Source organism: Populus nigra, chromosome 4 (assembly GCF_951802175.1).
Source record: "Populus nigra chromosome 4, ddPopNigr1.1, whole genome shotgun sequence".
Classification (NCBI taxonomy): domain Eukaryota; kingdom Viridiplantae; phylum Streptophyta; class Magnoliopsida; order Malpighiales; family Salicaceae; genus Populus; species Populus nigra.
Genome location: NC_084855.1, coordinates 3004611 through 3127842, shown reverse-complemented (window position 1 = coordinate 3127842; position 123232 = coordinate 3004611). Strand labels below are relative to the sequence as shown.

Below are 123232 nucleotides of genomic sequence, written 5' to 3'. Positions count from 1 at the left end.
ATATCATTGAGTTTTCCCTATTTGGGCAATCTTTAGCAAAGTAATTTTTATCGTATATGAAACAGCAAAATTTTGGTTTTGTCCATCATCATCAACATGTTTGGCCTCTCCCCTACCAAATTTCTTCTTCTTTTCATATCATCCTTCCCCTTAGGCTTTGACAAAAACCTAGAAGCTCCAGCAATCTCTTTGTTGGTCTATGCTCTAAAGTTTGCTAATCCATCGGCATCAGTAGTGGTTGAAGACAAGTCTCAAATCTTTTGCCTCCTCAACTCCAACTGTGCTTATGGCTGAAGTTTAGACAAAAAGTTGAACAATTTGTCCTCCTCGGACATGCTGTCAATATCCAGGATCAAAGAACTAGATCTTTTTATGTAATCCCTCACTGATCCATCATGCCTCAACTTTTTCAAGTCATCCCCTGCAATCCAAGACATGTTGTTGGGTAGAAATTGTTCCTTTAACTCTTGTTCTAGACCCTCTCATATCTTCATTTTAGGTTTTCTAGTGTTCAAATTCTCTTTGGACTTTATTTGCCACCATAATTTTGCATCACCTGTTAAATACATCACCATGATGTTTACTTAACCGTCCACATAGATCTTGGCCACATTGAAATAATAAATCATGTCCCATAAAAAGTCTTCATATCCTTAGAACTCCTTGTACTAGCAAATGGTTTTGGTTCTTGAACCTTTGGCTTGGAAGATCCAACATCCCTAACAGCGTTTGCAATTGCCCTCCTCAAGACATGCAACTTTTCCTTGACAGCTTACCACTTGCGACTTGTTTCTGCCACGAGTTTGACATATTATCCAGCAGCCTTTTCAATGATATCTATTGCCTATTCTAACTTTTCATGAAATGAACGATCTTTATCTTCAGGAATCTAACCCATCAAACCCTCAAGATGTGTCAATATTTTCCGAATTGCCTTTATAGCTTTATGCATATAAAGCTTAGCCACCAGTTTCACAAACTATCCTAGCAATGGCTCTCCCAAATCAGTCCTTCAATTTGTCAACAAAAAAGTCTCGTTGTCTTGCAAAGAATGCAACCGCGCTCTGGTACCAATTCTCACAAGGTTAAATTTCTCGTCGAAATTTTCCAGCTCCTATACGGCAACCCAACCCCTTGCCAGACTCAACATTTTTTTTTGTCGATCCACTTATATTTGCCTAGCAACTAAGTGTTTCCCCTCACCAAGAGGTTTCCCCACACTCTTGTTATGAGACAAATAGAATACACAAATATAAAAGATACAGCGTATATAAACACACAAGTTATTACAAGAACCAATTTTAACCTTTATTAGTTTCAACAACAAAGAAAATACACAAATTTGTATGTGTATGATATGTGCAAAACTTGCATTCTATACAATTAACTAGCATCCTTTTTACACATTCAAGGCTCTCTAATCTATTTATAAATAAACATATGAAAGGTTAAAAAACATACAACTATCATCCTTACATTTTAGGAAGTAGTAAGACATTTTCTCCCCCATGTTTCAATGAACTTAGTGGATGGTTTTAACCCATGATCTCATGATCTTAGTGTCTTGAGGAGCAATCACAGTCATGCTTCCACGTTCAGCAGCCATACCCCTATGATTTGGACATTCATTCCTCCCATGAAACCATAATCGTAACTGTCGTAACAACTTACTAACACTACTACATAACTGTCAGTCTATGATGTCGAATTTGTTGTGTTTACTGTCTGTCTTGGATTGTCCATCGTCCAAGTTCAAACTTGCATCAGCCCACTACTCACATAGGTCAATGCTGCCGATTTCTCCATTGTTGTCGAACTTGACAATGTCCCACAGACTACCACTATCCATTATGTCATTTAAGCAGTGTTTTTTATCAGTATGTTCATGTTGTATCTTGTCTCTGTTACACTAAGCTTCTTCTAATGCGTTGAGTAGTTGACTGGAAATTACTGCGTTAGTGGTATATCAAAATTTAGCCATTAGCTAACCATGTGCGCTCCTTACAAGAAAATACGCTCTTATATAAAAATGTTTGCTTGATGTTTTTATAGAATTGACCATGTCCTTTGGTAAATGATGTCCAAGATAATTTAATTTATCAAGTGCTTGACAAATACCTAGCCATTTCCGCAAGGAGAGATAGCTGCGTGTTTACACGAGAAAGCTGAGCCTGGTCAAAATTCATGTGAACCTGATCGAAATGAGTAACTGGGTTATCTCTGCCGATCTGTACTCTCTTTTTCTTCTTCTTTTTTATGAAATGCCGACCTCAACTAATCACCATGATAAACTGGATCAGATTAAGACTTAACAGCGATCTCTTGCATGTCCACTTTTCTTGGAAACTTGAAAATGATATTATACAATCATGTCATGAAAATATCTGCCGACAAGCTTCAATAAAGCTCCAATAAAATGAGATAATGTCGTGGCCCTTGTGCCTTGGTATCTCCAAATCAATTAACAATTTAACTCAAGTGAAATTGGTTGTTGCATGTTTCTTATTCGAGTGTTTGTTTACGTGTTATAATTTATTTTTTAAATTATTTTTTATGTGAAAAACTGATGCTTTTTATATGCTAATGTAAAAAAAATTAAATATTATTTTGATATATTTTTAATTATAAAATATTTTTAAAAATATTTTATACTACAATACTATATATATATATATATATATATATATATAAAGAGATATGGTAGCTAGTTTAGCCATAGTTTTATATATGTATATGTTATGAATCCTAAATTTCAAGATGGACTATAGCATTATATATCAATAAAAAAATATTCAATATAGTGACGAGTATATCCGAAACTTCATAAGATTTTAATTTTTTTACTGCCGAAAATTCACGGGGTTAATAAAATCATTCGTGAGAGACAAGAATTCAAATCGGAGTGACGTTTGCATGGAATTTGAGTGGTAACATATTGTTGGAAAATCCTGGACCATCTGATTGGTGGGATTTTCAGGCCACCTGTCTTGGTGAAATCCGAGGCAATATAAATTACTATTGTCCTTGACTCGAAAAAATTGACTCGCATTTTTTCACCGGCCAGGGCATCTCAAGGAAAAAAAAAAGTTAAAAGAAAAGGATAAAAAAATTTAAACTTTTCATCCTTTATTTTTATTTTTATAGCTTTAATGGAAGAGGATTATTAGAGAGTTAAAATAATATTTTTAAGTTGAAGAATTATTTCTATGTTAATTAAAAAAAATAAAAATTTATTTAATATATTTTAATGTAAAAAAATGTTTAGATTAGAGTTGTATTAGTTAGTTACTATTAATAAATAGTTGTATTGATATCAATTAAAATATAATTAACTTTTTTAAATAGTTTTTTTCATTAGTATGCATATATATAAAAATTTTATTTAGACTATTTGAAAAAAATCATATTATTACCTTTGAAGATGCTCAACAGTAAATTAAAAAAAAAATACCCCACGCTCCCTAGCATAGTTTTTAGACCCAGTCCGGTTTAAGGTTCGGGTTCCTGATTTTGACCGGGTCTTTTTTTAAAATCAAAACGACGTTGTTTTAATAAAAAAACAAAAATCAACGGGTTGTAACCGAGTTTTACCGGGTCGACTAGGTCATACCAGGGTTTTTTTATTTTTATTTTTTCTTTAACTCGGTCTAGTTCCAGCCCCGGACCAACCGGGCCAGATTTCAAAACAAAACTATGCTCCTAGGCTTTTATAAAAGAGGTGAGGATGACTCCCGTGTAGCCTTAAGGTTTTTAGAATTTTTAAAATTATAGTTTTAAAATGCATGGAAATAAATCAAACCTCTAGAGCTTTAAAATTATAACTCTTATATATAAAAAAAATATAGAAAAATAATTATAGCAGTTATTCTTTATATAATGATTAAAAAAACTTAAAAAAACCTGAAACTAGGTAGAAAAATAATTAAAATTAAATAATGACTAGAAAAATAATCTAAACTGCATCTCCTGACAACCAGCAGACCCTTTTTAGAACTCAACTTGTAAAACATACCAAGTCAATTTTAAACGGTCAGGTATAAAATTATTATTGTTTTTGCCAAGCTTATCATTTGACATGTCCATATTTTTTTGCAGGCTTTGTCATATCTATATATAGTCCATAAATGCAAGTCACAACAGGGGCTATTTGCGAGCGGCAGAAGCCAACATTAAATTACGAGATTTTCGAAAATATCAATTGAATTGAATGCATGTGAAGGGGAATGGAGGGGATTGGAAACGATGAGCAAATAAAAGGTTCGATTATTATGGGCTACAGTTCAAGCCCAATTTAAATGCAGAAAAGGCCCAGAGCAAGAAATCGTGCTTAGCCGCTTCCCATACAGCCCGCTCGCGGACTCGCCAAGATATAATGTGCAACTCTGCTCTCTCTAAATCTCTCTCTCTGTCTCCTTTTCCAGTCTGGTCCTCAACTCAAGTAGCAGTTTCCCACATAATTTCATAAAACTTTTACAAGGAAACCTGAAATTTACGGAACAACTGACCTTGTAACCTTGACATCATGTGTTGAAGCAAATGGTTTGCGTACATGATTCATGAAGTGGTATTGAGCAAGTTTTGGAGCCAGCTCCAATCTTGGACGGTCTGCAGATTCTATGCCTTAACAGGAAATAAGTACCATAAGAAGGCATCTGCTTCAGCCCTTCCCAACAATTGCCCGAATATTTGAACCTTGAAAACCCATACACGTTTGCAGACTCCATAACCACATACACTTCAAATCTTGAAATATGGCGTCCTAAATACTAATATAACAGGTGACAGTAGTTTCAGAATTTCAGCTGTGCTAGCGCCACCAAAGATTGCATGTTTCCGTCACATCATCTGAAACTATACAAGAAAAAGAAAAAAACGTTTCAATTCATGATCGCTAACCAATCTCATTGCATTTAGTTTCAGTGTACAGAATACAAAGTAATTATGTAATGATAAAACAAATTTGGTGGTATGGCAACATTGCTTCTATTGGTGCCCGGATTTCTATAAACGGAACTGACAGAAACAGCAGCAGCAGCAGCAGTTAATGCTGGATGCTGGATGCTGGATGCTGGATGCTGGATGGGCAAGTGTTTACAGGAATAAAGATGATATCATAAGAATATGAAAACTAAACTCAAGTTGAAGTGTTGCTTCATGGCTCGTCAGCCACAGTGATTATCATCAGATTTCCATCAACCATATACTACACTTCAGCGGCAAACGAAAATGGAGCAGTGATGGTGGTTACATGGTGATGGTGGTCGTGTTTGATAAGGAAAGCAGCATATTACGTGATCCTCTTGATTGTAGAAAATAGTTTAGGAGAATTATTAGGTGATTGTTTTTATAGTTAGTTTACAAGATATGCTTGTATATTGTACTATATTTATCATTGTGCATTCCTATAAATATGAAACCTCACCACCACAGAAATTATGGTGCCTTTATAATTCTTATTAATGTTGGCAGCAATATAACCAAACATAACAGCGGGTAAATCAATCCAAGAAACAGATCCTATGACGCAACACGAAACAATAGGTAGATTTGAAGTGAATCCTCGTACAACTAAGCTATAATGCTGATCAATGGCCATGACAAGTAAAACAATGTGCGCAAACTTCATGTGCTTATCAATATCAACAACCTCTTGCCCTATTTTTCACAGCTCGATAGAGGGCAAGGAAATCCTAACAATAGCAGGTGCATACAAGTCTCATTCAATTGAACAAGCCAAGGACACACACCAAGCATCCAACTTTATCCAAAATGAGAGGCAAAGTTCTACAAAATATACCTCTTAAGTGCACAATCCAAACCGCAGAATCTCCCACTTAAAAAGCTGGCCGGTGGCCACAGTTAAACAACATGATCCATGCAATTAGCAGAATCCCAGATCCCCCCTCCTCTTCTTCTATTCCACTACATCGACTTAAAAAACCATGCATGATTTTTATTAGAGCCCAAAAATTCACTTGCCCTGAAATTGGTAACCCCAAAATTAAATTTCCCAGACCCAATTAAACTAATCCACTTACTACACCGCTGCGGCACCGAAACCAAACTTACTAAATTCCTAACAACCTCCTCTTCCCTCACCGCAATTCTCGCGTCCCTAAAAGGCTTCCAGCATTTCTCCTTGGCAAACCCAACGCACTTGTCTTTAGCCGCAACCAAACAACCTTCCAGTTCGCGATCCTCACACCTCTCCCTCTCCTTCAAGTCTTCCAATCTCGCTCCCCCGATAAAACCGCGCCACCAGGGAGGCTTACATTTGTTTGACGCGGTTATCGCGCACCCAAACCTGGCTCCTTCCTCGCACTGGGAGATTATTTTGGACTCGCAGGTTTTGTATGCGACAGCCCAGGATTGAGGGCTTCTGAAAGCGAGGACATGTGGGCTGATTGACGGGTCGTCGGGCGGACCGGCGGGTATGGGGCCACGAAGGAGTGGGATTGGGCGGTCGAATTTGATTGTGGTTGCGGATGCTGAGTATTCGTCTAGATTTTGTGGTATTGAAGGGTTCATAATTTTAGGGTTTGTGCGTTAGTGTGGAAGATTTATTGATTTGAGTGGAGTGGAGTGGAGTGGAGGACCTTCTGCTTGAAGCAGGAGAAGCGGAGAGAATGACTGATTTGGGGGTGGGACTAAATTTGAAAACAAATTTAAAAAGGAAACATCCCAATCCATTTGGGCAGAATGCGTCCTAATATCGTATACAATTTGAGACAGCCTCTCGCAAAGCCCATAATCAAGCAAATGGAAGAACCAACATGAGAGAACGCTCGTGACATCCCGTGTTGGCTGGGCTTGTGTGAGCTCAGAGGGCTGCTGGCAAGGGCGTATTATCTCTCGTATTCTTTGAAAGTTATCTATCTACTCTTAGCATGTCTACTATGTAATAATATTTTATAATAATAATGTGTATGAAATTATTACAGTTTGATTTTAGATTTAATGATTTTGTTTATACGTAATATTATTTATAGAAGAAATACTAATTTGTGCAATAAAATCCTTTCAACTTCAAGCTATAACTTAAAAATAACCATTAATCTGGAAAAAAAATATCAATATACAGATACTATCTATGTATTTATTTAATAAATCACTAATTCAAGTTCTATAAATCTCAGGGTCATTGGAAGCTTACATGGTCATTAACTTTAAGGTTTATAGGATTAGTCGAGGTACGTGTAAGCGGGTTTGAATACTCACATTAATAATAAAAAAAAATTAGATACAAGTTCAAATATGACTTAAATTTGTTGTTACTAAATAAGTTGGTAAAGTATATATGTAGTGCAATCACAAAAAAATATTTTGATTGAACAGTAAATCTTTACTCAGTGTGTATTTCATATTATAGTGTATAATATTTTTTAAAAATATCTGTTTATAGAATTTTTTATTTTGAAAAAATATTATAATATGAATGAGATTTACTTTTCACTTTAGTTTCCATGTTTCTAATTTTACTTTTCTTCTTCAAATACTTCTAACATTTTACAGGAATCCTCTCAATAACTTTCTCTACAACTCATCAAGAGATATATCAACTGTATATGAAGGGTGGATACATGCAATATCAACGCTTGAAATTATTTCTGTCTATACATTTGATTATTTATAGTTTTATTTATTTATTTATGTAATCTGTGTTATTACAACAACAATAACAAGCACAACGGCTGCCTTCTACGAGAGTAAAAAGGAACAAGATATGAATAAAGTGGTTTGTTTATTAATAAAAAAATTATATTCAGAAAGCCATCGCCATCATCCTTGAAAATTCCTCATAGCTAACAAGACCATCACCGTCCAAATCTGCCTCTCTGATCATCTGTTCAGCCTCTTCCTCTGTCAGTCTCTCTCCCAAATTCATCATCACTTGTCTTAGCTGCAAGTTACCAACAATGTGTGAAATGATAAATAAATTTGACGCAATTTGTAGACGAAGCTTAGACTTAGAGAAGTCCCGTGTAGTTTTTTTCTTTCACAAAGAAATTCGGTGGCTAGGAAACAAAGACAAGACAGAGAGAAAGCAATGATATTCACCTCGCTGGACGAAATATATCCGTCCTGGTTCCTATCAAAAACTTTGAAAGCTTCTTTTAGTTCCTCGGTAACATTTTCCTGCAAGAAATGCAAATGCATTAACCCTATAGTCTGATCAGAGAGAAAACAATAAGCATTTGCATATATATATATATAAAAGCACCTATCGATATTCATTTCATGTTGTTATTTACCTTCTGCTTCCTTCCCATGACATTCAAGAATTCTTCAAAATCTAATGTCCCATTTCCATCAATATAAACTTCACATATCATGTCTCGAATTTCTTCTATTGTGGGACGTCTATCCAACGATTGTACAATGGTTGCCAGTTCTTCCAGTGTAATGAAACCTGTATATATATATAGATGTTACAATTTACAAATGACTCTAAATACTGAATGAAATCTATGAGGATGACCGAATAAATATAACTTTTTTCCTAAAATAATAGTTATAACACAAATTCATAAACGGAAACGAAACAAATGCTGCTGCAACAAGATGCTCAGTTATTGAGGTCAAGGTTATATATGAAGCACACTATAAACACAAACAGAATAAGAGTGTAGAAGGACGAACCATCTGCATCCTTGTCAATTGATATCAAGCAGCTAAAGATCTCTCGGAGCTCGGCAACCTGTTCTCCAGCCAGTGCATCTGCCATGCTTCTTCTTCTCTTTTTGTTTAAGATGTAAAAGAAGACTTCTCTTGTTTTGCTGGTAGATGATCGGAAAAAACCAGTAAAGATGACAGAAATGTATTTGCAGGCTTAAAGCTTTAAATATGAAGGATCCCGTATAAAAGGAAGGCTAGAAATTGAACATTATTCACGAGAGTAGTTTGAAACAGTCAAACACGCTTTGATTAATGAATTCCATTCAAAGCTATAAAAAGTCTAGAAGTGAGTCTTGGATTAACGCTTGAATGGGTAATTTTCAAAGACACTTCAGTTCACTGCAGTGCGTGTCTCTTATGAATCCTTAAAAAGTCAGCCACACAATGACTTTTTATTTTTCCTTTGCACGCTATTTTCTGAAAAAAGTTTTGTTCTTGTTTAAAAAAAAATATTTTCCGGGATAGTGCTTCTACTTTTAATTTTTTGGTAATATTAAAAATCATTCATGTATAAATGGTAAATCAATGTATAGCACACAGTCAGACATAAAACTCTATCAGGAATGGAACCATAACTTTTTTATTATTATTATTATTAATGTAAGTGTTCAACTTAATTTGTAGATATCTTAACTAATGTTACGAGTTTTAAAGTTAATAACTATATAGACTTTTAAATAATCTAGAAATTTATAAAATTTAAACTGATAATTTCTAAAAAATAAAAATAAAATTTAATTAATTGAGTTGAAACCTCTCAATATTTAACCATAGCTTCTTCGACAAGAAACTAGGTAGCATAGGGCCAAATGTTGCGTGGTTTCTATATTTGAGGCAGGACAATGCCTTTTTAGGCATGAAACCCAACTTCCTAATGTAGTTTTTTTTCCCACGCACATTCGATGACCAAGTCGCCAAATGTGAACGTCGATCGTGTTACAAACTTGTGGGGTCATTTTTTTATTTTTATATCCATATATTCTTATACTATAGTTATAGAACAATTATTGCTGAGTACTCTAGAATTTTTGGAGGGATGTCATCGTCTACGAACCTCCTAGGTTTTGGATACGTGTACTCGAAGCTATTGAATTGTATTCGTTCGAAAAAGAAGATTTGGTAGTTGAGTTGAATTTACGGCCTTCCCACCTACCTCTGGTTCTTCGACAGAAAAGGAACGCAAGACAGCTCATTGCCCTGGCCCAAAGGTTACATCTCGAAAGGTTCCAGCCAAAGGCCCAGATAACTGACTGCTCGTGGTAGCGTTTGATTATTGCTTTTCAACTAGAGAAATAGAAACAATTGAGATAAAAACTTGTTTGATTATATACACAAAAACTAGATTTTGGCTTGCGGTGGTCTGCGAGTTGGATATTTTTTTACATGCAAGAAAAAAATATATGAAATCGTGGTATTATAAGTAAAATAAAAGAACCATGAACGCAAACCTTGATGCAAATTACACGATACTCTTTTTACAATACAGTAAATGATATACTCATTTCTAAAATATTTAGATGACTATGTACTGGATTGATTTCAAACAATCATGACGTGCTTTCAAAACATGTAATTCAGAATATGTAATTCAGATCATTAGATTTAATAGCTTTTTAAAAAATAAATTAAATTAAATTATAAAACTTAATATTTAGCCAACATAATTTTAAGAGAGAAAAATAAATAAATATATATATATATAGATGAATTGAGTTAGTCCAGGTAAACCTACGAGACCCGCACCTCGAGGCATGAGAATAATCATATAAAAAGAAAACCAAAAAAGATTTTAAATCTCAATTCCTGATAAATCAGTATTGAGGGACATAATTGGAGAAAAAAATCAACCTGAAAAAATAACTCAAGTCAACCTGAGTTAACATGCAAAATCTTATTTTGTTTTGTAAAATTATTTTTTATTTAATTAAATAGCAATAAAAACATATGCTTAAAGAATTAAAGATCAACTAAATTTTAAAATGTTTGTTTGAGCCATGATAACACTATAAAAAACCTTCCAGAATAAATTACAAATCCTAACTAAAAACAAACAAAATCCTAATTAAAAACAAACAAAGTGTCAAGGAATAAATTGAAAAAAAAATTAAAAAACCCAACAATGATTGGGTAAAAAAATAAAAGAGAGAAAAGAATTACTCAAAAAATGAACCATCTAAGTTAACTTAGGTTAATTTTTTAGGCTTGTGACACGGGTCACAAAACTTTGATTACCTTGTAAAAAAAAAAACAATATGAAGTCTAATCTCAAACTAATCAAATTCCCAATTAACACACCGTCAAATGATGGTAATGAAGGGAAAATATTCAAATTTAATAAAGAAAGAAAAAAAAAAGTGGCTTGAGTCAACTAGAGTTAATTTGTTAGACCCTGCGATTGAGTTGTAAAAACAAAATAACCACATAGAAAACAAAAGGATATATATTTCAAAGCTCAGTCACTACTCAACCCATGTTGAATGATGAAATAAAAGAAAAAAATCAACAAAAGAAATACTAGAGTCAACCCAAATTAATTTGTAAAACCCGCAATTTAAAGCACAGATAATCACATAGAAAACAAACCAAGAAAAAAAAAACTCAATTTTAGACTATCCATTTGATGAATGATGATACCGAAAAAAATAAAAAAGTTCACCAAAAAAAATCGCAATCAACCCTAGCCAATCTTCCAAACCTATGACTCGGGTCATGAGACCAAGATCAATCCATAAAAAACAAATAACAATTATGAATGATGAAATTAAAATATTAATCCAGTATTAGAAATGACACTTAAGAATAAAATAACAAATAAAAAAATGAGAACCAATATCGATACAAGAAAAAAATAACAAAGCAAGGCGCAAAATTTAAATGAAAAGAAAGAAGAGGAGAAAAAAGCCACCGACAACACACTACAGTACAAAAACCAACATGCACCGCCTTATAAGGTTACCCTCGTCGAGATGATTCAAAAGTAGTTGTGCAATAGCCTATTTGGTGGCTAATAGAGGACATATACGCCTCCAAGGTACGATGATCCTCCTCACTTGTTGGTCTAAACACACCCCGACCATCCTTCCTATGTCCATTATATTTCATCCATGACCTTGTTTTGTTTTTAAATTTTGTTTTTTGGGCTCAATTGTTTTAGATCAATGCAATTTAATTATATCTTGTGAAGTTGAGCATTAACCATATTCCAAAAATTCTAATCAGCGTCATGAGACCCTTATATATAGACAACTGAAACAAACCCCTAAGCCCAATATCAAATAAATTCAATGTAGAATAATTGAGGAAAAAAAAATATGAGTCATTAAAAATAATAATTGGGACGAACATTTTTCACTACTCATCCAATTCATCCCACACCGCCACTAAAAAAAGGGGGCTCAATGTTTTTCCAATCTTCAAATTCAATCCTCGTAAATTTAATCATTTCAAATCAATATAATTTCATTTAATCTCAACAAACTGAACATCAACTCAACGACAAAAGTTTTTTTTGGCATTGCACAATTCTCTAGTTTAGATAGTCAAAATAAATCATCAAATTCAATTCTAAATAAATACAGCGTTAAAGGAACAAATTAAAAAAAAACCCAAGAGACAAAAAAAAAAAAAAAAGAAAAAGAAAAAACACAGATGCAATTTACAATGCTTTCCTTCTTGTTCTACACTATATTTGTCACACCTTTTAGTTTTTTCTCTTGTTTTTATAATTTTTGCCTATGCTTCGAAAATAACTTGTAACTATTTTTTCATATTATTATTGTTGTTGTTGTTGTGGTGTAAAATACACTTGATAAAAGAATTTGATGACCAAGTAAATTATAATTTAATTATATTATTTTTTAGCAATTAATTATTTTTCATGAAGATTACAATTTTTTTAATACGATTTAGACAAGTAAAGAAGTTATCATTTTAAATTAAGTAAAAAATACGGTCATTATAAATGAAAATAGAAATAATGATATTTATTTATTTTAATCATGCAAATAACAATAATTTTACCAAACGCAATAAATAAACATTTTACCAAACGCGATTTTATCTTTTCTCTTGTTCTCTATCATTCTCTGTGACAAGTGTCTTCATTTTTTCTGTCCTAAGATATTAGTATATCGAGCTTACATTCCAACACGTGGCGATCAGATAAAGGAACAATCACATACCTCCTACGAGAAGCTTCTTCCCCGCGAAACACGAGATCGCACCCTAGCTCACTAAACTCGTAAAAAACAGTATCAAAACCTCTTGCAAAGCAAAATCACAGCCAAGCTAAAGCAGCAAGCACTTACTTCTCGCTCGCCGACTAACGATTGCGGCCGCCGTTTTCTTGTTCTCGAGTCGCAACTCGCTTGTTCACTCAGCCCCCAGTTAACTTAAGCACGTAATCAAGGTAACATTGAAAAGTCATCTCGCTCTACAAATCTCCTCGATTTATTTTTTTCTTTCAAGAAATTCTTGGATTTTGATTATAATCAATCATTTCTCCACTGTGCACGTAGATGAATTAAATGCTTGAAAAGGCTTGATTCTATTGTTTTTTTAAAGATATTGAATTCAAGAGTCAGGGTTTAGGGTTTTGGATTTATGTATTAATAGCGGATTACATTTCTAAATTGAATGCTAATCTTGGGCTGTTGTTTAGTGTTCTAGAGAGATGAGCAAGAAAAAGAATCCTCTCGTATTCTTAGACGTGTCCATTGACGGAGATCCTGCTGAAAGAATTTTTATCGAGGTAATGCAATCTCGTTGGTTTAATTTTTAGCTTGAGATTTTGCAAGAGGAAACTGAAGTTTGGCTTGCCAGTATCGAGATAAAGATAAAAACCTGTTTCTTTTGAATGCACAGCTTTTCGCCGATGCTGTTCCCAAGACTGCCGAGAATTTTCGGGCACTCTGTACAGGTATTTGAATCCTTTCCTGCATTCTTACAAATCTTTGGTAAGTTTGTACTGGTCACATTTTGGCTTTTAGAAAAAAATTGTTGAAGGAACAGGTACTAATAACTATTGCCTCTCAATTATGGATGGGTTTTTTAGGGTCATCCAATTATCTTTTAAGTGGTGTGAATCTTGATTTGAAATATGCTATTTGTTGACAAAAATCTGAACTAGTGATCAAATGGTTGTGTATTACAAGTGTATAACCATTTAGAGTCCGTGCCACCAAAGAAGAATCTGATTTTAATCTGTGACCTGCAAGTTCGAAGAACGAAGAAGGTTATTTTAATTCCTGGTATCTTATTTCAAAATGATTTTCTGCTGGGTTAAAGATGTAATACCTAGTTCTTCAATTTGTTATGGCTTGAACTAGCTACTCTTTAAGCACACAGTTTCAGAATGCCTTAGACCAGATAAATTTTGATAGGCAGTTCACTCCTTGAACTAGCTACTCTTTGATAGCCCTGCCTGGTTTTTTGATGGATATTATCAGGTAGGACAAGGACAAAGAACTAGGGTGTGAGTCGTGGAACTGCATTCTGCTGGTTAAAATGAATTCCCTTATACAGTGCCTTGTTTCACAATTCATAATAGTGGCTACAATGTTCTCTAAACTGTGGTGAATGTATCACTAACTTCTAATAACTGCACTTTACTGGACTTCGGGGAGTGATTTGCATTCAAAAGGGTCATAAATGAGAAATCTTTTGTTATAAATCAGAATACCAATTGCTCGAGTACACTTTAGTTTAAAGTTCTGTTGATTTCTAATATATTTGAATGGAAGTTTGTACCAGAATGTCCCTTTATACCTCATTAAGTGAACTGAAAAGTTGAACGTGGAGAACAGCCAATGCTGTTACTGGGATCAAAGTGGGTGACATTGTGTTTCTGAATTTAATAACAAGTACACTGGAAATCCCTTTGCTTGCGTTCTTTTCTACTATATAAGAAGGTTTCACCAGTCAAACTGGTTCTCCTTGTTTTTCTGCGATCCCTGATGGTTAAGTGCACAAGGTGAAAAAGATGATTGATACCTTGAAAATTTGATCAAAGTGCCCAAGAATATCACATCTCTCCACGAGGAAAGGGATACAACTGAAAAGGATGATTCACTTTAGTGTCTGTGCTTCATTTCAACAAGCACAAACACCAATATATCTTGTCAGTGCATAATAAATCCTTTGACACTATTCTGCCGCTGTCCATTGTAGGTGAAAAGGGCATTGGTAAAACCACCGGAAAACCTCTGCACTACAAAGGCTGTTCTTTCCATCGAATAATCAAAGGATTCATGGCTCAAGTATGTTGTTTCTTTCCTTTGTCAATAAGTGTTACCCTTGAGATATCATGATGCTTGTCTTTTGATTGCTAGTAGTTCATTGCAAATTTATAAATATTGTCAAGTTACCAAATTTCTTTCACTGCCTGCTTTCCAATATTAAGATTTACCAAGTTACTCATATTTGTTTGAGAAGACAAACAAATAACTGAATATCCGTGAACCCATTAAGTTTCAGGAAATCATTTTTGGTGGGAACTTACTGATTGCCATAATTGATGAATTAAATAATTAACTTGATGCATGCTATTCAACATGTTGAATACCAGTATAGATACTGAACCCTGGTATATTTACCTATTATCAAAATCATGCTTAAATATTACATGTCTAAATATAATTTTTGGCTGCTATATTTTTAAAATCACCATCTTTGACATCTCTGTATTAAAATATGATGCATCGACTTATGGATAAACATCTATATTTAGTAGAAGCTACTTATGTTCCCCATGCAGCTGTATCCCGGTTTATTGATTGTGCAAAGGACTAACATGTCTACATTCTAATATGTTATTTCTATGATATGAGAGCAAAATTCTGCACAGCCAGTTAACTTGAGCCATTGTTTGGGAGGTGACAATAGCAAAGTACAACAAATTATACTGATCAGAAGTTAAACTATAGGGCAGCTTCTTTTGTTTGCAATAGCTTTGCAGAAGGAAGCAAGTTATTTATGTTTTTGTCAATCTAAAGTAAATATATATGATTAAGACATATTGTTCAATCTCTTTTCTTGTCCTGACAGGGTGGTGACTTTTCGAAGCGAAATGGTACATTCTTTGATTCCATAAGCTCTCTATCCTGCTAATGAATCCTGTTTCTCTGTTTGACTTGCATACTCTTGGCCAGATTTGTAAGGATCAACCTTTAATTGGTTTGCAGGCTCTGGTGGAGAAAGTATCTATGGAGGGAAGTTTGCCGGTAATCTTCTATATTTAATCATCCGAGTGCTTGCAACGATTTGTCTCATCATTATCCATAAAATTTATGCTCTCTTTTTGTAGATGAGAACTTTATACTGCGGCATGAAGGAGCAGGCCTTCTTTCTATGGCGAATAGTGGTCCAGACACAAATGGTTCCCAGTTTTTCATAATCTTTAAGCCACAGGTCCACCTTGATGGGTATTTAACTTTGCTTGTTCTGCTCATTTCTTTGGCTTTCATTACTCTTTACCCATTAGCCCTCAATTTTTTTGGCCCTTTGCTGCTGCTTTCTGCATTCATGATCTCATAAAGAGTAACTCTTAAAATATGATCAAATTGTTACATTCTTGTTTTTTGATGTATGGCAGGAAACATGTTGTCTTTGGGAAGGTGGTTAAGGGAATGGACATGGTGAAGAAAATTGAACAGGCAGGAAGTGCCGGTGGCCAACCTGCCGGACCTGTAAAAATTGTGGATTGTGGTGAAACTTCTGAAAGTAAAATTGAAGATTCCGTAGGGAAGGACTCAGGTAAAACTTGGGTAGTCGGTACTTATGGTTTGGAGCATGCTTGCCAAACTTTTTATTTACATGTACTATATAATATTACTTTCTCCCAGGAAAGAACAAGAAATCTGGGAAGCCCACGGATGATGGTCCTGGTGATAAAGTTAGAGGAAGAAGTAAAAAATCCCTGAAGGATGCAAGGAAGAAAAGAAAACGAAGATACTCTTCATCTTCATCTGATTCTGAACCATCATCTTCAGAATCAGATTCTGATTCAAGCTCATCTAGTAGTGATGGAAGGCATAAGAAGAAGAGGAGGTCGGCGAAAAAAGATAAATACCATCGTGGGAGAAAACTGAAGTATAGACAAAGGGAGAGGAAGAGAGGCAGGCGTGATAGACGATCAAGGCGAAAGTCTAAATGGTCCAATTTACATTTAGTTGAAGTGCAACCACTATAAGCTTTTTCCCTTCTTGTATTCTCCTGTACTTGACAATGATCGTGATTGTACATAATGTATTTGTTTCAGGAGTTCTGAGAGCACAAGTGATACAGAGACTGATAGTTCTAGCAGTACTAGCAGTTCTAATGATGAAAGTCCTGTTTCTGCTCGTAAGACTGATAATTCAACTCAGGCCGGAAAGAAATCAAATCAAAGCCCTGGTATGTGTTTTCCTTCTATTTCTGCAAGTTACGAGCTCCATTATCTTTTCATGATATTCTGTTCCTGCCTTGAATGCTTGTGAAACAGCTGGATTTCAAATGAATTTTGTTGAGATTTTTGTCAGTGGTACTGCAGGCTTTAACACGGTGCTATTTTTTATATTGCAGATGCACGTGGAAAATTCTCTACCCATCTCTCCGTTAAAGAAGCTGTGGTGGAACAACAGCAAAGGAATGACAAGCCCAAGACAGCTGAGGCCAGCTCGTCACATGAAGAAGGTGAATTGTCTCCCAAGAACAACACACATCCAAACAATGGGCATGGGACGAATTCTAAATTGTGCACTTCTCCTAATCGGCATTCTTATTCAGATGACTCAGACAAATCCAGGTGTCTGCTTCTACATATTTGTGCTTTTGTTGTCCTCACACTCACTGGAGTTCACAACTAAGTAATTTGCACTGTCTTACAGGAGAGCCATTCCAAGCTCCAAAAGTAGGCCTAACAATAGCCATAGGAGCAGTCCTAGCATGAGTCCTGAAGAAGTTTCCAGGAGTCCAAGATTCAGAACTGACAGTAGAAGTCCAGTTAGGAAGTCTGGGGAGCTGAGCCAGGGAAGGCCATCGAGGAGTCCACTGGGTAGTCCTGCCAACAAAGGCCACCATGAACCTTCTATGTCAAACCATGGACAGGGTTTATCACACTCTCGGTCCCCAAATGGCACACCCAAGCGCATTAGAAAAGGGCGTGGCTTCACTGAACGTTATGCATATGCACGTAAGTATCGCACCCCATCTCCCGAACGAACCCCTTGGAGGTCCTACCATTATGGAGGAAGAAATATTGATGGGAGGAACCGTGATAGGTAAGCTCAATGTCACAAATTAAATTTAAAGGTCTTCCATCATCTGAATTTAATTTAGTTTCACGTCCCCTTCCCCAACCCCTCTTTTTTTCTGAAGGCTGTCAAGCTACAGAAGCTACTCTGAGCGCTCACCACCAAGACGCAATAGAAGTCCACCAAGAGGCAGGAGCCCCCTGAGGTTCACTCTCCCTCTCCCTACATCTCTCTCAAAACTCATAAAATGTCATTTATGAAATTTGGCAGGCTGTCTTTCTCGATCTCTCTCTCTCTCTTTTTATGGGTACCTATGGTTTCTATTTTAAAATAAAACGACCTGTAAAATCTCGCAAACTCTTTATTCTCTCACCAGTAAACTGCTAATTTGGCAAGGAGGAGGAAGCTCAAATGAAACTCATGGCACCAGAAAATATTTTAAATGTTAGCCACTAGTAGATCCATATGTTCTAGCTTATGGTGTTCTTACTTTTATTTCCTGTACAATTTACCGAACTTTGGCAAGCTACGGATCAACTCATCCAGTTTTACTTGCATAGTATATTATGGAAAAAGCTGATGTATGAGTATGATGCCAGCGGGCCAGGCAGCTCCGTTCCATGCTGTATTCATGTCTTAGTTTCTTGGCGTTTATGTTACTTTGTGAGGCACTACATGCATGATGATATAAAGTGATCTATTATTCATAGGTACGGAAGGCCGAGAAGCAGAAGTAGAAGCAGAAGTGTTTCTAACAGCCCAGGCGGTTATCGTGGCCGCTACAGGGATCGGAGTGGGAAACAGAGTCCAAGACGCAGTCCAACTCCGAGAGATAAGCGACCTGCCATAAGTGAGGGTTTGAAATCTCGTTTAGGTCCCCGAGCTGATGACCAGTCTTTTCCTAACAAAGGAAGACCGAGATCTAGGTCCAGTTCGAGGTCTAAGAGCCGGGGATCCTCTCTTTCTAGATCTCCTGATTCTGTACCACCAAAACGTCAAGGCAGAGCAGCCAGCAGGTCCCGATCAAGCTCACCATCTGGACAGCAGGGTTTAGTTGCCTATGGGGATGCCAGTCCTGATGCTGGAATAAATTAGCCTTTGGAGGCCTTTTGGTCGCTGAGAGGGCGTGCGCCAATCTTTGCTCAGCTCAGACTACGGTGGTGAGCATGTTGAGTCGATTGGCACGTATATCCAAACATTTCTGCAGATGTGTCATGCTTTCAGGGAAAGTTGGAGGGAGTTGATGATCCTCATTTGTCTCCTATCCGGGCCCATTTGAACGTTCTTATCTGTTTTTCTGGGTCTCCATGTGAACATATGGTTTCAGCAATTTTATTTTATTTTTGTTTATCAAGAACGATATTGTAGTAAAAAAAATCGTAGCTGACTATCATAAGATTCCTCTACCACTCACAAGGGATTCAAATCTATTTTTCCTAGAATAAGAAAACAATCTCATGATTCATTTATGTCACGACTCACGAGTATTATTTATTCGTGTGTTCGAAGGGAGAAACTGGGGGTCTGGAGCAGGTGCGAAGCCAGGGTACTAGGTTAAGGTCAAATTAGAGAAAAATCTCTATGAAGGGTCAAAAGTTAAAATGGGGGGGTGGGGTCTGGGGCATGCTTCATTGAAGAGCAGTGCATGAAAGAAAATTCGTTCAGCTTCGAAGAAATGGATGCAGCCTGATATATTGCCTTACGATTTGTGAAACATCCCAATGACTTCTCTCTTAAGCACGGTGGCTATCGTCCTGTTTTGTTAATGTAAACTCCACATGCGAGAGCAGTCTTACCATGGCCTTTTAAAATCAGCATCAATGCTTGTTAAAGAGAACTGGAGGGGATGATGAATTAAACTTCACGAACAATTTTCTGCAAAGTAAATAAACAACTATCTTAAGTTTATTACACTGCTAAAGTTTGGGTATAACAGCGTGCCTATGACTTAAGGTTATTTGAGAAACTCGAGGCCGCACACCAGGATTGTGAGGGGCAGAAATGAAGAAAACAGAGTGAGAGAAGGAAAAAGCATGTCAACACAGCAATTACGAGCAGCTCGACCCCTCCCTTAGATTGGTCTACCTTTGGGTACAATTTGATCTTTGAGCCACATATAGATGGGAACCAACACATAGTACGTTGCTGCCATGGCACCCAAAATGAGGCGCATAAGGAACACGAATGGCTTTACAGGCTCTGTCACATCCTCTGCCTTTGGACCAAGCTGTGGTAAGAGAAAAGGAAATATTCCAAGGGTGAAAAATAAGAACCGTGAGGAAGCTTGCAATCACAGAAGAATTTTACTTCAAGTATACCAAAAATCTAGCATCTGCATACATGTAAAACATAGAGCAAAAGTAGAGGAAAGCATATTTATAAATGGATTTCGAATCCCAACTGCTCCAAGAGAATAAGTTTAATGGCCACATATAAAAATCACAAGTCAGACAAAACCTTGCATTCGAACTACTTTCCAGTCAGTTGAAGGAATCTGATTACGCCACCAGTCAAAACCAAAAGTCACGACACCCAGAAACAGGATCAGAACTGTGATAATGGTGCAATTCTCTGATGATCATGCAGGTGGTGGTTATAATCTCAATGGTGTAAAGATGATGGAATTACGCCTGAACACAAATGTTCCATGTTATATCATATTCTTTCTCAGCAGGGAACCTGCTAATCAGGTTCTAGCTTTCAGTTTCAGTCAACTTTCTACCAAAACCTTAAAAAGTTGTTAAATGCTCAACAAACTTTCTTCTTTCTTAGTTGAACATGAAATTATTCAGAAATACAAGCTCAGCTCCTTTCAGCCAGGATCAGCACAAATAGATCCAAGCCACATGATTTCATTTTGTGGAATATGGATTGATGACTAGCTTCAGGAGTTCTTAACAATAAAAATTACAGGTGGTTCTATGTTGTCAAATTTCCATCCAACCCCGCGACCCAAACAGTGAATTACTCCCAGCAATGAAAAGACTCTGATGATAGAGCAATAACTAGATCCACTTCCTTTGTTGAATCTCCAAGAGAATACAGTGAATTCATAACTCATGGAAGTTTATATTTCATACTGACCCTAACGTTAGCTCCAATTTTAAGTTAGTAATGATTTAAAAATCAAAACATTTGATGGCAATGACCAATGACATTGCAGACAATATGGGTTTTTGTGAGTGTAATCCTCAATATTTTACAGAGAGCAACTGAGCAAAGGATCAATAGAGCAACAAACATATATTTTCTAGAGAGAGATGTTACTAAGCAGACATGATAGAATAAACCTACACAAGTGTGCACGCACGGAGAAAGAGCGGGTAGGCCAGTGGCCTGGTGCACATTAATATTAGCTCCATCCAAATGACATGCAAAACTAGAATAACAGTGGGTGATTAAAGCAACCAAATGCAGGCTTAATTATCAAGCAATGGATAAGTCAAGAATAATTACCTGCAAAGGAGAATCTCCGGATGCAGGTTTAACACCGGTTACAGAACATCCCATGATCAGCCCATGCCTACGAACACCACGATACCATTTTGGGCCAATCCTCTTCAGTTGAACATTCTTAAATCCCGCCTTCTGGAACCATTCGATGTACTCTTCCTCCTTTGGGAAGAGCATCCAAGCATCAGCAAAGAAGCGAGACAACCAGAATGTTGGGTACACTGGACCAATCACGCAGGCTTTGCCCCCTAGTTTCAAAACCCTGTATGCTTCCTTGATGCCACGTTGTGGATCAGGCCAGTACTCAATACTGAGAAGGTGAAGATATGTTATTCCCATAAGAAACCATGAAGAGAAATTACCTTACCCAAATCTCAATAATAATGCATCAATAATTTATTTTTCTTGAAAATTTACAATTTTCCTACTCTTAAAACCACATAATGAGACTCCAAAATTAATGTTATGCACATTCCTAGGAGCTTACCCAAAAGCCTCTATCACATCAATTAACATACTAGATTCATCAGAAACCAGATAGACGCCATCTCTTGGTAAAATCAAGAAAGACTTGCAATACGAAAGTTATAACATAGGAGAAGCCACTCCATGCAATAATATCGAAGGCAAGGACTCTCTCCAAATTCTCCCTCTTTTTGGCAGGAAGCCACTTTGATGAGACTAAAATCTTCAAAGTTCTAATGCCTTGTGGAAAGTAGGTACCAAATTACAGGAAAGCATATTCACAAAAATAATTCAATGCATTTTTGACCAGGAGAATCATTCTAGATAGTGCTTGAAAGGATTAAAAGCTCAAAAGTAATAAATAAAAAGGTATGCAGAGAAGTCCCATTGTAGTCCAGCATAAATGACTGTTTCTCCAGCCACCAAAACATAAAACAACCAGAAATCAACACAATAAAGTACAGTATCAAATAGCAAAAACAAGAATTCAGTTCAAACAAAAGGCAAGGTATGTAATTCAGAAATATACCTCCCAGCAGACACATATCTATCCGCATAATCAGTACGAAATGGTAGATCCTCAGCATCGCCCTCAATAATCTTACAATCCTTCAAAGGTTCTTTCTGCTTTGCCTTTGCAAGTTGGTGTGGAGATTGATCAAGGATGGTAACATTTTTGGCATCCACGTGCTTAACTATACCCAAAGTGGTGAAACCAGTGCCACCACCAACATCCACCACCAACATATTCCTGTCACTGAGATCTGCAGGCTCAAGTGCCTCATCTCTCATGTCCTCGGTCCAGTGCCCAGGATTTATCACATGGTCGTACACAATTGAGAGAAACCTATAGAACCAAAAGGCCTCTTTCTTGTGTTGGATAAATCTGGGCTGGGAAGCTGGCCTAGAGGCTGATAAACTGCACATGGGTGTCAAAGTTCTTGTCTTTGAAATTCTAGTACTAGCGACTACATTCACTTTAGAAAAGTGCCTCCCTTGCAAATCAGACCCCCAGAAGCCTAGCCCTTTAGGGGTTATGCCTCTAATCAGAGTGAGGTTTTCAGCTCCATTGAGCATTGAGGAGGCCATGACTGGACCAAACAAAGAAAAACCACAGAGGAAAGAAGTAAGATTTGGAGGTTACAGAGAAAACCCACTTGCAGAAGTTTTAATTGGTGGGGGTTTGTTGTTGTTCAGAGCATGATGTTGATGTACAATTGTCTAGTGCGTAAGGTTGTGGTTACTCACTATATCTCTCTGAAATTGAAACAAAATAGATAAAGACAACCGGTTAATTTGGGACCTGAGGAGGCTTGCCGCCAGCGCAGTAGCCAAAATGTAAAGCTGGGTGCAGAGGTGATTGGAACTTGAGGCAGGGATTTATGAGAGTGGAAGTGACTGGTGGTAGACAAGGAACCCAATCCAGTAAACAAGGCCACTGGTCACTGGTGTTTAGACCGTGGGATACAAACAGAAATGAAGTGACGACAAGTTAAAAACCATATTAATCCCTTTACTATTATGATTTCGTGTTTTAGTCACTTTACATTTCGTTTAGCTTGATTGGTCCCTTACTCCCTTTACTTCTTTGTCCACAGAGAGAGACAGAGCAATTCCACTACGAAGTTGGTGATGCATACGAATGGTGAATATGCATCTACAGTGCAATTAGATATATGAAGGATGCTTTTCCTTTCAAGATGAAGGTGGAGATGAAATAAAAATATTTGATGAATTTGGTATAAAAACATATAAAATATCCTATGATTTATTAAACTTTAATACCCATATATAAAATATAAACTTTAATCTAAAGCCCGCTTCTTACAGGATGGAAAATCATCCCTGGAAGCCATGGAGTTGGATATAATGATTAGGATGAGCTAGCAATTATCTGTTTGTTCGGACAGAAGTAAATTTACCTAAATCTAATTTCTAAAAAATATTAATTTCAATCTTGAAAAACGTATCGTTGAATTGTAAATTAAGAGGTGGAGCGAAACATATGAAGAAAGGATCGGTTGTTTTTTATATGCATATCGTTATAATCTTGAAATTTTTGATATAATTATCTATATAATATAAGATTAAGAGTGTGGGAAAAAAAAAGAAACAAGTAAGATAAAAATAATTAAATATCATTAAATAAACATTTAATATGATTTTAAGGGGAAAAAAAAGTATAAATTCACCGTTCTTACTTCAATAAATTTAATCTAATAAAAGAGATTCGAAAGTTTTCAAAACTCGAGGGAAATACTCAAACAATAAGGGGCAAAAAAAAGGTAAGGGGCTGAGGTGGGCTGACTCGCGTGCCAGGCTTGCACTCATAAGCTTCAATAAGGTTGGGTCAGGTGTTTCAAGCTCGGCCTCGAGAACAGATGAAAAAAAGGCATTCCATGCCTAACGACGCGTCTTGTTTGTCTTTTTCACCGGTGAGTTTCCATCACTTGAAAAGGAAGCCAGCCACAAGTTGTTAGATTTTTTACACCAAAAGTGGTTTTTGATGCCTTTTCAGCTAGAAAAACACAACGCGATCATCCATAAGAATAGATCCATTTTTAATTTCAAGATTCAATTTTTCATGGATAGCATTTTTAAATACGTTAAGTTGTTTTATTTTTTATTTTTTTGAATTATAAGTCTAGTAGTCAAGGTTTTCATAGGACAATTGGGGTTTTTTTTATCATAAAAATAAATTTTTAATTTAAAAAAAAATAAATTATTGATGGATAAATATATTTTATATATGTTTATTATTATTATTTTTTGCTTAAACCCATATTTAAAAGAGTTCAAGATAAGATAATAATAACCTAATATATATATAGACTTGATAAATATTAATATAATGAGTTGTTAGAACCAATATCACTAAGCTTAACTACACATTTAATCTAGATAATGACAAGTTGTTATATTCAACATTGTAATTCTTCGATCTGTTGTAATGATATTTTCTCTGAATCTATAAATTTTAAATATTTGAAACGAAAAACCTATCCATCAACCTCCATGTTTACTCATTAAAAATACAAAGGCCTTCGCCTGGATAAGGGCAAGGCAGCAACACACTCAAGCAAATTTACGTCTATATGTTGTTTTATTGAATTGTTTCTCTATCATTTGCCATCTCGATTGAAACTCGTAAACTGAGATCCAATATCCTTGATTTATGAGGTTTCCTTCAGAATAAATGGCAGATGCTCGAGGAATCTTTCTTGTTGCTGCTGCTAAATACACAGGCACACATATTTGATAGTTTTTTGCTGGCGCAAGAGAAATGGAAACAACGTTGCTTGATCAACACCAGCTCGCCATAGAACCTTCATGGACAATATATATTTGATAGGTTCTTGCTGGTGCTACAGAAATTGAAACAACGTAGCTAATTGATCATCCCCAGCTGGCCACAGAACCTTCATGACTTTTAGATTGATAATAACTTTAAAAGCTATTTATTTTTTCATTGTTTACACTAGTTTTTTACATAAAATTGTAGTAAAAAATTGAATTTTTTAAAATATATATTTTATAATTTTTTTAAACCTGATTTTTCCGAAAAAACTACCGCAACTACAGACACAAACTAATTCATCACTGGTGGATTTCACAGCTCTCGATCTGTTGTTTTTTCCTTTCCTACTAAACTCCAAGGCTTGGCACGAATGCGATCAAAGCATTCCACAATGATGATTGGGTTTTAGACGGGTCAGCTGTTCCCTTGTTGTCAATATAATCAGGCCAAAAAGCTGTAAATTTTATAATAATAATAATAACGATATTAGTAACAACAACAACAATAATAACCCATCATTTGTTAACGCATCAAAGAAGCCAATTTATGGCGGGATTTCCTTTGCTGAAACTTATAGCCGTGGGATTCTCCGTTTCTCAAAGAAATGACACCTTGAGCTGTATTCTTTTCTTCTTGTGGCGCCATGACATTACGTGTTTAGCCCTCAGTATGGCAAATTTCATTTTCCAAAAACATTGAAGCCTAGGGCTAACAAGTAACTTAACAGTAGCTGATTAGGCCACAAAAATGGCCACGCATATAAAATATATGGCAAAGTCCAGGCACATTACAGCAAGAACAAGAGCCAATTTCGCCCACTGTTTTCACCTACATGTATATATATGCTCACAGACATAACCTTCTCGAAACCAAATATCACCACACTTTGTGTGCTTCAAAATCCAACACCACCACCTGTCAAAGTGTCTATAGGAGGCGAAAAGCCTTAGTGCAAGACAAAGCTCAGCCCAAATGGCAGAACTTCCACTCAACCTATTGCCCGATGAAGCAAGTCCAGCATGGATGAACAAAGGAGACAACGCGTGGCAACTCACGGCGGCAACTCTTGTGGGTCTTCAAAGTGTACCGGGCCTTGTGATCCTTTATGGCAGTATCGTGAAAAAGAAATGGGCTGTGAACTCGGCATTCATGGCCTTATACGCCTTCGCGTCTGTGCTCGTGTGCTGGGTGGGCTGGGGCTACCAAATGTCATTCGGAGACAAAATGATTCCTTTCCTTGGCAGGCCTGATGTTTCCTTGGACCAAAAGTTTCTTTTGCACCAAGCCTTTCTTGGGTACTTGCCTAATGCGACCATGGTTTATTTCCAGTTTGTGTTTGCTGCGATCACCTTGATTTTGGTTGCTGGGGCGTTGCTGGGAAGGATGAATTTTCATGCATGGATGCTGTTTGTACCACTGTGGCTTACCTTCTCTTACACTATCACTGCTTATAGTATATGGTGCCCAGAAGGTTGGTTAGCTAAGCGAGGGATCATTGATTACTCTGGAGGATATGTCATTCACCTTTCATCCGGCGTTGCTGGTTTTACTGCAGCTTACTGGGTAACTAACTATCATTGGCCACTCTATTGCTCGGTTAAAACTAAAATTAAGAAGTTGTGAGTCCATCTTTATATCATGCTAACAGTTTGTGTGGAACAGGTGGGACCAAGGACAAACAAGGACAGAGAAAGGTTCCCACCAAACAACATTATACTGATGTTGGCAGGTGCTGGGCTGCTGTGGATGGGATGGAGTGGTTTCAACGGCGGTGATCCTTACACTGTCAGTACAGACGCATCTCTGGCCGTTCTTAACACTCATGTCTGCACCGCCACCAGTTTGTTGACCTGGCTCCTTCTTGACATCCTTTTCTTTGGAAAGCCCTCTGTCATTGGAGCCACACAAGGCATGATCACTGGTCTAGTTTGCATCACCCCTGCTGCAGGTAAATCTTCGTTACCCTTGTTTTTGGCCATCATCCCCTGGCAATGAATTTAAAAATTTTCAATGCTTTGTATCCTTTTGTAATCTGGAAGAACCTCTTAAAGGGGCAACTATAACTAGAAACAACTTGGGGACATCGATTTGTCTAACTTTATTAGATAATATTCTCAATATTTAAAGTTTCGATCGGAACAGCCTAGATTCTTTGGATACACGACAAGGTTGTTAAATTTACATGTTTCACACCTCCTCTTGATTAGCTTAATTAAAATTGGCTTAGATGAGTCAACTACATGCACCTTAATTAGCGTTGGACAATTTTATAAAGGTTCAAAAATCTTCCATTGAACAGGAGTGGTGCAAGGTTGGGCTGCAATCCTAATGGGAATAATGTCTGGTAGCATCCCATGGTACACAATGATGGTCCTGCACAAGAAGTTGTGGCTCCTCAAACAAGTCGATGACACCATGGCAGTTTTCCACACCCATGCTGTTGCAGGGAGCTTGGGAGGCATCCTGACTGGCTTCTTTGCGCATCCTAAGCTCAACCGAATCTTTTACTTGGTGCCTGACTGGCAGCACTACATAGGACTTGCCTATGGCCTGCAAATGGGCAGGGCCTCTGCAGGATTCAAGCAAATGGGCATTCAGTTGCTAGGAATTCTCTTTGTGGTTTCTCTTAACGTTTTTGTCACTAGTATTATATGCTTGTTGATTAGGATTGTAGTTCCATTAAGATTGTCTGATGAGGAATTGCAAACCGGTGATGATGCCATCCATGGAGAAGAGGCCTATGCATTGTGGGGTGATGGGGAGAAGTACGAGTCCAGGCACAATTCAGTTTATGGTGTTGAAGAGTTCCCTCAAGATGTACCCAAAGGTGGTCAAGTGGAGATGGCTTGATTTGGCCGTGCTTATCAGCCAAGCACAGAACACGACACTGATAATGTGACAGGGTTCTGTGGGGTTCCAACCTTGAAAGTCTTCCCTCTTTTTTCTCCATGTTGTTGTGTTTTTACATTTCTTTTTTTTTTTCTTTGATGGATTCTTAATTGGGGGTCGAGTGATAAATATGACTTGGATGTACCAATTGCTTCAAATAAGAGCTTGAATGACATGGGATTTCTATCTTCTAGTGATTGATCGTGCATGTATCGCATTTCTTGATTTAGAGTAACCTTAATTTGCAAGATTACTTGAGATTTTCTGCTAAAGTCCAAACACTTAATCTCTCATCAAGACTGTAAAATAGTGTGAATTACAGCACCATTGGAAGTGGGTTATGTTCATTCTTCCTATTGGCATGGAGAATCGGATCCGAGTCCTATGGGAGGATTGAAGCAGGAGGCAATTTACTGATCTTGAGGCTCTATGGACCTTGCAATGGCATGTGCCATATCGAGGAAATGAATAAAAAAAGCAAAACAGAAAAGGACAGCATTGAAAGGCACTTTGCTGGCCGAATGAGGTTAGTTCCGTCTGTCGCTCGAAAAAGTAAGGCACTTTGCCAAGTGTGGAGGACGGAAGACCTATCAAGAAAGACAATTTTGGCAAGAGGCATCTTTGTGGTGGCGGTGGCCGCCACCAATGTGCATGTTAATTAATCAAATTAAAAAAATTAAAATAATTCTTAGTTGGCCACCTAATATGGAAATCTTACATGTCTTGTTTGAAATTCAACAAAGAACAATTTTCTATATATATTTTAATTGTCTACATGTTTATATAAATTTCAAAGAAGGGATGTTTTCAAAGTTGCCAGAAAATTGACAGTGACATCAATGTCAAAAACAAAACAAAAAAACACAACTTATAATTAAGAGGTTTTTTGAGATTTTCATATTTTTCCCGGAGTAGAATTAAAAAATAGCCCTTGGGGTTAATTTTTGATAAATAAATAAAAATTGTTGCATGTGCTAAAAAGCAAAAAATACTCGTGTTTTTTGAGCAGTGTGTATAATTCTTCCTAGTAGCTGTTGGTCGCTTTTCAAAATGGAGTTTGCAGCATCGTGCTATCTCCACATGATGAGTTGGTGTGTGTCAACTTCTATGACATGATGGAGTTTTGATGATAATTTTTTTTCTTCCTTTTTATTTCTCTCTTCAACACCTCAAAAGGTATATTGACCTTGCAAAATTGCTAAGTGATCCTCAATCTTTTAATTGTATTGAGTTTGATTTATTTGTTTTTTAATTTCATCCCTTGTTATTTATTTTTTTTTTATCAAATTCAATCCTCTTTTGTTTGATTCTTTTTTATTTTGCTTTTATTTTTTTCTGATTGGATTTTATTTTTTGATTTAATCCATAATTATTTGATTTTAATTCAATTTTTTTTATTGAATTTGATCCCTTATTCTTATGATTGCAAATCTTTTTATTTTCAGTTCTTTTCTTGATTATTTTTTATTTTTTTACAATTTCATCCCTCATTGAGTTTCCATATCATATTTGGTGTTTTTTTTCCATGCTTTTGAAACTCGACCCGAGAGTCAACCTCCGTCATGTTCTAGGTCATTGGTTAGGTCGAATGACTAAGGCTATCGGAATCAATCGAATTTTTTATTATGCAAGAAGTTAAAATGATATTATTTTGATAAAAAAAAATAATAACAAAAAAATTGTTGGATTTTGACATAATTTTTCTCTGGCTAATCACTTGATTTTTTATTCGGCTAAAAAATAAAAATGGTATTATTTTGATAACGAAAAAGGAAAAAGAAAAAAATCAATTATAATTATCTTTCTTTTGATTGATTTTTCTTTATTTTAAATTTTTTTCTTTAGATTTGTTTTCAGCTTCATCTTTTTTATTATATATATATATATGGTACTCATTCTCTTGATTATTTATTTTCATCCTTTTCTTGTTTTTTTTCTTTTCATTTTGTCTCTCAATATTTTTTTTATATTTTTTTTATTTCTAGATTTAGTCCTTATTTTTTTAATTACTCTTTTTTATCCTTTTTTTATTTTGTTTTTTCTTCAATTTTGTCCCTCGATATTTTATTTTATTTTTTTATTTTTATACAATTTTGGTTCTTATTCTTTTAATTGCTTGTTTTTATCCTTTTATTTTATTTCATTAGTTTCTATATCAGATTAGGTTTGCATTATTAATAATTTAATTTTAATTTTTTTTAATGGTTAAAATTTTTTGTTCAATTTGTTTTTTAGTTTTTTGTATGATTATTTTAGCCTCATGACCAAAATTACTAGTTTTGAAAATTAGCCTGATTTAACTTTAGTTTTTTTTTATTTCATCATTTGATATTAGGCTATTGGGTATTAAGTTTTTTTTTCTGAGGTTATCTTGGATGATGGGTTAGTTAAATTAATTCGAGTTCACTAAAATTATTATTGTTAGAATATTTTTTTATGTTAAAAAAATTAACTCAATCCCATGGCATAGCATAGGCAAAAAAATAAATCTAGTAGGTTCTTTATTTGCTAGTGGGTGAACTCATAGCACTACAAACATTTTAATATATGCATGTATTAAAGGACCTACGCGTTGAATAAAATATAGAATGCAAAATATTTTTTTTTTGAAATATAAGTTAAAATAATAACCGAGTGCATCACCCTTTGAAATTACGAGCACGCTTGGCTCCATTATGGTTCGTTATGAGAAAACATAAGATTACAAATATTAAATTATTAGATTATAATTATAAAATAACGTGTTTTTTGGCTGGAAGTAAAATCATTAACTATTTGATAGTCAAATTGTTATGATATTATAATTAAAATTCCTACTAAAGAAGTAATTTAACATTAATTTTTAAGAAATTAAATTAAATTAGTACTTGAAAAATTGAATTTATTTTTGATAATTTTTTTAAATAATGCCATGGAGATATCTTAACAAACTTTTATTTGAAAGGAGTAAAAATATATATAAAAAAACGAGTCGTCATCTAATTTTATGATTACTGGAAATTCTAACTAATTTTTAGAGAATTTTTAATAAATAGTTGATTGCGCTAAAAAAATTCATCCTAAAACATCATATTTAAAATAAATTACATTGTTATTTAATTTTAATAATAAAATTATCTATTGTTCATATATGCTAATATTCACCTAAACTATATATATATATATAAGAAATCTTGAATAAATACAAATTTTGAATTTTTATTCCTAAAATGGACTGATTAATATATTCAATAAATTATCACATGGTAAACATTTATGTCCAAAATGGAGACAATAAATGCAAGGTGAAGTTGCTCATAGTAGTAATCCAAGGATAATAATGCAAGGGTAATTCAAATCGATAAAAGAACAATTAGATCTCAAATCTTCGAATGACTCACCCTCTAAAAACAAGTGTAAAGTACAATTTGAAAGTTCAATTTTTCTTGAAAGACTACGTAAAACTAAGCCATGGAGAATAAAGAAAAAGCTCAAGTCGGACAAAACTAGATCAATTTCTTGAAAGATGAAATGATTTGGTCAACTAGCTTGCTTGGACTAACTCTTGGAAGACAACAACATAGTGAAACATGTACATCATAGCTCACATTGATGATGTCTTTCTCTTTCTCTTATATTTTCGTTGAAACAAAGTCTTTAATGTTTTTTCCATATTGTCCCACCAAATATCCCTAACCAATATAATATTAAACAATCAAATTAAAAAATAATTAATTTAAAAATAATATAAAAAAAACCAAATCCAACTTGGTCTAATCTCTTAAATCCATGATACGGGTCATGACAGATTAAACCAAAAAAGGCAAAACCATAAAAATCATAAAGTCAAGTTATCAATAAACCAAATAATAAGGAGTAAAGTTGAAAAACAATCAACAAAATAGGATTGAAAAGAATAAGGATCAAAATTGATATAAAAATAAAATGAAATCAAATTATAAGGAATGTAATTGAAAAAGAAAATAATCAAGAAAAGTATAAGAAAAAACCAAATAATAATAAAAAAAATGATGACCAAATTTGATAAAAAAAATCAAATGTCAAAAGATAAAATTAAAAAAATTAATTAATTAATTTTAATACAATAAAAAAATAAGGATAAAATATAATAAAATTAACAAATGACCACGCTTTTATGAATTTTTGCAAGTATAACACGTGTTTCAACTTTCAAGGGTGGAGAGAGAGAAAGAGAAGGAGAAGAAAAATCATTGTAGGAGCTACACCGTGTAGGGGGAGGCAACATACATCTTACCACCATGAAAAAGGACAGCTTGACACTTTGAACATCACAACAAAATATTGGTGTTTGGTTATTGGAAGGTGCTACAAGTGCTGCTCAAATAACGTGTGCACCTCCCACTTGTTAAAGGGTGCATTGCACGAAATATTAATTTTTTATTAAAAATAATATTATATTTGTATTAAAAATATTAAATGTCCCAAGTTAACTTGCCAATTATAAAAAAAATCTATATGAGATAATGAAAATGACATTTACCTTAACTTTAAGAAATTTTAATTTGAAAGATGATTTGAGTATCTTAATATGTAAAAAATCTTGAAATGCTTGAAAAGCCCCTCTTCTTAAATTCAATTAACTTAGCTTTCAAGGGTAGTTTAATAATTTTATTGGACAGCTAAAAAGTGAAAATCCTATATATATATTGAACTTTGAAATGATAATTTAATCTAGTGGAAAAGATCATTTTACCTCTCTAACTAATAACTAAGTGATGAGTTTCGTGTTATCAAGGGTAAAATAATAATTTTAATGTGTGAATTTATAGTGAAATAATGATTGATTTTAGTTTTTTATTTAATTAATTAGATTAATATTGTATGAACTCATCATATTACTATTGATGGAGGGACCATATCATAGACATAACATAAAGTATAGAGATCTAATCAATACCATAAAAAGAAAAAGAAAAGGAAAATAAAGGAAAGGAAAGGAAAGTAGAAGGTCTCAATAAAATAAATTCAAGGAGTAAAGGGACTAATATGGAATTGGGTGGTGAAAGTAAAAAAATCATTTTGAGGCAAAAGTAAAGCAGCTTTCAAAGGAAAGAAGAAAAAAAGTCGCTGTATTTTCTGCCCTCTCAAAAAAGAAATAAAATAAAAACAGCCAGAGCCTCGAGGAGGTGGACTCCCCTACCATAAAGAAAAGTCGAAGAATCGGAGGGACATTTTCTCTGCCTTCTGTTTGGCTGTAGATCAATCTACAGGGTTGTATTAACAGATTCTTGTTTTCAATTTAATGCGGTGAAGTGGGATATTTCGAAATACAAGAAAAAAGAGAAAGGAGTGATATTTGAGGTGTGGGAACTTAACTGTTGCCGGAAAAAGAAATGGAGTCTGAAACGGCTTCGTCGGTTGATGAACAAGTTGGTGGTGGTGGAGGAGCGTCAGTGGTAGCTGATACGAGAGGAAAGCACCGGATTCTTGCAGAGCTGAAGCGCGTGGAGCAAGAAATGAAGTTTTTGGAGGTCGGTTTCGATTTCTGTCATTTTTCTGCCTTTTGTTTTTGGATGGACATAATAAATGTCAGAGCGAGCCTATGAGAAGTGCCTTTTAGGTTTGTTTTATAGGAAAAATATTGTTCGTTATGAATGTTGCTGCGTCCTTAGCTTATTCTATCTTAGATCACTGGAAATGATGCGAAAGACGATGCTTAGATTATTTCCTTTTTTTAGCATGTAAGACCGTTGACTGGACATTGGCTTAGGTTTATGCTTAATGTATTGACTGGGTCTGGACTGGACATTGGCATCGAAAAAGGTTTTGGCTTTGATTGAATTGCATGAAAAGGGAGGTATGAGGGATCGCTGGGAACTTTGGAGTAAGCTAGACGATTGTATAGGAAAATTGAATCTTTATGGTTAATTCAAGAAATTTGAAATTGAGTTCCTATTGTCAATGCAAGTGGAAAATGTTATGTTATCTAAATTAGCAGAGCTTAATATGTTGCGATTTTTCGTGCGGGACTGAAAGTCACCTCAAAGTATGGAATTTATTGTGTAGAAAATGGACTCATGGAAAAATTAAAGAATGCAGGGCGTAATTGTTATACTTGTTATGCTAAATTCATTATTTGTATACCGTAAAAATAGCTATTGAGCTTTGGCTCTTAGGTTAGGAAGAGTTTAGTCCTTCAGCTGCTTGTAGTACGGGTTTGAAGCATTTCTGTTATATACTTGTAGCTAGTTACAACTGTTTGCTTATGATTAAGTACCCCCATTGACATTGTGGATCTTTGGAGAATTTGAAAAGGCGATAAAAGATTAACATGTCTCTGAAAATCACTATCTAGCTACAGGTTTATGCATTTACTCTTGACTATATTTCTTGAATCAAAGACAACTTCTTTTCACCTGGTATATTAGGGTTTCCCACTGTCTTGATGTGGAGGTTATCAGTACGGGTTGAGCTTGCTCCACACCCAAAAGTTTTTTTCCAAACCATGTTGTGCAAATCAATGTGGGTGCATTATCATCTCCATTTCTTCTTTTTTATACAAGTTATGCGTCATTGGCATGGACTCAGTGTTGGAGTGTATTCTGGATTCATCTTATTTTGTTGTTTCATCAACTTTTTTTAGGAAGAGTTGGAGGAGCTTGAGAAAACAGATAATTTATCAATTGTGTGTGAAGAGTAAGTATAACAAATGATTTTCATTTTCAAAACTAAGGGATCTGCTCAATAGCTCCCCAGCCTCTTCTCCAAGTTTTAAAGAATTTTACTAGGATTGAAACACGTTGTATTGTTGCTCCTCAGGTTGCTGCGCAATGTTGAGAACATACCTGATCCCCTACTCTCACTGTAACTTCTCTAACAACTCAAATATGCCCTCTTGTTTTCCTAATATGACCTATCATTATCGCCCATCATGCTCATTCATTGGTTTCTTCCATTACAGAACAAATGGCCCGGCAAACCCCTTGTGGGATCGATGGTTTGAGGGGCCCCAGGATTCACAAGGTTGCAGGTGCAGTATACTCTGATTTGAAGCACTCTTAACATTTGTTGCTGGAAGCTTCAAGACATGTTATCTAACAGATCTAGGAAAATATGAAAGCACTTTTATTTCTTTAGCGAATGGTTATTGAATTTTTGCACTGCAATAGTGAAGCTTTGGGTTATGATAAAATTGTAAATCAAGTCATTTTCCAGAGATTCTCCGTCTCTTGAGTAGGTGAAAGTGGTATCCTCCCATCCAGCAAGCTGAAAATGTTACTTCAGTGGTTATTTTTATTCTTTGACAAATTCTTAATAGCTATTGAGAATCATTGAAGGGATTTTTTGCATTTCCAGAAAGCGGTTGGCTGGCTGTACAGTAGTCACTTCGTTTAATAGAATGCGTTAATGAGAAGAGGCATTGCAAGACTATATATAAACCGGTATTTGCGTTTTCACCCTATGTTATTTAGGAAGTCTGCTGCAACTCAATTCTGCATGTGAATAAATGTGAGTTCCTCATGAGAAATCCAACCATTTTCAAAAACTAAATAGCCTCTAATATTCCTTTGAAGCGAGATTGACTCGAGGGGTTCCATGAGTTCTTCACACCGAGTCAGAAATGGAGGTCGTTGTTGTTTTAAAGCAGCGGTTGGGACACTATTGATTTTAGTAGACCAAAAAATCCTAATAGGCCTAAATCCGATGTTGAATCAGGCTGATACAGAGGCACATTCCATATACGATGGATCTTATATCACTTCAAAAGAGACTGCTGTTGTAGAACTGATTGCACCGGGACTTCCAGACACTTAACGTAGGATAGATTGATGTTGCAGAAACCAACTTGCTTTTGTTTGATTTTCATTTCAAGAAGCAGAACCTAAAACACGCCACAATTTTCATAACTGGTCACCAATTGCAGGCAAAATCCTCCTACCCATCTTATAAAAGCCCTCACCTGTGATAAAACCACAGGCTGAGCTGTGTAGTCTTGATGCCTGATGAAAATGAGAAAGCATGATGCTTGGAAGGAACTTCATATGTGCAAGGCAAGCTCTATGCATCGAATGTAATATGGAAGCAAGCTTAATTTTGACTCGACCAAAACATTCTTTTTGTACAAATAACCTCATCTAGAGGGGCTGCTAAATTCCATCAGCACGTACAAGACAAGGATTTCTATCACTACCGACCTTCAGGAATGGAAACTACAATACTTCAGAACTACATGGATATACAATCAGAAGTTTCAACGACACCACCAGCTATTAAAAATGTGTTTGTTTTTGAATTTTTTTAAAAAAAATTAATTTTTTTATGATTTTAAATTATTTTAATATGCTACTATTATTAAAAATAAATTTTAAAAAATAAAAAAAAAATTATTTTAATACATTTCCAAAAAAAAAACAATCACCACCACAATCCCAAACTACAAGTAGTTTGACATCCACAGGAACCAATCTCAGAGTTATCTATGGGTAGACATACAAAGAAAGAATTCTAGGGGAAGAAGAAGATTACAGGACTTGGGTAGACAATAACTGCCTCACATGGAGTAGATGTTCCTCATCTGAAATATTAAGGGACAGGCGAAGATTTGTCAGAAGCGACTCTTGCTCCCAACTTAAAGGACCTGAAGCATACAATGCCTGCACAGTGGACCTATAAGCGTGAAACTCTAGTTCATGGATTTCAGCACCTTGCTTTTGTTCAAAACAAGGAGTTAAACGCTTGATGACAGAAAAGGAAAGAAATGATGATTCGGCATCTGAGTTGTGGGATGTATTATCCAATGGTTTTTGGAATTTATGACTGGAGGAATACACAGAGCCATTGGATCTACAACTAGCAACAGAACTTATAAGGTTGCTATCTTCAGTCAAACGAGGCTTGGGAGAAGTAAATAACCACTCAGTAGTTGCTTTTACCACCTTGGCATTCATCTCGCTAGATCCCTTAAATTTCTCATCCACTCTTAATTTTTCTGCAGATATGCTGTCTTCCCGCTTAAACAAAGGAAGATTCCTCGCAAGTTGCTTGTGACATCCTCCCACACAAGAAATCAGGTCCTTGGAAGATCTTTCGAGATGCTGATGGTCAAGACCCTTTTTGATGTTATTGTGTCCATCCTTGAGGTGTTTCTGTCCATCTTTCTCTCGTAAGCATGGCTTTGGCTTATTTCCTGTACAATTTTTGGTATATTCTTTATTGTGGGCAACCTGCAATTGAAGTTACTCAGATATCAGTAACAGTTTCTCCTACAAAATTTGTCAGAGACTTTTACCATTAGGACTAAAAGAATAAAGTGACCCAAATCTCTTCAAAATAAATCGTAACTGGTCTCATACGAGCGTTTGAATTCACAGCAGAGGAAAACAAAATGCAAACTAAAAGCAAACAAAGACTTCTATCAAGAGCAGCATGACAACTTGGTTCACCGAAGAAGACTTCAGGCTGTATGGAAGTGAATGGCTGGAAAATACATGGATTTAACACAGAAATAAACTGGTTATATGAGACATTGCAGTGAAAGAATACGTCAAGACCAAAAGATGGCTTCATAAAGTCAGAAGACGCATGTTTACAAGCAGAAGCACTCGTGCTAAATGGTCTCATACGGGAAAGGTAAGAAAAGCTTACCATTAAACTGATCTCTCGAGAACTTTTGCATGCAATGAAATTAAAAGGAGAATGTCAACCTTTCAGTTTGCAGATCAAAATGCAGTATACAATCTCAAAGTATGTTAAACTAGCATTTATCCATGGGGGGAGACGGGTTTATGAAAAAAATGGAGAGGGCTAGTAAAAAACCAAAGCATAAGCAGGGAAAAAAAATACCTTCCCTATCACCGACCAATTATTGCTACGCCAGGCCTGCTGAATCCTTATATTCGATTCATGAAATTCTTTAAGTTGGATGGACCCAAACAGTCTCACAACAAAAAGGTTATTCTTCAACACCTTCGCAATTTTACCTTCTCTCCAACATTGAAAATCAAATATCTCAGCAGCATCACCAACAATCCATCTTTTCCTCTTTTTATGAGGAGGCTGAGGCCTGACATCCTCCTTGTGCACCTTCTCCATGACTGGCTCTCCGTTGTTGTCTGAAAGTGATTCATACCTAATCTTACAATAATTGCCACGGGCTGAAACTACACTGGCGGGAAACCATGAGCCACATGACTCGTGTTCTCTTCTTACAACCTCCACCAGATTCCCTTTTTTAAACTTCATGTTTCAAGAGTCTCCCGAGCTTGAACCTGAGAAAACAAACATTCACTTCAGCAAAAACAATAATTAGAGTTGTATCCACACGCCATCTTTTAATATCATTACAAGAATGAACAGGAAGAAAATTATACAAGACTCCTCCCAAACCTGCCAATAAACACTCAAAAATCCCATTTTGTTGCAGCAGATCGATGATATAAAGGATCAGATCAGTAAAGCAGGATACAATCTTAAGCATTGGCAGATCAAGCATACAAAGTGTTAGAGTTAAGATCTGAATCCCAATATATCATTTTCACCAAAAAAAGCATCATTTAAATTTTGGTCATCTATGGACATCAATCAACAGAGACACAAACATAAGAATCACCAAACCTTCAACAATACAAGATATATTCATCAAACTTTGGAGGGATTACAACAAAAGATTCATGCTTTAAAAACTTAACAGCCATCATATTATGCTTTACATCAGACCAGTTCTCTTGACTTTTAATTAACGTTGTCAAACATGTATTGGACAAAATCAGCACTAGAAATATGTCACAACCAAAAAAAAACCATTTTCTTTATTGAAAAAAAAAATCGACTCCTGCCCAGAAGATTTATTAAAATCTTTAAACTACGACTGACTGGAAAACTTTGGACTGAAAACAAAAACAAAAACAAATAAAACCATTCAAGCAAGAATAAAAAAAGTAATTATGCTCAAGAAAAGAAGAAAATAATCAAGAAAAGAAAATACTGAAGGTGGCCTGAACTGGGAATAACAATTGCAAAAGAACAGAAACACGGCTTTGTTGGGCTGAGGCTCATAACCACATCTCTACGCAGATTGGCTGGCTCTATGTTCCCAGCCTTCTTCATTGTTTGAAAAACTTTTCCGGTATGGATTAGCTCATTTGATAGTAGCTTAAAACCGCTTTCACGCTTAGTATTATCAACTATTTTGTCACACTTTAGCAATTTCATTGGACCGTTGTTCCTTAGTTTTTCCTCTCACCCTCTAATTATTTGTGCACCATGAGTTTTTTTTTTTTGTCAGAATATTTTCTATTTAGCGTGCAATTACTGAGGCTAGGAACTCTCTACGCTGTTACCTTCAATTAGGCACTACATTTATTGAGAAATTATTTTTCATATCCTATTACTATATTCCGCGTTAATTAATTAATTAATTAATTATATAACAATTAACGCATTCAATGTTTAATAAATAAAATAAAACCCCTCCCCTCTAAAAATTTTATTTTTTAATTTATTTTTAGTTCATGTAAATTTAAATTTAAATTAACCACGGTCGTTTAGTGGTTAAATCTGGAATGCTTTTCAATCGCTTATGCTGGGCTGGGCCGGGCCAGCAAAGACGTGACCATTGCGTGATAGCAGGTCCTCGTTGTGATGGGTCGAGCGTGGGGGAAAGCGGTAGTTATAGTTTGGACTCCGGAGTAGGTTGATGTAAGTGTAACAATCTGCTTTTAACTGCTTCACACAGTTCACAAGGTTTTAAAGGGATTCTATTTATTTTCCCTTAACATTTTTATATTTGTTTGGAAATTATTATTATTTTATTTAGTCAATCATAAGCTAGTCCTTGAAGTTTAATGAAACCAAATAATCAATCCCTGATCCATCTTTTTTTCCTTCTTGTATTCAAACCTTGTTTATATATATATATATAACTTAATCATTTCATTCATGTTATATTTTGTCTTGGTTCAATCTTTTTTTTTTAAAAATAAAAATAATGGAGCGGTGAATATAGTATCTGGAAAGGTGAAACTTTTTTTTTTTTATCTAGGAAAGAAGACATTTTTAGAGAAAAAAATAATTAAATTAAAGACTATTTAAATATATTTGAAATTACAGACTAGTCAATTTGTTTTTTTCATAGACTACAATCACATTGCAGTCACTGAGTTATAAATAACTTTATTATTTCAACTTTTTTTTTTTTTTAAATCCAGCCCAAGGCTCTGGTCACAGGTTTTGACCGGGTCACCCGGATCAACCATATTTTTTTTATAAATTAAAACGACGTCGTTTTGGTAAAAAATAAAAACATAGCCAACGAGTCTTGCCGGGTTAACTAGGTTTTTAACATTTTTATTTTTCATAAACCCGACCCGGTTCCAGCCAAGGGGTAGCCGGGTCTTGGACCAGTTGGATTTTAAAACTAAGATATAAACAGTAAATCAGATTAATATATTTGTTTTTATTGCATTTTATCATCTCTATCGCATAGCTTAGTTTGTTAATGCGTGTAAAATGAACATGTTGCGGGTTCGAGCTCCAGCTAAAACGGAGACAATATTATTTTTTTTCATTTCACATACGACCCGCTGTTCATATATATATTTTTTCCTTTAAATAAAAATAGATAGACAAAATGCATAAACCTGGTTTGAAAAATAATATATCAACCTACTTTAGAATTTATTTGAAAATTTAAACCAATCCCACGTCATCATTTAGTTGTTTCGTTAATTAACATATTTAATTTTAAAAAAACATTTTTATACTCGAAGATTTGTTTGGTAATGTGGTTGTGATTGCTTTTCAAATAATATTTTATACTGAAATACATATTAATAATATTTTTTTTATTTTTTAAAATTATTTTTGATATTAACGTATCAAAATAATCAAAAACATACAAAATATATTATATTTTAGAAAAATAAATTTGACTTTTTTTTTAGATCAAGAATGACGTGTACTTCTACAGTTGGGTTGGGTTGATCTATACAGGTACTGTTTTTTGAAAAAGAAGATGGGCTTTTAACAGTGGACTGTGTTCTTCTTGCCTGCATCCATCGGACTGTGCGAAGCCGAAACGAGGACAAAAGGGCCCGAACTGCACTGAATTTTTTGAAGAAGGAAAAAAGTCCAATGAGGGATGCTCGAAGCCTTGAAGTGCGTCCCAATTTCCGAGGGATGATAAGAAGCTCCGGTGATCGTAACTATTCATTTCATCGCAAAATACTCATAACTTACTTTTATCGACTCACAATCTGATAGGAATATAACCATATGCCAAGACCAGCATATGTGCGGGATCTCCAGCAATAACAGTGATAGTGCTGCTTCGTCTATATTTAGAATTGTGGTAATGATGACGGTTTAAAATATTTTTTATTTAAAAAATATTTTTTAATTTTTAAAAAATATTTTTAATATCAATATATTAAAATAATTTTAAAATATAAAAAATAATATTTTTTAACCAAAAATAAACATTTAAATTTGAGAGAATACAATTTACACCACTTTTCCTTAATCAACTTAAACAGTCACCTACTCTAGTATTATTTTTGGACCGAACGAGTACTGGACATTGCAACTGTACACAGCTAAAATCAAATATTCATCACATTGCTGCCTTTGATTAGAGAACCAGTTAATCTTGCATCACCTGCAATGACATGGTCGATAATCACTTTATGGATTTTATCGTCCTCAACTTCAACTTTTGCTCTCCTTTATTGTCAATTTCCCCTCTTTTAAAAGTATAAAGGCAGTGTTTTGCTTGAAAGTATCATGCAACCTTGGAACAACATGACAACATCTAGTTTCGTTTCGATAGAAATCTGGGAAAAAAAAATATTCGCAAAACACAGCTCGTGATGTTAAAGAGCTGAAGTGACCGGCTACTAATCCATGTGAAGCCTATAAATTCTGCCTATATTTATTCCACTAAAAAGAAACGAAAACAAAAGAAAGAAACCGACAACTAGGCAGATTAATTTATATAAGTTTTAATCTGTTCATATATTCCTAAATTCGACGTACCAAATGCAGATTAATTTTGAAATATTGGATCGTTGTCTGTACTGGAGAAAACAACTCATCTCACTTTAGATTATTATTACTAGGAAACTAAAGCTGGCATTACGTCACTAATGCTAGTATATGATTAAAGTGCATCGATTTAATAAATTTTAACCTAAGTTTCATTGGAAGACCTAAAGATTGCTAAATATTTTGTTAACAAATGATCATCATAGGAAGTATCCACAGTGAGTCAGTGACTCCATGTTCCTTGCTTTCTTCAACGAGGCCGTTTTCCCTTGAAAGAATGAAAGTGAGAGAGAGAGGGAAATGGTTCGGGCAGCCATGTGAAGTGAGCATGAATCGATGATAAAGCCCACTACTTTTGGCAGTTCGGCCACGCTTCCCGAGCAAATGGAAACATACACATCCATCCGCATATATAGTTTTTTTTTTTTAATAAACCTGCAACTGTTTTTTTACCATTATAATCACTTTGTAGCATCATCTGGCATTTTGGCCTATGATAGGGAACGAGGGAAAAGAGAGTTCAAATCCTAATCCCTGATCTAGCTACTAGGTCTTGGAGATCGTGAACAAAGGTGAACCCTAATTCTCCACAGATATCCTATTTCACACACACACACACACACACACACACACACACACACACACACACATATATATATATATATATATATATATATATATATATATATATATATATATATATAGGGTCTATTGATCAGGAGGGTAGAGACTTAGTTTTGAAAAAGAAAAGAGGGGAATGTAGAGCAAAATATACTCCTGATAGAGGGTACAAATAGAATATGAATAATGTATAATCCTAATTAAGGTAGGTTCTAGCTAAGAAGATATTAATGATTAACCATCTAAATAATGTTAATGCCTAAAAAAAACCCTAATCTAAGGGCTAGGAGAAATACCCCAATAAAAGTAACTTCTTAATTTTATTATTTCTTATCCAGAGCACATGGGAAGCGAGTAACCACGTCATTCATTCGGATATACATGCTCGTGTCCTATCCTCCCCCCTCTCCTGATCTTGTTTGATAGAATCATGAATATAGAATATGTATAGGATCTTTGGAATGCGTTTGCTCTCTTTTGAAAATCAAAACCTCTAATAAGCAATGTTGTCACGTTAGTAGATAGAATTTCTTGTTGATATATAGAAACCTTGATTTTGAAAGAAATCCTGAACTAAGTCACCAGGGAGTGAAAGTCATGAATGTTCTGTGCATCAGATTAGAAGTTCATGTAAACGATCGAAAACAAATCATGCTGTGCAATATCCATGTATCTGGTTTTAATATATAATCAATATGTAAACCTGAAGGTTGTGGACAAGAACGCATTTATTCCATTAATGTGCCGCTGGAAGATGCATTCAAGACACTTCTGACTGTTTGATGGGATAGATGAACCAAAGTGTAGAATCAACGTGCGAGGTTATGGAGGCTATTTCACTTCTTCTTCTTGTTTTCTTGTTTTTTTTTTCAATGGAAGAGGCTATTTTACTTGAGATGATGCAATAATCATTGTATTTTAGTGCAAGCTTGGTTTTTAATGTTTGATAATTGAGATATATTTCTGAGGGATTCGAGATAGATAATTAAGGAGCAAGATCTAGCACAAAAACATGCTAATGCATCATGCATGTGCATGCCTCAAGCTAAAGCAATCCCTTCTCCTTCTCTTCCCATTCTCGTAGAGAATAAGAAAAAAATATTAACTGGGTAACATTGCACATGTTAGGAGAATTTGTGCTTTCAATCTCAGATAATTGTGACATTTGAGTCTGCTTGGCACATATTCCATCTATCTAAACTGACATGGGTGTTGTAGACTGTCATTAGATTCTAAGCTGGACAGAGGGAAGAAAGTGGAATATTATTAGCTTTCCCATGCTAGAAGACAAAGATGCCAACTCTCGAGTCTTGATCTGAATAATCTGCATCTAAATAAGGGCTAGCTTGTCAATACCCCCATTTCTTTTATGAAATAAGAGGTCTTGTCAATACCCATTCTTTATTCGACCACAAAGTTCAGATTAAAAGCCTTTCTTGACTTGACATAACAGAGCTAATAACATTTCAAGTTCACCCACCGAAATTGGAAAACTTGAAAGAAGCCGCTAGTTTCCACTTCATGCATGTAGCAGATGTTTTCTTAAGCATTTTGTTCCTTCAATCAATTAAATCAAGAAATAAAAGGTTACACTCAAAGTAAAAAGACGAAAAAAGGTTACTTTTTACCCATCAAGTGTGGACGTAGCGGCACAGTTGTGATAAACCAAGCGTAACATTAAGGAGAGTTGTAGCCATTGAAAGCTGAAACAAGACATTTGCAATGCGAGCTCTAGCCAGCAGGCTAGTTGATTTTCTTGCTTCCAAATAATAACAATAATAAAATAAAAACCTGTCCTTCGCCAGCAGTTAGGAGGGAAATATAATTAGATAGGAATCGAAACAGAAGCGGCAAAATTTGGAGTGGAAAGAGGCAATCATTTCATAAGATAATATAAAACGCCCATGTGACTTTAGGATAGAGTCAGAAAATTCAAAGCGGTCCAACTACTATACCCAAGAGAGAAGAATCAGACTCCCTCATCTCTCATCTCTTCATGATTGTTTCAGCATTCCCAAATCCATTTAGCCCAATCAATTAATTTTTATGATAAATTAAGTGCTGAGGGCATCCCCTAGGCATATGGGGCTCTTGCACAAAACAATCAAGGGCACATTTCCCTTGATAAGTTTTGAATATTCAATCATCTACTTGGCGTCCTATCTTCTTAAGTAGCTGACATTTGTGGTTCAAAGCAAGCTAGAGATGCATCATATGATCTCATATAGGCTATATAGGCTATAGAGTGAGGACCAACCAACCGCTAAGTCTTTTTAAACAAGTACATTTTGTATCGAGATGAGCGATGGGAATGAGTAACCCAGCTTAGCACATTAGAATACGAAGGAATGTGTGCGAGAGAGGGAGAGGGCCAGTAAGAGAGAACATGGGAGTTTCAGTTTGGAATCTGCGCCATCTCACCACATTCATGTAACCAGGGCATGGGGACTTGAGAGGGATGTGGGATCCACTAATTAACTGGACAAGTTTTCACTTAGAACCCTTTTTTTTTCTTGGTGGAACTGCTTCCACTTTTGAACTTGGCTACTGTGCTGTACTGATAAATTTAATTTTTCTCTTACAGTCGGAGGGTTAGTCAGATCAGGTGGGTGAGACGTTTGTGTAATTATAAAAGGGTAAATATTAAAGGTATGATGCAGATCTGAAATGCATGTGGGTTAAATGAAAAGGGATATGATAAAAGGTAAAGGAGAGGAGGCTGGATGCTCTTTTATATGATATACAAATCATAGACAAGACATGAAAGAGATATTAGGCAGAACTTATATAGATAGATGTACACCGAGAGAGACTCACATGCAGGAACGCAAAAAGCCATGGCTATTCGTCCCAGAGACAATCGAGAATATGGGGTGACAGCCCTGACCCTCAATTTCCCAGATTGAAACCCCACCTATATCATAAATCCATGTCAAAAAAGTAAATCACAGTGAAACTCAATGGGCCCTGTTTGGCATATACAGAAGGAATCAACTTCTCAGTCAATTTACGACTTTCTTGTTACAGCTGTTGAAATTTATGCGCGAGACTCAGTATCAGTAGCCTCAACCAACCTAGATGCCCGTTTTGGAGCTCAGTAGAGCTATTTCCGAGGGATCAGTCTAGCAATACCAAGTGACTCAAAGTTTACAGTTCAAGCACAGGACAAAAGTAGAAATAACCCGTAACCCATTTTTTATCATTTGCGCATCGGTCTTGGATTTGACTGCTTGGGCCCTCAAATTGAGAGACTTGCAGTTAGAGCACCATAATATCTCACTTGTATTTATTTTTTTAATTGCGGAGACACTGCTAAATTCTATTTTTTGAAGAGCTAAATCATATGATAAAGCTCGCAAATTCGAGATCTATCAACGAAAATACATGGAGTTGCGGCAAAACTGGACTGGTCTAGCTTATTGGATTAAGCTTGGCTAGGAACTTGCCAATTGAAGCTACCGCCAAATTCCAGATAATCTAAATCTGAGACATGTTACTGTTTTACGTAGATCTTGGAGATCGAGATGTCAAAGCTCCTCCGCTTCTACTGTACAGCACGCCCTTCTATATCGAGATGTCAATGTACACCAATTATTATTATTATTATTTGTTTATCTACAGATGATTATAACTTTAACACCATTTTTTTGTTTTCAATAATCAGATTTGTATGGCATGGATCCAGCGGAGTCTATAAATTAGATGCAGATTATTTTTTTGTCAATAATTAGATAAGCTCCTCGGCTCATCGCATGTTATCTGGCACTTAACAAACGAAGATGCGTGTAATTAGATATATGTAGGAGCATATAAATCCATTCTTGTGCGGTCAGTCAATTGATTATTGTTCCATGCATGAATTGGATTCTGGAATCTCTTGACGCGGACCAGGTTAGTATTTAAATGGATATATACAGGACATCCAGGTATGTGCACTCGAAAAAAAATAAAAAAATAAAGATGTGATATTTGATTATGATTATGATCTTAGAACAAGAACTTTTTTATCTAATAATTCATGTATATTATTGGATTTTAATATTATTACTCTTGTAATCTAATAAATAATGTATGTTTTTAAAATTGTATTGCTGTTGAATATAATTTTTATCACATCTTCTTGTAGTATTTCCCGTGTTTATTATTTTTATTAACATACATGTTATATCATATAATTGACAATGAATATTAAAATAAAAACTTAAAAAATACACCATTCACTAATAAAATTAACGGATAATTAAATAGTAATGCGATAATATATTTTATGATATCAAGTAAATTATTAAGATTTTATTTGTTATTATTTTTTAAAATATTTTTTTATTTTGAAATATATTAAAATAATATTTTTTATTTTTTAAAATTTATTTTTAATATTATCATATTAAAAAAAATTTAATTATAAAAAAAATTAATTTTAAAAAAAACTCAAAAAATATTTTTTCGAACATAAAAACAAAGACGGTAAGCCGGCTTTACCTGCAAATATTACGTGACGGGCTGGGTTACATTGCTATGACAGCACTGCTGGCACCTTGATTCTCTCAAACTGTACCCGGCATCGCCTGTTTTGGTGGGTATTTCTGCCAAGGTGTAACCAAAGTGATATGCCACGTGGAGGACTCTTTTAGCTGGACAGTCAACTTTTGGTGACAGTGAACTGGAATAGTGTCTAGTGTTGGTGAATAATGAACTGTCCCGCTTGGGGGGACGGTGTGAGTGTGTATAGCAGCGGGCGCCGCAACTCCACGGGTTGGTTTAAGAAATATTAGTGTTTGTTTAGTATGAAGTAGTTTATAGAAAAGTATTTTTTAAAATTTTTCTATGTTTTTTTTTAAATATTTTTTTGTTTTTATTTCTTGTAAAATAATTTATTTTACAATCAATTCTCAAATTTAGTTTATTTACTATAAAATATTTTCAATACTATCACCATCTCAGCACCACCACAATAACCACTTTTTATTTTTCACTACAACCCTTGTCATTCCTTGAACTCCATCGCCGCTTCATCAACCACCATAACCACTTTCTACACTATTATCATCATGTCACCACCATAATCATCTTCGTCACATTCATCGTCACCTCATCAACCACTACCACTTTCCTTTTTTATTACCACCATGACCAACTCGCGCTATCTTTATAACCATCATTGTCATGTTACCACCATCTCTTATTTCACCATTATCAATACCATTTTTTCTACTATTATTGTTATCTCGTTATCAATATTGCTATATTATCATCATTATCATAATCTTCTCACTATTTGCTTTTTTATTATCATTATTATTTTATTATCATTATCTTCTCTTCCATGACAACCACCATTGAAAAAATACTTATAAGAAGTATATTTTATGTAAAAATATTTTTCAAGGGAAACATTAAAATATATTTTACATGTGGAATATTTAACGCGAATATCTGTAAAATATTTGATGCTAAACAGTAGGACCTAAAAATTTTAACTTGCAACTTTTTTTAGGGGACTCATAACCCAATTAAATTTCAAATAATTATTTTTTTAAATCAAAACAATATCAATTAAAATTTACATGGGTTAACGTAAATTAACCTGTTACAGCTATTTCTTTCAACATGAAGTTTCGCTACCCAAAGTCCAATCCACCTTGGTAAGTAAAACCCCCTTATTTATCTACTCTCTACTTTCTCGTGATTCGCGTTAATATTACCAGTACACTTCTCTTGGCGTGGTTACAATACACGTGCACCCCATCGGTGATTGGTCAAACGTTCCGAAAATTGATACAGACCGACAGATCACTAAACAAGCGTCGACGGAGCACAGTAATTTCCTATTTCATGCTACATCTTAAACTCTTTTTATAATAATTGTTATTTACCTAACATCATACATACATATAATAATTATTATTTTTTAATACCACGGTAATTTTCGAAAAACTTTCGTTCAAGCACGAGCAAACTAATCGGGGGTAGTTTAGGGAAAAGGGGCGTCAATCTAAGTCGTCTTTCAAACCCACGAAGCTCAAGAAAATGGGGCATCTGACACGTAGAGCCCACGGAAGGTGGTCAGCTCAATGTGTGCGTTACAAATGGGAACACTTATTTCAAGCCCTGCCCTTCTTGGAGAAACCAAGTGGCATTTCCTGATTAGGCCCAAACTGCTAAAGAGTAAAGACTCATTAGGCTTTTGTAGTAAATAAAGGGTAAAACTAGTCATTTCGCCTGACCCCCCCCCCCACCTTTAACTTTGCCCACCCTTTAAAAGACCAGAAAAGCGGGAGACGCTGATGTAGGCGCAGTCACAGAGAGAAAGACACGCAGGAAATAGAGAGAAAGGGATTGAGTGAGTGAGAAATGAAGTCTGGAGAGTGAAGTATTTTCCGAAGAGAAAGAAACAAAGACTTTCCTTATTGAGAGCGAGCGTGTTGACGGGGAATCTAGAAGTTGTATACAAAGATAGGAAAAAAAAAATGATGGGAATAGTGCAAGAGCAGAACATGGAGAAGCACATAGAGAAGCAAATGGGTTGCATGGCAGGCTTCCTACAGATCTTTGATCGTCACCAGATTATCACTGGAAAACGCCTCTATGCCACCAGACGTCTCCCTTCATCTATGGTCAGCTATAGTCTACTCTCTGACCAGTATGTGTTCTTTGCTCTGTTTATCTCTTTTTTTTAACGTTAGTGTGTCATTATTTGTGGGAACTTTCAGGGTGTTGATTCTACTCCGAAGTCAGAGAAGTCAATGGGATCACCAGCGATATCAAGAGAATTGGAGAAATCGCAGCAAACAAGATCAATGCCTTCTCCAGACAGGTTTAAGCAATCTCCGGCAACGGAGATCCGGTCGCCGGCAGCACCGGAGTCTCCAATACCGGTTGAGATTCAATCAAAATCGCATCTTACTCCTCCTGTATTTGAATTGAAAGACGGCACGAAATCATCCTGGAGATCCTGCAAAGAAGCTCCAAGACTGTCTCTCGATAGCAGAGCAACTTTTGATGCGAAAGGAAGCCTTAAACCGAGAGAGATCCGTACCAATGCTGCAATTTTGTCAGTCAATGGTGGCGAAAACAACGTAGAGCAAGCAGACTACAATGACAAGCAACGCCGATCACCAAGTGTAATTGCGAGGCTCATGGGGCTTGAGCCATTGCACGACGCGGATCCTGATCAGATGAAGAAACCTGAACTGAGAAGATCTGCTTCGGAGTCTAGAGCCTCCAGAGAGCTGTTTCAGTATCGATTCATTGATGGAGTCAATTTTCAGTTAAAGCAAACACAGCAGCAAAACAAACAAAGCAATGTTTCAAGCAAAGGAGCTAAAGATCAGAAACTAAATGGCAGAACAGTAGATCCAAAAGCGTACAATGTGGTGCGGAATGCGAGAGCTGAACCAGCTAGAGCTCAACACAGAGGGATTGGACAGAGGAAGAGCTTCTTTGATTCAGCTGATTTCTTTCCCGAGCCAAAACAGACAGTTTCTATATATGGTGAGATTGAGAAGAGGCTGAGAATGAGAGGAATCGATGAGCCATCGAAAGATCTCGAAACCCTCAAGCATATCCTTGAAGCTCTGCAACTCAAAGGCCTTCTACATTCCAACAAGCCAGCAAATCAAATTAATCAAAGAAACTTCGTTTACGAAGAATCTCCGATCGTCCTAATGAAGCCAGCAAAATCACTGGCTTCAATGAACATGCCAGCTGGAAGAATCATCAACGACTCGCCTATTTCAAGTTTTAGACCAAGATCTGGTGTTCGTCGAGATCCAAACTATGCTGAGACATTGCCGGCAATGAGCCCCAGGCGCGAGCGTCCAGAGATTGAAAAGAATGCAAGGGGGCAAGTCAGAGGTAGGAATTTGAGTTCGCCAATGGGAAACGAAAGTGGCAGTAGAAGTCCCAGTAGAAGGAGACCTTTGAGTGTTGAAACGCAGAAGAGAGTTAGCAATGATTCGGTCGAGCAAAGAAGAGTGTCTCCGGTTCAATCTCCTAAAATCATTTCGAGAAAAACTGGGTTAGATCAGACGACAACTCGGGCACTTAGAAGAAAACCAACGGTTGAGATTTATCACAAGGATGACAAATCGTTTGTCCTTGCAGACGATGACTTGTCCGCTTTTTCCGAGAGTAGTGTCAGCACCTCTTCTCACGCTGATATGGAGGTGAATTTTCAGTATTTATTTTATTAATTAAGGGATTTATTTAGTCTCATTGTAAGTAATCTGTTGGTTAGCTGGTGTTAAATTTAATTACATTAATATTTTGGGACTGCAGAGGTCGAAATTAGAGGATTATAACGAAGGGAGAAATCTATTAGAGAGGTGCGATAAGCTGCTCCACAGCATAGCGGAGATAACTGCCAGCGAGTTGCAACCTAGTCCCGTATCAGTGCTCGACTCGTCCTTTTACAAGGAGGAATCTTCTCCTTCACCTGTAATGAAACGGACCGTTGATTTCGAAGGTAAGAGCTTCCCTGTTTCTGCCACTCTGTTTTAATATTTGCTCGGTTCGAGAAATTCCAGAGGATTCTCTGAAAGCTTAGATTTTTACAGATCGACTTTAATAGATTTATGACGTAGTTTCTGATTCTCTAATTTAGGGCTGAAATTTGAGTCCAGTAGATATCTAGACGTACTTGTAGTTACCGTAGTGGTCCTCCCCTTCCATGGCAGTCAAGTAAAATACATCAACAACTGACCGTGTCAGTGGCTAATAATGTGCCTAAAATATGGGGTATCGAACCGTAAAAATAGATCATGGGGGCTGGCTTAATGGGTCGCTGCTTAGCTACAACTCAGTAACATGGTAAACTATGCTACTAGCTTTAGCACCCTAAAGGCAGGCGATGGTGGTTCAAGTAAAAAAGGCAGAGGAGCTCCGGTTGTACAGTCACGTGGAGAGATGGTAGTGCTTATAGAGTGATGATGATCATCGGATTTGTGAAAACGACTGCGTATCTTGTGTGGTCCTTATTTATGACCGTTAAATAGTAAATACAGAGTAACTGGGATGAGTAAGGAGCTTTAAATTGAGCCTCAAAACAGGCACTGCTGCGAAATTTTACTTTATAAAAGAGAGAAAAACCCTGGATCTCCGTACTCTTCTTTCTTCTATAATTTATCCGCTTAGAAAAGAATACGCTTCCCTGAGCTGACAGATAGGTTTGCATTGAAGGCTTCCATAACAAATTAGAATGCTTGATGCCTGTCTTGCTTACTTTTAATAATGCCCACAATGTTACTGCCTTGGCTTCTTGGAGCTGAGCTGGCTTCTTGGAGCTGGCATATCTTTATTTTTATGATCGTTTGCTTTCTCTGTCAGTTCTATTAAGCCTTTGTTACTGTCATGGTCTGTACTCTGACGTAGACAGTGTTTCCTTTGTGTTAAAACTTACAAGTAAAGGAACATTTTAATTGACACAGCGCTGCCTATGAATAATGTTGTTGACTTGCCAATTTATCATAACTTTGGACGTTCATGGCTTATGATTTTTATTTATTTATGTATTTTTTGGTCAGATCAATTAGAAGAAGTAGAGGTAGAGGATGATATTTGGAGCACAACAATCTCAACTGCTGAGTCAAATTCCGATGACTCTGATCTTATGTACATTTCTGATATCCTCCGAGCTTCGAATTATTTGCCTGAGGACTCCGATATATTCCTGCTGCTAGAGAAGCAGCAATATCTTAAAGGGAAGGACACGTCCAAAGTGTCAACACTCCAAAGAAAGCTTGTTTTTGACACGATCACGGAAATTCTGAATCGCAGGAGACATTTGCCTCCTTGGAAGGCTATTAGTTTGACGAATCCTGAGAGCGGACCAATTTCATTGCAACAAATCTGGTCAGAATTTCAAAGAATTCGGGAGAGGGACGCATCAGATGACTTGTTTGAAGTGATATGTGGAGTGCTTAGAAAGGACCTGGCAGGTGATACCATTAATGGATGGGGAGATTGCCCAATTGAGATGTCTGAAGCTGTTTTAGATATTGAGAGACTGGTATTCAAGGATTTAATTGGCGAAACCATCCGAGATCTCGCTGCTTTTGGCCGGAAGGGAAAATGCAATCAAGGAGACCCCTTGCCTCGAAGGAAATTGGTATTCTGAAAATGAACGAACAAAAAAATAAAGCAGCCATCGTCTTTTTCGTTTTTTTTTTCATGTTTTTGTTTTCGGCAAGGGAGGATTTAACAATGTGGTGGGGAATGTTTAGTTTAATTCACCAGAAAACCAGCATATCTAACGTTTACTTCATTTAGTCTGCAAAGAGGGGAGGGAACCACGAATGAAAACGTTAAGTTAAACTAGGTGTATGTGTAAGCTTTCAAGCACACATGAGGTTTGATCTTTTAAAATATTGGGAAGTTATAAAGTGCATGGAAAGCTCAATTATTTTACCACTAAAAGAGAGTTTAGTCCACTAACAAGCAATGAACCATCATTGCATCTGCTACTCTGAAAATTATGGTCGAAAGTGTTAAATCTCCGTGACTCTTCAAGCTAGAGAGTAGAGCTAGGGTGTTGGTGGTCATCATACTTATCATGTCCACCACCACCGTGAGCTCAAGTATTCAAGAGAGACTTGCATGTGTTTTGACTGTTAGATAGTCCCTTCTTTGGATCGTGATGTAAAGAGAATCTCTTGGAAAAATCAGTACTGGTTGGCTTGGAAATGGATTTACCATAGGAGAGGGAAAAATGACAATTCGTTCTATAACAGGTAATTCCTGCTAAAATTACAGGAGTAACTTTTATCTGCATCACGCTTTATTCGTACCTTCTTCTTTTAAATGCAAGATGCAGCAGGTAGGGTTCTGCCCCTAAAGTCTCAGTGATATCAGCAAGTAGCCAGATAGGAAAAAAATTATTTCATGAACGACTGAGGTATGATCTACTGTCAAGGGTAATACATGAGTTGCCTACTAGAGGATTTAGATTTCGTTTGTTTATTTGAAAAGTGATTTTAAAAAAAAAAATTTAATTTTTTTTATTTGTTTGTTATTAAAAAAGTTAATAAATAAAAAATATTTTCTGGTAAAAAATAAATACTTTTCCATCAAAGAAAAATTTGGTTTGATTTTTAAAAATATGTTTTCTTTTTATTTTCGGTGGAAAACACTTTCTGAAAGTTGTGAAAAATTTAGAAATGTCATATTATTTACTGATTATATCAAATTTGGTCCTCAAACTTTTAATTGTTATATATATTTTGTTTTGAATATTTATTTTTTAATTTTATCCCTTAAAATTTAATTTTTATATTAACTTTGGTCCTCATTTTTATAATTGTTATTTGCTTTTCCCTTATCATTTTTTAATTAAAATTTATTTATTAAATTTGGTTCTCATTCTTTTGATTGTTACTTATTTTATTTGAAATAGTTTATGAAATGTTAATTATTATTATTTTAATTTCTTTATTTTTCAATTTTTTTATTTTTTAGATTTGATCTCTATTATTTTGATTATTATTTATTTTATTTGATATAATTTATGAAATTATTTTTTTTTTCAATTTCATTCTCATTCAACTTTTTAATTTGTAAGATTTATTTATCATTATTTTAATAAACTTGAAAAAAAATAAAACATTAATAAGTTATTTTCCAAACATAACCAAACACTGAAAAATATTTTTCAATTTATTTTTCATTACACTACCAAATATCGAAAAATAATTCACTTTTAAATAAAAAATTACTTTCCAGCAAACAAACAGGTTCTTAGTTTTATAGGATTTAAGGAAGAGTTCTAATATTGTTATATTGTTAGAAATCTACAATATTAAATTAGTTTTCATGTTATATAGATAAAGATAAACTTTAATTAGATAAGGATAAAAAAAAAGTGTTAGCTGCTTAGCAAAATCAATGTGAATTTTGTTCAACCATCGGTATCATGTTCTATAGTTTGAAAGGGAGGGAGGGCCACTAGGTTTGTAAGAAGAAAAGGCATGCGCAGCATTGTCTTTGGCAGATCTCCCCAAAACAAACACAGCAGCAGGAAAAAGGAGAGGACATGCAAAGTACCAATGTATTTGACGACAAAAGACATAGCTGTAGCTTACGTGATGAAGAAAACAAATATAATAACAGTTTGTTTCTTGGAAGAAGAAGACCAACAGTAACAACCTGTAGCAATCAGGCCTCTCCAACGCAGGCAGCAGCTTGTAACAGTCCTCCCACCAGCAGCCAACACCTGAAGTACCAGATCTTTCACATAACAGTTGGCTTCCATCACAACAGCAGATCAACAAACACGATAGCAGCCTTGTATTAGCAAATCACTCTCCAACAGCAGCAAGAAAACAGATCACGACAACAACATATTTCGAACAATCCAGTTGCAGCTCAGCATGTTCATGCCAGCAGTAACACAGCTTCAAGTCACAGTTAAAGAAGAATTCTTTCACAGCTTGCAGCAATGATGAGAGATGTTCAAATTGTTGAAGGGATCAAGAATCTTAACAATCAGAATTACACTACATGGTCAAGCAAGGCCAAGATTTGTAAGAAGTAGACAACAACAATGAGGACACACAACCAACCGAAGATATCATGAATAGAGGTCTACACAAGTAGAAGATTAAAGCCAGTAAAGCAATGTTTATCTTGAAAACCATGATTGAAGATGATATGTTGGAACACGTTTGGGATGCTTCAACGCCAAAAGAAGCATGAGACACCCTTGCTTGTATCTTCTCAGAGAAGAATGACGCCAGACACAACTAGACATGATGATTACTCAGTACTTTAATAAGGTAAAATCAACATGTTGTAAGATTTCCAAATTAAAACCTGAATCAAACTATCGGTGAAATAAGGATGAAAAAAATAATCATCCATTGTTTAAAAATCTAATATCAAAGTTACGTTGCTGCAGTACAAGGATTACATGCTTAACCATTGAGTTTGAAATTTTAGCCATAATAGCAAGAATCTCATTGAAGGGTGATATGGAAGCACTCTACACTAACAATGGCAGGAGTAAGCGGTGGTGTACTCGCAAAGATAGAAACCAAAATTTGCGCACTGATGATGAATATAATAAGGATGGTAATAAAAAGAAGAATTATTAAAGTAAGGGAAGCTTTCATAAAAAAAAAAGGATTATCTTCATCAAGGAGGAGCTTAACAAAAAGATTTGAAGGCTAATGTTATAATTATGAAAAAGTGGTCACATGAAGAAAGCTTATTGGTTTAAGAAATCAACAGAAAATAATGCTGCTATTTCAAGTTCTGAAAAGTAAGTTGAAGATGAATGGAATGTTGATACATCATTTTCCATAGAAGAGGAAGAACTAGCATTGACAATGACAATTAAAGATTAAATCAATTATGAGAGTAATTGAATTTTTTATTCTTGAGTGCTCTAATCACATGAATAATGATAAGTAAAGGCTACAACATCTGACAAAGTATAAAAAAAGTTGTGTGGTGGTAACAACTGACAACTCAAGATTACTAATAATCCACATTGATAAGACAACAACCACACCTCATTATAACTTTGGTAAGGTTCATCTTCAATAAGTTAATTATGTTTTAGATATGAAGAAAACTTTGGTGTCTATAACATAATTAATATTAACGAGCTATTATTTCTTGTTTGGTCCACATGATGTTAAAGTATACTAAGATTGTGATTATGACTAAGATTGTCACCATGATTTTGATCACGATGAGAAGCTAGATCAATAATTAAATTTTTCTTTTATTGATCCTTAGGAAGAGAAGATCCAATTACAAGTTCATAGCTCAAAGTTTTTTGTTTCCATATAAAGAAAAGGACATTGAAGTAGATGAAAAAGAGTTCTTGATTTTGATGATTTTGATAAGCCTGAATTAGTCAGTTGTCATAAAAATATCTATATATAATGAAAATGTCTCACCAGGTTAAATAGAAGAAAGTATCAATCAGTCTGATCTTGATGATGAGGATAATTTTGAATCTCCAATGTCTTTAGAGAATTGTTCAAACAATATACAAGAACAAAAGTTGGATGCAGAGCTAGAATAGTCATCTACAAAAATGGATGTTGTTGTTTTGGTTAAAAGTTTTGTTAGAAGAGTTATGCTTTTAAGAGAAGAGTTTCAGCGGTTAGAGACTTTCCTCTACTTTAATTATGGATTAAATGCTTCATGTCTTAATAAGAAAGAAGTTTTTGTGCAGAAGAAGTGTTCTAGTCAAGAGAAAAAAAATTTAATGGCTAATGATGTTAAGGGTAGAAGCTTCAAGAGAAAGATTTCAGATCTTTATGGTTCTAAAAAGGCAAAATTAAAATATTCAGTTGATAACCTTAGAGGTAAGTTACAAGAAATTAAAGACATGCAACCCTAAAAGTCAATTTTATTTGGAAAAGCTACGAATCCAGTTGAAGGTTTGAAAACACAAATATGGTTTGAAAGAATGCTATTGAGGATGTCATGAAAAGAAGACATTATTGAGGCAGGATGTTATGAAGAGAAGAAAAAAAATGAAAGAATGATGACAATTACTATTGAAAGAGAATATTAAAGTTCAATATTAATTAGGATTTAGATTCATAAGATTTAGAGTTTATAAGAGTTATTATATTGTTAAAACTCTATAATATTAAAATTATTATCTATTAAAGTTTTATCATTACTAGAAATTAATTAGCTGACTATTTTCATCTTAGTTACATAAAGATAAAAGTCTTAGTTTAAATAGAATTTATAAGGCTATATATAATCACTTTAAATATTCAGATTTAGAATAAAAAATATAAAAAGATAATAAAAAAAAATGTCAGCTGCTATATTTTTATTATAGCAAAACCAATGTGAATTTTGTTAAACATCGATTTTAAGTGAAATTGAAAAATGTGCGGATTTAGTTTGAAAGATAAATTTATTAAAATTCTGTTTATTTTTGTGTATTAAAAAAGTTTTTAAAAAAATTTAATTTTTTATTTTAAATTAATGTATTTTTGGTATTTTTATATCATTTTGATTTATTATGTTAAAAATAATTTTTTAAAAATAAAAAAATATATTATTTTAATATATTTCTAAATAAATATTACATTAAAAAATAATCGTAATCTCTAAATCCTGATATCTTAGATATCTGTTGCTCGGAGCTGCGATAACTTCCTGTTTCTGCACATGCTGCTGACTACAGCTACAAGATATTTAAATGCTTCTATTGTTTGCGTGTCTGCAAGGCTATTATTTGTGTGTCTGTAATCTTAATGGATTCGGTTGGCGCTTATAAATGTTTGATTTGATATGTGTCTATTTTCAGCCAGTTCATCTATAATAGATCATCTTGTGCAGGGAGCCCCTTTATGGCTTGTGGGGGAAAACGGGGAGAATATTATCATATGCCAACAAGTAAAATAGGACCCACTAACAATCCTTTCGTGTTTCAGATCTTACAAGAACTTAACTAGGAGAGGTTAAAGACTTGGGACCCTTGGGCCCCTGATTCATAGTACCAGAGACTGATGGAATTTAAGATTTGTCTTCAAAAAGTACCCGTAGAAAGATGCTTAATGGCCATTGCATTAACCAAATTAAAGCTACCTAGGGTTTTTTCTTTAAGCTTAGCACTCCCGTTTCCCGCATTACAACATTGCAGCTAAAGCAAGCATACCATTTGCTGCTACCTTTAAGTTTATCGAAGGTCCTGAAAAACATGTTCTCGTCACCTCTTTCCAGTAATTATTTGGTCGCTAGGCTCTGAGACATTCATGGGTCCTGTTCGCTCTGCGTTAGCAGCAATCTAACAAACTTTTCGTTGAAACAAGAAATGATGATGATGACAAAGAAAGGAAGAAAGAAACTCATGGGCCACTTCAGTCCTCCTGTAGGATTCGTTCTGTCGCCTAGTTTGAAGCTGTGGTTAAATGAAAGGGGTTGTGGCTGGTCCCTTTTTCATGCCCGTCATCACACCCGCTACCCATTTAATGCAAAATGTTTTGGCAGGACATTGTCATGGGCGCTGCTCTATCTCGATGAATTATTATGTGTATCGCATGGTCGAAGTACTTCGTATACCAGAATGGTTCCCATCATTCTAGCCCCACTTGGGCTTCGTATATTTTTGCTTTTTATCACATTGTTCTTCCCTTTTATTTCTTTGGCTAAGCTGCCAATGTGTGATGTGCACAGGACAACGAAAGCAAAGATACAAATGCAGTGGGGTTATAAAATGATAGCTACCTCAGCGCACAGCGGGAGCCTTGATTCCTTATTTCATTTCACTTTTCCATTATAGGTCTTGTGGCCCATTTCTTCCAGTTGGCTGGTCCCTCTTTGCTTTTAGGCCAGAGCAATTTTCTCTTTCACTTCTAAACAGGGTAAATATGAGGTCCTTCTCATCCTTGTGGAGTACTAGGCTGTCCATTTACTTGTTGCGAGAGTTAAATGGTGGTGGTGGCATGAGACACATCTCACCGCCATGGGCTTTCACTGTCTTTCTGGGCGGTACATTACGACATCTGTTACGAGGTAGGAGTTGCTCAAGAGTGCCCTGGATGATCAGGATATAGACGTCACGTTCAAATATAAATGGATGCTTTTGTGTGCTGGATGAGGAAATTAGCCAAGAGTAAAACAATAATCCTGGCACCCGAGATGGTAATGAATGGCAATTGAAGCTTCTCTTTGATGGAATGGTGGATGAGTGTCATCTTTTGTTAGGTCGAACTAGTAGGAGTCTTTTTTCTTGTGAAAAAATTACATATAGATAAAATATATTTTTCGAGAAAAGGACTAGGACCTCTACATTGATCTCATATCAATTAATTCAATTTTTAAATATTTTTTTCAATCAATTCTAACTGTAATTTCGTCTAAGTTATAGGTAAGAAGGTTTAACAAAAACAATATTATTTTAATTCTTTAAAAAAAAACTTAATAATTTTATTTAAATTAATTAGATCATGGGTCCATCCTAGTTTTTACCAGACAACTTTGATTAATTCTTTTCTTTTTTAAAGATTCAAGTTCTAAATTTATTAGGTCTAGAATAAATCGCAGAGGTTAATTCAGGCTTTTTATTTTTTATTCTCTTTTACTGCTTGTAATTTTCTCAAGAATTGGAATTATGTTTTTTTTATGTTTTAAATTAAAAAATTTTTATATTTTAATATCATTTTAATATTTTAATGCATTAATATCAAAAATAATTTTTTTAAAATATAAAATATTATTTAAATATATTTTAAAAAACAACCCCTCCAACTAATTAAACATTCTTAAAGCTAAGGATTCACAGCAGTGAAAAAAATTATTACCGTAATAAATGAGCATGAGGTCTTGATTAGTGGCTATCAAAACCTCTGTCCATTCTGACAATCCTTTTCTTCAACTTCTATCTTCCCCTCCGTCGTGTCAAGACTCACAGTGAGTCATGTTTTTGCCAATTGGAATTGGAGATGTTTTTTAACTCACTCATGCCTTCTTCTTCTTCTTCTTCTTCTTCTTTTTAAATATTCTTTCGCATAATTATTTATAATGAAGAATTCAGAGTTCTTGAAGAATACAAACTCAACTTTTCAAACGGAGTATTGGACCTTGTAATTTCTGTACTTGCTCCATGACATCTACCCATTAGCCAACAGGCCCGGCCCACACTCCACACCCCAGAAACAAGTCTGTATGAAGCCCACACTTCAACTTGCCGTAATGTAATGATGGGCCCAACTCAAGCCCACATTTAAGCTCTAACTTAAAGAGAGCCACAACCAACGTTATACAAATTTTTTTGAGCTCTCTTTGTCATCATTCTCCACTGCATGGTACCTCCACTTTTTCCTCTACACTTTTTTGGCTGATCATCGTTTTTTATTTATTTATACAGTGATTCTTTTTGTGAAGCAACGCAGCGTTTAGCTCTATTTACAGAAACCGGGGTTTATTGTTTTATTATAAGGTGTTAAAGAGCAAAATTATGGAAAGTTATGCCATTTTAACCTATGATATAATTAATCTTGAATATTTTTATGATGTGGCATGTAATTGTTCTTCAATGGTTTATTATTATTATTGTTTCCTGGCATGAAAAGGCTCTCCACGAGAAAAGACAAATCAATCAATCAATTATACAATCAATTATACTTAGTTGATACAGATGTAATCAATTAAACAAAATATTGAGTGCAATTATGCTGTACAACGCTCTGTGGAATTCACCAACAAGGACTTTTTTTTTTTTTTGGGGGGGGGGGGGGGGGGGGTTGAGTGCTGGAGGTGGGAATCCTGCTCCACCAATGTCCCGTAAATATTGCTGAAAAAACGTAAAACTTATGAGCATAAAATCTTGAAAAACAGAACTAAGATCTAGAAAAGAAGCTTCCTAGTGAGCATGTTAGCAGTTAGCAACAACAGGCTCATTCCTAAGTGAAAGAATTCCTAAATTTTCAATCTTGAAACATCCTTAGCTTAGCTGTATATTTAACCTTAAAATCCTCCCTTGCATTGGCTTTTTTACAGGTATGATGAAGTTTCACCTCCCAGGCTAGCAAATATCTTCACTGCAAGAGCTCTAAACTTATAAAACTCCTCCTGCTGCCGTCAGAAACCAGAGGAATAGCATTTTAGAGTAAGAGTTGCACAAAATCCATAGCTAATTAACAAAAGACCATACTTCAAGGCCAATAATTCAGGCGAAAGATTACCTTCAGTGCCTACAAATCTAGTAAACCCCACAACAAATGAACCTGCTGGGGTACGAATAAGACCACTAAATCCAGCTCTCCCTGGATCACCTAGAGAACTAATTCCATCCACGTCTAACTTATCAAAGTCCTCTGCAGGACGCTGCCAAGAGCACTCTAAAGGATATGAGGTGCTAGCCTCAGTACTCTTCCACGCCGAAATGCAATCAACAGCCATATTGTGAATGTTCTTGATAAGCCATCATCACCTCCATAAAAGTCGCCAAAACTCGTAATATTCTTGTGACGTCATGTCCACCACATAGAACTTAAGAATAAATTGGCAGAATTAGAAGAAGCTAGAGCCCTAATCCATGCATTGCATGGTATTGCTGCAACCGCATCCATTAACATTGCTCAATACAATTATGCTCCAAATCCTCCTCTCCTCCACGCAGTCCCTCAACAATATTGTTTATCGCAGGCCCGAACAACATCACTATGTTTGTGAAGTTTCGACAAGAATAAGCATGACGATGAAGTTCTTATTACTGTCAACATCATCAAGGTATTCGTCCTCCTCCATCCTTGTTAGTATCTATTCCGTCCGTTAAAAAATAATATAAATTATATATTAAAATTTTATTTAAAAATTTAAATTATTGAGTTGAAATGATTTTTTGATATGATATCAAAATCAATAATGAAGTAATCACGAGTTCGAATTTTATTATTTATATTTATTTAATAAAAATTAAATATAAAAAATCAAAATCAAAATGGTTTTTAACACCTATGATTGAGATCCAAACATAGCCTTTGTAGAATGAAATGATACCTCTTTGTAGGCTGCCCCCGTATGCCTTGTAACTCCACCGAGTTTCACATTTGAACACTTGAAAAGAGATTATCACGAAGGGTTTCGGTTTCAGCTGATTTTGTTTTGATATAATGGGTTGCATTAGTCAGTCACTCTCTTAACAAGACAGAAAATACAGCAGAAAAATCCTAGTTTGGACAATAGACAGCATATAAAAGGTGGGAGACAATCTTGGACCACCCTGCTGATTCTAAACCCTACAATAAATCGTCAATCAAAGCACTTTTCGTAATAAAAGGGCTAATTGCCTTCGCTGCGAGCAAATTTAAGAAAGTAGAGGTGCATCACCCTAATCAAGCCTCACCAAATACCGCGATTTTCAGAAGTGTCGCACTAGTTCCCTACTCGATAAACAATACTTGCTTCGAGGAAAGAATCAATGTTTTCACATTTTATCATTCTGTCCAAGGATCTTTCTAGTCTAAACTGTGACCATTGTTTGGCTTCATTTAAATGGTGGTCACTGTGATGATTTCATCTGAATGAAAGGGGATAAGGAGAGTTGATGGTAATAACTTTTGGATTTTGAATGACCTTTCATGTTTAGCGAATGACGCAAGCATTTATCACAAAACTCATGTTTGAAGTAATCATGATATGCTACTATCTTTTTAATTTTTCAAATATTTCTTGTCTCGAATATGTGTGACCGTTATTAGTGAGTTTCATCCAAAATCCACAGATGTTCCTTCCACATTGACATCACAACATTTCAATTACTTGTTAGAGCTATGGCTCTAGCATTCCTTACTGACCTTCTCTTCAGAAACCAAAGGCTATGGAATGATCTTGGAATCATGACATGTCAATTCCTGCTAAAAGCATCATGGGCTTGAGTACGTGGTCCCTTTGACATCTATCATAAACTGGGCAAAAAAAGCAGCACTTGAACAAATTTGTTTGACTTTTTCATTAAGGTAAATTACACATTAGCTTAGCAAAATGCATGGTCGATCGTTTTATTTTTTTATTTTTTATTTACTACCATAGCACTGTGAAATCTGAAATACCCTAGTTATAGGTTAACATGACTACATGAAAATTCTTGAAGAAACGGAGGAAAACTGCAGTAGATACACCATTAAAGAGGGATAAGAATAAAGAGGCACACACACTAATCTCTATGCAACTCAACAATATTGCCTATTTTTTACCAGTGTTGAACAAGTTCTTTCTTATTCCTCAAGTGGTTTGTTAAATAAGTAAAAAATCATTACAACATTGTGACTTATGACAAGTGGTCATGAACTTCTGAATTGAATAAACAGTATGAAAGAAATATCTCTCAATTAGTTGTCAGAATAAAAGGTTCTTATGGTAAAATGCCTTCCTGCTTCCTTCACAGCTTGCGTCGTCATGTTAGCTCGAGCATTGCATACTGTGCTTTCGGTTTTCTTTGCCTGCAAATCATATACACAAGAATTTTGTGAGTGAGAAACGAAATTCCCATTTTATATTCTGAACTTTGATGTTATTAATGTCCTGGTAGACTGTCCATTTAGAACACGTAAATCCTCTTTTGATCTATGTATGGCCTGTCTACTGATTGGATGTGATGCTTAGAGGCGTTATATAAGCTAAAACATACTTTGGAATTAATTAAGGATGCATGAGCATGTGCTTATGTGAGGGTGGTTTGGATCATTACATAGTTTATAACATGGCTGCTTGAATGCTGGATCTTCAGTTATCGCAGGAGGTTCCTGGCCATATATCATCTCACAGCTCATATCATCAAAATCTGTGAAAATCAAATAGCACACAGTTAGCATCTTAGCTGCAGTAGACAGATGCTCTTCATTTAAGTCATCATGTGTTGATTGCAAAATTATAATAAACAATGGTGGCCCCTGTATCTAGCTAATGATTGGTGCGTGGGAATGTAACGTACGTTCAACTTGGGTGCTTGTTGTGATACTACATGGGGTAGGTTTAGAATAATGTGCTTGTTTCGGGAACAGATGAATATTAGTGTCTTGCATTGAACATTGTCGACTTGATGGCACTAATCATGGAATCGTATATTTCTAACTAACGTTCACGAATTCAGGTATCTTTGACTGGATTTGCATAATGCAATTTTTATTAGCAGTATTCATCCCTGTGATGGAATTTTCACCTTAGATTGGATGGATCTAGTTGCATTTTGGCACCCTTAGTGGTTATACTTGGGGCCCTCCTTTGACATGATGAGCATGGCCTCCACGTTCTCTAGTGTAGGTACTGTTACTCCTGGAAGCATATCCCTTATTCTTTTGTTGCTTATCAATTGCTGTAGGCGTAAAATCAGGAATGATCGTTGTTCTTTTGGAAACTTTTCTATTTCAATGTTCTACATATTATAGAAAGTGTTGAATTATATGATGCATATTATAGTAATTTTACTTATCATGTATAGCGTATAGGTTTAATCTTTTGTAATGCTTTATAATCTTACTAATATATGCTACCCTACTTATATAAATAAAAAGATAGCTAACACATTATTTAAGCCTCTTATTCTTCTATTGTTTTTAACTTGGTATAAAAGCATTATTGTTTTATTGTTTTTAACATCTTAACATTTTTTTTCCTTATGGATCTAACACAAAATCATAACAACACAACTCCTACCACCATTGTTATCCTTGATCTGATTCTCTCTTCCTTCAAGGTAATTACATTGACATTGTCTTTCTTTTTGTTTGTTGAATAAGCTAGTGATTCTCTTCTTCCAACTCTTGCCGCTACTGCCACTGGTTCTCGTCTCGCAGCTTTCATGCCTCTCTTGAACACTCAACAATAATTTTTTTGAAGCTCTCAAACACTAATAATTATCTTTATTAGTAAATGCAAATGAAGTCATATCTTCTTGGTCATAGAGTGTTTCACTTTGTTGATGGCTCATTTCGTGTCCCTCTTCTCGACTTGCCATTTTCAATGGCTCTTCCTTTCAGATCAATCCATCTTTTCTACTTTAGAAACAACTTATTTTAAGCACCCTTCTCTCTCTCTTTTTTTCATGGATGTGATGCACCTTGTCATTAAGTGTCAGAATTCATGCAGTTCTTGGCGCACTTTTGAATAAGTTATTGCCTCTCCGGTGAACTCTAGAATTATACAATTTCATGGCACTTTCCAAGAAATCCGTCAAGGTGATGATTTTGTCACTATTTTATTTACAGAAAGAGAAGCCCTTGTTTGATGAATTGGCAGCGACTATAAGGCCTATTTCATTAAAGGATTTCAACTTATGTGTTTCATGAACTTTATGGTGAGTTTAAGGACTTTGTAACTAGTTTATCCACCAAGACTAACCATCTTTTCTACACTGACCTCTACAATTACCTCCTCACTTTGTTGACTTCCCTTAACACCTCTACATCATGGATAACTACTCTTTATAGCTTATATATCACTCGTAGTTCATGTTTCTCCCTTCATGGTTTTATTAATGTTGATTGAGTTGATAATATTGATGATTGTAAGTTAAGTAGTGCTTATCTTGTAAAGTTTGGTGCTACTCCTATCTCTTGGAAATCAAGCAAATAACGATCAAGATGGCAAGCACATTTTTTAAGCCTCCTATTATTTTCAACTCTACACATTATACACGTTCTTTGCAGTGCAAAATAAAATTTGAGAATATTGATTTTTTATGAATTATTCTGTGTTTGTTCTTCTTAAGATTTTCAAACGCAGTATCTTATGATACATACATACAAAAATTTGGTTCCTATGCCTGTTTGTCCGGCAATGCATATAGTTGCTGAAGGAGAATACTTACTTGGAACCATGCTAACTGGCATTCCAAAGGAGTGCTTGATAAATGTTTGACTTGGAACCTTGCATAGATTAGTACACATCCCAATACAGTCTGTCTCCTCTAAAAACCTGCAAGGTGTAGATTTGATGGCTAAAATACCAAGAGCAATAAAAACTTCAATGATGATTTGATAATTTCCATTGTGATGGCCATGATGGTAATGGAGAAGGGGAGAGCCTTGAAGCAACAAAGCAGATTGATTTGGGAAAGAAAGTGTCAACATATATGAGATAGCAGGGGTGCCTTATGACTATGAATTTCGTCTAGGTTGAAATTACAGAGAAGTTAATATTTACCTGCACTTTTTTATGTGAACCACATTCTTTTCTTTTCTTCCATTGAAGTCGGATTCCCGCACCTTGTTTTGTAAAATTGATAAAATCACTCTCGTTAGTGTATAACTCACAATTTAATACAGAATGCTATTAATTAAGACAAATTTAGGTTAAAAAAAAAGGGCAGAGCATGAGGGAAAACAAATATGAGTAAAAATATTAATGGTTGGAGGCCACCGTTAGTATTGGATCAGCAACTTCTTCTTCTTTCTGGCTCAATTCTCGATTTTTCAAGCTGCCATGAAAAATTATCTCTTGATGACTTTCTTCTGCTACTGGCATGTTTTTTCCCATGGCAAAGGAACTGAGGCCAGAGAGGGAAGAAAAAGAAAAGGATGCTCCACCACTATTTTTTTTTTCTTAAGGAAAAAAAATGAAAATTTTAATTTTTGGTGTAATTTCCATGTAAACCCATCTAAAACAACAAATCATGTAAATGGAATTTCCCTACCTCGCAGGGTCCGACTAGCCAAACAAAGAACAAGGTTGTGAAGGCAGCAAAATATTCTCTTGTAAACGTGCACTGTGGTAGCATGATCTTTACCTGCCACAAATCAAAACAACAACACTGATTTATTATAATATCGGAGCATACTATAAGGAATTTAGGAATTATTCCTCACGTGACAGAGATTGGTAGATAAAATAATTAATGGTTCGATAATATCTAAAAGGTCTTCTTGTAATGATTCATGTGTCTCTGTCTCAAACATGTCCAAATCAACTTTGCATCAAGGATGGAAGGAATGAGAGGAAATATTATCTCCTTTTGATAAAATAAATAAAGAGGAAGAGGAAGAGGAAGAGGAAGAGGAAGAAGAAGATGATGATGATGCATGTTTTGCCTCTAAGGCATGTTGTTTCAGATGGTGTTGACATTTACAGTAACAGCTTAAAAGATGCAGTCAGAATGCTTTATTTCATACACACGTAGATTTACTACTCAACTTGCATTATTTCTGGGATCGAAACTGATAATCTGAACTCATTTGTTCTCAAAGAAATAGAGATGAGAGGCCTAGGAGTTCCCATGCATTTCTCTCTATATATGTATGCATGAAACCTGATTAATAGTTTTATATATCGATAAAAACGACAAGAACAGAAAATAAACAAGAAAAATATGTATCGAACTTGCCAAGGTCGATATCGTTGCGGGGATGGCTCTATTAAGAGATTGAAGCACAAGCTCGTGCTGTTGAGTTGGACTGAATTTCCGCCATGTATCTCTAGCTGTCTGTGTCAAGCTCTCATAATCTCTCTTGCTGTTTCTCATCCCTGCACATGTTTTCGTGATCTGATTTTCTTTCCTCGAAAATGAAATGAAGAAAAGCCCATATGAATAATCAAAAGAAATAAACTAAACCTGTTGCATCTTGAAATCGCTGCGATAGATAGTTTATAGCTAGCTTAGCAAACCAGCTATCGTTATAGACAGTAGTCTTTTTCGCAAGTCCTGCTAACATATCAGTAGGATGCGAAGCCTTCTTTTCCTCTCCAGTCATATTATTATCTGGTGTTCTTGTTAGAACGGCAAGAACAGGAGAGCGATGTTTGAGCTTACAAGCACGCTTCTGTCGCGGCAGGGATGGAACAGGACTTCTAGTTTGACAAAGAAATCTTGCATCCATGTCTCTGATTGATCAAGAAGAAAGATAGGTTAAGAGGCCTAAAAATTCTGCACTGAGTTTTAGGAGGTAGTTTTTGGCAGAAGAGGAGCACAAGGCAACAAAGAGAGCTTGTCGAGCATCTTAAAGAAAAACGACTGGAACAAAAATTGGTGTAATCTTTTTTGTTTATGATTTATGGAATCTTACAACCTTATTGTGTTATTGCACCTTCCATTCGGACAGAAGATGCTCCTTTTGTTTTGACTGTACATAGTAAATTACAAGTGGACTTCTAGCTGTACAATTTTCATTATCATCGCCACCTTTTGGACAAGTGATCAACGTAAGGCACCGCACCCTCTCTTCCATTCAACTTGTATCACATCGAAGATCAAATATTACAAAACATAATCCCGAAGAATCTTTCACCAGGAAGTCATCAATTATCCTCTCATTATTTTTCCGGTGAACTGCTTAGCTCTTTAGTCTTTGTTTTATGTGTTTAGTATTGTGCTCTATTGTGATTTTTAAAATTATTTTTATTTTACAATATATAAAAAATAATTTTTTTAATTCCTAATATCAATACATTAAAATCATCTAAAAAATTAAAAAATAAGTTGTTATAGATTTCAGATAAATTAATGTTTTTTTGTGACATTAATTTCAGAAGGAAATGTAAGCCGGGTATCTTTTTGTTCGGTTCATGTCTTCATGTGAAGAAGGCGTCAAATATGACACCAGGCGTGGGCCAAAGCACGTCGGACTTGGGGATTAGAACTTGTCTCATCCCGGAGCTAGTCACCTCAACGTGGGTGGGCTTAAGAAGATGTCGTCTGGATTCTGTATCGAAACAAAACGAAAGGATGATACCGCACGGTATTCAGGGACGAGACAGAACAGTGAAAGAATTTGTGTCGGTCCAATATCGAATACTTATTTATGCATTTTTTGTTAGGCTATTAGTAAAAGACTAGATTTGTTATTCAAGCTTTGCTGCGGATCGAGCAAATTTATTTTTTAATATAAAAAAACATGGGTAAAAAAAACCCAAATCTCAAGTTATTGATTTAAGTAGTCATCTAAACAATACGAAAATAAAATGCAACAACAATAAAAAAAATATTAAGATGTTATATTAATCATTTTGTCCTTCACTATATTTAAAAATTGTTTTGGCAGTGGGATTAAGTTTTTTTTTTTAAGGGATCCAAATGTTATTTATTAATTGATTAGGGACAATTTAATCATTCATTGTTTTTTATGTATTGTAAAAATATTTTGTTACCCTTAAAACATTAAAAAAATATATCCTTTTATCCAGGGATATTTGTATCCTTTCCCATTTATTTGCACAATTAAAAAAATGTTGGTACCAGCTCAAAAGTATTGACTGCAAAGAGGGGTTTTGTTGTTTTTACACAATTTTTACTCCCATATTTAACCTTTAACTTGAAAAGATCTAAGGTTGGCTTGGTAGGGAATTTTCGTCTTTATAGCATGTTTTTTTGTAATGTTGATATGCTCTTAGTGCCTATTTAGTAATTTGTACTATTAAAATATTAATAAATCAATAAAACAAGGCTTATGTGTGCTACGCATGCATCAGCGTGTATTGTTTTCTGTGTTATTCTAGAAGCACGTGTAAAGTATTTCATAACTAAATAAAAATCTACCCTAAATAGATTATGTGAATAACTTAGCATATATATTTATAGACTAGTGGGATAGATTTAGGCCCAAGAGAAGATTTGGTCGTGCTAGACTAAAATAAAAGTTTAAAACGACTATAAATTTTGATTCAATTATTGTATCGCACTTAAATTTTTACAGGAGTTTCCGGATATTGTTTTTCCTGTGATAGTCATTGCATCATTACGCGGACAGTCGAATATTTATATATCAGAAATTACCCCAAGATCCCCTAGTTTTGGCAATTCTGAGATTTTCTTTGTTATTTTCGAAACCAATTAATTAATTTCACTAACCATTACGAACTCATCGTCTAATTGAGCAAAAAATTACATAGTTTAATTATATCATGTTTTAAAAACATAATATTTACTAAATATCATCCTTGTTAACTGCAACAATTATCTTGTCATAAAGAATTTTTGCTTTTATGTCAATTCTTTTTTAAAAAAATTTTATGTGCTAATTCTCTAATTTATGTAAACAAAAAAAATTAACCCGGCATGTGGCGTTGCGCGCCGCTCTCACTCACAACAATGCCGCAAATTGCAGATTGACTAGATAAGTCGTTGATATTACACCTTACAACACCCAATCCAGGGCGTTCTAGCTCAGGCCTGGTCACACATCAGATGTGTTGAATAGGGTGAATCCAAGTTTTTTTTCTTTTTGGAAAAAGAAAAGGCGTTTCGTTTCAGTAAAAAATAAAAACCAGATTTTTCTTGACCTACCTAGCTGGGCCAGGTCTAGCAACCCTCCTTCCAATCCCCATTGCAAATCACATCTGACACTCCCTAGCCGAAGGAACCAAAGGGTGCCATTATCCGCCCATAGGAATGTGCTTGAACCAGCTCCAAGATTATGCTTTTCTTTAATTTGATCTTCTTTTAACCTTCTCTTCTTAAGGCATTAGAGGAAACTTCAATTGAAGGATAGCGTTGTTTGATTTCCACACTCAATGATAGTATACTATGTTTCTTTAGAACAATTGGTTCAATTGTTGTTCTTAATACTAAATAATTGTAAAAACATCAATTTCCCAGATATTATTTTTTATATTGTAGATCCTAGCTAAAAAACTGACCCATCACCTCAAAATTTCGAAGTCGAAGGGATCTATAGCGTGAGAAAATCTTTTTCCAGGACAGCAGTGAACTCACCTGTCATCTAACAGGGATGCAATGGAATACAATAGACATAATCTTCTGGCTATACTCGTCCTTGAACTAAAAACAACATGCTTCTTCTGTTTATGAGAAGTTAAGAGGCAACTCGCCCTACGACCTTTCAGTTGTAATAGCATAATTTTAAATCACAGGATTTTTTTCGTTTTTCTGGGAAACACAGAAGCATGGAATGTAAGTCAAGAGGATGCTAAGAAATTTAGTTACGGGTCCAAAAAACAGCATTCCTATTCTAAACAAGGCACTAGTTCTAGAGGACAAACCTAGAAGCCAAACGATATGTACTTAACCAAGATGCCCTACCCACACATAAACATAACACTAATACCAAACAGAGTCTATCTTAACCTAAACCAAGATACAGTCACCAAATAAAACACATAATCTTCCAGCTGAAAGCAACTTGAGATCAGGTGCCAACAATTTCACTCTTTGGTGGTTTTGTTGATGAGAGACTTGTGAATGTGAGGGATTACACCACCACCAGCGATAGTTCCCTTGATGAGGGTATCCAGCTCCTCATCTCCTCTGATGGCCAGCTGCAGATGCCTTGGAGTAATTCTCTTCACTTTCAAATCCTTGCTAGCATTTCCAGCAAGCTCAAGAACCTCTGCGGTCAGGTATTCAAGGATTGAAGCCAAGTAGACAGCAGCAGTGGCCCCAACTCGCCCATGGGCAGAGATCCTTTGCTTCAGATGCCGGTGGATACGACCGACAGGGAACTATACTCAGCCATCGTTGACATAAAAAGATCATGTCAGATAAACCCAACCATCAACAAATCATAAGAGTATGGAACAATGCCACCATGAAAGAAAGAAACTTCTTAAACAGAACGCATGCCCTGCCGTAACCCATGTTTTATTCTATAAACCCAAGGAAGGACCAAATGAAAAGCTCTGCAGCAACCCTAGTTTTAAAACAAGATAGACACTGCTATTCTTCTGATAAGCTCAACAAAAACACTAAAACCTAAATCAACACAAATGGCAAGCTTAAGGATCTTTAAGATCAAATGTTCCATTTCATAAACTCCTACCTTCCCTTGAAAATCTCTGTACCATCAACCAAAAAGAAGAGAAAAAAAGGCATTTGGCAGGCTACAATCCTTCTAGATCACGCGTCCTTAGCAACTCTCCCTAGTGAACAACCACTTGTCTAACTGTGAATACCCCCCCGCACTCCCTATAGTGTGTAAAGGGTTTGTCCGGTTTGGTTTGAGTTTTCAAACCAAAATCAATTTATGAAAAACATAATTTTGCGAACCGAACATACTGTATTGTATCTGTTTGCCCAATAGGGCACTCTTCCCCGCCCAACCACTTTTTTCAATTTCCTTTGCCTTGCATCAGCCGACTCAAATGCTACTGGTTATAACCTTCAATCTCCACCAAAATAACTATAACAGCTACAAAATTTATTATATCTCCAAAATGTGTGTGCAAGTAATTTACATGCATCGAATGGGGATTCTATTTAATCCGAGAAGACCCACATCCTCAAAATATGGGCACTTTTTGCGAGCAACATGACAACTACAGTTAATTATAACATCCTAAAAAATAATTGTGGGATGTGTGATATAAATTATCAAGAGATAATGTTCACATTAAGGCCAGCCTCATTCAAATCAACAATAATGAACGAACAGGTAAATCTTAATTTATTGGGACTGTGTTACCTGAATGCCAGCACGAGAAGACCTAGAGACCGGCCTCTTCTTGTCCTTGTCTTTGTCCTTGTTAGCTGCTGCAGTTGTTTTCGTTGCCAGAAGCCCCTTTCCTCCTTTTCCAGCCATCTTTCACCTTTTCTTTTCAAAAATTCAAATTCTCAAATTAATAATAATTAAACAAAACAAAAGGAATATGCTTCCCTAAAACACTGTCATCAAAATGTAGTTTGAAATTATGTATAAAATTAGACAAAAAAGAAAGGAAAGCCCCCCCATATGATGAAAACAACTGACTGGTACTTGTAATTGTGGGAGAGAAAGAAAGAGATCTGTCCTAAAATTCTTGGGAAGACGAGAGAATTGAGACGTGAAATACGATCTAGGCAAAACCCACTAGGAAAACTCTTAAATCTTAACAGAATTGAAAATAATTTAAGCAAAGAACAGTAAGAGAAAGAAAATAGGAAAGGCCCAGAAATCCAGTTCGAAAAGTTAAAACAAAAAAAATGGAAACCAGAATGAGAGGGAGACTGAGAGACCTGAGGAGATTTGAATCTTGAGAGGAGAGGGAGCCGTGGAGATGGGATGAAAATGAGAGGCTGGTGTATGGTGTTGAGGATTATAATAAACAGATTCAATAAGGAAAGTGCGAATTTGAATGTGCAAAAACCTAAAGAGGCGGTCTCTTTTGGGTGGGAAAAACTCTCCAAATTTTCGATTTCAAATTTTTCGGCTCTCTTGTTTTTTGTTTTTTTACCCTTTGTGGACTAATTTATTTTGCTTTAGTTGCAAGAAATACCCTTGTACCTGCTTGACGCGTGTCCCAATAAACTGAAATCCAACGGCTCTACTGTGTTATTTGGTCACCAGTAAAAATCTCTGCTTCCTTCGTCACTTCTGATGTATATATTTTTTTTGGTAAAACGGATAAAAGGTTGTCTCCTGGCCTGGTCCAGATCCAGATCCAGAACAGGAGCTTCCTTATGTTTATTGTGATTTATTTTATGGGTAATTATTTTTGGTTTGATTTGTTTTTTATTAAAAAAAAAGTTATTAAACTGAAATTTCAAAAAAAAAACCAAAACCAATTTAAATCGACCGGTTTCAGTTCGGTTTGGTTTTTTAGAATAAAAACTGGTTTTTTCCGGTTTTGCTCGGTTTTTTCAATTTTAGCTCGGTTTTTTTATTTGGCTTGGTTTTTTCAGTTAGGGTTCAGTTCAATTTTTTTGGTTTTAGGCTTATAAAATCAAAACCAAACTGAATCGGCCGATTTTTTCAAAATTTTAATCAGTTTTCTTTCACGGTTCGATTTTTTCAGTTATTTTTTTCTAATTTTCTCGATCTTCTATTTTTTTTTGTTTGCCTCTAATTTATTTTACTCATAGTTGTCAAATATTAAAAGACATTTTCTTTTAAAAAAACAATTAATCTAGTTGAGTTCAAACTTGGTTGGTTTGATAGTATTAAATAAATTATTAAATATTTAATCAAGTAAATTTGATTTATCATAATTAATATATGATTTAGTTAAGCAAGTAACTTTACTTAGGCTTTTTTTTTTACTAAAAATGTTTTTTATATAAAATACTTTCGTGGTTTTTTATGCTTTATAACATTCTGGAAAATTGATTAATAAAATTCATTTTTTGATAAAAAAAAAATAAAAATAAGTTTTAGATAGAAAAACGTATAAAGTATATTGATAGAAACAATAAACTGTCTTGCCAAAATATTGTTGAAATCAATATGCACACAGCACAAAAAGATTATATGTTGTGATAATTAAATTACACTTTTGTCCTTTTGAAGAAAAAATTGAATGCCAAGGTTTGGAGGGTAACTCGGTTTTTTTTAATAGCTAATTGGTCATTAAATAATTATTGAAAGGGTATTTTTATATTTTTTACTTTTTTGAAATAGTAAAGTGGTTTATTTACCCTCATCATAAACAAAAATAAATTTATTTACAAAGAATGTTTTGGTTTTTTTTTTTTTTGGAATAGTCAAATAATAGTTAGCCGCTACAATAAAAAAAAAAAAAACAAAGGCACAGGTTTAGGGGAATTTTCTTTTTACATTGGGTTTTTTATTGATTTCAAAATCATAAAGGGTAATTTAGATATTTTTACACTAAATAAATATTTCTAATAAAAAGTTACATGTATGTTTTCCTATCGCATCTGCACATGGGAGAAGCCCACATCTTTTAGGTGGGACATGTAGCATCTTTTGGTAGCCAAATATGTTTTATTGTGTCATTAGAAGTGCCACCTCACTCGCTTTCTCATTGCACGGTGTGGGATGATGATTAATGGGTGATTTGTCGTTGATAATCATTTTTTTTCTTTGCTCCCTTCTCTCTCTTCCGAGAAAAGTCCACATCCATCTTCTTTAATTTCGTTTTATTTTTCATTTATAGTCCTTATGTTTTTTATAGTTTATTTTCATCATTTGCCTTGTTAAAAAAAATTTTAATATTTTTTATTTGATCCTTAAATTACAATATGTCTATATTGTTTTTCCAATTCGATCTTTATTTTTTTTTCATTAGCTTATTTGTTAGACTTTTGTTATTTTCAATTTTACTATTCAATAAAAGTTTATGTTATTTTTTTTTTAGTTTAGTTATTTTTTTTTTACTTCTTTTTCCTTTCGTTATTTTTTTTCTTTTCGATTTAACACCCCAATTTAGATTTTTTTTATGCCCTCAAATTTATTTTTTATTTCACCCTCATTTTTTTAATTATATTTTTTATGTACGTGATTGATTCTTTCTCTAGTTTCATCCTTTTGCGTCTAGTTAGCTGGGTATTGGGTTTTGTGATTTTTTTATTTGTCGTATTCCTGATCCAATAACACGGATCATGAGTTTGAAGAGATTATATGATTAGGGATTTTTTTTTTCTTATTTTCTTGTATGACTTTATCATTCTGCATTATTTTTTAAAAAACAAAGATTGGTTTTATAATTATCTTTAATTTCTTTTCTATTGGCTTATCCCGGTCTTATTGCTTAAGTCACAGGTCTTGCAAACCTTTTTTTAATAGACTTTTTTTTAAAAAAAATATTTTGTTTTATATTTAATTTATGATGGTTTTCTTCCTTATCTTATACAAATAAACTTTATTTTATATAAAAAAAGTATTTATTTTGAAATAACGTTTCTGAAATGTCCAATATTGAGTACTAGTTGTTTTTTTATATTTTACCCACTTTATTTCATATGTGTTTTTATTTCTACTATCTTTTATTGATTTTAATAAACAAATTTAGTAGACATAAACAAGTAAATGTCTCATTTTACAAGATCAAATATTTTGATTTACTTTCATCTCTATTTTTTTTCTCTTTTAGTTATTGTTAGCAATGTTTTTTGTTTATTTACATAGATAATTATCAATTTATTTGATTACATGTTCGGAGAAGCTTTTTGATTTACACTTTGAATTTTTTTATATAAAAAAAATCAAAATAACTTGTACATCTAAGTTTTTTATATTAATTTTTTTTTATAACTCGTGGTGAGCGCTAGTCAAATAACTAGTTAAAATATAAAACGTGTTATATATACAACAATCATACATTTTAAACCATATAAACTGTGTTATAAAATAAGGATATAGAAAATAAATTTATTTTCAATATTCTTCAAACACCAAAAATAATTATATGTCTATAATAGTATATTTAAAATATTTATATTATATGCATAATAGATTTTATAAAATAAACTATATATAAATATATGTTATAATAAATTATTTTTTTCACTACTACACTTTTTATATGTTATTATTTTCTTGTAAGTAGTTAAGTAATTATATTTAATGTTCTATTTATGTTAAATAAATTTTTTTTAAAAAAAATTATACATGATCTTTCAACTCATTTTCATTCACATAGTCAAGTATGGTTTTAACTTATTTTTTATTTTGCTATTAAACATTAAAAAATAATTAGTTTTTCATGAATTTATTCTTTATAAAAAATACTTTTTAAAAATAAACTACTTTTCAATAAACAAACAAACTATATATATCTGAGTTCAGATTTTCCGAGTAAATCTATCAAATTAGACTTGGACATGTACAATGAAAACATTTTTGTCGCAGTAATATGATGCTTCCTGGCTTTTCTTCCAAGTTCTGTCCCTTCCTTCTCAATTAATGATGTTAAGGTCTTGTATGAGATTCTCAAGTGTATCGATCCTGATGTGGAGTACAAGCAAAAAATAACTAACTCAAAAACCTTTGCATTACATCTCTCAAACCTTTGGAAAGAAAATTAGGCTAAATATATCAAAACGACTATGAACTTCTTGGCCAGCTAGCCATTTTAGAATTTCTTTCGTTCAGTCAAGTATCATTTCTACAATCATTTTTCCGAGAGATGTGTATTGCAGAACTGGCTGGACGTTTTCTTTGCAATTGCAGGGGATGGTGAGTTCATGGCAATATTTGTTGTTAAGCACAAGAAAATAAAACAGGACTTTACATGTCACTGTGCCCAGTTGTGCTCCAGAGTTAAGATGAACAAGCTGATCACACCCCTACAAGGACCTGTGATGCTTGCATAGTTTCATAGTTGCATGGATAACAATCTCTTGGGTGCAAATAATGAAAACATCAACTGGAAAATGGTTATATGGCACATCAGATACTTTTCACATGCGCATTCCCTTGTTTTGTAGAATCTTTGTGGGTACAGGGAGTTTTCAAAGTACTAATTTATATCAGCTACTAGTGCATATGGCATTGATAACGCAACTCTAGAAATTTTCAAAGACACCATTTTTTTCCTGAAAAACCTTTCCACTTTCCACTAGAACACAACTCAAATTTGCACCCGGGCTACACTCACATGCATCTAATTGAGAAATACTTTTGATCATCAATCAAATTGGAAAAACATTAATGGTTACTGGACATGTGTATCTTGGTCAATTAATGTAGGGGTGTTGCAGTCGTCGCAGAGATGGAGAGAATTTACTCTTCGAAGAAACCTTTCAGGCATAGGATAGAGTCATGGTAGTCAGAGGGGATTTAGGTACACAGACTGCCATCAGTGAAAAACAAGATTTTTCTGTTATGCAGACAGCTAAGCAAGCCAGCTATTGTTTGCTCCCAGCTGTTTGAATATATGGTCGATCCTGTACCAACTGGATTTAAATTTGCTGGTGCCTCTGGAGAAGTTGGACAGCAGGCGAATGGATTAATGCTTTCTGATCGGTCAGCCATCGATCAATTCCCCGAGAATGCTTTAGCTGTGCTTCATCTCCCTTTAATTTTTTATACCTGACAAGATTTTGCATTTAAATTGTAGGGTATACAAGGTTAATTATTGTCCAAGGAGTCTGTCATGAGAAGGAACTAGCTCCAGTTATCCCATATCCAGTCCTGTTTCTACAACTCATTACTTTTCCTCTTTGTCAATTACAAGGTGTTTTTTTCTCTTTTGGAATTTCTGCTAACAAATTGGAAGGTGATAAACTTTTCGTTTATGCAGGAACTGGGCAAGTGGCACTTCTTCAGTCCTATTTATCGACCTGAATTCCCAATCCTTAGGTTTTTTCGTCTTCATTGTCTGCCCACAGGCAATTGAACTTGCAGCGGGGCTTGACACAATTCTGCCTTTTTTGGAAGGCAATCTAAAAGGCATTTTTTGCTTCTTAATTCAAGAGGGATGGCTATGTCCTGTGACCTTGTCATTGTTTCCTCTTGTTAAAGGAAACCAAGCACAGCATAGGAAATCAACCACAGAATAGGAAATCAAGTTTAGGCAAATACTATAATTGAATCTTTACTTATTTGTTTCCTTATTCATAGATAATTAGGTCTGATCGTAGGCTATAATGTAGGTTCTTTGTATTAAGCCATTAGTATAAATTGTAATCTTTGCTTTCTCTGCAATACAATAAGAATATATCATTCTCTTCAGATGTGCTTCAGTCTATTTGAAGTGATCAGTGTTTCCTGAGCGTAATGTTCCTCAGGTTATACTTCCATGCTTGCCTTTGAATCCATTTTAGGTTAGGCATTTGTTAATTTAACGTACACTAATCAATTGAGATACCCAAACAAGCGAGTGATCACCATTACATATTCTGGTCGTCATGGCGAGGTGAAGGAGAGCATTCATACCACCTACTGTTCTTTTTCAACTTCAACAGGCTGAAGCGCTAGCTAGAGAAATGGCCCTTAAGAGCCGTTGTATGCCTTGTTTTTTCCTCTATATTGAAGTATCAACCGATGCAAGTATTTTTGTTAATTGTGATCTGGCTTTGGTTGTACTAACGGCATGGAGGAATTTGGACAGGCAATAAGATTTTTCTACACAATACTCGTTTTGTCACTCTGTTTCTGGGCAGCATTTTGCCATCTCATGATCAAATACACATCAAGTACCCATTTTGCCAGGTTAAAGTGTCGAGCAAGCATATATTCATCAATGTTGTTTTAAATTGCAGAGGTCAAATTGCTTAAAATTTGTTGTATATTTTTTTTTAATGTATGATGCAGAGAAAGCTATGGATTTAAGGTTAACACACATAAAGCACAAACAAAGTTGTAAGAGTCTTATGTTTTTTATTTGATAAAAAGTCTTATAAAATCTGAAAAAATAATAGGCTTAAATACCTTAAATATCCGCAGAAAACAACCAATAAGGAAAAATAATACAGCTTAAATCTAAAATTAACAAGGAAAAAGCCTAAAATACATACTCAAGCCTCAAATGCAATTTTAAGAGCCTGTAAAGTAGAATTTGACGAATCTGAATGGTGCAGATACTTGGCGAGCAGATGGAAAGCTCAACCCAAGTCCAGTTTTCTGTTAGGGATCTCTTGTAAATTTTATACTCAATTCAATAACCGATTAAAAGCTATGATTGTTTTGAATTAAGTTTTCCGTTTAAACAACTTCTGAGACCATCTTTGTTTTTAATCCATAAACTCCAGGCTAATTGTTTCACATCAATTATTGTTTGAACTAACATGGGTAAATTTATTTGTTTTTTTGACCTCCTTGTTCAGTTTAGAGAACTATATACTGCCCGTATTGCACTGCAAGTTAGGTCAAATATTTTTTAAATATATAAAAATAATATCTAGATATTGCTAATATTTTTTTATTAAAAAAAATTAAACTATGTAGAAATTAATTTGATGTGACCTGATCAGCTTGATAGGTCCAAAAACAACTTAGACGACCGATAAAAACATCGTTTGATTTACAAAAATTAAAGACAAAATATTTTAAAATAAATAATATTGAAATAAAAACATATTTAATCGATTTAGATCAACCTAAGTTAACCTGTCAAATTCTTAACCTGGTTCATGAGACCATAATAACATTATATAAAAAAAATCAAAATAAATTATAAAACTTAATTCTTAATCAACACAATATTAAAAATTAAAATTAAAAAAATTACATGTTCTTAACAATATCAAGGTGCTCAGTTTAAGAAGTGAAGCTGGGCGTACCAGAGCTAGTTGTTTTAATATTTGAGAAGTTCTTGAGGAGACCTGGTTTACGTAATCATTGACTGTTCCCAGATACTCCTAAGCTCAATTTGTTGTTAACAGCCTGTTTTGTTTTTTTTTTCAGTGGAAAAGTATTTTTAAAAACATTAATTTTTTTTATTTCAAATCATTTTTTAATGTTTTTTTCTTATTTTGATATATACAAAAATAAAATTTAAAAAATAAATATAAAAACACTTTCAACAAGACATTACTACAATCTCAATCGTGCCCTGAACCCGTCATTGATAGACCATCCACTGTCTACTCTTTGTCAAACAGGTGAATTGATGGGCAAGTGTGAAAATTGCGACCCTAAAACGCGTCGAAAAGCACTGGTAGTGTAGAAGAAGAGCACCAGAAAATCTATCAAAGTGTTGACAAGAAAAGGTAGAAAAGAAAAGAAGCAAGGCCCAGACATGGAGAAGAGGAGGGGATTGTATTCCCCTGGGATCCATTTGCTGTAATGCTGCTTATCTCGATGAATTTGTAGCAACAATTCAACCGGACGACGTTAGCACGGAATTCAAGGAGAAGAAGGGGAGGTCATTGATCCATGGACCAGAAAGAAAGGCAACCGATGGGTCCTGGCCCTAAAGAAGTCTCGGATGACATCATTTCACTTTGCCCCGAGTCAACGAAACTTGTGCTGTGGATGGTCGGCAAGCTAGTCGAGTAGGTTTCTGTGAATACCTTTTAGCTTTACTCATTTCAAATAGCTTAGCCAATGAAAACTTCCCGGATGTTTCAGTTCTTAATTCAACAGGATTTAAGCCAGTTTGAATTTGAATATCAGGAGGCATCCTTCTTTCAATATCGCAAGGACAGAGACATATGATATCGCTTGAATTGCAAGACATGGAATTTTTTCACCGGGGACCATAAATTGTAACCAACCAGGAGTTGACACTGCAGAAGGGAAGCCTAACTGTGCCTAGTCATATGATATAAAGCCACAGAAAAAGGGCAAAATAGTGATTGCCGAGCTATAAAAAATGAATAAATTGGAGAAAAAAAAAACCATTATTGTTCATGGGGCCAAATGAAAAGGGCAGGCAAAGGCGTGGTCCATGGAACACAGCCTATCCTGCTAGCCTATTTCTCCCCACTAAACTCCCACCACACTACTTCCTTCACCAAGAGATTTGAGACAGTGTCGCCACCATACTACCCAAAAGGTCGCCACAAGCAAAATAACTGGCAGGAAAGGAAGGGAGAGCTCAGGATTGCTTTTTATTATTGTTGTTAATAATTTCTGAACCATAGTGGATCCCATAATAGATTTGATAACTCATCTAATCCACCACCTCAAAACTCTGTCTCCTCCCGTCCACCACTAATCTCCAGATTCTGGTCTAGCATGAGCTCGATCTGCTGCTAAAAACTAATCCATAGACTTATCATAACCCAGTAAAATTGCTGTTCAACCTTGACTAACAAAGCTGAGAGCCCAAGTACACGCAAGTATTTCTTGTGCGGCAATAAAGTGGGTTGGGATTTCTGGGCAGATGGAATAGTTCTTTGTGGCCCACCATGATACGAACTGGTTTCTTTCTGGGGTCCAGTTCAAACACTCGGCTGCCCTTCCTTTGTTGGAGCCCGCAATCCGCATCATCTACTGGGCCCAGTGCACGTGTGCATTAGTAAGTGGTCAGTTCGGCTATCCTGTACTTGTAAATATCAGTTTCTGGTCCAAACCAAATACAGATGGTCGGCGATAAACTTATTTTTAGAAAACGCAAGTCTATTATCAGGATGTCTGAAATCCTTTAATTTTTTTTCTAACACAATTTAATAAACATTTTAAGGATATAACATTTGATCGAAAAAATATTTAATAGACCGTGTTTTTCACGTAATGAAAATCATGGTTGAATTTAAATTCATTAATCGCTCAAGAAAATATTTTAATTTTTTAAAAGTATTATATTAATTATTTTTTTATTTAAAAATATATCAAAATAATATTATTTATTTTTAAAAAATTATTTTTAGTATTAGAAATTAAAACCATCTAAAATAATAATAAAAAAATAATTTTAAACAATTGTTTTTTTAATTTACCCAATTCTATTTAGATCTCACTTCTCAGTAATAAACGAGGCCATGTATGTTTATGATATTTGTAGATATTTTTGCTTCCTTCTTGATTGCTTGTACCTTTCCAACATAAGTTTCTACTATCTCCGTTTCGGCATCAGTAACCCTACCCATTTTAACCTGTCTCATCGTTAGTAGCCGGTCTTCTCAAAAACTATTTCCGGGCACACGCGTAGGACCCCAGATTAAATCGAACCAGTCTACCATGTTTCCCTTCTCTGGAATACCTCGGAACTCGGAACTTAACGTATCAGAGAAAAAGAAAGAGACTAAGAAATAAAAAGAGATATAAGAGAAGAGACAGTCGCAGAGAAGCTGAAAGCTTCCTTGAACTCGAAGATCTGGTCATCAGGGAGCTGATCGGCCATTTTTATTTTGAGAGGAGGCGAATATCAGAGAGAGAGAGAGAGAGAGAGAGAGAGAGTAGTTAATGTGGTTATAATAATAGGAGTCAATCTACATGGGTCCAAAAAGGCTAGGAACTTATGCTGGAAAGTGACACCTATCCGAGGGGCGCGTTTGATTGCTTGAAAAATATTTTTAAAAAAAATTATTTTTTTAATTTTATTATGTTAGTTAGTTATTAGAAAAGTGAGTAAATAAAAAAATAATTTTTAATTAAAAAAACTTTAACTTGATTTTTAAAAAAGTATTTTTTTTTTATTTTGGGTGAAAAATACTTTCCAGAAATTATAAAAAATTTAAAAATATCATATTTTTTATTTATTATATCAAATTTGATCCTTAAACTTTTGATTGATATATATATTTTGTTTTAATTTTTTTTTATTCAATTTCATCCCTTAAAATTTGATTTAATTTGATTTTTATATTAACTTTGATCATCGTTTTTATGATTGTTATTTGCTTTTCTCTTATCATTTTTTTCATTGAAATTTTTATCTATCAAATTTGATCATCGTTCTTTTGATTGTTATTTATTTTATTTGAAATAATTTATGAAATTATAATTATAATTATTTTAATTTCATTATCTTTTAATTTTTTTATTTGTTAGATTTGACCTCCATTATTTTAATTATTGTTTATTTTATTTGAGATAATTTATGATATTAGATTTTTTTCAATTTCATTCCCATTCAACTTTTTAATTTGTAAGATTTGTTCTTTATTATTTTAATAAACTTGAAAAAAAATAAAATATTAATAAGCTATTTTTCAGCTTATTTTCCATAACATAACCAAACATTAGAAAGTGTTTTCAAAATTATTTTTTATGACACCACCAAACATTAGAAAATAATTTATTTTTCAGAAATTAACTTTTCAAGAAAACCACTTAAAAAAAATACTTTTCAGCAAACAAACAAGCAAAAAAAAAAAAGCATCTACAAATATTATAGACATGAGATATAAATACTCTATAAACATATAGGTAAAAGTTTGATGAATTCCATTCTAAAATATTTTGTATTAAAACAGTAAAAAATAACTATGTTTTTAAAATTTAATATTTTTTAATATATTTACTATATTTGTTTTACAAAAATATTAATTTAAATATCCAAGAATTCTCAAATTCACCCTAATAGAATTTTTTTAGGTATTAAGAGCTTTTCATCAAAAAATACATTTGATTTACCCATCATCTAACTATAAAAAAATACTATTTTTTTAAATTCTAAATTTTAAATCATTATCAATCAATTATTAATAATGATCCACATTTGTCAAACATTATCTGAAAAACTATTATTAAATTAGTTTTCACGTATTAAAATCAAATCAATTGTATTTTAGCAAAGCAGTCTCCATCCTAACTGTTTATTTAAAGGAAATTAATTTCTTACAAACTCTTCTTGACGATCCTGGTGACTAATTTAACTTCTTGCCCATAGGATGCCTCGTGAATCCCACAGCTACGGATATATTTTGGAGAGTACTCTTTTGTTTCGATATCCGAAGAACCATGCATGACCATCTTTACGAGAGCATGTTTGAAAATATGAATTAATTCGTGTTTTTAAAAATTTTAATTTTTTTATTAAAATTTAATATAATTTATATATTTTAAATCGTTTTGATGTATTGATATCAAAAATAATTTTTTAAAAATAAAAAATATCATTAACATATATTTTAACACAAAAAATTATTTAAAAAACACTCCCAAACCACACGGACAAAAACTGGGAAATGTACGGTAGACGAGCCTTCTCACGGTCATGATGAAAGATATTGACAGAGATCATTGTGAAATTACCTATTCTCTCCGTTATCACACATTTGTCAAACTCATGGAGATGCCGGCGAAGCAAGAAAGTTGAGTTAAATGCTACGCTGTCCATTGTTGTTTTGTGGGAAAGGATACAGAGATCCTAAGTACAGGCCTCACGAAGTTCAAGTTTTGGTTATGTAATCTTCATTTCAAGGGTTTCTCTGGTCCTCGAAAGAAATTAGGAGCTGCCATGCCCCTCTTACAGAACCTTTCTAGGGTTTCTCTGGTCCTAGAAAGAAAACTATGAAATCCGTCTCATGTCATATTTATCCACAGAGGTGATTAAGAAAACAGAAAAATAAATTATTTTGAAGTATTTATAAATAAAAAATATTTTTAAAAAGTGTGTCTCATTGCAATACTAAACACACAAAGTAATTGTGTGTGTGATTTCTATTACAAATAAAAATATGTGGATATCTCTGAGACCTGGGAGATAAGATGAAGTTTTGAGTTTTGTCATTGGAGGAGGATTCATTTTTGTCAACGAAATTTTTGAGAAGAAGGTGATTTTGTGCTTGCTTTATAAGGTAAAATATTTGGAAAAAGAAGGAACAAGTGGCTACTAATAAATAATTAATAGTATTTAATTCATTTCTTAAACAAAATTTCTAAAATGACCTCCAATAATTTAGTTTTGTAATATTTCGATTGGATGATTTTGATAGATTACCACCTTCAAGATCTTGGATTCCCTAATATATATCTCAACTTGTAATAAATATCTAGTAGTAAAAATTTGAAATTAAAAAAATTATTTTTTTATGGTTTTAAGTTTTAGCTATGTAATTGTTAATATGATAGCCACTGAACGCTTACATGGTCGTTAACTTCAAGGCCCGTAGAATTAGTTAAGGTACACGCAAGCTGGCCCGAACACCTACGTTAAAAAAAAAAAATTAAAATAAAGGTTTGTTTTTTTAAAAAAAAAATTACCAGCAGAACATCTAACTGCATCATTGTGATAAGGCATGGGTCTTGTTAATATAGGTATAGCAATTATGGACCCTGCTATGGACTTCTATTTTGTTACACATTTGTTAAAATCACTTTGGTCTTGTGACTTGATTTAAAAAATATATGACCCAAAGTTTAACATATATGGAGTTTTATTTTAAATAAAAAAAAATGTCACAATCAACAAAAAAAAATCAAATCCAATCAAGTCAACATGAATGATTTTAAAAAAATAAATAATTTTATTATGGTAAAGAAAATGACGGGGACAATAACCTATAGGTTACCCAATAATTTAAATATCTTGTTATTTTTTTTTCTTAAATGGTGTGACAACTATGATAAGTTTATAGTTATAAAGTTTGGATTAACTTGATAGATTGACTCGGAATCTAGAGCTTAAACTAGTATGGGCTGGAGAAAAAATATATAAAAAAAGTGATTTGATCTAATCTAGTTAAAAACTCTAGTTGATTCACGATCTGGTTAAACTTATTATTTTAAAATTTTTTTTTATCAAAATAATATAATTTTAATTTTTTTTTTAATATTTTTTGTGTTAATCTTTTCCATCTATATTTCAAGTTTAACTCTCGGTCAAGTTTTTAAAATATGGATTACTCCTCCAACAAAAAAACCATGTAGCATCTGTTTGTTCTATAACTTTTGAGATTTTGCAAAGCACTATTAGCTATGATCTTACACCAGCATCATGAAAAAGTACACAAAAAATCAAAGGAAAACATACAAAATTCAATTTGTTTTCTTTCCTGTATGCATTTTTTTAGATAAATAAATCCAAACTATCACAAAATTCATTATTAGTCATGATTCCATGCAGTACAACCAACATCTTTCCACTTGTCCATTACACTAAAATATCTTTACTTGAGATTCCCCCCTGTATCTATCCTTTTTTTTAAAAAAAAATAAAAAAATAAAAATAAAAAAATAAAATATCACTAATTACTTTTTATATATTATAAAATTTTCAAATTTATATTCAATTAAAAAGAAAAGTTTAACCAAAGAATTGATCAAATGACTTCTATATTAAAGTTCCAACACGTGTCTAGATCATATCACACTAGGAACATGGCCATGATTCCCCTCAAAGTATACGTTTCGCATTACGGTGTGTCATGTTGCCAAATAAAGCCTAGGTGTATGCTTGATACTACGGCATAGAGTATTTTTGCAAAAATATTTTCAATTAAAAATATATTAAAATATGTTTTTTTCAAATATTTTTTTATTAATTATTAACATTAAAATTATATAAAAAAAATACACCTAAATAACATAAATAAGATATTTTTCCATGTGTAAAGAAATTTAAGAGCACTTTAGAAAGCAGGTTGTTGAACCCATGGTTTTTTATTTCATGAAAAGCCATCCATCCGATGGTAGGAGTGAAAAGATTTTTTCTTTATAACCCTAATAGTTATTGCCCTAGTTGTTCTTTTACTTTCATTTTCATTGATTTCTGAAATCCACTCCATGGACAAGACCTTGATTCACCTTTTGTTCTAATCTAAGAGAAAAGAACCCATTTTAGATACATTATTACATTATTTGTTACCATCACCTTTTTTTTTTGTTTTTTTGCCTTTAAACACGAACAAAAACATGGACCCAGGAAGAGTCAAGTCTATCTCTAAAAAGAGAGATGTTGTTTCCCCTTAAGAAGAGTTTTGGTTTCTATACAAGACTGAAAGAAACAACAGAAGACATGGGACCATTAAATTTGATCCCAAATCGAAACGAGGTGACACATTGATATCCTCCTCTGGTTGGGGGTGAGTAGCCCTCCTTGTAAAAGTCTCTCTCCTGTTACATCCCCAGTAATCTCTGTGCCGAGGACATAAAACTTGTTGCTTGTATCCAATCGGGAGAGTACACTGGTCGGGTTTCTAATAAGGCAGAGCATATCAGCAAGCAAACTCTGTTCTTTATCCAGGATCTCTTTGAGATTACATCTCTCTCTTTTTTTTTTTTATAATTTGAAGTGTTTGGATCAGCTTACGCACATCATTACTAATTTTTGGATCTAGTAAACATCCTGCAAACCCAGTAGATAAGTAAAGAATTGCGAGGGTGACAAATATACACAAAGAGAATCAAACTTCAATGCAAGTCCTTTTCCCCGCTATGTCACAACCTCATGTACGAGATTACATCTTTTATTTGTATGTATATAATGGGGGTATTCTTTTCGTTTTCAAGAATTTATGAGAAAAATATTCAAATATTACCGGTTGGGTTCAGATAGTTACATCTCAATAGATGAAACATATTTTCTTCCTTTCATAAATTTTGAAGGATCGTTAAAATCGAGTTCACAATCAATATCTGTAAAAATTGACCGGTGCCATTAAATAATTATCACTGCTTTCGTCAAAATGGTTGACTTATTCACGATCGTCGGCACCCTTTGTTTGATGGGGTGCCGTTAATCAATCAATGGTTCTTTTTATTTCTCAATAATGACAATGAAAGTTTGCATCAAAATCCCTACAGCACACATGATCGTGGGTACATTGTGTTCTTGCTGGTCGATGTGTTTTTTGCCAACTAGTTAATATTTAGATGAATTTTCTGGCCAGATTGAGAAGAGAATACTGTTTTATATAATACAACTTTGGGTTAGTATATATAGTTGAGCTATAATCTTCACCAAGCCCATAACGTGGCGTGGAGTAAAAAGCATTGCAGACCGCGCAGTGATTCGTTCCACGACACGTGCCTCCCTTAAGGGAGATTGCCACGTAGGCATGCACGTGGACAATCGATCCTTGTCAGCGCTCTTTCCTCTTTAAAAGTCACACGCTCCTCGCGTCTGGTTTTTATCTCTCCTTCTCTCTCACACAAAATCAAAATCACCCTGCAACTGAAAGCTCTCGTCTTCATCTCTCTTTTCTGTGTACTTTTTTGGTCTAGTCTCTGGCTATCATCTGTTCGCCGGAAGTTGAACTTCTTAACCGTAAAATGGAGGACCCGGCTAGCTATTGTAGTCTACTGTTCAATTTCCAAAGTGAAAGAGTGACGTTATCGTGCCGTCGCGTATTTCGGGAACTTTAATCGTATTTTTGTAGAAACCCTAAGCAAAAGCGACTTTTACTTAGCAGAGTCTAGAAGTTATTCCATGCTTTGGCTTACAAATAAGAGGAAAATATAATACTATTGCTTTATAATAATTAGAACTTCAAGAAAATAGAGGGGGTCTTGATTCTTTTAAGAGTCTCAAAATTAGAAAAGTTTTGGTAAACGCAGCAAAATCCTGGGTTTCCGTGTCGTTTTGATTTGCTGATCTCTGCGTGGAGTTATCAATGTTTCTGCTGCTTCATTTAATCGATGTGTAGAGCAGAGCATTTTAAAGCTCCACTAACCTCATTTAATTACCGGTAGTATTTTAGGGTTTTTGAGGTTTTTGTGTACTATATTTGCAGCGATTAATAATTAAAAAATGAAGGTGAGGATTTTATAGAGTGGGGAGGGTTTTTTCATTCTAGTGTCGTTGATCATAGTGATCATGCCTTTTCCGATGAAGATCCAGCCAATTGATTATCAAACACTGAATGAGTCGGTCGCTCACCGGTTCGAGCCAGTAAAGCCCGTGGTGAAATCGCGATTGAAGCGGCTGTTTGAGAGGCAGTTCCTGAGAAATTCAGCTGCTGAGAAGGTCGGAGCCATCGAGGAATCGCATTCGAAGGACGGCTCTAACGAGCTCGAGCCGAGCTCGGTTTGCTTGGCGAAGATGGTGCAGAACTTCCTCGAGGAGAACAACGATAAGCAAACATCGGTTAGGTGTAACCGTAATCGCTGTAACTGCTTCAACAGAAATTGTAACGATAGCTCTGAAGACGAGTTCGACTCGTTTGGTGGTTTTGGAGATTCTAACCTTTCCTCTTCTGCCGAAGCGTGTGAAATTCTGAAGGTAATTAAATTAATGGTGTGGGATTGAATATATTTTTTAATGTTTTCGTTTGCTAAAATCACTGGGTTTCTTCTATGGGGGCAGAGTTTGGTGCCGTGTGCAAGTGTTTGTGAGAGGAATTTGCTGGCGGATACAGCGAAGATCGTTGATAAAAACAAGATCTCTAAGCGAAAAGATGATGTTTGCAGGAAGATTGTTACCGATGGTTTGTTGGGTCTCGGATATGACGCGTCTATCTGCAAATCTCGCTGGGAAAAAGCCCCATCTTATCCCGCCGGTATTTCCCCCACTCTTAAAAAAATGGATAAACTGTGTTTATGTCTTTTTCCTAAATTGCATAAAATATATATATTTTCTTCCTTTTCTGTTTGGTTCCTGGAACAACAAACTCTCCCATACAATTAACCAAAAAAAACGAAACATTTCTATCTCATATGTCGGAAACAAGAAAATCGTTGAGTTTGGGATATTTTTTTTATTTTGTGTTGCGATGCGTTTTGGGGGGGGGGGAATTTAGGGAAGAACTTGCGAATGCACATCAATATGAATTGTAATCAAAGCAGCTACATGGAATAAATTATGGGAAATAATGTATAGTTTTGTTCTAAATACAGGGGAATACGAATATATAGACGTGATCATCTCAGGCGAGAGGCTGCTAATTGACATTGATTTCAGATCAGAATTTGAGATAGCTCGATCAACCAAGAGCTACAAATCTCTTCTCCAAATTCTACCTTCCATCTTCGTAGGCAAAGCTGATCGTCTCCAGAAGATTATTGCCATTGTATCGGATGCGGCAAAGCAGAGCCTTAAGAAAAAGGGAATGCCAACTCCGCCATGGAGAAAAACTGAGTACATCAAAGCCAAATGGCTTTCTCCTCATACGCGAACCGCACCGCCACTTAGCTCAAAGGAAACAGATCCTCAACTGGAAAGGGAGCAGACTTTGGTTCAGAATGCGATCGCTGAGCTTGGACTGAGTTGCCAAGAGAAGAATTCGGTAGCGGATGATACTGAATTGGGTGGATCTGTGTATGCTTTATCATCTGAAGGTTCTGTCGCAGAAGACGAGGTTATAGTGGTGAAAGAATGGAAGCCACCTGAGGTTAAGCCCAAGAGTTTACAGATTGGGATTAAGATAGTGACTGGATTGGCCGCAGTTATTGAAGATGAGCCATGAAATTTTGATCTTTTTATATATATATATATATATTGAAGAACAGATTATATGATCATACATGATATAACCGATCAAATCAAAACCCCTTCTGCTTTTTGTGTAAGGGTATCATTTTACTGCTAATATAATAAAACTCTCGGATGATATTGTAAGAAGAATGGCTAATACAAATAACATAATTTCTTAAGAGTTTTTTTTATTTTATTTTGTAATTCTCCTTCTACTCCTGTGCTTTGTATTCAGAGTACAGTGTTTTTTTTTTTACCAGATGAGGCTCAATTGATTCTGCATTTTGTTCCTATCAATTGCCAGTCTCTCTTTTAATCAAATTCAATATATCACAGAGACGGGGATTTTTGCGTCAGTGCAATCCAGAAAGCAACAAGGGATAAAGGGTAATCTCCAATTTTTTGATTTCTCTGTTTTTTTTTATTAAATCCTTATTATGTCACGCACTGATGATTTTATATTCTTTTCTTGAGTGGAAGCAGAACAGAATCTGACGATGAAGAGCGAACAGACTCGTGCAGTCTCGAGCTGCGTGAGGCGAGGCCTGAAAGAAAACCATTTTTAATATTTTAGTCCACATGGCTTCGCAGTTCTATTCCTCGATGTTTTTATTTTTTTATCGATTCTTTGTACTTATTCTTTTATTCTTGAGCGATGAAGGGTTTGGTTTTTGTTTTTTTTTTTAAAAAAAAGAGCATTGAATTAGGTATTCTGATCAGTCTTCAACAGTTTAGTGCAGTGGTTATTGTGTAATCTCGACTGAGAGGAGAGCAATTGGTCATGGGTGGTTGGCTTCTTTCCGTGTGGGCTTTGTGAATGAGTTAGTTGTTGACTCTTGACTTGTAATATTTTGATGATCAATGCTCAGTAATCTATATGCAGTGTAGAAGGGATTAAGACTAGCGATTGGATTTGGTTATCTTCGGTAATCAGGGCCGATTTATAATATTTTGCCCTAATATCTATGAATCGAAAACCTGTGTGACGAAGCATTGGTCGAGTATAATTTCATTTTTTTGTCCCCGGTCCCAGGTCTACTAATTGTTTCGTGGATTGGATTGGATTCCAATTGGAATAGGTGAAATTCAATTCAAGAACTTGCTATTTTTATTTGGTCATTTCGTATATAGAGTATGGTTACTGTTGCTTATGAAGTGAGTTGCTTCTGCAGCTAAGCGGGGATGCTTAAGCTGGATCCTCAGAGCGAAAATGCTCTTATTGTGGAAGCACAGAGCTTCAGGCTTTTCATTTTGCTGGGAAGTTCCATAGCTTCATAACAATTGTCTGCAACAAAGAATGCTATCAATCCAAAAGGCTCGTTTCATGTACTGGTGTGAATAGATTTTTCTTTCAAGTTCACGAAAACTCTGTTCTATAATTCATCTAATGGTTTTACTTGTACGAAAACATGATTTATGTTGTGTGTTCTTGAGGAAACAACTATAGTAGTACGTGCAGGGTGCTTGTGACAGCAGAAAATGCTTTGAATCGCTTGAATTTCAAGGAACTGATTGCTGTGCCCCCTAATCTGTTTGAATATTTGTAGTCTTGGGAGGCTAAAGTAAAATCCTCCGTAGGAATTTTTGCAGCTTTACCTTTTCATTACTTGACTAATTGAGAACTTGCGTTTGTCGTCACCGCGTGAATTGACGCCCCAACGGTGGAATTTCCGAGGGTTCGAGATGGGAGTTATGTGAAAGTACTTAAACACCCTTCTGAATGTCCAAGAGACGAAATAGCCTTGGAACTCGTTCTAGCTAACAAAAAAATACTTTTGAGTAAAAAACCAAGAAAAACAAACCGCCATGTACCGAATTTGTCGTTTCTGCGTATAATACTAATACTAAACGGTTTGTCGCTTCTGCCCATAACAGGTCCACGGTATATCTGGGGAATTGCATAAATTAAGGGGAAGCTTTTTTATCTTTATTTTTACTTGTTTGTTGTAAAATCTAGGCTCTAGTGTATGCAAGTATGGAGGCGGTCTACATGTTAAAAAAATCTAAGAAATTATTTTATGCATTTTAAAAAAAACACTATACTTTTTAAAAAATACCTCACTTGGTACAGATGTCTATTTTGCTTATATTATTTCTCTTTTTTCTCTATCAATTAGGCGCCGGGTCTTTATTTCGCGTTCAACACACAGAAAACCAAATGTTCAAACCATATCCTACATTAATATATCTTCTGTGAAAACAGCCTCCTTCCCCACTCTCTCCCTCCCTCCCTCCCTGATGGCGCTTGAAAAATAATCCCCCTATCGGAATATAATAGTGTGGATACAGACAAGATGGCCGTGACAGATTGTTAATTAATGTTTGTAGTTAATTGCCGATTTGACATCATACCTGGAGTCCGAACCTTCCTCGTTGCCCATAATTTCCATTTTATTAGAGTTAAACCTTATCCGGATAGCCACGTAGACCATCCTGGTTTCTCACTCTACAGGTTTCTGCCACTTGCTTGCATTGAAGATAAGCGGACAACACATGCATTAAATCCCCTGTGTGTTAGTAACGGACACTGTTATTCAAAGTCAAATCGTTGAATTAGAGAGGAGGTTAGTTAATGTCTTCACAGGAGCTGAAATGTCTTCTCCTTATCCTACAGGCCCCTCTCTCCTTCGATGCCACCAGCTCGTTAATGCACGAACTGTAAATGATCAATTAGAGACAGCGCTTGCTGATTAACGTTTGACAAGTGCTTCCACGTGGTTGTTTTCTTATTATTTCTCTTAAACCGTGCGATACTTCACGTGTAGCTTAGAGTTAAATAATCAAGAAAAGGTAGATGAAGAATAGTAAAGAATTTCTGCATTTTTTACCTAACAACAAAGGATAATTAAGCAGAGCTGGCCACTTGCTCGCGCAGGCTTGACCGAGAAACATGTGATATAATGCACGCATTATAATATAACTTTTATAAAGTAGTGATACTGCTAGAATATATTGCTTCTTCGATCATCCATGTGCATCCATGCGTCGGCTCTTCTGCAAAGAGAAAAGCTCACAGCCGATTCCGGAAGTCAATAATTTTGTCTCAGTTGCGTACCATTTTTACCACGGGCAAAGCAAGATTAATAAAATCCCAAATCATGTGAATTTTCTGCTCATTTCTCCTTTTTTTCCTCAGCATTCCATATATAGGAAAAAAACCCCACTACTTACCCTCTTTATAAACCATCCACTTAGCTATCATAGAGGGGTAAGATGGTTTTTTAAATGGAACACACATGTCATAACAGTCTCTCTTTTTTTTAAAACATTTCTTAGGAGCAACATGATGACTAAAATAACACTGGGAGCAGAAAATAATTTTTTAAATTTATGTTTGAATTAATATCCCTTTTTTATAATTTTTTATTTTGTTTATTTAGCATAATTTTTAATGGTTTTTTTTTAAAAAAATTATTTTGTATGTATTTAGTTTTTGAAGATATTGTTATGATTCACCTATAATTTTATTTAATTATATTTTATATATAGAGATGAAATTTATTTTAAAAAATAAAAAAAAATATTTAATTTTAGATAATATTTCTAATATGTACAATATTACATAATATTTTATTTTATTCAATCAATTTTATGTGTGTGTTTGTTTTTATTATTATTTGATTGAATAAAAAATTAATTTTAATAATCATATTTACTAAACCGAGTAAAAAATTCGTATTGTAAGATCAAATATTTTAATCTATATTTATTTTTTAATTTGGTTTTTTATATAAATAATTATTTATTTAATTAGATGTTTATATAAGTTTTTTGATTTACAAGTAAAGTATTTTTCATATAAGAAAACATGTAGCAAAAAATTTATATATTTATTTTTTTATTATAAAAAAAGTATGTATGCGATGAAATGTGTATCAAATAGCTAGTTTTTTTTTTTTTTTTGATTTACGCAGTGCCTTACCTGCCCCTGGGCTTGCAGGATGTCCAGTGGGCCGTGAGGAATAGTCGTGATGCGCGCAAGCTGGCCCGGACACCCCATGTAAATCAAAAAAAAAAATAGCTAGTTTTAATTCGAGCTAGATGGTGTGGCCACCATGCTATAATAGAGAAGAAAAGAAAAGATTTGGCAGGCACTAATTAATCGGCTGTGATAATGTTGAAACCTGGGAAGCATCGACATGAACACCATCTATGGACACGCGCGACCCGATACTAGCACATCGGCATGGCGTTAATTAATGCCTTGTTAGATTATATAGCAGTTCTGCTTGATAAGTGTGGTTTTAATTAAATAGTAGATTACATATTACCAAAAAAATTCAACATTGCATTAATTACAGTACACCATGAGTGCTGAAGGCAGATCAGAGAAACAAGAAGGTATAGGCATTGATCACTGTACCGAAACCCTTGACCATGGTGCTAGTAAACATTACCGAAACAAGACCAAGGAGATAGCAGTGGCGTAAAACGTAAAGCCTAACAGGGACCAGCAGGGCATGATGAACAGTTGCAGAGGAACCAGCCCTGCTGGGTGCTTGGAAAACAAAACGTTAGTAATGTCTACTAAGGTCTAGGATGAAGAGGGAAGATTCCTTCTCGTGAATTGTGACTTTCAATGCTTGATCTTTTCCGGTGCTGCTAATTAACAAAACAAAAATATGATTGATTTGTGTCGGTGCAAAGGACACGGAGTTTCATTAATTCATGTCTGATGATAAATCATTCAAATACCAGTGCTCGTTCGTGCTATGAATGCATTTTTCTGGCACTTTCTCTGGACCACCTCCACTGAATCGAGGGCAGTGATCATCACACCATTCTTAATGGATTTGGTTAAAAATTGAAATTGGAATTGTTACTTTTGAAACTGGAAAAGCTTCAAACTCCCTTCCTTTTCTGACTGGTTTTAGCGAGTACGTACCTTTTTAACTTTTTACACATGCTCCTGCTGGTGCATTTCAAGATTTGAATAAAAAACAACCACAAGCTTTAACCTATGCCATCGTTTCTTGCTATTTTGTACAAAGGTATATATCATATATATGGTATGGAGCTTGCTGATGATGTGGGGTTGGCATGCGATGTAGACGTTTCAAATCATAAAGTATCGTTGAAGATGATTTTATGTGAGTGCTGGGTGGATTGTATGTTTAAAGTCTCAAAAAGTCTCTCAAGTGTTAAGCTTCTATCAAATATAAGAATTATGCCTTTCATAAATGCATCTTGGACTGTACATTACCATCTTTGTTCAAAGGATAAATCATAAAACCGTAGAGGAATTCTTCCTTTGGTGTCAGTTTCTTTCAATGTCTGGCAATTGACAAAAAGGAAGCCATGATACTCAAGAATCTCTATCCGAGCTTTCATTATTTCTTGCAGCCTAAGGTAGCTCCAAAGCGTGGAACATCATCAATTACTCACACACCAGAGGATGCATCGCCGTCTTGAAAATCCACGAGTACCCAAAATACATGCAAAGACAATATTTGTGGCTGAGGTTCTTAAGCAATCCAAAGAATAAAGTGGATGCTTTCTCGTGAATGTTAGTTTCCTTTCAGCTATGCCATGGTAGGACGGTTTGTTTTTTCCTTTAACTAAAATGTCATTATCGTCATGTTAAAAGGGCTAATTTTGAGCATCAAGTCTTAATTTCTTTTTGTGCTGATGGTAATTTTAAACAGAAAACTTAAACAATTAAATGAATTAACGTAGCAACCAAAAAGTGTGTTCACACGCGCGCACCTGAAGAAGGATATCCAACCCTGTACAACACGCCATGATACATGAGAGGCACACCAACAAGAGTAAAGGAGCCGAAGAAATAGTAGGTGACTAGATCGATCACTTGCACTATGCCATCCGTCTATTACCTTTTTTTTCCCTTCAATATAACAAAAGCTTTCAATGCGATGCAAGTATTCTTGAAAAAATAAATAAAAATTGATTGGCCGTAGTGAAATTTTAAAAGATTAGATATGAAATTCAATATTGCAAAAAAAAAAAAAAAAAGAAAAGACCGTTAGCGTAAAACCCGAGACCTTCTAGCTATATGCATCGCCACATAATAGAGGGGTTGTTGAGAGGATTAAAACACCACCATAAAAGACGATATTTGATCATAAAAAGATTTTTCACGCGTCGCCAGAAAAAACATGAGAGCTTTAGTGTATCTAATTTTTTATATTAATTTTTATATTTATTAAATTACAAAGTAACCCTTAAGTGAAATTCAATATAAAAATACAAATAGAATGAAAAGATAAAAACACCACTTAACACTAACCTTATTTTTTTTTACTTCGCTAAGATAAAAAAAAAAACCTTTCTTTACAAGTTTAATATTTTTTTAACTTTTAAGTGCATCCAAGTCATTTTACTATGGTTCCTAAGAGGTGTAGCGTAATTATAAAAATATTCTTGTATACAAAACTGTGTGCGTGTTCGTGTGCATTTGCTTTGAAGACCAATTTATTTCCAATCATGACTAGTAGAGGATTTTACTCAATCAGCTAATCCATTATATTTGGTAGAGAAGGACAAGAACATGAATGCATTATTGCAATCTATAGTGTATTCTTGAGCTTCTTTAGTTTTCTTTTTATAACATAATCATCAATATATGAAGTCCTCTCTTTTTGTGGTCAGGCAAAAGTTGGTTAGTTCTGAAAAAACCAAAACCTTGACCTCTCACCTAGCTAGAGAAAAAACCACCTCCCAACCATCTTTGCTTTTTTTAATCATGGCGGATTTGTTACAGCTCCTCTCAGATTTGATTAGAGTGGACTGAAAAAAAACAAAGCAAGTGTGTTAAATGGTGAAGGAAACGCTCCATCACTTTGCCATTGCTTGATGGGGAACCTGACAGAATATTTAAAGGTAAGCTTCCTCCTCGGTGAAGTCACTGCCTAAATTATGGTGGTGTGACGCCATTGCTTTCTCTTCGTTCCAAGGAAATGAGAGGCAGTCGTTTCAAAGGATATTTCTGGATTTAGTACTCAGGAAAGTGGTAGAAATTAATTAACTGGCCCAGCAAGCAACAAGGAGGAGGAATAAAACAAAATGGGCTCTCCTTTTCTGGCTAGCTCATCGGAGAATCCGTCCAATCTCCCCACCTTAGCTTGGTCCTTGGTGGGTGCTTACCCTCTCTAAAATATGCAGTAAGTATGGCAGACGTCATGCTTGTGATGTCTTAATGTTATTTATTTGCTGCCTTGCAAAGATTATTAAATTTGGTACGTATGAAATCACCATGTTTACGTACCATGCCAATCAAATATTTAAAGGATTCCGAGATTTAAGGTCATCGAAATATTTTAAGAATATAAAGATAAAAAAATGAAAAATATTAATTTAAACTATTTTATTTAACAAATTTAAGAATTTTAAATCAATTATGATATTAATGGTTACAAAACCAGATTTAAATGAGTGGCCCATGATTTATTTATTTGAAATCTAACTTGGGTTGAGTTTTATTTTGAAAAAATATGTTTTTTTATCAAATCAGCATCATTTTAGATTTTTTTAATAAACAACCCTAGAATTATATCATTTGATAATTACTTTTAAATTATTTCAAGTCTTTCTTTTTAAATTATAATTGGGATTCACCCACCACCCTCCGAGTCGATCATCGTAATTTATATCGTCTTCGTTTGGAAGACCAATCTCTGAAGGCGACCCTATCCAGGACCTATATGGGCTAGCTATGAAAGCCCATGAGTGAAACAATCTCAACAATGAACACGTATGCAGATGCTTTATTCAACTTCTACGAGCTTTATGGGCCAGCCTAGAAACCAACGATAACATCGAGCTAGTTCACAAATTTGAGCAACCTATCCTGCTTCGGACGACACTTGATTGCCTTTCGAATGGACGTCGTTTGTTGATGATTGATGGGCATCCATTCTAGCTTTTACGGCATCGTTTTTTACAGTCTCTGGTCTACTACCTCGGGGCATGGGGCCTTGCACGTCCCTCTCCCTTGATCCTGAGCACCGCCCCCCACCCCTTCCCCCACGGAAAAAAAAAAAAAAAACGAAGCAAGAAAACTTTCTGTCAATATCTTTTTTTTTTACTTGACTATAAATTTATACTCAGACCAGTTGACTCCGTCGTTCTCATTAGTATATTTTTTCGTTGCGGGTTTCATCGATTCTTTTTAAATATAAAAATATGAATTTTTTAGTTGTATTGCTAAAGATAATCAAGTAAGTTAATTTTAAAATTTTTTCAACTATTTACCTAACTCAAGTTTTTAATTAAATTAAGTTAAAGTTAGCTTGATTTTAAAACATGTAAGGAAAACAAAGTAACTTTTCTTATAAAATATCATGAATTATTACAGTATCTTACCTATTGTTTTTTTCTTTTATTTTCTGCTTGAGCACATGGTTTTTTTTTCCTTTTCTTTTTTTATTATGATTTTTTAAAAAAAAAAATTGTTAATTTTTTTATGAAGTTAACATGATTTGTGGGTTTATCAAGGTAATTCAGGTTAGTTTTTTTTCTTCTAGTGTTTAGCGGTTTGTCACCGATTGTTGTGTATTCTCTATTCTTTCTATTTTTCTCTCTCTTCTAGTTAAAGTACATGTTTGTCCTTTTTATTTTTATTTTTTTAATTTTAGTCCTTATATTTTGATTGCTTATTTTCATCCTTTATACGTTTAGAATTTTTTTTTTTAGATTTCAATTCAATTATTAAATTATAATTTATCATATATTATTTTCATTATTACAGTCTTTATTCTTTTGGTTTGTCATTTTTTATCCTTGGATTTTTTGTTAAAGTTTTATTAGTATTCAATTACATCATTCAATCAAAGTTTATGTTATTGTTTTCCTTAATCTAGCCTTCATTCCTTTGATTTTTTTATTTCCTTTTGTTAATTGTTTTTTCTTTTCGATTTAACCATGTAATTTAATTTTCAAATGCCTCAAATTTTATTTTATTTTGGCTTCCACTCTTATTTTTTAATTAATTTTTTTTACGTGATTGATTTTTTTTTCCGGATACATCCTTCAGTGTTTAATTTATTTGGTATTGGGCTTCACGATTTTTCTTTTTGTAATGCTTCCAATTTAATGACATGGATCGCAAATTTTAAGTGTTAATACGATTAAGAATTCTTTTTTCCTTGTTATATTTTGTAATTTTATCATTCTACGTTATTTAAAAAAACAATTATGGTTATCTTCGTATTCTTTTTAATCAGTTTGTCTTTGTCTCATTACCTAAATCATGATTTTATAGGCTATTTTTGGATAAAAGTTTTTTTAAAAAAAACTGTTTTGTTTTGTGTTTAATTTTTGCTGATTTTTTATTTTACGTTATACAAGGATGTTTTGTCTCGTACAAAAAATACTTATTTTGAAATAATATTTTTTATTTGTCCGGCCAGGCATATTTTATTTCTTTTTTATTTTATCCACTTTGTTTCACATGTGTTTTTATTTATATTATCCTCTATTGATTTTAATAAATAAATTTAGCTGACAAAAACAGGCAAATGTCCCAGTTTGTGAGATCATATATCTTGATCTACATTCATCTTTTAATCTTTTCAATTTCTCTTTCAGTTATTATTAACAAATTTTATTTATATAGATAACTATTAGATGTCTGGATAAACCTTTTAATTTACACTTATAATTTATATTATGTAAAATAAAACATATAAAAATAGTTTGTATACTCAAGTTTATTTTTTGAAAGAAAAGATACGATCGGCTAGAGAGCGCATGTGAAATAAAATTTTTATCAACTTTTTAAAATTTAATATTAAAAATAAATATTAAATTACTAAAAAGCACTCATAACCTTGAAAATAACAAATAAACCAATGTAAAAGTATCAAAACACTTCAGAATGCATGAAAAACTATTTTGTCTTATCTAAATGCAAATAAATATTTATTTATTTTTAAGTTTTTGCAAAGTAAAAAAAACTCTTGTTCAAGGAGTTTAGATTTCATTGAACTTTGAGGTAAACTATATAAATAATCTGAAAAGACAATAGTACCATGTTTAATTTTTTAATAGCTAATATAGATCAACGTTAAAATAACAAAATACCCCTATATACTATCCTTTCAACTTTTTTATCAGGGGTACAAAGGTAAATTCATTATAATAATTTATAATAAACTATATCTATTGCTATAATAAATCCACCAATCGTTTGAGAATTTTGTTTGACTAGCTTTGTTCAAAACGTCATGCGGTCAGTAAAATGAGAGAGAGAGAGAGAGCCTGATCCATCCTTGCAGGATAATACTTTGCATGGTCTATCCGTAGTCGTTTTATATCAGTTATCAATACCCAATTACCCATTGATTCATCCATAGTCGTCTATTTTTAAGAGAGGATGGGTCCATTCAAAACTTGAATGGCATTAACGGGTTGACCCAGAAATAGAGTAGGTAAGAATATATTTGATAGCATGGATGAGATTGTTTTTTTTATTTGAAAATATATTAAAATAATTTTTTTAAATTCATTTTTAACGTCAACCTATTAAAAAGATTTAAAAATATTAAATCAAAAGAATTCAAAATATACTGAAACTGCAGGGTAAACACAGCTCGAAACGGGACTAAATTTGTCGGGGGTGGGTGATGCAGGAAGTATATAATTGCTCAACATGTCTAGCAGAAAGTACAGAGGAAATTTCTCGTATACGTGTCATATGAAGTATCATTCACGATAACATTTGGCCCCGTCATTTCCCCTGTGATTCTATGATCTCAAAGCAATGCAAGTTGTTAAAAGATTTTTCTATATTTAGGTAAGCGATGACGCCCCTATTCAGTATCGGTCGGGAGTTAAAAATTCAGACAACTCGATCAATTATGAAACAGTGTTTATTAAAAACCAGACATCTATGTAGCAGATTTAAGCTAATACCATTCACAATGTTGTTATCTCTAAACACGCTGAATATTACTAATTCTGTCTATATCATATATTTAGTGAATATTGATGAATTTTATAATGTTTAGGAGTAGTTAATAATACACTATCGATTATTTTTTAGGCTCGCTCAAGGAAAATTAAACAGGAAAGATAAATTATACGAGTAAATTTTCTTAATAAATGTTTTATGTTGTTTTAAAAAAAATTGATAAAAAAAATAACTAAAAAAATACTGTTAATTATTAATTAAGCAATATGAATCTTTCCGGTGAACATCAAAGAGGGCCTTAAACGAAGCCGCATTCACATTAGAAGTTGGATAAGAACAAGTCATGTCGTGTCTTTAAATATCGAAGAAGCAGTTGCCGTGTCAGATACATGGAATATTATATTGATGGGGGAGAGGTACAATAGAAAGCATCAAATCTACCCAAAATTCAACTTCAAAACAGCTAAAAACTTGCTAAGAACTTTCCCAGGAATGACTTAAATCTTTGTCTTTTTATATGGAGAATAATCGGATAAACGAGATCAGAAGCATGCTAGACAGGCTAGAACTCATCTTGTGAGTTAAGTTCTCCATCTCTCCCCTGATGCCACCCTCATCCTCGATCGAATTCATTGACACCGCACTTTCTTGCACGAGCCGCTTCGCATTATCCTATACAGACTCTAAACAAAAATGGTTCATCAGAAAACACCTCCTTTCTTTAATCCAAGATTACCCCACTTTCACCCTCTCATCCAATACTTTCTTTCACGATGATGGCACCACTGTGAACCTTCTATATGCCACTGGCCATCTCCATGTCGCCAATCATACTCCTTCTATACCTCTCACAATCTGGATCCATGAAAACTATCCTTGCATGCCTCCTATGGTCTATGTTTTATCAGATTCTACGTCTCCAATTCATCAAGACCACCCCTTTGTTCACTCTTCTGGTGCGACCTCTTCTCCTTACCTGCAAACTTGGGTATTCCCCAGATGCCACCTCACTGAACTCGTGCACAACCTTGTCAAGATTTTCTCTCATGACCATCCTTTCGTTTACTCTCCGGCAGCTAGTTTTACCCATCCCTCTCTTGTCTCTAAGATGGAGGCTCTCGATCGGCTTTCAGGAATGCTTCACTATGACACAATTGTCTTGCTGGCCCAAAATGAAGAGGAAATGGAGGATTTATCTAATTTGCAATCCGAAATGGTAAGAAGAGATGATATCATCACGAGTATGATTATGGGACTTGAACATGAAAGAATGAACTTGAAACATAGAGCCATGAATTTGATGAACCAAGCTGATGTCCTAGTGAACTGGTTGCGAGTTAATGATGCAAAATCACTCGTGACAAAGTTAGAGGGTGAAATGGATGATGATGATGCATTTGAAGCTGGCGATGAAGATTCAAAATTGTTGATAGAATTCTTGGCCGCGGATAGTGCCATAGAGGATTCAATGTATGCGTTGGACAAGGCAGTCGAGCACGGAGTGGTAAGTTTTGAAGCATACTTAAGGCAGGTAAGAATGCTGGCAAGAGAGCAGTTCTTTTTTAGATCTAAGCTTGTAAAATTGAGAGGTCCTAGCATACTCCATTAGCCTTGAAGGAGATTACTCCATTGGCCTTGAAAGAGATTGAGCTTTGTATGGTGCCTCCTTTGCGTATAATGAATAAATTCGTGATAATCATAAAGATAGATGATAGCATGGCTTAAATGTAAGTTGATCTTAATTAAAATCCTCAAGCAAAAGCTTAGAAAATAACCATGACCATTTCAAACTCCAATGTCCAACATCTTCGAGGCAGACCAAGTTTTTTATTCTCGGCTTAAAGGGCATCGAAGGGTAGCTGAGTGTTAAAGTCTATTTTATTTTAAAATATAATAAAATAAATTTTTTTAATTTTAAAACTTATTTTTGATATTAGTATATAAAATAATTTTAAAATAAAAAAAAATATTAATTTTAAATAAAAAAACTTTAAATTTTTTTTAAAATATTTTAAAATCCAATAACAAACACTGCTTTAATGGTTTGATACGGTCTACTATCATCGTAATCATATCTTTTTGGACGGCTTAAATTCATATGGAATGCCCCCCTCGGTGCTCTTCAGGTCCACAGGAAACTCATCGTTGTGATCACCACTCCAAGGATTCTTTTCTTCACGATCAACAGGCCTCGTTGCTTTCATGATCAAACTGTTACACTTAAACCCAGACCCAAATGAAATCTGCCACACACGACCACCTTTCTTGATCCTGCCCTTGGCCTTGGCATATGCCAGCCCATACCACACTGAACTAGAAGCAGTATTACCAAACCTGTACAGGGTCATTCTTGAAGCTTCCATGTCAGTTTTACTTAACTTGAGGTTTTTCTCCACTTCATCGAGCACATGTTTGCCACCGACGTGAGTGATGACGTGGTCAATGGCCTTCATGAAATTGGGGACGTACGGTTTGACCTTTGCCCCGAGGAAATGCCTAGCAATGTAATTTGCGATGAACTGGATCTTTTCTGATGTGGGAAGCACTAAGTGACCTAGTGTGGTCAAGTTGGCTTCAATGGTCTTGATTGCTTCTTGAATGAGATCTTTGGTGGTTGTGATACCTAAGAGTCCTTGCGAGTCTTCCAAGCGTGTAACGCAGTTGTAGGACGAATCAGAAGCAGCTGTGTTGGGACGGACGGCGTGGATTACCTGATACTTGGCAACATGGCTATCCGATGGCTTGTTGGAGAGGAGATTAATGGCTGCCCCACCAACACTGAAAAAGCAGTTGATCAAGATCATAGAACGATCCTCACCCAGGTAGCGGTTGCCGGTGATGTTCTCTGTGCTTAGTTGCTTGCCACTCTGTGTACCTAACCCTATATTACATATTCCCAACAAGCGCATCACTTAAGGGGTGTTCGGGCACCACGCATCACTTAAACGGTGTTACCGTTAGAAGATATTTTTTAAAGTATTTTTTATTTAAAAAATATATTAAAATATTATTTTATTTATTTATTTTTAATATTAATAAATCAAAAATAGATTGAAATTTTTATAAAAATAGATTGAAATTAATGCAAGGAAAAGTACAATAAAAGAGATGTTTTTCCTTGATTGGATTGTCGTCTAATTAAAACGACACACTGGATTCGATTCAAAAAAGTACAGCACTATTGCCCAAGATCCTCAAGGACAGATCCAGAGATTATGGCCTGATGAAATGAAACAAATTTATAACCTCAACTTCTCATGGGGCCCTCTTGGATCCGTCCATGACCTCTTGGTCTAGACAAAACAACTGTTAGCAACTGGATTTTTGTAGTCAAAGATCAAAAACTACAGGAAATTTTTTATCAATCAACGGAAATACAGATAAAAACAATAAAATATTGTTCATAGATAAGAAAAGGGAAGAGGAAAGAAAGAAAGAGCATGGAAAATGCCAATTTTCTTTCTTTAGTTTTTTTAGGCTGATCATTCTCCCAAGTCTTTGATCTAATTTTAGGGCTAAAATACTTCTTTTGGACACAAGCTCGTGCTAACGTTAGTGTAATGTTTTGATCAGATATCAACCAAAGCCAGCATTAGAAAGAAGGCCATCAGTAAAAGATGTATAGAGTAGAGAATTAACAAACCTGGAGCAACTGTCTGGCAAGGTCTGCAGCTGCGAGTCCAGCACTGCACCCCATCCCGTTAAGATTATTGCTCGCCACCTTATCTATCCTAGCTTATACCTGTTAACTATCATGGGAGAAAGAGATGGCACCACTCTAAAACACTGCTATCCCTGTATCCTCACCCTTCACTCCAGTCTTTGCCAATAACTCATCAACGGCACCAAATATCACCATCTCGCTCTCTTTCCTAGCTTCTTCCAGACATTCGTTTGGAGGGTCCCTTCTAAATGCCTCTGGCAAGTAGGTGGACGGACCCAGCCCTGATTTCTCTGATAATTTTTCCATGAACACCAAAGTTTCCTCTGGCAAGTTGGTGCACGTTTGCCTAGCTATTTCGATTACAAGTTCTTTACTCCACATTTGTCTGGCTGGAGGCTTGTAACTTGCAAATTCTCATAAGAAAACCTTACCAGAAGGTTTTGAAGATCCTTGAGAGCAGTAGTGCAATTAAGGTTAAGCAGCGATGGCGCAATGAAATCGGAGAAAAGACTAAATTGGTTGGGTGATGAACTTTGGAAGATCGTTTGAAGCTAATATGGTGATTCTAAACATGTTGTATTGAGAGCAGTGGAAACTGGAAATTTTTATCTTGGATTTGTTTCTTCTTCTTAATTTTTCTTAATTTGGTTTCTCAAACATGCATGTTGCCGAGATTGGAGTCAAGCAATAAATGGGTTCCCAAAAGCACCGTCTAATTAAATGGGGTCACACAGGCACAGTATATTACTAGTAGCCTATCAACTCTCAACCACTGCGTTGTTGATTTGTGATTTTTTTCTCGAAGCTGATCGCATTCTTTCTCTCAGAAATTAATTCCAGTTAGCTGGATGCCAACTGATTTAATTAACAGTAGATTTAGAATTTGTTCCAAGAAATATAACCCCCACCACCACCACCATTAGAGGTGATCTCTGGCCTAGCTCGAGTGTCGGCTGAAACTAGATCCTTCATATACGATATCTTAACAGTTCCATGCATTTAAGAAAATAAATTTTCTTTCGTTATGCCAACAAGCTAACGGTATATCCTCCATGATACTGCGCTGACATTATCGATCAGGACCTCTTGACAAAGAGAGAGACCTCCGTTTCAAATATATACATTTTACAGAGACAATATAATATATAGATATATAAAGGAGATCCTTTTGAATTCTGTATTGAATTATGAACCGTTTATCGATCAAACATATTACACGCACACTCATGCCGATATCAAACACGATTCTTATCCTAGATAACGTTCAAACACTGCCTGCAAAGAGGGTTTTCGGTGTTGAATACGGGTATAAGAGAATTTGAATTTAAAGGTTAGAATATAGATATTGAAAGAGTTAGGGATGGAAGTGAAAAGAATTTAAAAAATCAAGTATCAAAATATAAAGAATTAAAGTTTGAAAAGGGTATGTATCTTTCATCCGATTTAAAGTGTTGCCCGGATATAGAGAACGTTAGGTTAAAATGTAGATCAAATATATTAAAACTAAAGAGTGGAGACTCAATTGTACGTGTGAAGTATGTGGTTGAAAACTCGATTAGATGTTTGATTTTAGAGTTGAATTATTCATGTTTTATTTTGAGAAATTGTAGTTTTTTAAGGATTTAATGTACTTTCTAGACAGATAACTAAAAATATAAATTACAGATTACTTGATATTATAAATACAATTCATTAAGTTGTTTAAACAACATTTTCTTTCAATAAATTATAGCCCATCATTTTTATTAAATCCAAACCCGTTAAGATTGAAAATAATTGTTAAAAATATACTCAAAAGCAACTCAAAACAACATAAATAAAATATTTCAATGCATAAAAAAAACCAGGTTTAGTCTCTAACTTTAGAGATTAAAACGACAATTTTCCAAACCAGAGACCCAAACGTAATTTTACCAAAACCGGACCAAAGTGTAAATACATAACCATACTGAAATTTCACCTATAAAGCATCCTCAATTCTGTCCAGAATGACACAGGTATCAAATTGTAAATTTTTTAACATTCAGGGACTAAAATATAAATTTTCAAATTTAAGGGACCAGACTAAAAAATTCCAAATCAATTATCAAACTGAGATTCATCGTCCTTAACCTCATAATACCACTATTTAAAATCTCAAAATACATTTAGGGGTCAAGTTATAATTTTCTCAAACTTTAAGGACTAGATTATAATTTTCATAAATCAATGAACAAAATAAAATAATTTCTTGAAAATAAAACTTTCAGTTAAGAAAATAATAATCTGATCACCCACTTGACCTGGTAGGGTGAAATCTTATAACACTATAATGTATTTAATTTTTCCAAACTATCGATCAAAACGCTATTAATGCATGAACAAAAAGTCTGCGCTGGTACGTAGTTCTTGAGTAAATTATTTGATTTTATTTATCTACTATTAAATCGAATCAGGATTTCATTCAGGGTCTAATAGAAACGATGTCACCTCACCTGCTCTTGAGGCAAAAAAAAAACACTATCTAGTCACCTAATAAACTCAAAATTAAACTAGGTTAAAAACAAATTAACATGTTACTTTCTTTATCTTTCTTTAACACAATTTTTCTACTGTTTTTTTTTTACATGTTTAAATAATAAAATTATCTTCATTGAATCATCTCTTTAAAAAGAAATCACTGGCACCAAGTTTGATCGATTTATTTGCTAGAATTAAGTTTTGTTTGTTCAATTACTTTCTTCAACATAAATGTCATAAAAATAAAGTTTTGAATTGAAATATAAAGAAAAAAAACAATAAGGATCAAGCATGTACAATTCAAAAATTCAGTAACCAATTTGATTTTGTTTTTTTATTTTTTTGTAAAAACAATTTTGTTTTTGTTATCAATGTCAATTTTAATGTGTTCTTTCAATTTTCTTGAAAACAATTTTTAAATTGTATTTTGCTAAATAGATCTGAAAAATAACATTGATTTATCAATAACACATTGGATGTGCGAGTGAATGGAAATAGAAACATATATTAATGCATAAAATCAAGGAAACAAAATTCAGAAGGACGAAGCTAATTGTGGTGGCTAATATGTGAAAAAGTAAAAATTGCAAGGACGTGATAGTAAACAGGGACACAAACAGCCAACCGTGGAAGGGCTGTATAAACAGTGAAATTTTTCAGTTTGTTTGTTAACTTTAATTGATTAATTAAATAGATCATTGTAAACGCAGCACTGTGTATCAAAATCAATATTTTTAATGAAAAAAATATTTAGGTATGGCTAGTTTTTTTTTTAATAGAAAACAACTTAAATTATGTGGGTTCGTTTGGTTAACTTGTCGAGTTTAAAAACAATCTAAATAATAATTTAAAACATAACTTAACTATAAAGATTTTGATGATGATATTTAAAAAAAAATTGAGACATAGATATGTTGAATCGACCCAGCTAACCTGGGTTAATTTGTCAAATTCATAACTTAGATCATGAGACTGAAATAATCCTGTAGAAATCAAATCGAAAAACATTATAAAATTTAATTCTCAATAAATCTAATGTTGAATGATAATTTTTTTTTAAAAAATAAATTAAATAAAACATACAAAAAAATATATGAATCAGCTTAGATAAACTTGTATGATTTGTGATCTAGGTAATGAAATCAAGATAACTTCATAAAAGCAAACTGAAAAATTTTAAAGTCAAATTTCAAAGCAACCACGGTGAGAGAATAATCAACTAAAAAATGATAGAAAAAACCCTGAATTAATCCACAAAACTTGTGATTTGATCATGAAATCAGAATAAGAAAACCCATTAAAGGATAAATTGAAAAAAAAATACTTAAAAAAAAAACAATGTTCAAGTAAACAATCCCATGTAAGGAGATGAACAATGAGTTCCCTTTCTTAAATAGTATATGATGAATAGTTGACTTACATTCTGTTGCGGGCCAGATCAAATTTTTTTGAGTAGAAAAAAAAAACATTCAGGCATCACTAACATTATTCTAGTAAACAAACCATGTGGAGATTGATCTGATGTGACCTAATCGACTTAGTAAGTAGAAAAAAACTCGGATGACTAGTAAAAACATGGTTTGATTAATAAAAAATCAAGACAATATATTTTTTTAAAAATAACATTGAAATGATAATAAATTAGATCAATTCGGGCCAATCTAGATTGACTTGTCAAACTCACAACTTTGATCATGAGACCATGATAGTCCCCCTTGTAAAACAAATTAAGACGGATTATGAAGTTCAATTTTCAATCAACTCAATGCTTAAAAAATGAATTAAAAAAAATAATTAAAAAGAAATTCAACATAAGTTAACATACCAAACTCATAATCCGATTTATGAGATCAGAATAACCTCATAGCAAGTAAAAAAATGACTTAAGTCTACCCACAAAACACATGACTCGAGTCATGAGACTAAGATAACCTCATAAAAAACAGATAAAAAAATCATGAAACCTAATTTATAATAAACTATATGTTAAATGATGAAATTTTAATAAAATAGCAATTAAAAAAGGACAAAAAAACTCAAATCAATTTGGTTGACCTGTCAAATCCATGACCCGATTCATGAGACCGAGATAATCTCATAAAAAACAAATCAGAATAAACCATGAATCTTAATTCCCAAACAACTCAATAAAAATAAAATTAAAAAAGTATTAATAAAAAAATAAAAAAAACTTAAATCAACCAATTCAAGTCCTTTCTATAAAATAATAAAATAGTAACAACAACATCAACTACAACAATAATATAATGTATTCATATTATTGCATCGTCATGCGGGCCAAGTTGCTTGTCACGCAACACCATCACATTAACAGAGAAAAAATCACACGTATCAATTTTAGAAAAGAGGATCACTTTCATACTTTCATCCCAGCTGTCTTTTATTGGTCGAGATGAAGGATTGAACTTGAGCATAAAAAGGACGTTCACGTTGAAGACATCAACGGACAATGTCATCAAATCAATTACATTACAGCACAAACTCTATCCTTACATCTCCCTTTTACCAAAGCACCCATCCCTCCAACACAGCTGCAAGAAAACCCACAGAGGTTCTCGGAGTAAATTCCTCGGACAACCTTAAACTGGTAGTCAAGCTAGAGATAGTCTTGAACCAAATTACCTGTCAATATTAATCCTTGAATAAAAAATTACAGATTTAATCAATACTTTTATTAAATAAACCTAAAATCCAATCCAATCGAGTTTAAAAAGTACAAGGCTTTTTTTAATATCTGGTTTATTCCACTCAATTTGAATGAAAATCTGGTTTTAATTCAAAATTAAAATTTTAATTTTGTTTAAATATTAATTGCACTAGAGAATTTGTGTGGAAACTATTTCTATTTATTTTATTTTTTCCGATAGTTAACAGTAAAAACTACGAGGACTTTTACCCCTTTAAAATATTACAGTATTTACCATCCAGACGAAAAAAATTGCTTCTTACCAAGGGCACGAATCCGCTGCCTTTCACCGCAAAAACAATTTCCCTGCACTTCTCCTTTGTAGATGCGAAATCTACCTCCATGTGTTTCCACAAATCGTAACGTACACCAATCTCCATGGCCTCTCTCTCGAGATCCAATTCCTTCCTTGAAAAAAAACCCTTTGTACCTTGCCTTCTCCTGCACAGCCTCTTTTCTCTTTGCAGTTTTTAAGCTTAACATAAAAACAAACAGGTAATTTGACTTTGCTGCTGCATTTGGAATATAAAGCAACGACGATCTCCAGCAATTCTAAATCATGAAGATTTCTTGTTGGATTTTGATTCTATGGCTTCTTCTTTGCATTCTCGCATCTGGGTCTCTTTCAATTGACAATTTTAACCAAGCGTAAGTCTTTTCATGATGTTGCAACTGCCCATTTTGTTGTTAATCTTTATCTATTTATTAGATTTGCAGCTAACTAGCTCGGTGCTCGCGAAAATTCTCGTGCCTTATTCTTCTGGAAAGTTATAACTTTGTGATGCATGTAAATAATCCCTGCTTGTAAATATATCACATGTCGGTAGTTCCTGCCTACGCTCACTTAGCTTTATGAACTGTAAAGTTTGTGTCTTTTAGAGCTTTGCGTATGTTTTTTCAGCATTTTATCTATCTGGGGTGACATGTTAATGTGTCTAGAATTAAACTATCATCATGTGATGAGTGTGATGAGCTAAACATGTTTGATCACTTTGTTTATGCTGGCTAGAAAATATGCCCTCTAGGTTTGGAGATTTCCTAGTGTAATATATTTGATGCCAGCAGCTTTAAGTTGAACTATGAAGCAAGAGAAAATTGGGGATACGTATGAAAGGCTGCCTAGTTCATAGTTAAGATAGACACTGGCCTGATCCTGTTGAAAAGAGCGTGTTATGCTTGACGAAGGGCAAATATTCCAGAAATTGAAGATTGTCAAATGTAGCCAATGGCGTTGCAAATATTATTTCCAGTTATGTGGTTTTCATAGGAAGTACAGCTGCTAATGTTTTGAGTAAAGTTTAGATCAACACAAAATCAGTTTGTGAAGCAATACTTAAATTTGATTCAGACACAAGAAATGTATGCTTTGCTTTGTAACTCTTTATACAATTCGCAAGTTCTCTTTATCCTCACTAATTTATCTCGGTCTTGTGTGTTATAGTAATCAGGCTGTCCTCATTCTGTCAAATTTGTTCTTTTTTTTGGTAGTGTCCTTCGTTTCACATTTACTCTGCATCACTTTGATTACTTTTTTTTTGGTCGCATGTTGAATAACCTAACAATATTTTTCATCACATCAATCGCTTATTGCTGTTTGTGCATACACAGGTTTCCTATCATTGAACCTGATCCTGGCCATACAAAACTTCGTCTTTCAAGTGAAGGCTTGGAAGCCATCAAACGAATAACAAACCCAATTGCTGCTGTTTCTGTATGCCCAGCATTTTTTTTATCACCTAAACTTCTATGTTTTTCAATAATCGTACAAAGTGTTACTGTTATGCAATGGTTTTTACTTTTTAGAATGAATTTTTTATGCTTTAAATACAGCAAGTGCTCTCTTAGCATGGCTGCAATTGTTCAATCTCTGTTGCTAATTGTACACTTACAAGTTGATATGTTTCTAATCTGCATAGCCATATCAAGAAAAATTTCTCTTTATATATATATATATATAAATATATATATATCCCATTTTTACAGTTTCTTTTATGGTTGTACAATCAGGTAATCGGTCCATATCGCTCTGGAAAATCTTTTCTGCTCAATCAGCTTCTTTCCCTTTCTTGTTACGAAGGTGCTGTTTTAACCTTAATTAGTCTATTCTTCAGTGTTTTTTTTTTTTAATGTGACTTACTTTATGAAATCATTTTAAAGTGGTCAAACTAACATTTTCTTCTTCAGGTTTTGGTGTTGGACATATGCGTGACACAAAGACCAAAGGTAATGTGAGTTTGAGTCTGAAAAAAAGCGCAACTCTTTGTTTAGATGTCATCTATAACATGTCTCTTATATCTTGCAGGGATTTGGGTCTGGGGAACCCCGCTTGAATTGGACATCAATGGAGTGAAAACTTCTGTGTTTTACCTTGATACAGAGGGATTTGAAAGTATTGGGAAATCTAATGTTTATGACGATCGGTAAATTTCAACTTATTATGTAATCTTGAAATTGCAATTTGTAGATTGAAATTTTATGTATAAGTTTCCTTTTTGACATTTGCTTTTTCAGGATTTTTGCTTTGGCAACTGTTTTGAGCTCTGTGATTATTTATAATCTGCCTGAGACGGTTAGTATTTGGTCTCTTAACTTCTAGTTTTAAATACAATTGAATTCTAGTTTGACTAAATATGAATGAATCTTAAGGTGCCACTGCAGGAAAGTTTACTTTGTTAGATGCGTAGGATATGTTAGAACTTTCTATGGCTATGTAGCTCTGGTTTTATGGTGGACATGTGTCTCCCTTTGAGGAAGAAATTTTTTGTCAAAGACAGATAGAATAAGAATGGTCATATTCTTGGTAATCTATATCCTATATTTTGAGGGAAATGTGGTTCTTTACTGTTGAAACTTCACACTGTCAATATGAAAAATTAAAGGGGATATATTGTGTGTTTTCTTAAATGTGTGAGAGTGGATTGTAATGAAACAAATAATCTAAATGATGTTAGAGAAGTATATATCTGAGTAAATTGGCCAAAGAAATGGCTACGCCAATCATGTTACGGTTATGAAAGTGTATATGTATGTGTGTGTGTCATGCAGTAGGATTGACTTAACACAATCACTATTGGTGAGATGCGATTAGACTTATGATATAAATCACCTCTGTTCTTCAAATAGGACAATCAATCCTATTATGAATTCATTCACATTCTCTTTCAGGTTTCCCAAAATGCCAATCAATTTGAGCAGTTATTTTCACAGGATGTTTTGTTGTTTTTACATGAATATAGCTGTCTGTTTCAATCTTCAAGTAAGAATGCAGCAAATTGAAGCATCTTCTTCATTAATGAATAAATTATTCCCATGGCCCTGAGCCACCATTTCCCACTTTTCTTTAGTTCCATTATCCTCTTAACTAGCCCAAATTTGGACTAAACTTTATAGTGGCATCTTTCATTTCTTCAAGTTTGCACGAGGATACTTGGATGCCTAGCTAGTCCGTGTTGAAACTGAACAAGGAGAGCTAGTCAAATATGAGAATGTCAACTTGCTTTTGTCAAAGCTAAACCTACCTACTATAGGAAGGAAACATGGGACTCTAGACCTTGTTTTACAGGTGGCTGTATAATTAGATCCGATTATTTACTATTCGGTGCCCTGTCCGAGGTTTTAGTTTCTAAATTAGGTTGTTGCCCATTTTTCCTTAAGCTTTCCTCGTTTTAATTTGTTCTTCTGGCAATACTTTCATATTTATCTTCTCATGCTCTCAGATCCGAGAAGCTGACATATCTCGTCTGTCATTTGCTGTTGAGCTTGCTGAAGAATTTTATGGAAGGTCCACAGTTCTGTCTTTTGAGTTCAACTTATTGGATCATATCATCAATAAATTCTGTGAATTGTGATGGTATTTTTGTATCTCTCTTTTTTACACCCCATATGCTACTAATACTGACTTGATTTGTTGGTGGCCTGAAAAATACGGAAAATAGAGTGAAGGTAATATATAAGCTGCTGTGGTTTATTCCTCTTGTTTGTTATCGATTAAGTAAATCCTTGGTGTTGACTTGTATTTGAATTTCCATTTTTTCACAGGGCCAAGATGTTGCATTTGAACCTGCAAAACTTCTATGGCTTATCCAGCGTGATTTTCTACGTAAGCTCATAAATTCCTGTCTTTAAAGTTGTTTGTTGTAGTAGGATTTCTATAGCTGCCTGGTTCATTCTATAACACTGTAACAAGTCATATAGCAATTGAACTTCTTCTAGTGAGCTAATTTCACTGAATGCTGTTTCAGATATGCCAAAGTGTTATCCTTTTTAGGTTTTGTATATTTCTTGTTAGCTTTTACTTATGCCCCACCAGACCCTTATTCAAGATCCCTAAGATAGTGGTATAGTCGTATAGAGTAGATGGATGAGTCTGTTATCGTAGATGTTTTAGGCGGGTTACCTATATTGCTTATTATGTTCTATCTGCTTCATACCATGCGTTTAGGGGGAACTCATGTTATTTTTGGCTTTACTCAGAGGGGAAGTCAGTGCAACAAATGGTGAACGAAGCCCTCCAACATGTTCCTAACAGTGATGGTTAGTCTTCTCTCCTGGCAATATAAGTTTAGAAGATTTGTATGATTCACTTTATAATTATAGCATTGTTTAAGCAAACTTCTGAATTGCATGTTCTTGTTCTAACGCAGGGAACAAAAATATTGATCAGGTATTTTACCTTTTATGATCTTACTTTCAGTCCCAATTATTGTCAATGGAATGGTATGATTTTGAGACAAGTCCATGCTTTCTATTTATCAGGTTAATCAGATCCGAGACTCATTGGCTATTATGGGTGATAACAGCACCGCCTTTAGCTTGCCACAAGTAGGTGTTTGTCTTGTTCTTCTTGCCTTTTCCATTAATTTCTTCAAGCCCTACCCCACTCTTATCACTCTCCATTGCTATGTTCCTTGGATTCGACTAACCACCTATATAATTTTAATGGCATGTAAATCTGTCTAAAGCATTCATACTTATGGGATTATGTGCATTGGGTGTGTGCTGGACACACATTGGGCAAAGCCCCTCCTTTTTCTGCTGCTCCTCTGGTTGGTGAGTGTGTATTAGCAGTGATGGGGGAGTTACTGGCCTGCCCATTGTCTGAGCAGGATACCTTAGTGTCCGTTTTATGATGGCAACACTTACCGCACAAAGTTGTTGCATACATCTGGATTTAATTTTAGTTTTGACACTAATACCTTAGTTTTATTAATTTTTTTGGAGGGGGGGGGGTATTCTAGTTTTGACAGCCTGTGACATTAATGTGCTGTAGATTCAGCTGCGTACACAGATGCTTTTAGTTAATATCTCTACCTTGGCTGACCTAATTGTGCTGAATTTGAACTGACAGCCTCATCTCCAGCGAACAAAGCTTTGTGACCTGAAGGATGGTGAGCTCGATCCTATATATGTTAAGAAGAGGGAGCAGTTAAAAGAACTTGTTGCTAGCATTATTCGTCCAAAGATTGTGCAGGGTAAATCTCTAAATGGAAAGGAGTTTGTAGCTTTCTTGGAGCAGGTAACTTTGTTTATATCAAGCCTTCAGGTTGGAGTCGCTAGACTTCTATATTTTCTTCACTTCAGTGTCACAGGAGGGTAATTTGTAGCATTGCACGGAACTTTTCTTCTTCTTCTTCTTCTTCTTCTTCTTTTTTTTTTTTGGGGGGGGGGGCGTAATCGAGTTCATTTAACAATGCTGTGATTTTTCCACGTTAGTGATAGTGTTTGCTGTGTGGTAAGCATTTTTTGGCTCTCCAATGTACCCTTGATAGTTTGTCACTACATTTGCATTGCTAAAATACTACGGAGAGAGAGAGAGAGTCAAAAGGAGATGATTCTGATGAGACTACTGAATAGTTTGATATGTGATCCAATGTGAAAATGACCTCGTAACTTCTTATCTCACCATTTGCTGTCCATCCATAAGAGATGTGCTTAATGGTGTCAGTTGACTGATGTCCTGGGTGCATGGTATGGGATCTTAGCCTTGATGACCAAGTAGCAGAAGACAAATAAACCAAGGACTTTTTTCTAAAAAATCACCATTAAAACTGAATGATACTCCTTGATAGCTGTTAAAAGTTGTGGCCCATCCATATCACCTTTTTTGATTTTCAGCCCTGTCAGAGAATGGCTGTGAAAAATAAAAAAGCATAGGGGAAATTTTGTCACTGGTTATATATTATTTACAATTCCTCAATTTTGATCCTGCAATTTTCAGATACTCGAAGCTTTGAATAAAGGAGAGATCCCATCAACAGGCTCTCTGGTGGAGGTTTTCAATAAGGGTATTCTTGAGCGATGTTTGAAGTTATACAGTGAAATGATGGCAAAGTTACGCTTGCCACTTCCTGAGAAATCTCTGCAAAATGTCCATGACAGCTCTAAAGGGGAAACAATGAAATCTTTTGATGAACAACATTTTGGCCGTCACCATGCGAAGAGATCTGTCATGCAGCTGGATGAAGAAATAGAGAAGGTATTGATTGTTTATCAGCAGCATTAAGTTTCTTCTCTCCTTAAATCAACTTATGGATCTGTAAATTTACTTTGAACTGATACACATGGATGTTAAATTGTATTTTAGATTCCAAAATCTATTGACAATTCAAATGAACTAGCAAAATGATGGCTCTGTTTTTGTTTCCTTTAATTAGTTTCTTGTTTGAAGTGTTGAATACTCATGTTGTTTTTTTCTGGAAAAACACAAACTGAATCCAAGTTCCTGAAACCCACCACCACACCATAAACCAGATGAAAAGGTGAATATTTGATCTTGCTGGTATAACTGACTACCTCATAGCTGGCCCTCTTCTGTCGAGTCTACTGCACTGGACAAGCTGCATGTGCTCAGTGTCTCATTTAACTACCAACCGTATTTAGAGTTTGAGGTTCTAGTGCTGCAACATATAAATACATATTTTTTGAAGCTGTGTCTTTGGGACTCCAAAACTTGCAATATTCTGTAAGGCTGTTAAGTCTAATATTTTAAATTCTCCTGAAGTATTTTGCTGTGGAAATTCTGTCTAGGTTTATAAGAATTTCATAATGGCAAATGAGTATCAATCAGCAAAGCTCTGTGAGGCACTGTATACCAGATGTGAGGACAGAATGGACCAGCTTCAGGTTCTCAGACTTCCTTCCATGGCAAAATTCAATGCAGGCTTCCTGCAATGCAACCAAAGTTTTGAACGGGAGTGTGTTGGACCTTCAAAGGCAAATTATGAGAATCGAATGATTAAGGTTAGCCATGCTCTTTGTAATTTATTTTAATATTGCTTCCTTTATTGCTCTGCTTCTCTTATCTGGAGTGTTTTGAGTTGGAGGGAACCTTGAAATGGGAAATCAAACTCAATGCTGTTTGGTGATGAGTTTCTGATTCTTTAATATGGCATCTATGTCATAATTATCCATATGGAAACCTCATAAACTAAACAAAGTTGTTGCTAAGGAAAGGGACATGGAGGTCTGACATAGTGTTAGTGTCTGCATTATGATGTAACCTTCTAAATGCTTTTCGAGAGACTTATCTCACTATGAATCATGTAACACATTTTTTTATTGCTTAATCAATAAGTTGTTTCAATATAGTTCCATGTGGTGTACAAATGCGTGCTTTCATTTTCGCTTTTATTTACTGATCAGTGCATTGTGAATGGATGATGTGGATCCACAGATGATGGGGAAATCAAAATCTTCATTTATAAAGGAATACAACCACAGGCTATTCAATTGGTTGGTGGCCTTCTCCCTCGTCATGGTGGTAGTGGGCCGGTTTATTATCAAGTTTATTTTGATAGAAATTGGTGCATGGATACTTTTTATCTTCTTAGAGACCTACACGAGGATGTTCTGGTCTGCAGAGTCTCTCTATTACAACCCAGTTTGGCATTTTATTGTTGCAACCTGGGAAACACTTGTCTACAGCCCTATCCTTGATTTGGACAGGTAATGCAACATTTCCTCTATTACACGTAAGAAAAATGGAATTTCATCTTATCTAAAGATAATGCTTGATGCCATACAAAACTCTATACTATCTTATTCTTACACATTTACAACTGTAGTGTCATTATTTTGTACTTGATGCCATACAAAACTCTATAGTGCTTGATTTGACCACAAGAGAATCTCTAGGTTTGGCACTTTGATCCGAAGCATATCTTGTTAGTTGATAGTTCAAAGTCGTGCTCATTGTGTGTTCCTTTTAGAACAGAATGAGCTCTGGCAACACTTGGAAAAAAATATGCTCTAAAGGTCAAATGTATTTTAAATGATTTCTTATTTAAATCGGTATGCTAGAGATTAATAGGCATAGTTAGAAGGATACGGTCCATAGTTTTGTATTTCACGAGCATTGTTCCATTTTCTTTCTCGTTTTCTTTTGTTTATCTGTTTTGGTTCAATGCAGATGGGCAATACCACTTGGTTTCGTGGTGGCGATTTTGGTAGTATATTGGCGATGTTATGGTGGAAGGAAAAATGGGTCACGCTGGCTGTTACCTTTATACAATAATCATAAAGGGGGCACTGATAGGCCAAGAACAGACTAAATGAATTGCTACCATGTGCCTTGAACATCTGGCATATTCTTTGCTGCAATCATTTTGGGTGAGCTTTACTTTTTTTCACATACAAAGCCCGCCATTCTTCTTCTTTCCTTTTGTTCCTGGAAACATTTGTTCTCGGTGCGAGGCTGATGATGAGATGAGTTTTGCCTGGTCACACTAGTATCATTTCTCCATCATCGTGTCCAGGCCATTTACATTGTTGTAATCTGCTAGTTACTTAAAATGTCTGTTATTTCTCGGGTTTAGTTTCCCTATGCTAATGCTGTAAAAGTATAGTCTTATGAAATCATATTTGACCATTCAATTAGATCTGCATTACTGACTGTACAGACACAATATTATTCGATTACATTATAAAGAAGAAAAGCTGATATTCTATTCTCTCAGTGAGAATCTTTTCAGCCACAAAATTTTCAGTGAAGGTGATGTTGCCAGAAGTTTGGTAACTCAGCTTAATTTGTCATGACACCTCTGTATTCTGTATGATAAAATATACTGTTGCAAGCACCATGATGGCTATTATGGCCGCCTTTTATTCCGTTCTCAGTGAATAGATTTTTGATTTACAATAATGTCCAATTCTGAAGAAAAAAAATAAAATTGAAAATCTAGTATCAACCTGGGAACACTTTCTAGAATCCGTCAAGATCTTAATTGAAACAAATTATTAATTTTGAATCCCAGTGTACAATGTCTAGGGATCAAAGTAAGTGATTTAGTGACCAAATTGAAAAATGCTTCAAGGATAATATATATATATACACACACAGGCATTTATGTCATGGTGTTATAAAACTTGGGAATGTTATTATGATTGTTTTTAACCCAGAAAAATCAGAAAAATATATCAATAGAAATAAAAAGACTTAGAAAAGGCCAATCCACTCCTCTGGGTTTGTGTTTATTTCTGCCAAGAGTGCTAACCAGAAATCATGGACTAAAGTGATTATAACTTTAATCTTTCTAGTCTAGCGTACCTAAACAATGAACTGCTGCATTTCAATTTTTCACATGAATTTTTATTTTTATTTTTTAATGAATATATTTTTAATGTTTTTAGATCATTTTGATGCGCTGATATAAAAAATAATTTTTAAAAAATAAAAAAAAATATTTTGATACATTTCTATATGAAAAATATTTTAAAAAACAACCGCAACCACGTATAAACAATAAATGTGCCGGGCCACATCGTTTACATCTCTATCTGTGCTTTAGATTATTTTAAAAAAAAAGTGTTACGATTAAAAAAAAATACAGTTCTTTTTCCTTACAGTGGCTATATTAAACAAACTTACACAGAATCTATTATGTTATCTGCATTAATTTGATTACTCGTCTTTTTTTTATGATAATTTGATTTCTTAAATATAACGCAGGATTCAAAATTTCAAGAGAAAATGGATTAATTAATTAAACAAAAATAAAACTATAAAAAATGAGATTGTGATAATTAAGCTGTAACTATTGAATAGTTATAACATAAAAAAGAGATGAACACAAAGAAACAGGAGAAATAAAAGATAGAAAATTAAAATAATTTTTAATATGAGAGAAAATTCTTATTACTTTTTAATGATACGTTATAAGAATTTTCTCTCATATTAAAAATTATTTTAATTTTCTATCTCTTATTTCTCCTGTTTCTTTCCTCGAATCCAAAAAAAAAAAAAGATACGTTATATGATTTTCTTTTTCTTGTTTATGTCTATTTCTTTCCTGGTGAGCGAGCATTGAGCATCATTCTAAGGTTAGTGATTGTATATAGTGTGATGACCAGTTTGGTGGCTGTGTTACACCACGGCTTCACCAAAAAAATTCTAATGTAAAATTAAAAAAAAGTTCTAGCACTGTTAGCGTCTCCTGAATAATAATAAAAATCCACGATAAATCCAATTAAATCTAATAAACTAATTTTATTTAATTATATAATAACAAATTTAATTATTGTAAATAGATTGAATAAAAAAGTATTTGTGAAGACCTACACAAAAAGAATATTTTTTAAAATTTTTTTTACACAACTCAATTTTCATCCAACTTAACGCTAGAAGATGAAACAAAAAAAAATAACTCAAGTCAATTCAAGTTAAAATACCAAACTCGTGACCCTGATCATGAACTCGAGTAACCCCATAGAAAAATAAAAATAAAACTCAATTATTAACAAACACAACGTAGAATGATTAAAAAAAATTCAATTAACAAAAATAACAAAACAAATACTAAACCCGAGTACGTCTACCAAACATCACAACCTGGATCATGGGAATATGATAATCTAATAAAAAATGAAAAGAAAAATCACAAATTCTAATTTTCAAAACAACTCAATGTTGAATGATGAAATTAAAAAAAATATTCAATTAAAAAAAACTTGAAAAAAAGACTTGGATAAACTCAGACTAACCTGCCAAATTATGGCCTGGGTTATAAGGCTTGGATAACCTCGTAAAAAAACAAAGAAAATCATAAAGTCTAATTTAAAAAAAAATTAATGTTGAATGATGAAATTAAAAAAGAATAATATAGGTAAAGGAAGACCTACAAAAATGATGTCAGCCTTGGTTAATTTTTTAGACTTAAGACCCAGATTATAGGATTGAGATTACCTTGTCAAAAAAATAACAAAGCTCAATTTTCAACTAACCTAATGTTAAAAATATAAAATTAAAAAAAAATTAAAATACCAATCAAAATAACAATGACTAAATTTAACATAAAAAAACAACAAAACAACTTATAATTTTGAATGGATAAACACAAATCCCAATGGAAGAAGATATATAAAAGAAGAAGAGGATAAGGAAAAAGAAAAGGTTATTGGAGGAATGAAATTTTAGGAATTTGTTCATAATATTATAATAAATCTAAATATGTATTGAATCATAAACAAATAGCAATCATTTATTTCAAAATGTAAAAGGCCAGAACAACTCAAATCCAGCACACTCTCTTATCAGAATCAACATAAAAATTAACTCCACTCAATAAAAGTAAAAGAAAAAAAAAACTAGTCATTAAGAGGTTAGTTGAGGTTACACTTAAACTTGTGTTTTGTAATTTTGATTTTTTGAATTTTTTTTTTGTTTAAAATTAATTTTTTTATATTGTTTTGATGTGTTGATACTAAAAATAATTTTAAAAAAATAAAAAATTTATTTTAATATATTTTTGAGCAAAACATATTTTAAAAAACTATTGTTACCTCTAAATACAAGAGAAGAGAGTGAAAGAATAAAGAGTGAAGTTTGAATGTTGAGTGAAAAATGAAAAAAAATAAATTTTACACGCATATAGTGTGGTATTAGATAGGTAGCTCACACCGCGTTGCAAACCGGTTCAAATTGTTTCAATGCAAGAAAATAATATTCAAACAATGATAATCCTAGACAAATCAAGTAATTCATTAAAGCATGACTCGAGATATAAGACCGACACAACTTGCATAAAGAAAAGTGAAAAGAAATTTTAAAGTTCAAAACCTAATAACACAATGTTAAAAGATGAATACAAATTCAAAAAATACAATGCCGAAGAAGAAAACCTGAGTCAACTCGACCTAACTTGATAAACCCATAACTCGTAAGATGAGATCATGATAAAAAAAAAAAGAAATTCAAAAGAAGTACCCAGCAAAAAAAAACAACTTCAAAAAAAACCCGAGCTAACCTGGGTTAGTTTTACCAACCCGCCATCATAATAACCAAATAGAAATAAAAGCGAAAAAATAAAAAAAGATTGCAGGCAAATTATTTCATGCAAAACGATGAAATTGAAAGAAAAAAACTCATAAAAAATTGATAAAAAAAACTAGATTTCCAAAAGAGGCACTTGGCAAAAAAATACCAAAGTTCAATAATAATAAAAAACTTAGTAAGAAAATGCAAGTTAACTCGGGTTAACTTTACCACCTCGCACTCGGGATAACTCATTATGTGCTGGAGCGTGCAACTCTTTTTAAATAATATTTAATAAAACACACTCAAGGGTTAATAATTTAATGGCAAAGGATACAAAAAATTCAATTTAAAAAACTCGAGTCAACTCATGTTAACTCAACTAACTTGCGACATGAGATATGTGTCAGGAATGACCCAGCAAAAAGAAAAGCAAAACAAATCACGAAGCTCAAGGCCTAATAATTCAATGTCAGATGATGAAAATAAAATTAAAATTAAAAAAAACTTAAAAAAAAGATCGAACTTTAACCGGGTTCATCTTCAAAACTGGTGGATTGAGTCATGAGACCGAGATAACCCTGTAAAAAGCAAACATGAAAAAACCACAAAGAAAAATTTCAATTCATAAAACTATTAAAAAAAAATAAAACAATGAGGACTAAACCATGTACAAAAATAATTAAAAGAAACTAATTAGGGATTAAGTTGAAAAAAAAAATAAATGAAGAAAAGGATAAAAAAGAGCAATAAAAAAATAAGGACCAAAATTGAAAACCAAATAAAATTATATTATATTCCAAGGACAAAATAAAAAATAATAATAATGCAAAGGATAATATAATA

The 123232-nt window shown here is 34.2% G+C and overlaps 14 protein-coding genes and 1 long non-coding RNA gene across 22 annotated transcripts; 7 read left to right on the top strand and 8 right to left on the bottom strand.

Moving 5' to 3' along the window:
- Nucleotides 1–4182: 4182 nt before the first annotated feature.
- Nucleotides 4183–6834, bottom strand: LOC133691500 (uncharacterized). Its single transcript, XM_062112033.1, has 2 exons — nucleotides 5798–6834; nucleotides 4183–4851 (listed from the first exon to the last, which is right to left on the bottom strand). The coding sequence occupies exon 1, from the start codon at nucleotides 6526–6528 to the stop codon at nucleotides 5923–5925; it is 606 nt and encodes a 201-aa protein (XP_061968017.1). The 5' UTR covers nucleotides 6529–6834; the 3' UTR covers nucleotides 4183–4851; nucleotides 5798–5922.
- Nucleotides 6835–7612: 778 nt separating this feature from the next.
- On the bottom strand, nucleotides 7613–8830 carry LOC133692185 (calmodulin-like). Its single transcript, XM_062112933.1, has 4 exons — nucleotides 8641–8830; nucleotides 8253–8410; nucleotides 8059–8136; nucleotides 7613–7900 (listed from the first exon to the last, which is right to left on the bottom strand). Exons 1-4 carry the CDS (start codon nucleotides 8723–8725, stop codon nucleotides 7763–7765), a joined length of 459 nt encoding a protein of 152 aa, XP_061968917.1. The 5' UTR covers nucleotides 8726–8830; the 3' UTR covers nucleotides 7613–7762.
- Nucleotides 8831–12876: 4046 nt separating this feature from the next.
- On the top strand, nucleotides 12877–19375 carry LOC133692179 (peptidyl-prolyl cis-trans isomerase CYP63-like). 3 transcript variants are annotated; one of them, XM_062112923.1, is made up of 14 exons: nucleotides 12894–13084; nucleotides 13337–13426; nucleotides 13540–13594; nucleotides 14845–14933; nucleotides 15721–15745; nucleotides 15858–15896; nucleotides 15980–16097; nucleotides 16268–16428; nucleotides 16518–16827; nucleotides 16934–17067; nucleotides 17236–17458; nucleotides 17541–17933; nucleotides 18031–18111; nucleotides 18617–19375. In XM_062112923.1, the coding sequence occupies exons 2-14, from the start codon at nucleotides 13349–13351 to the stop codon at nucleotides 18999–19001; spliced, it is 2091 nt and encodes a 696-aa protein (XP_061968907.1). In that variant the 5' UTR covers nucleotides 12894–13084; nucleotides 13337–13348; the 3' UTR covers nucleotides 19002–19375. The 3 variants fall into 3 exon arrangements, with proteins under 3 accessions (XP_061968909.1, XP_061968907.1, XP_061968908.1); XM_062112924.1 differs by lacking the exons at nucleotides 12894–13084; nucleotides 13337–13426; nucleotides 13540–13594 and having other exon boundaries at nucleotides 14839–14933; nucleotides 15825–15896; XM_062112925.1 differs by lacking the exons at nucleotides 16934–17067; nucleotides 17236–17458; nucleotides 17541–17933; nucleotides 18031–18111; nucleotides 18617–19375 and having other exon boundaries at nucleotides 12877–13084; nucleotides 16523–16618.
- A 381-nt stretch (nucleotides 19376–19756) lies between these two features.
- Nucleotides 19757–23276, bottom strand: LOC133692182 (2-methyl-6-phytyl-1,4-hydroquinone methyltransferase, chloroplastic-like). Its single transcript, XM_062112929.1, has 3 exons — nucleotides 22354–23276; nucleotides 21363–21669; nucleotides 19757–20133 (listed from the first exon to the last, which is right to left on the bottom strand). Exons 1-3 carry the CDS (start codon nucleotides 22911–22913, stop codon nucleotides 19978–19980), a joined length of 1023 nt encoding a protein of 340 aa, XP_061968913.1. The 5' UTR covers nucleotides 22914–23276; the 3' UTR covers nucleotides 19757–19977.
- Nucleotides 23277–26118: 2842 nt separating this feature from the next.
- Nucleotides 26119–28210, top strand: LOC133692184 (ammonium transporter 2 member 5-like). Its single transcript, XM_062112932.1, has 3 exons — nucleotides 26119–26685; nucleotides 26785–27070; nucleotides 27422–28210. Exons 1-3 carry the CDS (start codon nucleotides 26146–26148, stop codon nucleotides 27970–27972), a joined length of 1377 nt encoding a protein of 458 aa, XP_061968916.1. The 5' UTR covers nucleotides 26119–26145; the 3' UTR covers nucleotides 27973–28210.
- Nucleotides 28211–33085: 4875 nt separating this feature from the next.
- LOC133692187 (guanine nucleotide-binding protein subunit gamma 1) lies at nucleotides 33086–35331 on the top strand. Its single transcript, XM_062112936.1, has 4 exons — nucleotides 33086–33503; nucleotides 34616–34668; nucleotides 34792–34836; nucleotides 34934–35331. Exons 1-4 carry the CDS (start codon nucleotides 33366–33368, stop codon nucleotides 35016–35018), a joined length of 321 nt encoding a protein of 106 aa, XP_061968920.1. The 5' UTR covers nucleotides 33086–33365; the 3' UTR covers nucleotides 35019–35331.
- A 1014-nt stretch (nucleotides 35332–36345) lies between these two features.
- Nucleotides 36346–39226, bottom strand: LOC133692180 (uncharacterized). 3 transcript variants are annotated; one of them, XM_062112926.1, is made up of 3 exons: nucleotides 38359–39226; nucleotides 37816–38240; nucleotides 36346–37196 (listed from the first exon to the last, which is right to left on the bottom strand). In XM_062112926.1, the coding sequence occupies exons 2-3, from the start codon at nucleotides 38212–38214 to the stop codon at nucleotides 36495–36497; spliced, it is 1101 nt and encodes a 366-aa protein (XP_061968910.1). In that variant the 5' UTR covers nucleotides 38215–38240; nucleotides 38359–39226; the 3' UTR covers nucleotides 36346–36494. The 3 variants fall into 3 exon arrangements, with proteins under 3 accessions (XP_061968910.1, XP_061968911.1, XP_061968912.1); XM_062112927.1 differs by having other exon boundaries at nucleotides 38957–39226; XM_062112928.1 differs by having other exon boundaries at nucleotides 38973–39226.
- A 9676-nt stretch (nucleotides 39227–48902) lies between these two features.
- Nucleotides 48903–52897, top strand: LOC133692178 (protein LONGIFOLIA 1). Its single transcript, XM_062112922.1, has 4 exons — nucleotides 48903–49250; nucleotides 49347–50801; nucleotides 50914–51100; nucleotides 52158–52897. The coding sequence occupies exons 1-4, from the start codon at nucleotides 49104–49106 to the stop codon at nucleotides 52748–52750; spliced, it is 2382 nt and encodes a 793-aa protein (XP_061968906.1). The 5' UTR covers nucleotides 48903–49103; the 3' UTR covers nucleotides 52751–52897.
- A 10335-nt stretch (nucleotides 52898–63232) lies between these two features.
- LOC133692183 (beta-carotene isomerase D27, chloroplastic-like) lies at nucleotides 63233–68032 on the bottom strand. The gene is made up of 7 exons (XM_062112931.1): nucleotides 67658–68032; nucleotides 67430–67569; nucleotides 66743–66835; nucleotides 66253–66314; nucleotides 65918–66024; nucleotides 63800–63892; nucleotides 63233–63551 (listed from the first exon to the last, which is right to left on the bottom strand). The coding sequence occupies exons 1-7, from the start codon at nucleotides 67920–67922 to the stop codon at nucleotides 63511–63513; spliced, it is 801 nt and encodes a 266-aa protein (XP_061968915.1). The 5' UTR covers nucleotides 67923–68032; the 3' UTR covers nucleotides 63233–63510.
- A 2821-nt stretch (nucleotides 68033–70853) lies between these two features.
- Nucleotides 70854–73180, bottom strand: LOC133692186 (histone H2A variant 1). 2 transcript variants are annotated; one of them, XM_062112935.1, is made up of 3 exons: nucleotides 72989–73180; nucleotides 72459–72587; nucleotides 70854–71499 (listed from the first exon to the last, which is right to left on the bottom strand). In XM_062112935.1, the coding sequence occupies exons 2-3, from the start codon at nucleotides 72573–72575 to the stop codon at nucleotides 71203–71205; spliced, it is 414 nt and encodes a 137-aa protein (XP_061968919.1). In that variant the 5' UTR covers nucleotides 72576–72587; nucleotides 72989–73180; the 3' UTR covers nucleotides 70854–71202. The 2 variants fall into 2 exon arrangements, with proteins under 2 accessions (XP_061968919.1, XP_061968918.1); XM_062112934.1 differs by having other exon boundaries at nucleotides 70953–71499; nucleotides 72459–72582; nucleotides 72989–73176.
- Nucleotides 73181–88112: 14932 nt separating this feature from the next.
- LOC133690739 (uncharacterized) lies at nucleotides 88113–91302 on the top strand. 2 transcript variants are annotated; one of them, XM_062111003.1, is made up of 4 exons: nucleotides 88113–89208; nucleotides 89293–89485; nucleotides 89823–90786; nucleotides 90883–91302. In XM_062111003.1, exons 1-3 carry the CDS (start codon nucleotides 88804–88806, stop codon nucleotides 90389–90391), a joined length of 1167 nt encoding a protein of 388 aa, XP_061966987.1. In that variant the 5' UTR covers nucleotides 88113–88803; the 3' UTR covers nucleotides 90392–90786; nucleotides 90883–91302. The 2 variants fall into 2 exon arrangements, with proteins under 2 accessions (XP_061966987.1, XP_061966989.1); XM_062111005.1 differs by having other exon boundaries at nucleotides 90874–91302.
- Nucleotides 91303–101687: 10385 nt separating this feature from the next.
- Nucleotides 101688–102976, top strand: LOC133692833 (protein ELC). Its single transcript, XM_062113981.1, has one exon. It carries the CDS (start codon nucleotides 101874–101876, stop codon nucleotides 102876–102878), a length of 1005 nt encoding a protein of 334 aa, XP_061969965.1. The 5' UTR covers nucleotides 101688–101873; the 3' UTR covers nucleotides 102879–102976.
- A 362-nt stretch (nucleotides 102977–103338) lies between these two features.
- LOC133692878 (3-ketoacyl-CoA synthase 11-like) lies at nucleotides 103339–104258 on the bottom strand. Its single transcript, XM_062114045.1, has one exon. The coding sequence runs from the start codon at nucleotides 104176–104178 to the stop codon at nucleotides 103339–103341; it is 840 nt and encodes a 279-aa protein (XP_061970029.1). The 5' UTR covers nucleotides 104179–104258.
- A 5344-nt stretch (nucleotides 104259–109602) lies between these two features.
- LOC133692298 (uncharacterized) lies at nucleotides 109603–110539 on the bottom strand. Its single transcript, XR_009841863.1, has 2 exons — nucleotides 110403–110539; nucleotides 109603–110075 (listed from the first exon to the last, which is right to left on the bottom strand). It is a non-coding gene; the product is annotated as an uncharacterized LOC133692298 (long non-coding RNA).
- LOC133692297 (uncharacterized) lies at nucleotides 110431–119092 on the top strand. Of its 2 annotated transcripts, XM_062113135.1 has the most exons (16): nucleotides 110431–110787; nucleotides 111748–111850; nucleotides 112147–112216; nucleotides 112324–112362; nucleotides 112442–112559; nucleotides 112651–112708; nucleotides 113856–113927; nucleotides 114178–114238; nucleotides 114613–114672; nucleotides 114783–114802; nucleotides 114895–114960; nucleotides 115487–115654; nucleotides 116357–116614; nucleotides 117166–117378; nucleotides 117812–118083; nucleotides 118547–119092. In XM_062113135.1, exons 1-16 carry the CDS (start codon nucleotides 110699–110701, stop codon nucleotides 118686–118688), a joined length of 1809 nt encoding a protein of 602 aa, XP_061969119.1. In that variant the 5' UTR covers nucleotides 110431–110698; the 3' UTR covers nucleotides 118689–119092. The 2 variants fall into 2 exon arrangements, with proteins under 2 accessions (XP_061969119.1, XP_061969118.1); XM_062113134.1 differs by lacking the exons at nucleotides 110431–110787; nucleotides 111748–111850; nucleotides 112147–112216; ... (2 more) ...; nucleotides 112651–112708; nucleotides 113856–113927 and adding an exon at nucleotides 114004–114081.
- Nucleotides 119093–123232: the final 4140 nt, after the last annotated feature.

Excerpts from the sequence above, each read along its gene's own strand:
- LOC133692178 (XM_062112922.1), top strand. The coding sequence starts at position 49,104 with ATGATGGGAATAGTGCAAGAGCAGAACATGGAGAAGCACATAGAGAAG. Across the intron at positions 49,251-49,346 it reads GACGTCTCCCTTCATCTATG|GGTGTTGATTCTACTCCGAA; the intron begins GTCAGCTATAGT and ends GGGAACTTTCAG. Across the intron at positions 51,101-52,157 it reads ACGGACCGTTGATTTCGAAG|ATCAATTAGAAGAAGTAGAG; the intron begins GTAAGAGCTTCC and ends TTTTTTGGTCAG.
- LOC133692182 (XM_062112929.1), bottom strand. The coding sequence starts at position 22,913 with ATGGCCTCCTCAATGCTCAATGGAGCTGAAAACCTCACTCTGATTAGA. Across the intron at positions 21,670-22,353 it reads AGATATGTGTCTGCTGGGAG|TATTGAGTACTGGCCTGATC; the intron begins GTATATTTCTGA and ends TCACCTTCTCAG. Across the intron at positions 20,134-21,362 it reads CCGGAGATTCTCCTTTGCAG|CTTGGTCCAAAGGCAGAGGA; the intron begins GTAATTATTCTT and ends CTCTTACCACAG.
- LOC133692184 (XM_062112932.1), top strand. The coding sequence starts at position 26,146 with ATGAACAAAGGAGACAACGCGTGGCAACTCACGGCGGCAACTCTTGTG. Across the intron at positions 26,686-26,784 it reads GTTTTACTGCAGCTTACTGG|GTGGGACCAAGGACAAACAA; the intron begins GTAACTAACTAT and ends TGTGTGGAACAG. Across the intron at positions 27,071-27,421 it reads TTGCATCACCCCTGCTGCAG|GAGTGGTGCAAGGTTGGGCT; the intron begins GTAAATCTTCGT and ends TCCATTGAACAG.
- LOC133692187 (XM_062112936.1), top strand. The coding sequence starts at position 33,366 with ATGGAGTCTGAAACGGCTTCGTCGGTTGATGAACAAGTTGGTGGTGGT. Across the intron at positions 33,504-34,615 it reads AAGAAATGAAGTTTTTGGAG|GAAGAGTTGGAGGAGCTTGA; the intron begins GTCGGTTTCGAT and ends AACTTTTTTTAG. Across the intron at positions 34,669-34,791 it reads TTATCAATTGTGTGTGAAGA|GTTGCTGCGCAATGTTGAGA; the intron begins GTAAGTATAACA and ends GTTGCTCCTCAG.
- LOC133692833 (XM_062113981.1), top strand. The coding sequence starts at position 101,874 with ATGCCACCCTCATCCTCGATCGAATTCATTGACACCGCACTTTCTTGC.
- LOC133690739 (XM_062111003.1), top strand. The coding sequence starts at position 88,804 with ATGCCTTTTCCGATGAAGATCCAGCCAATTGATTATCAAACACTGAAT. Across the intron at positions 89,209-89,292 it reads AAGCGTGTGAAATTCTGAAG|AGTTTGGTGCCGTGTGCAAG; the intron begins GTAATTAAATTA and ends CTATGGGGGCAG. Across the intron at positions 89,486-89,822 it reads AGCCCCATCTTATCCCGCCG|GGGAATACGAATATATAGAC; the intron begins GTATTTCCCCCA and ends TTCTAAATACAG.
- LOC133692185 (XM_062112933.1), bottom strand. The coding sequence starts at position 8,725 with ATGGCAGATGCACTGGCTGGAGAACAGGTTGCCGAGCTCCGAGAGATC. Across the intron at positions 8,411-8,640 it reads AATTGACAAGGATGCAGATG|GTTTCATTACACTGGAAGAA; the intron begins GTTCGTCCTTCT and ends ATATATATACAG. Across the intron at positions 8,137-8,252 it reads TCATGGGAAGGAAGCAGAAG|GAAAATGTTACCGAGGAACT; the intron begins GTAAATAACAAC and ends CATTTCTTGCAG.
- LOC133691500 (XM_062112033.1), bottom strand. The coding sequence starts at position 6,528 with ATGAACCCTTCAATACCACAAAATCTAGACGAATACTCAGCATCCGCA.
- LOC133692878 (XM_062114045.1), bottom strand. The coding sequence starts at position 104,178 with ATGCGCTTGTTGGGAATATGTAATATAGGGTTAGGTACACAGAGTGGC.
- LOC133692180 (XM_062112926.1), bottom strand. The coding sequence starts at position 38,214 with ATGAAGTTTAAAAAAGGGAATCTGGTGGAGGTTGTAAGAAGAGAACAC. Across the intron at positions 37,197-37,815 it reads ATTGGTCGGTGATAGGGAAG|GTTGCCCACAATAAAGAATA; the intron begins GTATTTTTTTTC and ends CTTCAATTGCAG.
- LOC133692186 (XM_062112935.1), bottom strand. The coding sequence starts at position 72,575 with ATGGCTGGAAAAGGAGGAAAGGGGCTTCTGGCAACGAAAACAACTGCA. Across the intron at positions 71,500-72,458 it reads CTTCTCGTGCTGGCATTCAG|TTCCCTGTCGGTCGTATCCA; the intron begins GTAACACAGTCC and ends GGCTGAGTATAG.
- LOC133692297 (XM_062113135.1), top strand. The coding sequence starts at position 110,699 with ATGAAGATTTCTTGTTGGATTTTGATTCTATGGCTTCTTCTTTGCATT. Across the intron at positions 110,788-111,747 it reads ATTGACAATTTTAACCAAGC|GTTTCCTATCATTGAACCTG; the intron begins GTAAGTCTTTTC and ends GTGCATACACAG. Across the intron at positions 112,217-112,323 it reads TTCCCTTTCTTGTTACGAAG|GTTTTGGTGTTGGACATATG; the intron begins GTGCTGTTTTAA and ends TTTCTTCTTCAG.
- LOC133692179 (XM_062112923.1), top strand. The coding sequence starts at position 13,349 with ATGAGCAAGAAAAAGAATCCTCTCGTATTCTTAGACGTGTCCATTGAC. Across the intron at positions 15,746-15,857 it reads TGACTTTTCGAAGCGAAATG|GCTCTGGTGGAGAAAGTATC; the intron begins GTACATTCTTTG and ends ATTGGTTTGCAG. Across the intron at positions 17,459-17,540 it reads GATGACTCAGACAAATCCAG|GAGAGCCATTCCAAGCTCCA; the intron begins GTGTCTGCTTCT and ends ACTGTCTTACAG.
- LOC133692183 (XM_062112931.1), bottom strand. The coding sequence starts at position 67,922 with ATGGATGCAAGATTTCTTTGTCAAACTAGAAGTCCTGTTCCATCCCTG. Across the intron at positions 66,836-67,429 it reads CCGCAACGATATCGACCTTG|GTAAAGATCATGCTACCACA; the intron begins GCAAGTTCGATA and ends GATTTGTGGCAG. Across the intron at positions 63,552-63,799 it reads GCAGCCATGTTATAAACTAT|GCAAAGAAAACCGAAAGCAC; the intron begins GTAATGATCCAA and ends TATGATTTGCAG.